General features: G+C 32.1%; 4 protein-coding genes and 2 long non-coding RNA genes across 10 annotated transcripts; 3 read left to right on the top strand and 3 right to left on the bottom strand.

The window, feature by feature from the left end:
- Window positions 1-16,303: 16,303 nt before the first annotated feature.
- LOC134717913 (uncharacterized protein in xynA 3'region-like) lies at window positions 16,304-24,363 on the bottom strand. Its single transcript, XM_063580412.1, has 8 exons — window positions 24,156-24,363; window positions 23,611-23,659; window positions 22,709-22,911; window positions 21,718-22,004; window positions 20,581-20,721; window positions 18,846-19,096; window positions 17,584-17,693; window positions 16,304-16,439 (listed from the first exon to the last, which is right to left on the bottom strand). Exons 1-6 carry the CDS (start codon window positions 24,361-24,363, stop codon window positions 18,851-18,853), a joined length of 1,134 nt encoding a protein of 377 aa, XP_063436482.1. The 3' UTR covers window positions 16,304-16,439; window positions 17,584-17,693; window positions 18,846-18,850.
- A 26,025-nt stretch (window positions 24,364-50,388) lies between these two features.
- Window positions 50,389-54,426, top strand: LOC134718826 (uncharacterized). The gene is made up of 3 exons (XR_010107457.1): window positions 50,389-50,833; window positions 53,133-53,217; window positions 53,986-54,426. It is a non-coding gene; the product is annotated as an uncharacterized LOC134718826 (long non-coding RNA).
- Window positions 54,427-61,007: 6,581 nt separating this feature from the next.
- LOC134719626 (uncharacterized) lies at window positions 61,008-62,764 on the top strand. The gene is made up of 2 exons (XR_010107636.1): window positions 61,008-61,555; window positions 62,324-62,764. It is a non-coding gene; the product is annotated as an uncharacterized LOC134719626 (long non-coding RNA).
- Window positions 62,765-69,329: 6,565 nt separating this feature from the next.
- LOC134719627 (uncharacterized) lies at window positions 69,330-72,982 on the top strand. The gene is made up of 5 exons (XM_063582614.1): window positions 69,330-69,483; window positions 70,318-70,397; window positions 71,369-71,480; window positions 71,889-72,010; window positions 72,821-72,982. The coding sequence occupies exons 1-5, from the start codon at window positions 69,369-69,371 to the stop codon at window positions 72,953-72,955; spliced, it is 564 nt and encodes a 187-aa protein (XP_063438684.1). The 5' UTR covers window positions 69,330-69,368; the 3' UTR covers window positions 72,956-72,982.
- A 10,650-nt stretch (window positions 72,983-83,632) lies between these two features.
- Window positions 83,633-92,222, bottom strand: LOC134717912 (collagen alpha-1(XXVIII) chain-like). Its single transcript, XM_063580411.1, has 8 exons — window positions 91,988-92,222; window positions 91,058-91,225; window positions 89,706-89,760; window positions 89,272-89,307; window positions 87,982-88,296; window positions 86,776-86,865; window positions 85,474-85,722; window positions 83,633-83,793 (listed from the first exon to the last, which is right to left on the bottom strand). The coding sequence occupies exons 1-8, from the start codon at window positions 92,201-92,203 to the stop codon at window positions 83,633-83,635; spliced, it is 1,290 nt and encodes a 429-aa protein (XP_063436481.1). The 5' UTR covers window positions 92,204-92,222.
- A 9,575-nt stretch (window positions 92,223-101,797) lies between these two features.
- LOC134718824 (uncharacterized) lies at window positions 101,798-124,677 on the bottom strand. Of its 5 annotated transcripts, none has more exons than XM_063581612.1 (10): window positions 124,624-124,677; window positions 114,018-114,116; window positions 113,403-113,451; window positions 112,968-113,170; window positions 112,038-112,324; window positions 109,740-109,880; window positions 108,785-109,030; window positions 107,723-107,832; window positions 106,868-107,009; window positions 101,798-103,910 (listed from the first exon to the last, which is right to left on the bottom strand). In XM_063581612.1, exons 2-10 carry the CDS (start codon window positions 114,100-114,102, stop codon window positions 103,146-103,148), a joined length of 2,028 nt encoding a protein of 675 aa, XP_063437682.1. In that variant the 5' UTR covers window positions 114,103-114,116; window positions 124,624-124,677; the 3' UTR covers window positions 101,798-103,145. The 5 variants fall into 5 exon arrangements, with proteins under 5 accessions (XP_063437682.1, XP_063437681.1, XP_063437679.1 ...); XM_063581611.1 differs by having other exon boundaries at window positions 124,589-124,655; XM_063581609.1 differs by lacking the exon at window positions 124,624-124,677 and adding an exon at window positions 116,279-116,358.
- Window positions 124,678-124,912: the final 235 nt, after the last annotated feature.

Here is a 124,912-nt window from a genome sequence, read left to right as displayed (position 1 = left end):
ATACTTTTTGACACGGACAGTAACTACTAATTAATGTATTCTGATTGTCAAAAGACTGTAACGGTCAGTATAAAGATGCTAGTTAAATTATGTCGATCGATAATTATTTAACAAGTTTTTTTTTATCTTGATAACAAACATCGCCAACGTCGATAACAGGTCCAAACACTGCTCAATTTCATCCTTCAGTCAATTGGTAGAAAACTTTCTTCCAATTTGTTTTGGCTGCTTCAATGGTATGGAATGGTGGAGTTATTATATCGGAGCTTTACAGTATTGAGTTAATACATTTTATCATTTTTGTACACTGCTGTGCACCCACTTCCTGTTTGGAGATTTGAAATTTTGAATTTTTACTTACTGTAAAAGAGAAAAAATATTAGTCAAAATTGTATGTGCTTCTATGGAAGTTTAACATTTCTAATTAGGTCTTTCCACTTTTCTGTGGAAAGACCTATTGTTTTTCTTCTGATTATTTTTTTTTTTTTTTTTTTCTTCCGCCTAATTTTGTTCTTGCGATAAACATTTGTTTCGCAATATGTCGGTTAGATATTTGGTATATGATATCGAACAGTTTATGCGCTTTTGAAATTTACCATGCGTAAACGAATACTTTTCTTTGTAGGAGTTATCTCCCCAAACACTGTTTTCCTTGTTAGCGCATCTCCTTCGCAACCGTAAAAGATTATGACAAATTTATTTTACAAAATTGCTCGTTATATCCTTCGCATGATTTGTCCTATTTTGACCGAAGCGAAATGACCGCTCCATATGAGAGTTATTTCCCCTTATGCATCTGATATAAGTGATATGAATTTCTATCTTATAAATCATAAGTGATAGAGACCTAGGATCTTTTGATTTGAGGTCCTTGGTCCCAAAAAATGAAAATTAGGTCAAGGTCAAAGGTCAAGGCCATATTCTAATATTTGAATTTGGCTTATTTTCACTTATATCCAAAGACTGTATAAGATATCAACAAATTATTTTTACTAAATTGTTAGTTGCGACATGTCGTAAGATGTAAATTTTGATTGCAAGCGTACGTTGAATGTAAAAGGGAGTTTTCTCCCCTCTTGTATGTAAAAATACGCGTTTGGTGATATAACTCATTAACTAAATATAATTAAGACCTATGGTCTTTTGATTTGAGGTCCTTGGTTTATGACCTTGAAATTGATCTAAAGGTCATAGCTTAATTTGACGTTCTAGATTTTGACCTTTGCTTTTATTCTATATGTATACATGATAAAGATATACAACTTTTAGAAAAAGGTATCAAACCATTTAACCTTGAAAAAAACAACCGGAAGTGACCTTTTGTAAACCGGAAGTAGCTATTTTTTTGTACTTTATTAATATAAAAGTATATAGAACCAGATATTTTTGGAATCAGTATCAAGTAAATATTCAAATATAATCGGAAGTAACATTTTTCAAACCGGAAGTAACAAATTATCTCCCTTATTTAAAAAAAATGTATGGAAACAATATATTTTTGGAATCAGCTTACTAGGAGCTATCATTTGACGATTGAAATGACATTTTAAACTTAGTTTCACAACTTTTCATATCAAAATACATTGTTTTGATGGAAAGACCTTCAATTGTTCTCTGAACAATTGGTTTTTAATTTTTTATATATTTGTTTCAACTTGATTATCAGATCTACATATTTAGATTGTAAAGTAACAACGAGGGAACCCATTTTAACGGGTGAGCGCACCGAATGATTTCCAAAATGCTTGATATTGTGTCGTGCGGGTGATATTTTACAAAATGAATATTTGATAAAATTTTATATTCGATTAATCGGATCGGATTATATTTGTGTATTTTACAAGATTATTTTTTTTGAATGCAGAGTGACCGACCGTGCTATGGCTGTATGGCCAGTCAATGTAGTTAATAACTCCTATCTGTTGTTGTCTTATAGCTTTTTCACCAGCAAACCAGATAATGGTTTGTAAAGTTTTGATCAAACTGATCAAAGTTTGTTCATTCATTATTACCCCGGTGAAATGTCCGGGTCAAACTAATCTTATATCTGACTATGCGGTATGGGCTTTGCTCATTGTTGAAGGCCGTACAATGACCTATAGTTGTTAATGTTTGTGTCATTTTGGTCTTTTGTGGATATTAGTCTTATTGGCAATCATACCACATCTTCTTTTATTCGAGCCTTCGACTTTTGTCGAAAAAGCGAGACTAAGCGATACTACACTCCGTCGTCGTCGTCGGCGGCGGCGGCGTCCACAAATATTCACTCTATGGTTAAAGTTTTTGAAATTTAAATAACTTTCTTGAACTATACTGGATTACTTCTAAATGTGGACAGAAGCTTGTTTATGATCACAAGATAGTATCCAAAAGTTAATTTTGTAAAAATAAAATTCTATTTTTTCCCTATTTTACTTATAAATGGACTTAGTGTTTGTGTGGGGAAACATTACATTCACTCTGTGGTTACAGTTTTTAAAATGTTTATAACTTTCTTAAACTATCCTAGGTTTGTACCAAACATGGACAGAAGCTTGTTTATGATCAAAAGATATATACAGAAGTAAATTTTGTAAACAAATAAATCCGTTTTTTCCGTATTTTACTTATAAATGGAATTAGATTTCCTGCCAGGAAACAACACATTCACTCTGTGGTTAAATTTTAAAAAAAGTTAATAACTTTCTTATACTATTTTAATTTGTACCAAACTTAGATAGATGCTTGTTTATGATCAAAAGCTAGTATTTAGAAGGAAATTTTGTTAATATTTTTTACCTGTGTATCTGTATTTTACTTATAAATGGACTTAGTTTTTCTTCCAGTTAACATTACATACAATCTGCAGTTAAAGTTTTTAAACATTTATTAGAGTCATAAACAATCCTGGATTTTTACCAAACTTCGACAGAAGCTTCTTACAATCAAAAGATAGTATCAAGAAGAATATTTTTATTTTTCCCCCTCATTTTTGTTGAGCCTGTGATTTTCAGCAAAAGAAGGCGAGACATTGGGTTTCGCGGAACCTTAACAATTTTATATTAATTTTATATTAGCTGATTGAACGTATTTAACGTCACAGAAGTTGAACAGAGTGATTAGCACAGTGGAAACACCTCTATAATATGGAGCAGCGAGCATCAATAAAACGCAATAAAATAAATTTTGAATATTTATAGGCTGTGCGGGAGCTCAGTTGCTTACGATCTTTCCAATTTGTTACATCTTTTTACTAAAAAGACGATCAAAAGCAGTTGTTAAGCATATAACTGCGGATTTACTGTTCATATTTTGGTTTTGCCTTGTTTCTCAAAAACAGAATTATCCGATTTATAAATTACCCTGTTCACCTATATGTACATTGCGAGAAAAATATATATGTTCCAGACCGTTTGAGTATTTGGACCGTACGCCTACGGTCTGGACCGTATGCGTACTTTTTCAAAATACTCAAACGGTCCGACCGTACGCGTATGGTCGGACCGTATGGGTATACGTATACGGTCCGGACCGTACGCGTACGGTCAAAATACTCATATGGTCTGGAATATATATATTTATATATCTTCTCGTAACATAATTTATCTTCCGAAAGGCACCAAAATCAAATAGCATTCAATGCCTCTTATTTTAATTTGACTGTCGAACGCCGTATTGTGACCTATGGTTGTTTAAAATATCTGTGTCAGTTGGTCTTTTGTGAATATTGTCTCATTGGCAATCATACCACTTCTTATTTTCATATTGCCCAAGTTAGGCATCCAGAACCCTTGCAACAACATTTTGAGGGTTCCATATTTTTCTTTTGCAAGACACAACGTATGTTCTGATCCAATTACCCATAATATACACGTGGCAATTTTAAATAACCCGAACTTTATTCAGACATTTTTTTTAAGTAAATACTCAATAAACTTTCAAAAGTTTCCAAAAAGAAAATACTGAATATAAAGACTTTCGACATTTTTTCTCAGCAAAGCAATCAATATGTAGACTTAAAACAAAGATTTAAAAAAAACGCAATATCAATACTTCCGAGAGTTGTTTGCAGAAAAGCAAACAATAGTAAAACTTACGATAGCTTATCATTACAGCTATGTAACGTGTAACCAAGCGTTAATATCCCAAACGTCCGTTCCAGTCAGTACTTGGATCCAAGTTGTCCACAAACAATACGGTAATACTGAAAACTACGTTATACACAATGAACTAAAATATACACACTGACTCTTTGTCGAAATAAAGTAACAACGGACAATTATATATATACAAATATAATAGAATAAACCAGCCTGTCCTCAAGATGGGACGATGTGTCACTGATAGACAGTATGGCTGGTACAGCTTGTCCTCAGAATGGAACAGTCTGTCAATACAAGACAGAGCGGTCTGGTACAACTTGTCCTCCGAGTGGGACAACATGTCACTATCAGACAGTGCGGGCTGGAACAACTTGTCCTCCGAGTTGGACAACCTGTCACTTCCAGGCAGTGAGGGCTGGTACAGCCTGTCCTCCGAGTGGGACAGTCTGCCTTGTCAGTGCGTTCAACTTGTACGTTTACTTTGTACCCAGTACAAAGTGTCTCCTGAATATTAAAGCTCTCTTAGCGTCTTAATATTCCTAACGTACGCTCTGTTGACTGGTGACGGCTCATCGACAGCCAACCGACAGCCTCGAGTGCTGTTCCTTACTCTCTTATATACCCCAGGGCGACTATACTATTTACTTGATAGGGGTGTTCTCTAAATGTTCCCGATACCGAACACAAGAGTACCTCTCAAACAACCCCTATACCGATGGACCCAACCACTGAAACTCCCGCCAAACGTCTAAATCTGTTTAACTCTTTCTCAAGCGTAAACCATGCATTGATACACCAAGATTCTACTTGATTATAACCTTAACGACCAATAAACATTACATAACCCACGCCTCAATCTACATGCGTCCCGCATGATACATTTAAAATTACAAAATTTAATTCACAATATTTATACATGATCCGAAATTTACTTATTTACATTATCAGCCATACAAGTTGGTCTCACACTATCGTGACGACCATTATCCTCTAATCTCCACGAGACATGTTTCCTTTTCATTGGGCGTTTTCTCCTAGTACGCTGATTGCAACCAGCAACATACATCCTAACGTCGGATTGCAAACCAGGCCAATAGAAAGACTGACATATTTTCTCTATAGTTGTATGTATACCTAGGTGACCGGCACAATTTGTCTCATGACAGCATTGTAAAACTTGTTTACGCTCAGACATTGGAATTACCGCTTGTAATTTCACAACGTTCAGTTCACGGTCCATGTGGCGTCTAACTACTACATCACGATGGACTTCTAAACAACCAAACTGACTCCATAATGACCTTAGAGAATATCCCTTACTTGATACCTCATCGTACTGTGGCCTTTGACCAGCTGTCAACCACCGCTTAACACATTAAAGGTCCGAGTCATTCGATTGTAACTCATTCAAAGTCAAGTCTTTACCTATGTCTGGCATCTTACTTGTAACTATATTCGCCTGATTTTGTTCTCTCTTAGAACAATTACGGTCCGTTTTTGACTCTCTGTCTGATGTTAACCGACATTGTTTTCTCTGAACATTAGCATTTTTATTGTGAGTACCTTGAACACATAGGGGGACATTAACGTTATCGATGTGTAATACGTTAGCAGACACGTCAATCAGACACTTATTTTTCTTCATAAAGTCCAAACCTAGAATACCATCGCCTTGTAGGTCAGTTACAATGGCCTCTGATATAAACTTCTCTTTACCAACATCAAGTGTAAAACTACCCTTTCCCTTAAGGCTCAAATATTTATCACAAACGGACTTAATCTGGGACTTATTTTCAATTAAATGTGGCCTACACAAGTCTGGAATTAAATCATACACTCTTGTAGAAACTACAGTAAGTGTAGCTCCAGTATCAACCACAAATTTGACTGGTACACCTTGAATGCTCAGCTCAACAAACATTCCTGCATTCTCTGATGATGAAACAACAACAGCGCCTTTGTTATTGTTTGAAGACTTAACTTCAGACTTCAGTGTATTAACTGTACCGTCTGTAAATGTTCCGTTGTTGTCTGTTTTCCGAGAACTTTGCTTTTGATTATTATAAGACAATTTCTTGCGAAATGCCCTATTTCTCCACAACTAAAACAGGGACCACACCTTTTTCCTTTACTTTGTGTGTTATTTATTTTCCCCCTTTGTTGGAACTTTCCTTGGGACTTTAAATCTCTCATTTCTTTTGTTAAGGATTGTAAACTATTTTCAATCGTCTGCATGTATGCCGTTATTTGTCCCATATAAACAGCCGTGTCAGGACTATCAGGTGTGTCTGTCCGTTCGTCACTAGTAGTATGTTGTAAATGGCCTATACTGTTCAGTGTTTTGCTCTCAGCCGTGTTATACGCTTCAAGCTCAACTGCCAACCGTATAGCATCGTTAAGACCTTTTGGACGGGACTGTTTAATTCTCAGTCTCATTTCGGAGTCTACTAGTGCATCTATAAACTGTTCTTTGGCGAGCGTGTCCCTTAATTCTAACGGAGCAGTCGGGTAGGCCAGATTAGACAGTCTTCGAACTGACTGGCCTAACCCCGGCAAAGTCTCGCTTGCTTTTTGTCGACATTCTTTGAATTGAACACGATACAATTCAGTTTGACAAGATGGAGCAAAGCGTTCCTCTAGTGCATATACTAGGTCTGAAAATATTTGTCTCTTTTCCTTTGGTAAATCACCAAGGACTGCTGGAGCCTGTCCAACCAGTGACACGGCCAAGTACAAACCTTTCTGATGTTCTGACCACATATTGACTAGGGTACACATCTCAAAGTGTGCTAAGTAGTCGATTCAAGAAGTATTGCCATCATATTTTTCAGGTTTGATTTTAACATTGTTTAAACCAGAGCAAACAGTATGAGCAGTACTTTGATTTTTCGTTAATTCTTGCTTATGATTGAAATATCTATCTTTATTTTCAACAACCTTCGGACGTACATCCTGATCTTTATGTTTAGATGATATCAAACCTTGTCCATGTTGTATTGTGCTTTCACTAAGCGACTGTATTTGCCTTCTAATTTCAGCAATCTAATCGTCAATATTTAACATATTTATTGCTATACAGTGTTATCAAAATAAAACAATTTTTATTAAGTAATAAACTCGTGTTTCAACTCAGCCGTAACTTATAACTTTTTCTCACGGTTGATTCACTTTAATCTTTAAAGTAAACATTGATGTTAACTGACAATAATTAAATGACGATCAATCAATCAAAAAGTATTTGATAGACAACTTGAATCCCAACCGCTAGCCACCAAATATGTAACGTGTTACCAAGCGTTAATATCCCAAACGTCCGTTCCAGTCAGTACTTGGATCCAAGTTGTCCACAAACAATACGGTAATACTGAAAACTACGTTATACACAATGAACTAAAATATACTCACTGACTCTTTGTCGAAATAAAGTAACAACGGACAATTATATATATACAAATATAATAGAATAAACCAGCCTGTCCTCAAGATGGGACGATGTGTCACTGATAGATAGTATGGCTGGTACAGCTTGTCCTCAGAATGGAACAGTCTGTCAATACAAGACAGAGCGGTCTGGTACAACTTGTCCTCCGAGTGGGACAACCTGTCACTATCAGACAGTGCGGGCTGAAACAACTTGTCCTCCGAGTGGGACAACCTGTCACTACCAGGCAGTGAGGGCTGGTACAGCCTGTCCTCCGAGTGGGACAGCCTGCCTTGTCAGTCCGTTCAACTTGTACGTTTACTTTGTACCCGGTACAAAGTGTCTCCTGAATATTAAAGCTCTCTTAGCGTCTTAATATTCCTAACGTACGCTCTGTTGACTGGTGACGGCTCATCGACAGCCAACCGACAGCCTCGAGTGCCGTTCCCCACTCTCTTATATACCCATGGCGACTATACTATTTACTTGATAGGGGTGTTCTCTAAATGTTCCCGATACTGAACACAAGAGTACCTCTCAAACAACCCCCATACCGATGGACCCAACCACTGAAACTCCCGCCAAACGTCTAAATCTGTTTAACTCTTTCTCAAGCGTAAACCATGCATTGATACACCAAGATTCTACTTGATTATAACCTTAACGACCAATAAAAATTACAGCTATAAATATAAAAATAAGAAATGAAGTTTGCTATTCGTTGTATTTCCCTTTTGGACGAATTAATTTTTCTACGTACTTTTATATCCCTAACTTGTTTCTGTTAATCTGAATAACAAAAAGCCGCTTTTGACGCATTCATTTTTGGAATTCTATAAAAGTCGATAACGCTCCTGGTCACCGAGTCAATTTTGTACTTAGAAGTGAGTGCTCCGGTTCTTACATATATCTTATAAAAGACAGAGAGACGAAACATATCAAAGGTACATTCAATCTTGATAATGGAAAATACATAGACAAACAACAGTACACAAAACACAATGTAACTCGTTATCTTTCAATGTCCGTCAGTTATAAACGTTATCGTTCAATGTGTTTTTACAAATTCAAAATTAGGTACAAACAAATGAAGTTAACAGCTCTCTTAGTCAAACTTGGCCATTGATAAATTTGGGTTATCTCTTTAACGGTCCATTTAGATAAATATATCATTACGACTACTAGTACTGCAACTGACATCGAAAAAGACGCTTAGTTAACGAGTTTAATGGTCCGGAATAACACACGGCTGCAAATTGTTTTAAATGACATAATACTATCTATATTTTAATTTCTGTCGGGTCGTAAAAAGTTTTTATGGTCACATTTTGTATTTTATCCCTTAAATGGGGGTACCCTCAATTTACGGTTTTGGGTAGTTACCTTAAAATCCAAAAAACATTTTGGTTAAATTTACCGCTATTTTCGTAAATATTTTATATGCACATATCATCAATGATCATCGTAAGGATAAAGACATAAATATAATACCATCTCCAAGTAAAACTTTCAAACTTAAAGTTGGCTGTTTTTTTAGATAGAAATTTTCTTTGAAAACGAGAAAACATATGATTCAAAAACAGTATTTGACGTTTGAGAGGAAACATATTATTGCGATACTGCATGCAGATTTTGTTTGGCAAATTGCAAACAATTTTGTCAAAAACATAAAAATAAAAACATCATTTGTACCTTTTTTAATTACGGAAATTTCCTATCCGTCAATCAGCTCCACCATTTATTTTTTCCTTCACAATCAATTTGGTAGTTTCGATGTCATTCTGTAGATTTTGTAGGAGAAGTTAATTTATTTATGAGTGATTTGAATATATATAGTAGTTCTTCTGTGTATTTTCTGTAAATAAGTTATATTTTTGTTAATAAAATTTTGCCCTTATATAATAGTTAACCAAATCCTTCGAATAAGAGTTTTTTCCGGATAATGACAATAGTTGATATTGTGTGAAAATACATTGTATGTCAATGTTTAACCTTAGAGCAATTAATATGCCTGCAAGTGATTACTCATTTATCCATGCATAACCAAGTACTATCGAAGTTTCGCAGAAATTTGCTGTGAGACAAGGTGATGCTAAAACCAACTTCTCTTTATATTCTTTCCTTGGGCGAATCATCAGTGATGATATGAGACTTGCACCAGAAGGCAATTTGGTGCGTCTTTAGATTGATTGATGATTGTTTGTTGATTAACGTCCAGTGGGAAATATGTCATGCATGTTCAGGACGAGAACAAGTTAACAATAAAAACAATAGGTAGGTTTTGTCATAATAGAGGCCATTCGGGATATGATGGTCGGGAAAATTTAAACTGCCACTGGAAAATTATGGTATATTTGATTGGGACAGAAACTTTCCATTGCAACAGGCCACACATTGACTCCTCAAAGAACTGTTACAGGGTTTTTTAACGTGCAAAGAACGTGGCACTCCCTTTACATGGGGCATCGGATTTAACGTCCCCCTTCTGACCGGACGTGACTGCGAAGTCGATACATCCCGCACAGCCAAACGGACGCCGTTTTACTGCCGGTCAGGAGAAGACCACGTGACCCTCATTTCGTTTCCCAAGTTGCCCTTGCGGAACTTTAAAATAGAAACACCAGAAATCCTTATATGTGATCAAACTGATCGACATGTATCCTCACAACCTGACACTTTTATACGATCTCGCGTTCAGTTTCTTCCTTGTAGTTTGGATATGAAAACAGATTTTTGTGAAAAAACCTTTAAAAAAAAACCAGAAAAGTACACAAAACTGAGTCCTCTAAACGTGTTGACAGTATTTTAAGTTGTGCTTATTAATGTGATTACTCATTGATCCATGCATAACCAAGTTCTTGTTGAAAAGAGGGACGAAAGACACCAAAGGGACAGTCAAACTCGTAAATCTAAAACAAACTGACAACGCCATGGCTAAAAATGAAAAAGACAAACAGAAAAACAATAGTACACATGACACAACATAGAAAACTAAAGAATAAACAACACGAACCCCACCAAAAACTAGGGGTGATCTCAGGTGCTCCGGAAGGGTAAGCAGATCCTGCTCCACATGCGGCACCCGTCGTGTTGCTTATGTGATTTCAAATCCGGTAAATAGTCTAATTCGGTAGGTCAAATTCATGAAAGGGAAGGGGATTGTAGTTACGACGTAAGGAACATATCCGATATCATTTGTGAAACGGTTATTCCATAACGGTCAACCAACTCGTGATGGCGTCCGTAAAATTTACGAAGGGATGATTTCAACTTCACCATTTGGAACTCTTGGTTTAATAGCTTCCTTGTGAGCAGTAACCCTCTATCAAGAAAATCATGATAGGAAATGCAAGCACGGGAATATCGTATCAATTGGGAGATATATACCCCGTATGCAGGTGCTGCTGGAATGTTTCTACTTAGAAATGGAAAGTTCACAATTGGAAAGCTGAAATCATCTCTTTTGTCGTAAAGTTTTGTCTTCAACCGACCCTCATTGTCAAGTTCTAGATGTAAGTCAAGATATGAAGCCGACTTAACTGTATCTGTAGTATCCTTTATCTCCAATTCGATGGGATAGATGCGATCCACATAGTCACCAAATTTTGAATTGTTTAGTGAAAGAACGTCATCTATATAGCGGAAAGTAGAGTTAAAGGATATTGCTAACTTCTTATCTTTCTTCCTAAGAAGTTCCTGCATGAAGTCAGCCTCATAATAATAAAGAAACAAGTCAGCAAGTAGAGGGGCACAGTTTGTTCCTATTGGGATGCCGTTGAAATCAACACTTGTGCAATTAAGTAAAACAGTTACTGAAAAATTAGAATTTGAACTTGCTGTCAGTTCATAAATAACGATTGTTATTGATGTGATTTGTTCTTCCATAAAATTATGACACCTCACAATTCGGACACAGTGGGGCCAAGGGATATGAAATATAGAGTTTAGCTCTGTACTCAATATAGGGGATGCCATATCTGCTGCAGGAAAATTGAAGTCTATGTTAAGACTATCAGAATTACAACAAGGTGTGTCTGAAAATATCAAGGATACGTTAACAGAAGAACAAGTACTTCACCCTGCCACCAGTGCTCTTATGAGCTATGTCCTCGTTTTGGTATTTCTATTGAAATGATGCCCGCATAGCATTTTAATTGATATAGGAAGATGTGGTATGAGTGCCAATGATACAACACACCATCCCAGTCACAATTTATGAAAGTAAGCCATTATAGGTCACGGTCTGGTCTTCAACACGGAGCCTAGGCTCAAAAATTCATTTGTTAGTTATTGATGAAAAATAGCACAATGGCGCCTCTTAACCATATATTGTCCCTAAAGATAACAAAAAATCGTAAATGATTAGCTATTACAAAATCAATCGTTTCTGTAGCAACATTCGCCCCATTACATTTGGGATTGGCAGTGCAGATATATCATGCATATGCATATGGAAATATGGGTCACGAACATTGATAGAAACTTTGTATTCACATTGCTTTTGTGTTTCCTATGCAAAGGTAGGACTATATCTGACGAGTTTGACCGAACCATGACGGTATTTACGCTCCAGATAGCATTTGCACTCAAAAAATGTGTTTGCTTTGAACAAACTCTGTCCTGCGCCGATCTTGTTCTTATAAAAAGGGGAAGTGTCTTGTAATGCTAATACGCGTACTGAATCCGCAAATTATGACTAATAGATTGATTCATTTCCCTATTTAATGAACATTTGAGCTATTGTGTGTCGCTTTTAAACGTTATATAAGGATCATGACTGATTTTGAATACAACATTAGAAAATTGGCATTGAATTGTATAATTTTTAATCCTTCCCTTAAAAAAATTGATGAGTTAACTTTTTTACCGGGATTATCAGACTAAAAAAGACTTTGTTTTACACTCATTTTTTGTAAACCTCGCATTCGCCTCGGGTGGCTATAGTATATTTTGTGTTATAACTGCTCTGTCCAGACATTGCAAATACACAATATGTATTTATCTATAACTAGATACTTATTTCCACAAAATAAACAACCTTTACGATGCAAAATTAAAAACACTGTTTCAGCGCTTTAATTTAGTTTTTTTCAAAGTTAAAAAAAATATGGAAATAATTTGATAAACTGGTGTTTTATAGTTTAGAAAATAATTCTGTAATATACTATAGTGAAACACTATACACAATATGAAAGTTATGGATGTGAAAAGGTCAAGGCCACTTATTTTGTTTTGCTATGCCTAAATGGAAAAAAATCAGAAGGTTCCAAATCAACGACATTTTGTAATGGCAGCTCTTCATATAAATAGTCAAATTTGTCGTTTTAACATCGTTTATATCATATGCTTATGATTGAATCGTTTTTGTAGCATTATATGGAATAAATATCAAAATATTTCTCCTTTTTGTCCTTGTGGTTGAAATATTGATATTTTTAGGTCTGACCTTTGACCTCAATTTTACAAAATTGTGACCACTCTGGATTTTTACGACCCAACTTTTCTTATTGTGCACGTTTTCTTCTTTCCATAGATTATACAACCTAGCTTTATAAATTTGGGTTCGTGTGTTTTTGATGAAGGTAAATCCAACAAATAACATTTGTCACACCATGTATGGTTAGGTTATGTAAACTGTTGAATTTGTTAAGGGTGTTGTGAAATTCGTTTTTACATGTTCAACTTTCTAACAAGTTTTAATATGTAATATGTAATAGAAAGTGGTTATGGTGGCTCGAGTGATTAAACATAGTTTGGAAGGGAATTGAACCCATTTCTCAGGGAATGGTCCCGAATAATATGTAATATTTAAGTTAATATAAAAATATCAAATGTTTAATTTATTTATTAAATTTAATTAAAACATTCTATTTAAAATATAAAGAGGTGTATGCAAGGCATGACAATCACAACTTGTATCATACATCATTTTATCAAAACACTCTATTTTTGATATTCATGTTTTATACCATTAAATTGTATGTGTTTTTATTTCCAAATTGAAAAACAATATGGAATATACTTTCTATTCCAATAAATGACATAATGTATCCTTTTAATAAAACAATATGAGGCAATTAATAGTCTAATAAAAAAAAATACGCATACATATACAAGGCACTGAAATCGGAACTACAATTACCTAAACACTTTTTTAAAAAGCTATTTGAATCAAGAGTCTTTCTCTTTCAATCCTTTTATATAATCTGTTTATCAATTTGTCGTTTTGGATGCAAAATATTGCTTGGTCTAATGTATAGCTCGACGTTACCTATTGTGGAGATGTTTCAAATGATGTGTAATCTAGAAGAACTCATTATGTATTCCATACAATGGAATTTGTAACAAAATAAAAAAAGAGTTTGATATCAGAAATGTTTGTTTTTATTGATTTCCTTACTCTGTTAGTTACTTGAATCCTTAATACTGTCATTAAGGCTTTGGTTTTTTTTGCCAGCATCAATTCAACATTGAACCCATTAAATGAATGAAAATGTATTATAAAACTGCCCAAGGGACATCTATAAAAGAGAGAACACAGGACATCAATTCAAAAGGACCCAAGAAAAACCAAGAATTACCTCATTTAATCATTTCAACAGTTAATTTCGAAATTTTCAGTTGCTACTTGAATTTTGTGGATATTGTCTTTCAATCGCATAAATGAATCTCGTTTCTGTTTGATAGATTTATGTTCTTCCAGAAGTTTTGTGTTCGTTTTGCGCAGACTTTCTATTACTTTCGGTAACGATTCGTCGAAAACACGGACAATGATTTTACCATATTCTACACCAAATGATTTTTCGAAACTTGCCTTTAATTCAGACATTGATATCTTTGTGAGGCACTCGTCATATATATCATTGGCCTTTTGGCGACGACCTTCCGCACCAATAACCCAACCCCACGCCAAAAATATAGGAGCAAACACCAATGCAAAAACAAAAGTAAATACTATTGAAAAAGGTAAAAAGAGAAGACCAAGACCAAGTCCAATTAGAGCAGCGCCACTTGGACTGTTGTCGACTGTTGTATTTATTCCTGTCATCTCAATCTCAATTTCTTTCAGTTTAGACTCTATATCTTGGACAAGTGATCGTATTTTTGCGTCTGCATCTTCAATAACAGATTTTACTTCCTGTCAATCGCACCATTTCTGTATTCCAGTCTTAACTCGTGATGGCACTTCTTCCGTAAGTGATGTATATGAGACTTCAGATATTCTTGTTGCTCCAGGAGGATTCAAGATGTGCTCCCGTCCACGACTTGAGTGAAGGTATGCATAAAGTTTCTCTGCTAGGTCAAAATGATTTCAGTTTTGTAGTTTTCCAATTCTGTTCTTGACTGCAACATACAAAATTTACATAGAAACTTTTATCGTGAACCCGTTGATTTACTTTCTCTTTTCTTAATTTCAAGACTAGTAAACATGAATTATATAAACAAAGAGTTAAAAATACCAATTTCAGTGAGTTTGACAATTCCATTTTGGGTCAAATCAGAGAATTAAAATTCCAAGGTTAAATACGTAAAATTGCTACTTTGTGTAGATTTTGGTTTAACTGTTTCGGTCTACATGTATAATTATTTGAAGGCCATAATTTGACGAAATTGCGCATTCTAACATGACGTCCTTCATACTCTTTGAGTACACATGCGTAGTAAAATATTAATATATTGCTTGGGCTATTCCGATCGTACTCCCACGTCATATGTTTTTTTTTATATCATAAATGAGCTTCCAAACGTCATAACACGATGACGTAGGAATATAAGAAAACGTAAACAGACGAGGTTCAAATGTGTTATAAGCCATATTTATTTATACATTTAAGACATATAAAATAGATTACCATTTAAATTCACCCAAAGCTATCTTAATCCGGTATAGTAAATATTTAAAGCATGTCACTAATTTAGTTTGATCCGTTTGTATACGCCAATTTAATAGTGCGTTTATTCATGGGAACGGTGAATATTTGCCCCCACCTAGAGCGCTTCGATCCAACAAAATTGCCGTAATTGTCCTATTAGAATCGAAATATTTCATGGGGGCATGAATGTATGTTGATTTTACCACGGGGTTTTTCTTTATGTCGATATTTTCCCCCTCGTTCAGGGTAAAATATTTTGCATAAAGGGCAATCCGTGGTAAAATCCCGATTTTTTCATTATTTCTTAATTAAACTTGTTTTTCAATAGACACCATTGGATTTAACCCTATATACTCGCAACACAATGTGTATTATGATATGAGCGTCACTGATGAGTCTTATGTAGACGAAACACGCGTCTGGCGTACTAGATTATAAACCTGGTACCTTTGATAACTATTTACACCACTGGGTCGATGCCACTGCTGGTGGACGTTTCGTCTCCGAGGGTATCACCAGCCAAATTGTCAACATTTCCGTGTTGACATGAATATCAATAATGTGGTCATTTTTATAGATTTCCTGTTTACAAAACTTTGAATTTTTCGAAAAACTAAGGATTTTCTTATCCATGGCATAGATTACCTTAGCCGTATTTGGAATTTTGGATCCTCAATGCTCTTCAACCTTGTACTTTTTTGGCTTTATAAATATAGCGTCACTGATGAGTCTTATGTAGACGAAACGCGCGTCTGGCGTACTTAATCATAATCCTGGTACCTTTGATAACTATGATACGTATACCAGAGTGGTTTAGGTTCATTAAAACTAAGCCAATGGACAAATTGTTATTTCCGTACATACATGTTTAGTCTCATGAGATAAAATTGTTAAAAATTAATATAAAGTGTGTTACGTACTTGGTTGCATTTTAATTCCAAATCTCGAATCTTAGCATTACTTTCACCTATGATGCGCTGTTGTTCTTCTTCTGATCTTTCCAATAGTTTTAACCTTGCAAGTGAACCCCTCTCTGCATTCCGAATGAAATCTTTTAAAAATCTATAAAAAAGTTATTATTTTACACCTTTACTCCAAGTGTGCAATTTAAAAAAAATGCAACTCATTTCAAGTTTAACGTCTTTTAAATAGTCCAAGCGTAATCAAAATTCTACAGTTGCATTACCTTTCGGAATGACTTGGACAATTTACTTCTTGAACAGACAAACTTACATGATTCATAAACGATTGTACAGACCTTTCCCAACCATTGTACACACAATAAATGCTTTGAGGAACTTGTGTTGTCTAAAAATCCCTATAAACACATTTTTAGCTCACCTGGCCCGAAGTGAGATTTTCAAACACTTTGCGTCCGTCGTCCGTCGTCCGTCGTCGTTAACCTTTACAAAAATCTTCTCCTCTGAAACTACTTGTCCAAATTGAACCAAACTTGGCCACAACCATCATTGGAGTATCTAGTTTAAAAATGTGTTCAGTGACTTGGCTAACCAACCAAGATGCCCGTCATGGCTAAAAATAGAACATAGGGGTAAAAATGCAGTTTTTGGCTTATTACTCAAAAACCAAAGCATTTAGAGCAAATCATGGGGTGAAAGTGTTCATCAGGTCAAGATCTATCTGCATGAAATTTTCAGATGAATCGGACAACCTGGTGTTTGGTTGCTGGCCTTGTATTGGTAATTTTCAGGAAATTTTGCTGTTTTTGGTTATTATCTTGAATATTATTATAGATAGAGATAAACTGTAAACAGTAATAATGTTCAGCAAAGTAAGATTTACAAACAAGTCAAAAAAATGGTCAATTGACCCCCTAAGGAGTTATTGTCCTTTATAGTCAATTTTAAACAATTTTCATAAAATTTGTAAATTTTTGCTAACATTTTCATCTGAAACTACTGGACCAAGTTCATTATAGATAGAGATAATTGTAAGCAGCAAGAATTTTCAGTAAAGTAAGATGAACAAACACATCACCGTCACCAAAACACAATTTGTCATGCATTCATCTGCTTCCTTTGTTTAATATTCACATAGAACAAGGTGAGCGACACAGGCTCTTTAGAGCCTCTAGTTTTACCTCGTGACATTTGAATTTTGTTTAACAAAAATAATTCCAAATATATCAGGAATGCTATAATTTGTCATCCGCATAACCAAACAATTTGAAATGTATGCAACTAACCTGTAATAAAATTCCACTCTTTTGTTTTCATTTTTGTCTATCGTTTCCTTTAAAACGATTTCGAATCGTTTGTATTCCTCAGTAAAAAAGCTATCAATCTTTTTTTCTACCTAAAGTAAGTAAATCAAAGAAATATATTTAACCACAACAGTTATACATTGTGAATATATTATAAACTAAAATGTGATTTCTTACTCTCCTTTTGTTTGCTCCAATCAAATCATAAACAGATAACCACTTTATATTTTAACCAACGTGAATATCTTAAATAAAGGTTACAGTAGTATATAGCATTTCGATAGTCATAAATTTATTAAAAGAAAACAAACTTAAACCGAGGGAACTATAAAAGGAAAACAAAGAAATAAAAGAAACACTGAAATGAACAAAAAACAAAACACAATGCAACACACACAGTAAAGAACTATAAGATAACAACTGCCGTTTGCCTGACTTTGTACAGGACGTTTTAAGAAAAAAGATATAGAATTAAACCTGGTTTTAAAGCTAGCCAAACCTCTCATTTGTATGACAGTCACATCAAATTCCTGTATATTGGTGATGATTAAAACACGGTTTAATATGAATTTGTCTTTTACTCTGATCTTAATCATTATGAAGTTTATGTTTTTGGTTATTGCATTGATTTGCTTAACATAACAATCAATATTGATTAACAAAAAAAAAACATGACAAGTTTTTGAATCTTTTTGTCGCTATCCAACTATAACTTTATGATAGTGGTTCAACCCAATAACACACGTATACTATGTCGGAGCAATATTAAGGTCTTTTCAAATAAGAAATAGTGGGAAAAAAACCAAGCTGTTTGAAAATGTTAATAACGTTTGCAACAGAAAACAATAATTGCTGTGAATTCTTTTATTTTCGTGGGTACCAATTTTCTTAGAATAAGAAAAAATTACATGTTGCACATTTAGTCTCGTGGTTCACCGTTACCTTCAAAATCTAGGAAAATTGGTATCCAACGAATAATAATGAATTCACAGTAATGCATTATTCTTACTCTCTAACTTTAAATTGTGATAAGTTTATTAATGAATATCATATTTAATAGGTTATAATAAATTGCTCTAAACTGCTTCATTTCAATCTTTTTTGTTAATAACGGCATATCGGTTTAGTCTACATTTTTTTGGCCTAGTAATAGTGAAAGATTAATTGAGATATTAATAATTCGGTTTTCTTCTATGTTCTTAAATCGACCTCAGTAATACTTGCACAGGAAGAAAAAAAATCACCTGTTTTAAGCTGATGCGGAACACGTTCTCCAAATTAAACCACCCCAGTCGTTGCTCAATTTTTGTTGAATGAGATTCCATGTTTGTGTATGCTGATCCTCTTTATCGCTTCCACTATCTGCGTCGTCATCAGATGAGGCTTCATCGTTATCAATGATATCCCACTGATTTGTCAGAAACATAACCTCTCTAGGATCGAAGCAAGGCATTTTCTCTCTGTTGCTCATGATCGTTTGTAAAATTTTGGAAAGCTGAAAATAATATATGAAATAAGGCAACATGTTATTCACCGATATTTATATCTCATTGCTCGATTCATAAGACAAATCAGGATGGCAATACAAAACCTAGGGAATTGTAGAATTTTAAAAAAGAGCGAGATTAACGCGCCTTACTATGCACGCATTACACTCCATGCTTTTCCTGGCATCTATGATGAGTTTATTTAGAACCACTAGGTCGATGCCACTGCTGGTGGAGATTATATCCCCGAGGGTATCGCCAGCCCAGAAGTCAGCACTTTTAGTGCTGACATGAATTATCATTGATATGGTTATATTTATAAATCAACTGTTAACAAATTTTGATTTTTTTGAAACACTAAGGCTTTTCTACCTCAGGCATAGATTACCTTAGCTTGCTTTGGCAAAACTTTTGAGAATTTTGGTCCTCAATGCTATCAACTTTGTACTTCATTCTGCCTTTTTAACTTTTTTGGATTTGAGCGTCACTGGTATGTCTTTTGTAGACGAAACGAGCGTCTGGCGTATATACAAAATTTAGTCCTGGTATCTATGATGTGTTTCACACACAGTCAACATGTCACTTTCATGAATTTGATGCAATAGGTAAACTTACTTAATAGTTTTTAAAGTCCCTTGACTTCCAAAACATTTTGTAAGTGAGTTAAAACACAAAGATACATATTGATGCCGTAAACAGAATGAATAGACTATATAAAATAGGAGTTTTAACAAAAGTATGACATTCTCTTTGTAGACTAAATCACTAATAATTATATTTTTTCTCTCGGTAAGTCTGCATTTGATTTTTAAACTTTGCAACAATGATCGGCAAATTAGATATGAAACCTTTTTTATATAGATGAATAAAGACAACATGGACAATATAAAAGCTTTGAATCAGCTTTAAACTCAGAAACTTTCATATTAACACATAATTTGCACAGAAGATAAGAAATATAGTAGATTCGTTGTTAAAAGTATACAATTTCTTGAGTCAGTTTATTTCTTCATGACACATAATTATAACGTATTCTGACTTTTTGAACCGATATAAGACGCTGAATAACAATTAAGAATATCGATATATATCCTGCTGTTGATTTGTAGGACAAATAAAATTTATAAATTTGTATTTAATTCAAATGGAGTCATATTTTAGATAGACAAGCAGAAGTGAAACAATTACATAATATACATGCTTATTTGTTTTACAGTGATTGATTTTCTCGCACTTATAATCAATGATGCGTATGACTTACCTTAAACAGATTTTAAAATCTGTAACAAAAAAAGCGTCATTTAAACCATTCTTATTAGTAAATATTCAAATGAGAAAAATAATATCTGAATAATCTAGGTACTGCTCCCTTTTAACAAGCAAGCTTGACAACATATAACAGTTATTTTTAAATTTGGATTATGTTAAAATACTCAGCATTCCGTGTAGCAAAAAAAGATACCATGGATGGTTTTGAAACTTAGAAATTTACCCTTTCTTCGTGTATTCCACTGGCATTTTTCGCATTAACAATAAATACAAATGACACTGCATGAGGCAGAAAATCTAGCAGAATATTGTCAAGTCTTGAATTTTCTCCAATTCCAGGTGTGTCCACAATGATAACATTTCCCTAAAGAAAAAAGGCATATACAACAAAATGATAGTTGAACACCGTGTGAAAACATGATTTAGTGTTCGGAGATTATTTAAGTTGATATCATATTCACGAAGTACAATACACTTGCTTTTTTTGGTCTTAAAATGATAAAAAAATTATCCAAGGCTAATTATACCTTTATCCCATGTGATGACTGATGTTTCTTTATTTGACTATTTTATTTATTACGTCTGTTAAGTTCACGTATCGTTGTTGATATAATGGAATTTGATTAGACTGCCGTACAAAGTGAGAGGTAAAGCGCTATCAAACCAGGTTCAATCCACCATTTTCTATATTTGAATACGACAGTTGTTATCCATTCGTTTTTTTATGTGTTTTGTCATTTGATTTTGCCATGTAAATAAAGGACTTTCCGATTTTATTTTCCTCGGAGTTCAGTATTTTTGTGATTTTACTTTTCACGTTCTTCATTTTCTTGCTGAATTGCATTGGCAGGAGAGGCATATTTTTCGCCAAAAAACCCACATCAATTGTTTTAAATAAATTCGGAACAAATATAGTTATAATTTAAAACGTGAGGATAGTTGAGATATTTAAAAGATATGATTTAACTATCGAAAGTGGAGCAATATCATTACATGTGATTTTTGATGGAATAATCTGTTTCTCCTGTGATTGTTAGACGGTTTAGACAAAGTAACATGTTTCTTTTCCAATGATCAGCAAACACTTTTGTGTTTTTTCTGTGTAAAGTCATCAGGCATGGTCGCCTTTTTTCGTGATGCCACAATAGGAAATTTTGAGAATTGAGTTCCATAGGACCATACTTAATTAATCATGTTGATCAAAAATAACCAACCGATCAGGGAAGGATAAACTGGTGAGGAGGGTGAAATCGTTATATGTATAATTTTATGCATTAATTTAAAAAAAGAAAGATATTGAGCATATTTTTTTTTATAAAACTCAGTTTGACTTTAAAACAGTTTTATGGTTATATTTTACCTTCAAAATTGATACTGGTAAATACACATCTACATAGTATATGTCCTTTAAATCTTCTGGAATTTTACTAATATCAGTAAGTCCTCTGATTACTGACTTTAGTTTTTTTACATCTTGTACTTCTTCCTTTTTCTTTAGGGTGTCGTCTTTTAAATAGCATTTTATTTCCATTTTTTGTGAATCTCGAATTCTTGTAATTGTGCCAGTAGCTGCCAAATTACTTGTTGCGAAAACCTTCTTTCCAACAAGTTGATTTATAAGTGTTGTTTTACCGCCACTCGTTTCACCTAAAATTGTTTAGCAGGAATATAGGCTCTGTATTTGAAATATGGAAGATGCAAGTATTCTAGAAAAATCTGAATCAGTCTTTTTCATTCTATACATTATAACTTGTTTTAAAAACAAAAGTAACATTACAAACATACTTAAATCCGAGAAAAATTCAAAACGGAAAGTCCCTTATCAAATGGCAAAATCAAATAATAAAACACACCGAACAAATGGACAACAACCGTTATATTCCTGAATCGGTACAGTTTTTTTCAAATGTAGAAAATGGTGGATTGAACCTGGTTTTAACAATGTCACCAATAGGGGTACAAAAATACACTGACCCAAACAAAACTAGGAGTAATTGTAGATACTCCGGAATGGGAAACACATCCTGCTCCATATGCGTCACTCGTCGTGTTGCTCATTTTGTTACAAAACCGGTAAATAGTCTAATTCGGAAGGTCACATTCGAGAAAAGGAAAGGGGGTTGTGGTCACATTACTTGAAACACATGTTTTGGCATTATTTGTACGGATAAGCTCCCAAATCAAATCTGAACATATTTATGATGTGATATGGATTCAAGTCTCACATGTTGAAAAATCAAGCTTTAAGTGTTTCATAAAAATTGAAGTAATGAAAATTAAAACAATAACACGTACTTACTTTTATTCAATTTTTTTCAGTGTTCATATTTAAAAAAATATTCTTTACCAACCTGTTACGACGATTCCACAATCATTTCTCAGTAGATCTCGTTTAGCTGTTAGAAAAACATTCATGTAGTTCGGACATGCTGCCGACAATTCACCTTGAAGATCTTTGTCATAATCCGGAGATCGTAGCATCTCTTCAACCGACTCAAACATCACTCGTAATCGTTTGATTTGGTCATCAGGAGACGTTTTTGGTTTTGAACGCCTACAAAATTATTATTATTATTCTTTTGCAATATTATTTTGTTGCTTGTTTTGAGGGAACTAAAATATATCATATTCTTCAGCTTTATTTTATGATTGATAAAGAAATTCAAACAAATATAAATTATTTAATTTTTTCCGTTAAAGAATTTGACAATTTAGGACAATGTTGCGCAACTAAACAATTAAATAACAAACATCTACACTAGCAATTTTGGGGCCCTTTATAGTGTGTTGTTCGGTGTGAGCCAAGGCTCCGTGTTGAAGGCCGTACATTGACCTAAAATGGTTTACTTTTTTTAAAATTGTTATTTGGATGGAGAGTTGTCTCATTAGCACTCACACCACATCTTCCTATATCTATCTAGCATGCAACATACAGTTTTAATAGTATAAAGGTGTATATACTTAAACTCATGTTATGTGGAGCTATCGTTCGTCCCGTGTCATAAACTCGCAATATTACAATTATGTTGGTTCTCTCCTAATTTAGGTCGTAGACAAAAGTTTGATGAACATAAAAATTGGAAGATTCTGATTTGTTGATTGCGTAATATGGCATATAAAAAAAATAGACAGACGAACCCCACCAAACAATTGGGGGGGGGGGGGGGGGGGGGGGGTATCAAATGTTCTGGAAATTATTAACAAAGTAAACTTGGTTATTTATATAATCGATTGCCAAAACAAAATTATTTACGTTGCTCGACGGCTTGTTGAAGCATCTTCTTCTGTCAAATCCTTTCTACCTAAAATAATAATGTTTAGTAAAATAGTAATCAGTGAAACAGTTTCAATGTGATATTCTTATGGTTTTTGAAATAAACTTATTAACAATTTGTTAGAATAGTACACATGCATGGCATCTCAATTTTTAAGCGTAACAAAAGAATATCTTAAACTGATCCTTTCGACAGTTTGAGAAACGCCATCACAAGTTTGCTAGCCGTTATGGAATATTTGTGTTGCATATGACCATGAATAAAATATATACATATTCAATGACATCCCAATTGTCATCCTATACATTTCTACAGTATCTTTTCAGTATCTATCTACATTTTTTTCATTTCAAATAAATTCATCAACAAATGTGTATATTCAAATATAGTTCAATGATTTTGTTATGCTTTTTGTCAATTTGTTTTTCATATTGACAACGCTAAATGACAGCTCAAATAGAAGATTGAAATTGTCTTAGTTTATTTTTTCCGTTTCCTTTGTCTTATATGTTATAATTTATACCTTTGTCATTAGTCCTGCTCCCATCTTTTCCTAGCTTCTGTTCATTGCTTATCGATTTTTCACTAGCTGATCTACCTAATTCTATATGTTTTACTTCATTTTGTAACTCTTTTACTCTTTTTTTCAATTTCTTTTTCTCTAAGAGGCGCTTTTTTTCCTCAAGTTTTTTTATTTGGTTCTCTAAATCTTCATTGTCATCGGATTCCATGTTCTCAACTTTAAGATGATTGGCTTCTCTTTCTGCAATTTGCTGGGTCCTTGAAAATAAAAACGGCCTAAAACGAGTGTATTTTTAATAATACATATATTTCGGGGGAGTTAAACCTGTCTGACGTTGGCACAAAATTCACAATGTGTCTTTGTAGACAGTATGCAATTAGCATGATTATTGAAAAAAAACTGACACAAAAGCGTACTAAGTGAAGCTTCACCCAATACATTCAAATAGAAAAGAACAAAACAGTAAAAGATTTAGAAAAAAATTAAACAGAAACTACTTTGTAGCTATGTGATTACTGTAGTGTGTTTAAAGTTTGCACTAAGTTCATTTAAGTCATTCCAACGAACAGTATCACAGTGAAGCTAGATAATACAATATATAGATATTATAAGGTTATTGCATGAATATAGGGGAATATTGTCCCGAGTAGAATTATATTGCACGACCTTGTGAGTGCAATATATGTTCTATGAGGGACAATATTCCCCAATATTCATGCAAAAAACCTTTTATTGTATAGCAATATAATATTTGAAAGTACAAATTGGTTTAAACTGAGATTTTGACGTTGATGACATCATGAATTTTGAAGATTTATTGTACTAGTGAAATATTGGAATTTATCACACGCTAACATTTGGTTACTTTCTATGGGAAATATAATATTTCTATACAATAAAGATAGATATTGAGTTGTTAAGGTGTGGTCAGCTAAGAAAATAACCTTATCTTACACATTTCATTTCAAAATTATGTCAAGGTTTTGTTATAAAAAGGTCATTTATAAATACGGTACTAACATTCAATAAGTACTTAATCTTTTCCTTTCATTGTTTCGCTGTTTGGGCACTCGCCTTCCTTTGCAATTTTATTTCAAGAACACCTTTACTCTGACATTAACTTTTAACCTTGAACTTTCCAGTTTAAAACTATAACTAATATTGATATCCAACGCTGTATAGTTGACGTTCGTAAATTTAGTGAGCTTTTTTTTTAAATGTTTTACCTGTATGACATGTTTTCACATGTAAATACTTAAATGCAGTCGAACTTATATGCACTTGTTTACTCATGTTATTGAATATCAAATTTACCTAAATCTTTAACTGAATTGATTAATAATTGATGAAAGATCAAGACCTAACTATATTTGAGTTGCACAAAAGAAATTTGGATTTTCCTTAGGTGAACAAGTAGAATTACACCAAGAATTACGTAATTTGACTTTAAAAATCCGTAATTAAAATTCAGTTGTGTAACTATGATTGAGAGTATAATTAAACCGTGTTATGATAAAATTATAAAGATATTTTCATGTATGAAATAACGTCCTTCAAATGTTCAAAAGACATATCCTGTAAGATCTCAGTATTTTTATAATTCAATTTTGTCAACATACTTCTTTTGTAGCATTTAATATAATATCTTAAAAAAAGCATATTTGTACGTCTCAACGAGACCTTAAACAAATGTAACAAAATAAAATTGAGAATGGAAATGGGGAATGTGTCAAAGAGTCAACAACCCGGACAAAGAAAAACAACAGCTGAAGGTCACCAACATACTTTTGTACAAGGTGGCAAGTCTGCACCAAAATATTTTCAAACTACATATATTTTGGTATTTCCTTCTGTGTCTAAACAAATCTGCGGCTTCAAACAAGTTGCTTGCATGACATACTGTGCTGTCATTGGATAACACACTTTTTACAGTAAACTTTTTCCTAATACCTAATCACTTTAAAAATTAGATTTAGAATTGGCAAAGGGTAAAATGTAGTTTTTAAGACTTAACATTAAAAGATAATACAAGGTCCGGCTAATAATAGCTTAATTATTTATATTTGTAAGTCAGTACAACAATTGCAATACGCAAATAATACAAATTTCCCATATATGACATATTAGAAAAGTTGTTTGAAAAATAAAAATTTATCAAGATTAACTCCAACCCCTCCCCCTCCCCGATTTTATTTTGTTTTGTTTTTTTAATTAATTGATGTGATTTAAAAAAATCTTTGGATAGCCGAGGGAAAAAAACGATTTACATGTATTAGTATTATTAAAACTAATTTATATCTTACCTTTGTTGAAGACTTTAAGATGTCTCCCTACCTAATACGTTGTCGATAATCGTATAAGAGGGCATGCGCAAAATCCGAATATGTATTGATAGTTATACAATAAAATCAAGGATTCTTTTAAAGGACTGTTTTCGAAAAATAATGTTTATTAGCAACACTCGATAATCATGACCTTGGATTTGATTTGCGTAATATAATTAAGTTCGTGTTGCTATAACATAAGTGTTTTATTCATATCAATTATGTTTGGTCACATTCGATTGAAAACAATATTTGGCTTAAGTGACTTAAAATATGAGACGTCCGCCTCATCAAATTTTCTTTCAGGACTGTTGAAAACAATCAAGAGATGAAAGTTCTCCCCTAACATAGTTTACTCTTCCAGATCTTTAACAAACATAACCAACTGAATGAAGCTTTCTTGTATCGAATGCATTTTATGTTGTTGAAAGACCTTTGTGTTTACTAGTTGATTTATTTCACAGTTGAACATGTCGCTAAATACGATGAAAACAATCTTTTTTTTCGGACAATAAATTATCGCCATTGACTCTGCTTTATGCTTTTTAACATGCATCATTAATTGCACTCAATCAAGTATCGCTCATGTTGAATTTTTATGAAAATTATGCACATCTATCCGATATTGTAGAAATCTTCAAATAAATTGTTGAACCGTAATCATGGTAATAGCCTGTATAATGTATGTAGCAATAAATTTCAACATATGGTAAATGAAGAATACGTTTAGAACTGTTTTTAACTGCTTTATATTAAAAAAAAAAGCGTTTAATCAAAGTAAATAAATCATGTATCGCTTTTGCTCATTTCGTACCAGGACCACCGTCAATGCTTCTGCTGGTGAACGTTTCGTTTCGCGGGTATGACAAGCAAGCATGTCTCACTTCTGTAACGACATGAACTATCAGTTTTTCGGTCTTTAACAGAGAGCCTTGACTGACACTGACCATCAATTTTTAAAGGGCCAAACACATGACAAGTGTAAAACATTTCAATCAAGAAAATCTTTTTGTAAAAAACGAGAAACGAGGAACACATCAACAAAAGATAAATACTAAACAACATGTTTCTGACATATGACAGGTGCATAATTAGTTTTTACCAGCTGCAAACCTTCACCGTACTCTGAAAAGGTAGTGTAACTTTACAATTTAAAGAGGCACACTATGAAATACCAATTGAAATGGATAAACTCGATTAAAAAGACTTTTAAACAAAAACAGGTAAACATACACTGAACAATCAAGTTTGGTTATAAAGTACAATATGAATGCAATATCAAAACGTAAGGGCCTATATGACATACACGCTACAAATAGTTTTACAAAACGTTAATTGAAAAAAAGTACACAGGTTAAGGAAAATGATAAATGTGCTGTTAGAATATAATAGTGAACATTTGTCATGCTTGTTCCCGTGCTTGCATTTCCTATCATGATTTTCTTGATAGAGGGTTACTGCTCACAAGGAAGCTATTAAACCAAGAGTTCCTAATGGTGAAGTTGAAATCATCCCTTCGTAAATTTTACGGACGTCATCACGAGTTGGTTGACCGTTATGGAATAGCCGTTTCACAAATGATATCGGATATGTTCCTTACGTCGTAACTACAATCCCCTTCCCTTTCATGAATTTGACCTACCGAATTACGACTTTTTACCGGATTTGTAATCACATAAGCAACACGACGGGTGCCGCAGGTGGAGCAGGTTCTGCTTACCCTTTCGGAGCACCTGAGATCACCCCTAGTTTTTGGTGGGGTTCGTGTTGTTTATTCTTTAGTTTTCTATGTTGTGTCATGTGTACTATTGTTTTTCTGTTTGTCTTTTTCATTTTTAGCCATGGCGTTGTCAGTTTGTTTTAGATTTACGAGTTTGACTGTCCCTTTGGTATCTTTCGTCCCTCTTTTGTCGTCATACTAAATAAATACTTATCGAAGTTGATACTTGTCAAAAAAGTGCAACGAGATATCGTACATAATAAGTAAACATTGTATTACTAGTTAACATGACAGTACAATTTTAGAGAACTTGCAGTACCTAAAAGCTAGAAAAAAACAAGGACGATGACTTTTTCAAAAGTGTTCTGTACCAATGTAACAATGTGCCAATGTGCCAATAAAAAATAAATAAAAAAAAAGATGTTTCAAACGTAACAAAACGCATATATAAATATCGTCTTGAATAAACTACTAACATCTTTCAATTAAGTGCTTAAACTTCATATATTTACTACGGTTATTGAATATGTACAATATCTCATCATTTTTCAAATGTAAATAAAACAACGTTATATCAAAATTAAATACCTTATATTATATAGCCATGTTATCAGATGGTATACAAATTGAAACAAAATAGTAGTATCAAATGTTTCATTGTTACAATGGTCTGATCATCTGTTTGCCAAATTTTATAATCCTAAAAACATTTGTGTCGATTAAGTTTTCCTGGTATCTACTATATCAGCATACCACACTGTGTTTTTCAATAATGTTTGACGCATATCAATTAATTAAAGATGAACAAAAAATATCGGGTTATTTATTCTGACATTTCAATCTTACAATATCATCATGATCATGACTAAAAGTAGACTTTTGAGGTTTAGCATATATCTTAAAATATTTTATGTTGTTATGTGAGTAATTTAGCTTTACATTTATGTTATTACATGAGTTCAACCTCTTCTTGAACTGTGGTATACTAAGGTATACTTTGTTTGCTCTTGTTATGTTTTACATCGCTATTCTGTAATTAAATGGTACCAGTTTTCAATGTATTTTTTACATTAGTCCATTAGTCAATATGAGTTTCGTATTAACATAAGAATTATCTTATAGTTCACCAATATTCCACGGTAAACTTGACCTTTTGTTTAGGAACAACACCATACATGCACGATAGCATTTCTAACTTAATTACATATTGGTGCACACGGAGTTTATTTCTTAATTTACACAATCAGATAAAGCGAAATAAAAACGCGGGTCTGCTTTCAAGTGCACGTAAAATACACTTGTGAAATCTGTAGTAAATGCCCGTTTACTTTAAGTGCAATATGAAAGAAACGCTGTTAAATACTGACTAAAAGGGGACAAAGTAAACGCCCCTTTACTCGGGTGGACATTAGAACTTTTCGTGTTAACCGCGTAAACGTAGTTGTAGTAGACGCGAAAATTGAAGTTAACTAACGAAATATGTGCACGCGGCGTTGACTTGCGTTTACTTTATGTAATATTTGGTCTGCATACAGCTGTCATGTTGAAGATGATAAGCAAAGAAACACCAACAAACTATTTAAATTATTATAAAAGTAAATAAATACAATTATAATATAATTAGTGCAATAAGGAGTTGACCAAATACACGTTAGGTAGATCTTACTATTTTGAACACTTGGGACCCGTCAGATATTTTCTTTAAACTTTATTTATCAAGATAATAGACAAAGAAAGAGGGACAAAAGATATCAAAAAGACAGTCAAACTAATAAATCGAATACAAACTGACAACGCCATGGCCAAAAAAAAAGACTAACAGACAAACAGTAGCACTAACAACATAGAAAACTAAAGAGTCCAGCAACACGAACCCCATAAAAACTAGGCATGATCTCAGGTGCTCCGTACGGGTAAGCAGATCCTGAGGATCACATTAATATACTATATTGAATGAATACCCCTGTTCCATCATCTGTTTGTCCTAAAGTTTCGTTCATTCCAATTTTTTAGTAACTTATACCCTCTTTCCTTCAGGAAACGCCACAAATCAGCCTCAATTTTTACTTCTTAATTAAATTTTAATACGTTGCCGATATTCGTTTAGAAGTTGCCACTGGATATTTAAAAAACACTACAATTATTTCCATGCTTACTAAGTACATTTGATTATTATTTCTTTAACCTCTTGGTCAATAAAATAATTAAGTATTTTCAAAAAGCACACACTTATAGCTTTATCTTTTTTAGGTGTACACACTGAAGCAAACAAAGTGTACATGTTTAATTATACATTTTCTTTTTTTTTCAGTCTCAATTTAGTTCTACTATGTTAACTTTCGACGTGCACTCTGTATTCCGTATATTGATGAACTGATTTCTGGCATTAATGATAGATTTTCTCTTTCTATAACAGCTGATACTGTGCTTGTTTTAATTCCAGAGATGACTATCCAGAAACAACACGCTCATGTAATACTCGAGAAAATTAAACAGTTTCTTGATTTTTATCACTCTGACTTGCCTAGTCCATTTGGAAATTCTTCGGAAGTAGATATGTGGTTGCATTTCTGGAAACATACTCCAGATACATTGCCAAAGTCAGCTGCTGAAACTATTAAAAAATGCATCAAACTTGATTATCCCAATATATATTCTCAAAATTGTTTGCACAATGAGTGTAACAAGTTGTGAATGTGAGCGTTCGAATAGTGAGCTCGGTTTACTGAAAACATTTTAACGTACAACAATGGGCCAGGACCGACTAAATGGACTTGCACTGATGCACGTGCATTACAATTTAGAGTTAGAACTTGATTCTATAGTTGACATGTTTGCGTAGGCATCCAAGAATAATGTATAACTTTTGTCTTCTATAGTTGTAACTATGTTCATGATACCAATAAAAAAATTGAATTTAAATATAAGATTTCAAACGGTGACCACCCCCTAATAAAATCCTTGATCCGCCCCTGCTGATCCACATGTGTTACCCGCCGTGTTGCTTATATTATAACAAATCCGGTAAGTAGTCTAATTCGGTGGGTCAAATTCATGAAATTTCATTTGTGAAACGGTTATTCCATAACGGTCGTCCGTAAAATTGACGAAGGGATGATTTCAACTTCACCAATTGGAACTCTTGGTTAAATAACTTTCTTTTGAGCAGCAACCCTCTATCAACAAAAATCACGATAGGAAATGAAAGCACGGGAATATCGTATCAATTGGGTGATATCAATGTTTCATTAAACTACAAGTTTTTATTTTAAGTCATGCTGGTCATATTTGTAGGCAAACCGGTCATCGGACAAAGATGACACCCGATGAATTTGGCTTTTTTTAATGTATATTATGTCATATAGCTCTTAAACAGTTTATGTACTTATACATCCTCGGATTTCAGATGTTTGACTTTGAGCGTTCCTGTTGAAGGTAAATCCAGAAAAGCGCATCAGACGCATTAAATTATTAAACGTGTTGTTTCCAATTTTTATCATTACTTGGTCGATACCTCTGTTGGTGAACTATTAGTTCCCAGAGGTATCATCAGCTCAGTAGTCAGAACTTCGGTACTGACATGATTTCACAACTTTTCTTAAATAGATCGTTTATAAATTTTGAAATTATAAAAAAAAATTAATGTGTCAACTCCCTCAGGCAAAGTTAACTTTAGATGAATTTGGATATTTGTTTTAGGTATTTTTTGAGATATAGCTCTTCAACAGTTTTGGTACTGCTTCGTTGCTGTGGTTTAAGGGTACAAAATGTATACCCCATATGTTTTTTATTTACCTTTATTACTCTAGTTTATGTTCAGTTCTACGAGGTAATCTTCGGATTAAATAAATACAATGTAGCATTAGGTTGCGATGCCTTAGAGATAACATGGGGAGATAAATCTTATATGGGAAAGTTTTCGGTTAAGCAGTGTCAGTTTCAAAAGCGTATAAAATGTTCGATTTCATATTTCAAATATCTAAGCGACATCTTACGAGACAAAAAAAACAGCGAAGGAAAACAATTGGTGGGGGAAAAACCCCAATCAGAGAACAATTGTAAAGATCTGTTTTGATATGAAATATTTTTTTTCTTCTAATTTCAAATCCAGAGTTAAATGAAAGCTTATTGTACGCTGAGTTCAAAAATATATGATTTCTATATAAAAAAAAAGAAGATTTAAATAAGGGAGTTAATTTGTTAATTTCAGTGTGAAAAACTCAATGTTGATGTTGTTTGATAGTTTACTTAACACTGATTCCAAAAAGATATGGTTTTATATACTTTTAATTTGATATAAAATAAAAATAGCTAATTCTAGTTTACAAAAGGTTACTTCCGGTTGGCTTTTTCAAGTTCAAATGGCTTGCAACCTAAAATAAATAGTTCCATGTGTACATATGAAGTAAACGCAAAGGTCAAATCAAGAACGTTAAATTAACATATGAGCAAAATTTCATCAACCAAGAACCTCAAAACAAAAGACTAGGCTTCTATTTTATATTGTTAATGGGTAATTTTACCAAACGACTGATATTAGATATAAAGGGGGGGAAGTCGCATCGAATGTCTACGTACTCTTTCAACTAACAAGACAAAAGACAAAAAAATAATCATAATCAACATAAAATCAATAGGACTTTCAACGAAAAGATTGAAAGACCTAATTAAAAACCAACTGTTCTGAAGGCCTTTCCATCCCTTATTATATATTTTGAACTGAAAATATTAAAATTTAATTTAAAATGTCAGTTCCTATGGCTTAATGGTGTATACATCTGAATTTAATTCAAAGGTCAAACTTACCTATGACCTTGACCTCAATTGCAAGGTCATTTACGAAGTACTTCAATTCAAAAGACCCTATGTCTGTAATATGAATACTTAATGAGTTATATCACTATACGCATAATTCTAAATATAAAAGGGGCGAAAGCTCCCTTTTCTTCTCTACGCAGCTTTTTAACCAAAATTTACACGTTACAACATGTCGCAATTGACAATTTAACAAAACAATGTTGTCAATATCTTGAAAGGTTTATAAAATCATGTGAGAATAAGTCAAAATCAAAATTTAGAATATGACATTGACCTAGTTTTCGGTTTTTCAAGGACCTAAAACCAAAAGACCCTAGATCTCTATCACTTATGGTTTGCCAGTTCGAAATTCATTACCCTTATATCAAATGCATAAGGGGGATAACTCTCATATGGACTCTCCGGATAACTTCGTTCAAAACTAATTAAACTAGTTCGAAATTCATTACCCTTATATCAAATGCATAAGGGGGATAACTCTCATATGGACTCCCCGGATAACTTCGTTCAAAACTAATTAAAACATCCTAAGTATATAACAACCAAAATTCGCAGTTTTTTATTAAGTTGCGACGTATAAGAAATAAGAAGAAAAAACAGTGTTCGGGGATGTTATTCTTACATTAAAAAATCTTTAGTAACTCGGTGTCTGTTTCAAAAGCGTATTAACTGTTCGATATCATATATGCCATATGTATATGCGACATCTTGGGAAACCAAAAACACAGCAAAGGAAATAAAAAATAGGCGGAAGAAAAAAAAATGATAATAATTAACGAGAGCGCTCACCTTGGTATATGTGCATATTGAACAAAGAACACAGACGGATTCATGACAAAATAGTGTTTTGGTGATGGTGATGTGTTTGCAGATATTACTTTACTGAACACTCTGCTGTAAACAATATATCTACCTATTATGCACTGTGCCCAGTAGCTAGAGAGAAAACATTTTGTAAACATTTACCCAATTTACAAAATTTATGAAAATGGTTAAAATTGACTACACATGAATACAAGGAGATGTGGGGTAAAGGTTCATTGGACAGCATCTCAACAACACAAACACACAAGACAAAATAGAATAGTTTAACTTTCAATTGGCCATTCACCAAAAAGTGTGAATGTATTCAAATGTATAGTCCAACAAATAAAGATATGATATCAACAAAAATAAAACAGTAATAAAAGTATCTCTCAAATGAATTATTATTGTGCAAACAGGGTTAACCCGATCTCGAAATGGATACATTATAATCACTTATGATTAAATGGTAGATTTTAGGCATAAGAAAATGCAATATTACAACCGCTTTTACGAAATGACATTTATTTTTGTCATGAATCTGATTTTAAAATAATTATGGCATATATTACCATGAGATATTCAAGGTCCATGTAGTTTCCAGCTTTTGTTTTCTTTCTGAACAAAAATTATGAGATTTAAATTGCTAGAGAGACAATATTTAAGCAGTGACAAACAGGCAATTGGATCAGATTCCTTTTCAAAGTTCTTGAAATATTAGCAATAGTAGTGTTTAAAGTCATGTTCAAACGGAAGTTTTTCGAATATAATCGTACTTTCTAGTCACGTGACCCCTGACTTTTTCCCCACATGTTTACTTCAGGGTTGGCAAAGTATTACCCGCCCGCGACAATGGAATCTTAATGGAGTGCGACTGAGGAGCTGACGAATTGGCCTAGCTTCGCCGGTCTTGATTTGATGTTGAATACCAGATCTTCACCGTTCTAAGCAAATATGTTTTTGAATTCCATTTAAAGTCTCCGCTGAGAAAATAGAATATGCAAACATGCTGAATTTTAAATATCACATAATGTAAAACATTTTTGAAGTTCACGTTCCAGTAGATTCAAATGACATCTTATACAGTATACACATGCATAGTGATCAAATTTCGATCTGTGTAAAACCTCAAGTCAAGGTAGGGATAGTACAGAAATTTAGTGTTAGTTTAAACTAAATGAAGTTCTGGGCATATAAACCTTGAAAAAAAGCTACACAGCCCTATACTTCAACGTCTGCTACACATTTTTTCCCATTGTGTGTGCAATTTACTGCAGCGTTGGCAGCCATTTCATTGCAATGTTGTAGCAGTCACAAACATGACTTTTCTCTGGATATTGAGACGATGTGTTAGGTTTGCAGTGGTCTTTTCCAATTCGATGCTGGAATAATATGTCAAATTGACTGAGCTGTTCTAGCCATTGAGCAAGTCGACATTGCGGGCTCTCGAAACGGTAGAGCAAAGTTAAGGAGCTGTGGTCTGTCCTCAAAAGGAATCTTTGTCCAGGTAAACAAAGTCATCCTAGATAATAAATTCATGTCAGCACAACATTTTGTTAATTTTAATTTTGTTAATTTTATGTTACTTACTTACTTAGTCCTTGCTATGCCTTATGGCACATAGGGCAAGGACAAGTTTCCTCCACTCTTCTCGGTTGTTTGTTTTTCTTTCCACCGTGCCCCAGGTATATCCTTTTTCCTTAGCTCATTTTCTACGGTGCGTCTCCATGTTGTTTTAGATCGGCCTCTTTTTCTTTTCCCCTCTGGTGTCCATCTAAGGGCTACCTTGGTCATGTCATTAGATGGTTTGCATATAACATGACCAAGCCACCTCCATCTTTTTTGTATTAGCAAAGTCTCCATGTCGTTGGTGCAGGTCATCTCATGTAGATCTATGTTGGAGATTTTGTTTGGCCAGAATATTTTCATTATCTTCCGCATAAATAGTTGAATGAGTCGACTGTTTCCAGCTGTTTCCCTTCTATAAATATTACAGGTTGTCTCTCTGTATTGAGTTACACTAACTTTGTCTTTTTTGGCATTGGTCTTAAGCCCGATCATTTTAGCTGTTTCTTCTGGTTTTTTTGTCTTCTCCTGCATATGGTCTTCGGTATTGGATAAAAGTGCTAAATCATCAGCATAGTCTGTGTCCTCAAGCATGGTACAAAGTGTCCATCTCAGTCCGGTGTTACTTTCTGCATAGGTTGTTCTCATTACCCAATCAATAGCAATTATAAACAGCACTAATGACATAAGGCATCCTTGCCTCACTCTAGAAATAACATTGAAACTAGTGTCAGCTTCAGAGTTAATGGTACATGAGAAGTTTGTATAGAACTGCTTGATGAGTTGCACTATCTTACTTGCTTTTCCATAGTTTCTCAGAATTTCCCAAAGACTTTCCCTGTGTAAGCTGTCAAACGCTTTTTCGAAGTCCACAAAATTTACTAGAAGTTTTCTCTGCCACTCATGACACTGTTCTAAGATGTTACGTAGTACAAATATGTGGTCTATACAGCCTCTACCTTTTCTGAAACCAGCTTGTTCTTGTCTCAGTTTCTTATCCACAGCCTCTATAATTCTTGATATTAAAATTTTACAGAAGACCTTACTTGGAACAGATAGTAAGGTAATTCCTCTCCAGTTGTTGCAGTTAGTTAAGTCTCTTGATTTTGGAATTGTTATGATGTTGCCTTTAGACCAACTGTTAGGAATAACAGCTTGTTCCCAAATTTTCTGGAATACTGGATGTAAAGTTTCCGTTGCTAGCACTGGATCTATCTTGAAAAGTTCTGCATTTAGTTGGTCTGTGCCAGGTGCCTTTTTGTTTTTTTTAGCTTCTAATGGCTTTCTGTATTTCTTGTTTTGAAGGTGGATCTGTGTCTATTTCAAGGTCTAATGGTGCCTCAGGATAAATGCTAGATTATCTGGGTCTTTTCGATTAAGAACATCTTGATAATGTTCATTCCATCTCAAATATTGATCTCGTTCTGTTGTAAGCATGTTGTTGTTTTGTCTTTAATTGGCATTTAATCTTAGCTTTTTTACCACTTAGTTGTTTAGTTACTTCGTATATCTGTCCCATTCTCTGATTTGAAGCTGCACTTTCTGCTTCTCTTGCAAGGTCTTCCATAAAATCTCTCTTGTTCTTTCTTGTTGCTGTTTTTACATTCTTGTTGCATTCTGTATACTTTGTTCTAAGCTTTTCTTTAATTCTCTGAGAATGTGTTTGACAAATTTTGTTGTTCACTTCTTTTCTTTCATCTATCAATTTTCAAGTTTCAGGTGTTATCCATTCTTTATGTACTTGTCTTTTGAATCCTAGTACCTTTTTACTGGCTTCTGTGTATATTTCATATACGTGTTGTTTATGTCAGGCCACACCAATTTGATTCCTTGTTCGACGGACCCGCCCCCACCTATTTTTTTAAAAACAGAATGTTTTTAATTTTTTTTATATTCCCGATTGCCGCATCCGGAAATGTAATCATGTCCATTTCCCGCTCCGTTTTTTTGGTAAAAATTATAAAAAGATATCAACATTTATGTTTAAAATCACAGTCTTACCTGTATATTACGATTTTAAACATAAAATCACCCCACCACACTGTAAATATATGTGAGAATATTTGTTATAGCATGAAACCTATTTATCCAATTAGGGAGCACTGTGTCTAAACCACACCGGCAAAATTTGATCGGACTCGATGGTATCTAACATTCGGCACAATGACGGAACATTAATAGACAGAAGAAAGATAGGTTTCTCCTCATTTTCTTATTTTTTTTATGATATCGAAGAATTTATATACATATTATACAACTATTTTCTATTGTGATATGTAATATTTTCTACAACCGTTCTATATTAACGGAGAAATAAGTAAAACTGCATGTCAAAATGACGAATTGAGTGAACCTTGACTCGAAATTGTTTAATTTCTAGTTGAATAATTCATATTGTACGGAAAAAAAGGTACGGGAAGATATATACTGACACGGAGATTCTAAAACTTGTCATTATAAACGCCTCAATACTTGTATTTCTGAATATGGAATGAAAGAAATGGGTCATGTCAAAATGGAAATGGCCGGTTTCGTCAATGTTTACCAGCCGGTTTGGTCATAAATTTCACAATGCATAACCCGGTTTGGTCAACTAAAATAAAATCATAATCGCATTACATTTTAATTGAAAATTTAACTTCAGTGTTAAAAAGGAGTTTTGCGACCGGGTCGTTGGAAAACAAGTTCTTTCACAGGACAACGACTTTTTATATGATTAGTCTCAGATTCAAATAAAAAATAAGCAAACACTAGAATTCCTACTCTTAAAGAACACAAATAATTTTAATTTTACTTTGCATTCAAAAATTTATAACAGCAAAATGAATTGAGGTTTAAGCTCTCAAACATGCGTTTTCTATATGAATTATGGAAATTATGTTAAAACTTGAAATAAGAGTTAAACTGTATGGTCTTAAAAAATCGAAACACACAATTGATATGCAATTTTCTCGTACAATAGGATGGACACCTTTATAAGTAATCTAATCATTTTATGTATGTAATCTTTTCTATGATCGTTAAAAATAAATCTTCTTAAGGATAAACAGTGATGATAAGACAAATGTATATATGCATGCATAATCGACATAGAAAATTAATGTTTATACAACTACCATGCATCAAAGGTGGGGTCGGGGGCGTGCAATCTATACGTCTTCTAGATTCGCCACTTATCTTATAAAGTGTATACCGAATTAAAATACTGTAAGAAATAAGAAAACTGCGAAATCGGATTATGTGTGTTTGATTATGTTTATTATAAACATTCTGATTGATATTTTTAAACAAGCGACACTAATTGATTCGAGTTCATAGCGTTTTGAACTATTTGTATAAAGCTGCATATGTCAAAAGTAAGAAGGTTTGCATTGGCGGATCCAGGGGGTCCGGGGGTTAGAACCCCCTTTTTTTGTGCCGTCAACCCATTTGAATGGGAGCATATGGTTGGAACCCCCACTTTTACTCTGGGTTGGGACCTTCCCCCCTTTTTCAAATGGCTGGATCCGCCCCTGTTTTGACTGTAACATAAACAAGTATGGAACACAGATCTAACGATATTTTTTCCTATTTGCCATATGTCCATTGCCCTTGCCCTTGATCTAATTTCTATATTGTTTCTACGATTCATGTGACCGTGAACTTATTTCCTTCACAGATTGGTAAATATTAAGGGTTTGTGTTGTTGATTTTAATAAAAAGAATGTGTTCATGTCCGCCTGGCAGGATTCATTAGACCTCGACTTAAATGGCTCAATAAACATTTGGTTAAGTTTCTGTGACCATTTTTATTTTATTTAACAAACCGTCATTATAATTTGAATTGCAATCATTTAAGCATTTGTGGCATGTCAGTGCGTACACTAAAATATAAATAATATGTCTAAAAAACAATTATTGAAAATAAAACCACCAGTGAAGTTGTTTGCTATGTCCGATCAAGTTGTCCGGTTCGTAAAATTTGAAATTTTCAGTTATTACACATTTTTTTTAGAATGAAAATCAAAACAGTGTGGCTGTGGCTATTGATTGACAGATTAAATTCATCCATTGACTGGGACAATTTACGTGAATGTTTGTCTGTAACGACCACTGTTCACGACGTACCTACGATAGAATTTAAACTGTGGAGTCATCAAAGATTTCTAAACGCCTTTAAATATAAAATAATTCGAAAAATTAATCAGGAATAATCTTTATGTTTTGATTTATAGAATTGATATAAATCAAAACATCGTGTTATTTCGGATTAATTTTTGAAATTACTTTATTTAGGTGTTGAGAACCTTTTGTGACCACATAGTTTAAGAGTCTTTTAAAAGTGCATAGTGAGCAGTGGTCATTACATACAAACGTTCACCTAAATTGTCCTAGTCAATGTATGAGTTTAATGTGTCAATCAATGGCCACAGCCACACTGTTTTGAATTTTATTCGAAATTCAAGAACGGTGTAATTTTGTTAGGAATTTTTGTTGCTTTTAGCTCTCAAAGTATTTTTCCATCACTTTGCACCTGTCGACCGTCGTCCATTATCTTTCAATACATTTTTTTACATTAAATTTCACATCTAAACTAACTAGGCTGCATTTAACAAACCTTATCTAAAATCATATGTCTTCTTTAATTATAATTAGGTTATCTAGTATCAAACAGGTAACTGTGATCCCGTTTGTCAACCAAGATGGCCGTCATGGCTAAGAAATAAACAAAGAGAGGGGATGCAGCTGCATGATGTCAATTATTTAAACACAGCCGTAGACATAGACAGTTCAAAATGGCCAGATGGTTATCTTCAAAATGTTGAGCTCTACCATTTGTTCCTTTACTGTAAAATTCTCACATTTGTTCCTAAAGGAGTTATTGCATTTCCCTTTAATGACGAATTTGAACTTCTTTTTATCAATTTCTATCTATTATTTTCAAACATATATATAAAAGTCATATAGCAAAAATGACTTAGGAAGTCAAGAAGATATACAAATAAATCGACTTAGCCGATCTCCTAATAAAACCTATTGACCTTTAATTTAAAGGTTTTTTTTTCATTTCATTGAGTTTTTACACGCCCGTCAAAATTTTGACAGGACATATTATTGTATACATCCGTCCGTTCCTCCATCTATCAATCATTCTGTCCGTCTGTCCGTCTATCTATCCGTCTATCCTTCTGTCCGTCGTAAACATGTCGCACCGTAACTTGAGAACAGCTTATCAAATTTTCATGAAACTCAACAAAGTTATTTCTTGAAATGGTCAAATGATCTGTAAACCTTTAAGTGAAAATCAAACTAAATCTTTTTGATTTACAGGACTTTGTAAGTAAAACAGGAGTGTGTTCTTTTTTTAACATGTCGCGCCATATCTCAAAACGATTTATCATTATTGCATCAAACTTTACACACTTCTTAGTAATGTAATCTTAACTTCTGCATACTTTTTGGTGATGTTTAAATTTTTGTTTATTCAGCGTTATTTAGGTTTTTTTTGTAAAAAAAAGGAGGGGGTCACATATTGCGATGTATCTCAAAACCTATATATAAAAAATATCATAATGTTAATATGAAAAAAATTATAAGTGATAAGTGTTTGCTATTGAGTATTTATATTTCATTTAAAATTAGTTTGAAGAATAATGAAATAACGAATACGCCTTTCATTAGGAAAGTGTGTATGACTAAGTTACTTATGTAAATAAATTTAACAACGCCAAGTTGCAAATGTAACTTTATATATTTAAATTCTTTCAAAAGACAATGTTTGTGTAGAAACAACAATGACGAAACCGGTGTATTTTAATTTGACACGGCCCATTTTTTTCGTTCCATACACAGAAGTACAAGTATTGAGATGCTCATAATGACTAGTTTTGCAATCTCCGTTTCAGTATCTATCTTCCCGTACCTTTCTTTCCGTACAATGTGAACAATTTAACGAGAAATTAAACTATTTTGAGGCAAGGTTCACTCAATTCGTCATGTTGACATGCATTTTTATCTTTTTCTCCGCTAATATAGAACAGATGTAGAAAATATTGCATGTCACAATAGAAAATTGTTGTATATGTATATATATTCTTTGATATCATGAAAAAAAAAAGAAAATAAGGAGAAACCTATCTTTCTTCTGTTTATTAATGTTCCATATTTTGCCGGTGTAGTTTAGACACAGTGGAGTGCTCCGATATAAAATTTAACAGCGGGAATGCCTGTAAAGAACAAAAAATTGGTTTCTTTCCCCCTAATTATATTCCCTATTATCAAATGTTCGTTGTTAGAATAAAGTACAAAGAACTTCTGAAGGATTTGCCTTCAACTGCAATTATATTGTATTCTGGCGAAACAAAACTATCAATACCCGCTGCATGACAGATTACAGATAAAGACAATATTTTTTTATAGGGGAAATATCAGAAGTATTGATGTATGACGATTGCTTCCCATCTTAAAGTTTTGCACAGCTTAACTATAAATTTGTTTTGGTATTCTTTCTTAGCGAAGACGGTAGAATATTTGTGGATGATTTGGTAGTAATACCTAGGAAATTTTTAGCTCACCTGTCCCGAAGGGACAACTGAGCTTATGCCATCACTTTGCGTCCGTCGTCGTCCGTCGTCTGTCGTCTGTCGTCCGTCGTCCGTCGTCTGTCGTCGTCTGTCGTCGTAAACTATTTCAAGAATCTTCTCCTCTGAAACTACTGGGCCAAATACTTTCAAACTTTAACTGAATGTTCCTTAGGGTATCTTATTTATAAATTGTATCCGAAGATTTGATCTATCAACAAACATGGTCGCCATTGCTAAAAATAGAACATAGGGGTCAAATGCAGTTTTTGGCTTATAACTCAAAAACCAAAGCATTTAGAGCAAATCTGACATGGGGTAATATTGTTTATCAGGTCAAGATCTATCTGCCCTGAAATTTTCAGATGAATCAGACAACCCGTTGTTGGGTTGCTGCCCCTGCATTGGTAATTTTAAGGAAATTTTGCTGTTTTTGGTTATTATCTTGAATATTATTATAGATAGAGATAAACTGTAAACAGGAATAATGTTCAGCAAAGTAAGATTTACAAATAAGTCAACATGACGGAAATGGTCAGTTGACCCCTTTAGGAGTTATTGCCCTTTATAGTAAATTTTTAACCATTTTTCGTAAATCTTAGTTATCTTTTACAAAAATCTTCTCCTCTGAAACTACTGGGCCAAATACTTTCAAACTTTAACTGAATGTTCCTTAGTGTATCTTATTTATAAATTGTATCCGAAGATTTGATCTATCAACAAACATGGTCGCCATTGCTAAAAATAGAACATAGGGGTCAAATGCAGTTTTTGGCTTATAACTCAAAAACCAAAGCATTTAGAGCAAATCTGACATGGGGTAATATTGTTTATCAGGTCAAGATCTATCTGCCCTGAAATTTTCAGATGAATCAGACAACCCGTTGTTGGGTTGCTGCCCCTGCATTGGTAATTTTAAGGAAATTTTGCTGTTTTTGGTTATTATCTTGAATATTATTATAGATAGAGATAAACTGTAAACAGGAATAATGTTCAGCAAAGTAAGATTTACAAATAAGTCAACATGACGGAAATGGTCAGTTGACCCCTTTAGGAGTAATTGCCCTTTATAGTAAATTTTTAACCATTTTTCGTAAATCTTAGTTATCTTTTACAAAAATCTTCTCCTCTGAAACTACTGGTCCAAATACTTTCAAACTTTAACTGAATGTTCCTTAGGGTATCTTATTTATAAATTGTATCCGAAGATTTGATCTATCAACAAACATGGTCGCCATTGCTAAAAATAGAACATAGGGGTCAAATGCAGTTTTTGGCTTATAACTCAAAAACCAAAGCATTTAGAGCAAATCTGACATGGGGTAATATTGTTTATCAGGTCAAGATCTATCTGCCCTGAAATTTTCAGATGAATCAGACAACCCGTTGTTGGGTTGCTGCCCCTGAATTGGTAATTTTAAGGAAATTTTGCTGTTTTTGGTTATTATCTTGAATATTATTATAGATAGAGATAAACTGTAAACAGGAATAATGTTCAGCAAAGTAAGATTTACAAATAAGTCAACATGACGGAAATGGTCAGTTGACCCCTTTAGGAGTTATTGCCCTTTATAGTAAATTTTTAACCATTTTTCGTAAATCTTAGTTATCTTTTACAAAAATCTTCTCCTCTGAAACTACTGGGCCAAATACTTTCAAACTTTAACTGAATGTTCCTTAGGGTATCTTATTTATAAATTGTATCCGAAGATTTGATCTATCAACAAACATGGTCGCCATTGCTAAAAATAGAACATAGGGGTCAAATGCAGTTTTTGGCTTATAACTCAAAAACCAAAGCATTTAGAGCAAATCTGACATGGGGTAATATTGTTTATCAGGTCAAGATCTATCTGCCCTGAAATTTTCAGATGAATCAGACAACCCGTTGTTGGGTTGCTGCCCCTGAATTGGTAATTTTAAGGAAATTTTGCTGTTTTTGGTTATTATCTTGAATATTATTATAGATAGAGATAAACTGTAAACAGGAATAATGTTCAGCAAAGTAAGATTTACAAATAAGTCAACATGACGGAAATGGTCAGTTGACCCCTTTAGGAGTTATTGCCCTTTATAGTAAATTTTTAACCATTTTTCGTAAATCTTAGTTATCTTTTACAAAAATCTTCTCCTCTGAAACTACTGGGCCAAATACTTTCAAACTTTAACTGAATGTTCCTTAGTGTATCTTATTTATAAATTGTATCCGAAGATTTGATCTATCAACAAACATGGTCGCCATTGCTAAAAATAGAACATAGGGGTCAAATGCAGTTTTTGGCTTATAACTCAAAAACCAAAGCATTTAGAGCAAATCTGACATGGGGTAATATTGTTTATCAGGTCAAGATCTATCTGCCCTGAAATTTTCAGATGAATCAGACAACCCGTTGTTGGGTTGCTGCCCCTGCATTGGTAATTTTAAGGAAATTTTGCTGTTTTTGGTTATTATCTTGAATATTATTATAGATAGAGATAAACTGTAAACAGGAATAATGTTCAGCAAAGTAAGATTTACAAATAAGTCAACATGACGGAAATGGTCAGTTGACCCCTTTAGGAGTAATTGCCCTTTATAGTAAATTTTTAACCATTTTTCGTAAATCTTAGTTATCTTTTACAAAAATCTTCTCCTCTGAAACTACTGGTCCAAATACTTTCAAACTTTAACTGAATGTTCCTTAGGGTATCTTATTTATAAATTGTATCCGAAGATTTGATCTATCAACAAACATGGTCGCCATTGCTAAAAATAGAACATAGGGGTCAAATGCAGTTTTTGGCTTATAACTCAAAAACCAAAGCATTTAGAGCAAATCTGACATGGGGTAATATTGTTTATCAGGTCAAGATCTATCTGCCCTGAAATTTTCAGATGAATCAGACAACCCGTTGTTGGGTTGCTGCCCCTGAATTGGTAATTTTAAGGAAATTTTGCTGTTTTTGGTTATTATCTTGAATATTATTATAGATAGAGATAAACTGTAAACAGGAATAATGTTCAGCAAAGTAAGATTTACAAATAAGTCAACATGACGGAAATGGTCAGTTGACCCCTTTAGGAGTTATTGCCCTTTATAGTAAATTTTTAACCATTTTTCGTAAATCTTAGTTATCTTTTACAAAAATCTTCTCCTCTGAAACTACTGGGCCAAATACTTTCAAACTTTAACTGAATGTTCCTTAGGGTATCTTATTTATAAATTGTATCCGAAGATTTGATCTATCAACAAACATGGTCGCCATTGCTAAAAATAGAACATAGGGGTCAAATGCAGTTTTTGGCTTATAACTCAAAAACCAAAGCATTTAGAGCAAATCTGACATGGGGTAATATTGTTTATCAGGTCAAGATCTATCTGCCCTGAAATTTTCAGATGAATCAGACAACCCGTTGTTGGGTTGCTGCCCCTGAATTGGTAATTTTAAGGAAATTTTGCTGTTTTTGGTTATTATCTTGAATATTATTATAGATAGAGATAAACTGTAAACAGGAATAATGTTCAGCAAAGTAAGATTTACAAATAAGTCAACATGACGGAAATGGTCAGTTGACCCCTTTAGGAGTTATTGCCCTTTATAGTAAATTTTTAACCATTTTTCGTAAATCTTAGTTATCTTTTACAAAAATCTTCTCCTCTGAAACTACTGGGCCAAATACTTTCAAACTTTAACTGAATGTTCCTTAGGGTATCTTATTTATAAATTGTATCCGAAGATTTGATCTATCAACAAACATGGTCGCCATTGCTAAAAATAGAACATAGGGGTCAAATGCAGTTTTTGGCTTATAACTCAAAAACCAAAGCATTTAGAGCAAATCTGACATGGGGTAATATTGTTTATCAGGTCAAGATCTATCTGCCCTGAAATTTTCAGATGAATCAGACAACCCGTTGTTGGGTTGCTGCCCCTGAATTGGTAATTTTAAGGAAATTTTGCTGTTTTTGGTTATTATCTTGAATATTATTATAGATAGAGATAAACTGTAAACAGGAATAATGTTCAGCAAAGTAAGATTTACAAATAAGTCAACATGACGGAAATGGTCAGTTGACCCCTTTAGGAGTTATTGCCCTTTATAGTAAATTTTTAACCATTTTTCGTAAATCTTAGTTATCTTTTACAAAAATCTTCTCCTCTGAAACTACTGGGCAAAATACTTTCAAACTTTAACTGAATGTTCCTTAGGGTATCTAGTTTGTAAATTGTATCCGAAGTTATGATCTATCAACAAACATGGTCGCCATTGCTAAAAATAGAACATAGGGGTCAAATGCAGTTTTTGGCTTATAACTCAAAAACCAAAGCATTTAGAGCAAATCTGACCTGGAGCTATATTGTTTATCAGGTCAAGATCTATCTGCCCTGAAAGTTTCAGATGAATCAGACAACTTGTTGTTTGGTTGCTGCCCCTGAATTGATAATTTTAAGGAAATTTTGCTGTTTTTGGTTATTATCTTGAATATTATTATAGATAGAGATAAACTGTAAACAGCAATAATGTTCAGCAAAGTAAGATTTACAAATAAGTCAAATGACGGAAATGGTCAGTTGACCCCTTTAGGAGTTATTGCCCTTTATAGTCAATTTTTAACCATTTTTCGTAAATCTTAGTTATCTTTTACAAAATTCTTCTCCTCTGAAACTACTGGGCCAAATACTTCCAAACTTTAACTGAATGTTCCTTAGGGTATCTAGTTTGTAAATTGTATCCGAAGTTATGATCTATCAACAAACATGGTTGCCATTGCTAAAAATAGAACATAGGGGTCAAATGCAGTTTTTGGCTTATAACTCAAAAACCAAAGCATTTAGAGCAAATCTGACCTGGGGTTATTTGTTTATCAGGTCAAGATCTACAATGTATCTGCCCTGAAATTTTCAGATGAATCAGACAACCTGTTGTTGGGTTGCTGCCCCTGAATTGATAATTTTAAGGAAATTTTGCTGTTTTTGTTTATTATCTTGAATATAATTATAGATAGAAATAAACTGTCAACAGCAATGATGTTCAGCAAAGTAAGATCTTCAATTAAGTCAATTTGACCAAAATTGTCAATTGACCCCTTAAGGAGTTATTGCCCTTTAAGGACTTTTTTCGCAATTTGTTCATCATGTTGACTTACTTTAAAAAATCTTCTCCTTTGAAACTGCTGTATCAATTTCAGCCAAACTTAGGCTAAATGAGTTTCAGAGTATTTAGTATAAATTTTATATTTTATTTCCTTGTATGTCAAGAAACATAGCTACTATGGCTAAAATAGAACATAGGAGAAAATGATTATTTTTTTTGGCTTTTGAAGAAAATAGGACGATCCAAAAAACATTTAAATAAATTGAAAAGCCAAAATAATCATTGATGAGAGATTTAACCAAAAGAATTAAGGTGAGCGATTCAGGCTCTTGAGAGCCTCTTGTTATAAATAGTGTTCAGTTGCTTCAGCGTCTCCACAAACACAATGTTGCAATACGTACATTACCTTATCGGTATTCGGAGGAAGCTTTCAAAATGCTTTTCAACTTCGTACTTTTTTTTACATTTGAAACAATTTTGATTCGACAGGGCCAATATGGAAAAGACATGTTATAATTTATTTATCACATATTTAAGTTTTGCAGGAAAGAGGGAAAAAGCGCCTCGAGGCCGATATGAGAGTCTCGGGATGATACCAGGGCTAATATGAAAAAGCTCCGTGTTGAAGGCCGTACATTGACCTATAATGGTTTGCTTCTATAAATTGTTATTTGGATGGAGAGTTGTCTCATTGGCACTCACACCACATCTTCCTATATCTATGTTATAATCTATTGATCACATATTTAAGTTTTGCAAGAATTAGTTCAATTATAATAGTTTAATGAAACAAAACAGGTAAATCATTTCCAAATTTACTTTTTATCATTTACTCCATATAAATTTATTGTCATATTTCCACTTATTTTAGAATATGGTAATACACAAACGCAAGAATTTTGGAATATGGCAGTACACAAATGGGAAACTTTTGCACCGTCATTGTTCGCCATCGTCGTTAAGGACGAAATGGCGTCACGTCATTTAGAGGGCACAATATCAATATACTCTTGTTTGCCCCGGGCAATTTTAAGGTTATTGCAAATGCAAAACCTAAGGTATTCATAACTTATATGTGATAATATAGCTTATCACATATTTTGTACTGATATATACGTTAAACATCCGGTAACCTGTCAATCAAAGACTATTTGTAAACAAGTTGCTAAAAAATATGTGATAAATAGATTATTACATGTCATTTTTCATATGGTCCATGGTATCAGACCACGACCCATATCAAGCCTTCGGGCTAAAGCCCTCTGGCTTGATATGGGAGTCTAGGGCTGACACCTGGGACATATGGAAAATGTCATGTAATAATCTATAAACATTTACCTGACGATATCAGTATTTTGGTATTTAGTCAAATCTTAACCGAAGTTTGTAACACAATTAGTATTCCAAAATTTATAAAATGTAAACAATATGTCGAAATGTTTAGGCTTTAAATAAATATCTGTTTGGATAAGTTAACGCAAGCACACGAGGTGTATAGTGTCTTATACGATGACAGGTTTGTAATGTGGTTATATTGATATTTTAAAATTTTCCTTTAAGAAAGCGTTCAAAAATGTACAGGTAATTAATTTGATTGCTATGTCATTTGTATACAAATATTCCATTGAACTATGTACAATTTCATAAAGTCAATGTGTTGATTGTCTACCTTGAACAGGGTTATGATTTTATTTTTAGTTTATATTGAATTTTAAATCGTTACAACATCAGTAAATGTTCTAGATACTGGCATTTTTCATTAGTTTATCTAAGACATTTATGTATATCTATAATTTCTTTTATTTGTTTTGAAATGATTAAAATTAAAATATACCAATATAAAGGATTATTTAAGGGACTGTTCAATATTTACCAGATGGATTTTCTGGTGCATTCTTAATATTGTTTCATTAAAAAAGTTAATGCTCATCCTTTTAAATTCTGAACAAAATTCCTTTTCTATTTTAAAGTTTTTATTTTTTTTTGTCTTGAAATCAAAGAATAGAACTTTGTGTTAATACAAAATTTAAAATGTGCTAGGTAATTCCTATATGCATATTTTTATGTGTGTATCAGAACCATACCTTTTGTTGTTTTTTAAAACCAGTATGAATATACATGTACAGATTTGATTTTATATGTGCAGCCTCAAATACAATATTGGTTTAAAATAAAGGAAATAATTTAAATTAAGGGACAATATCTCTTGGATTAGTAAACTTATCATATGCTGAATTAAAAATTATTGTCCTAATAACAGAGAATGTTTTTAGTTCAAATATCAATGTCCCTTGATCTATTCTACTTTTCAAAAAGAAAAAAATTGTCTGTTTAAGCAGACATGTTTTTGACTATGATGCACCCTTTTTTGACTATTAATTAATTCCCTAGAATTGACAGCTAAACACCAAACAATAAACAAACTATCAAACAACCTCTCATTCTGTAAGGTCAATATATATATGAGATAGCTGTACAGTTATATGAAAATCTAAGTTGATTTGAAAAAGTTATAAGTTTTTTTTAAAGGTGACCATATGAATTTAATCTAAACTTAAAATTGTAGCTTTTTTTAACATATTAACTAAATCCATAAAAATGACAGCAAAAACACAAAGTCCTAAACAGCCTGACATTCAGTGAGATCAATATAAAAATGATATAGCAGTAAAATTTTATGAAAATGCAAGTTGATTGGAAAAAGTTATGAAAAAATTTAAAGATGACTATCTTGAATAAGCCAAAACTGAAAATTTGATTGTTTTTTTTAAACCTAGTTATTAAGGATCACTCCACCTAAGAATCATGCAAAATGAAGAAAAAGTGATTTACCCTATGTAACCAATATGCTTCATATTTGGTTATGTGACACATTTTGAGTAAAAATTAACATATTTTCAACCATAATTGTTAATGCCTACTATTAATGTCATTTATACCCTAATAAAAATTCAGATGGGCATGTTTTTCTCACTATATAAGCATTGGAAATATGATGGATGCTATAACATATATCTGCCGTGATCAGGCGAGTTGAAGTAAACCATTTAGCATTTTAGAAAATATGGAATCTCCCAAACAACATATCAAAAAATTATATTTGTAGGCTGTTATCAAAAAAAAATTATTTTCATTTTAAATTAACCGCTTTTTCTAACTATTTCAAGATAGACAACTCTTGTTGAACTTCAAAACAAGTAAAACAAAATATTTCATAATGTATTCTGCATTTTTTATAAAACTGCAATTATCAGTGTTGAGAAATTAATAATTTAGTTAAGATTCATTGTTTATTGCGTTAAATTAGATAGAAAAATCATTTTTATTGATGATTTTTGTCCAGTGCATCGTGTCTTGTAAACAACTTATCACTTCCGGTTCTGCTTCACAACATGTGGGGGCAAATTTACGATGTTGTTTATCATACAATATACAGCTGTCATCAACGAAATTCTAATAGTGTTTATTCCTTATATATCTCTAAAGACAACTGAAGCTAAGTTTGTATCACAGAAATGTATAATATCATTTGAAATTAACTTTTGAAAAGTATCGCTCTTCACAAGAATATGAAGAAATAACAACTGAAGAAAGCAGACTTGTTTATAGTGTTATCCCACAGGGAATGGATGTTTACTACTTATATTTCACTCAGAGTTTATACAGCACACTGTTACAAACTCGATATAGAGTTTCAACAGGGTAATTAAAATTTACAAATGGAAACTTGACGAGGATTGAAGACAAAATACAGACAGTCAGAGGCCTTTTCAATGCCAAATGCAAAATACTTCTCAAAGTTGAAAGTGGTAGGTTTAACAATATGAGTACTTAATTTATTAAATGTGAAATAAAAGTACATTTATCAAATAGGATATTTTATTTTTTTGGAAAGGGGGAGGGGCAATGACACAATTTAGTACATATATGTTTAGTGGCGGATCCAGGAATTTTCATAAGTGGGGGCCTACTGACTGACCTAAGAGGGGGCCCGCTCCAGTCACGCTTCAGTGATTTCCTATAAGCAACCAATTTTTTTCCCAAAAAGAGGGGGCCCGGCCCCCCCCCTAAATCCGCCTCTGATGTGTTCAAGTGTTTACAGCTGGGTTCCATGTACATGTACGTGACCAATAGCTTTCAAGTTGCTGGTCCTAGTGAACTGCTAGACATGAAGTCATGACAGTTACCCTGTTTAGTTAAATTATTTATTTTAATTTTATTAATATTAAATAAACCTAAATATTTGAAATATCCATGATATCCAAATTTATGAATATTTGGAATGATTGCCGTTGGCCCTGATTCACGTTTGCCCCAGTACAATGTAGTACCTGTTTGCCCCAGTGTCCATTTGCCCTGATTTTGATTTTTTTTTTCCAAAATATTTTTTAGTTTGGACTTTCTTTGTTTATTATGACTATCATCATTGATCATATGCATGTGTACAGTATATGTTGAAATTTTGTTGAAAAATTACCCTCATAATTGTATAGCCTATTAACAAATTTATTATTTCTCCTTTGATTTGTTATGTCATTGATCAATAATTGATCAAAAACAAGCCATCAACTTTTAAATATTTCCATGATACAGTTTTCATAAATTTTTTAAAGAATAAAACATCTTTATTTAACTTCAATGCCCTCAATACTTTATTTTTTTAGTAGGGCGAACAGACTCTATGGGCGAATAAACCCAAGGTGAACATGTTATTAGGGCGAACGAACCCAATAGCAATGAAAGCATTCTTTATTACCATGATGCATGCAACTGAACAGGTAGACATGCTAGAGATCAATTGACAGTCACATACTTTCTATGTTTCTTTCATTAACACTATACATCCTTCAACAATGAGTTAATCCGTACTGTGTACATACATGTACATGTAGTATTGTAAGATCTAAATAACCCAGAAACATGAGAAATAACAAATGTAAAGCATTCCAAACAGAAAACTATTAAACAGTCTGATTTATATCCAATTTTTTTATATATAAGAAACAAATGCTGGTATGATATATACATGATAATCATAAAAATAAAATTGAGAATGAAAATGGGGAATGTGTCAAAGAGACAACAACCCGACCGTAGAAAAAAATACAGCAGAAGGTCATGTATCTATATATATATACAACATTTAGTTAGTACATGTACATATGTACATAAACAAAGGACAACCACATGTACAGCATTATATGTATTACAGACTCTTAAGGCTGCTTTTATTATGTTTAAAGGATTTATATGTCATTGTCTATGTAAGTGTGTAATTTGCACGAAACTTTCAGAAATCTTCAATTTCAATTTCAATATCTTGATTACTACATGTACATGTTTGTCATGATGCCTTTGCATTGTGAAACTATTTTTCTTATAATTACACCTTATGTAAAAATCCTGGATTTTGATTAGTTGATGGCCAGTGTATTTTTCACCAATTTTCTATTATTAAATGAAAATTGTTCATTATTTGCCAAAAAATACTCTATCAGACAGAACGTTTGTAATGTCACGATCATCAATGCATTTTTAAACAAGAACATTCAGTGTAATTAAACAGATATACATGTAGCATGTTCTTGAGAATGAATTTCCATCGCCTTACGGCTCGTAAAATTTAACATTCTCTCGACTGGTATTTTTTGCAAATACCCCTCCTTAACATGATACAGTATACAAATGTATCTGTTAAATATGTCAGAATGAGCAATTGAAATTATACATACATTGTCTTTACTGTATTTTTGTTTGTTATACATGTATATTTACTTCTTTTCCTATTCCTAGTTAAGCCAATATGATATACAACATATGTTTTGAGAAAAGGTATGAAGGTTAAAATTGAGAATGCAAATTGTGAGTGTGTCAATGAGACAACAACCCGACCATAGACGCATGATAGAATAGACAGGTCACCAGTAGGTCTTCAATGCAGTGATAAATTTTTGCACCCAGAGGTGTCCTTCAACTGGCCCCTAAATAAATACAAATGTATATACAATACTAGTTCAGTGATAATGAAAGCCATACTAAACTCCATATTCAATATTTTTTTTTTTTTGTTTAGCTTAATTTAATATTTATTATCAATCTGTTTTTAAGGTACCTTCTACCAGTCATCCAGCGTCATTCAAAGTTACTAAAGCTGAAATTGAAACCTTGAAGAAAGTGATACATTGTATACATGGTAATTAACCAATAGAAAATATTTTTTTAAATATATTTTTATATCAGACAACTTACATATAGTTGTCAAAACAAATAGAGAACTGTTAGTAGATTGTGCCACTTTTATTCTCTTGTTCATATTTTTGAAGCCTTTTTTCAACTGAACTAGTACTGATCCTTTTGATTTCTATACACACATTGTAAAAGTTTATTAGATTATAACTAGGCTGAAAAAGTTCAATTTCATTGATATGAAACTTTAACCAATATATACACGTACAAATGTACATTTTTTACATATACATTGTATATATCATTTGTTACTCTATATCATATATGTATAAGGTGAATGATGTGCTTGTTACTTTGGATAGAGTCTTATGAAATGGTGAAAATCGATGTATCCTGGTACACAGATTTGTCAATAGATGAAAACTTAAAATTAGCAGAACCAATTATAATACTAATACATACATGTACATTACAACAACACTTTAAAGAGCCAATTTCTTTTTTGAAAACTTGGATCAGATAAATATAGAAAAATATATATACTTTTTATCAAATCTATTCATAACTGCTGAGTCCGACTGTCTTCTTTCACTTTTTCCTCTCCCAAAGCAATTAATCAAATTTAACTGTTTCAAGTTTCGATGTCAAATGCTTGTTTTAGTAAACAGGCGTTTATAAGTATGACATTTGATTTCTATGATTCTTATTCTTACAATAATTTTAAACATGATCATTCATGTACCATTATTATAATATTTTCATTTCTGTTTTGTAGATTTTCTAGAGGAACTACAAATTAGATACATAACAGACATAGAGCTATCACAGACACAGTACATATAATGTATTGGAAGCAGCATTTTATAAGATATCAATAAGACAGTGGAAATACTACATTGTACTCTTTTGGATGAATTATAGCCTAAGAAGATCTGATCTTACATTAAGGACTGGGCCATACATTTTTTGCCCTAACCCTACAAGTGGGTTGTTTAGAAAGGACTGAATTGGCTTGTGTGTCTGCATCTCTAAAGAAAAAGACTTGATTGACTATCTGTAAAAACAAAAAAATTATAGAATAATAAAGAAAAAATTGCTAACTGATTTTTCTATTTCCTTTGAAAATAGAGCTCTATATATGTGAGACTTAAATATTTACTGATAACTATCTGGCTGCAGCAGTGTAAACTATTTGTAAAAACATGATAAAGCTTTATATTTTAGAGGGGAGAAGACATGGATGCTTCAAACCTTTTATGCAGATACCTTATGCTAAGAAGTTTCCTTTTGTAAGGTGTCCCTTTTCCTATACAACATTTTCATGTTTCAACAAAACCATAAAAATATACCTACCAGGTAGTTTGATCTGCTCTTGACCTCATTTTCATGATTCATTGGTCAATGTTAAGTTTTGTGTTTGGTATGTTTTTCAATACCATAAGCAGAACAGGATATAACTGCTTTAGTGTACTGAAGTGAACAATTGTAAGGTGTACATGTCTGTCTGACCTTCACCGCAATGGCTAATTGTCAAGTATCTTTAGAAAATGTTTAGTTGATGAGATACATGTATATTCTGAGCAAACAATTTGTTGTCCTTTTTAGAAACAGTGTTGAACTATATCTTGAACCATTACAGTTACTACTATATTGATATGGATCATACACCCCTATTCTTATCCAAATTTCAAATTGAATTCTTTAGAAAAAAATAAGAAATAAGTTCCATTATTTAATGATTTAAAGGCTATTCCTTGCACTACAAACATATCTGAAAAGCTTTCATTGATTAAATATAGAGCTTAACTGTCAGAGTTAACATCCAGATTAATTCTAGGAAAAGTGGGGGGGACAAATATCTTCAAAGTGTTGTTTGAAAGATATAAGTTAAGCATCAATATTTAATATTTTTGCTCCTTACAATGATTAGGTACAAAAAATGATAGTTTGAACAAATAATGTTTAAGTGATTTTAATCGGAAATTATGGCATTAATCTAGGCATTCGTCTCCATGATGACCAAATTTCCTTCTCAACTTTATTTCATTATTTTGAATAATTTGTTAATACAATGTATAACATGGAGAAAAAATTAAAAAAATTAAATGTTTCATTAAAATTTTATCATTTTAAAGCATACCAGTAACTGGTTTCTTTACTTTGTTTCAATATTTAGGTGTTATACATGCAAAAAAGACACAATCAAATGAAATGTGCTATAAATACATGAAAATAATTTAGCTAATTGTAAGAAAAAAAATGCCCCCCCAAAAAAAAATGAGACAAAAAAAACTTTTTTTTCTGAAAAATCTAAAGGAGGCTACAAATGATTATTTTTGATATGTTATAGAAAAAGGTCAAATGAACAAATGCAAACAAACAGATTATCAATAGGACCCTGCTCTTGGAAGAAAATAGAATTTGAAAAACGTAATTTTCACTCCTTTTGAGAAATGAAAAACTGCAACAATTGGTTGCCATGGAAACAAGAGTTGCCATAGTTGCAACTTCGGGTAATCAACTTTAATTTTTAGAACAAATGTGAAACTATGATAACACATATTTGTTTTATCCAAATTAATTAGCAGTTTATAAGAAAATCTGTGATGAAAAACAGAAAATTTTGAGGTTTTAGGACTGAAATTAAAGGGTTGTTATGGTGCCATCGTAACCATAGCAACCAAATGTACAACACATGTGTTATTGTTATTTTTTTTAAATTCTCATCAAAATAGAACATATGAAGCCCAAAAAAGTCAATTTGACAACTATCACTGTATCACCCTCTGCATGATTCTTAGGTGGAGCCATACTTAAATCCATAAGAATGACAGCAATACACCAAACTACCAAACAACTTGGCATTCTATAAAATCAATATATAAATGGAATATCTGTAAAGTTTAATGAAAATCCATGCTGATTTGAAAAAGTTATGAAAAAATTTAAAGATGACTATCTTGAATTAGCCAAACCTGAGAATTTGAGTTTTTTTTTAAACCTTTTTATTACATCTGTAAGAATGACAGCAATACACCAAGCTACCAGTTAACTTGGTATTCTGTAAGATCAATATGTGTATGCAATAACTGTAGAGTTTTATGAAAATTCATGTTCTTTTTTGCCCCGGGCAATTTTAAGGTTATTGCAAATGCAAAACCTTAGGTATTCATAACACATATGTGATAATATAGGTTATCACATATTTTGTACTAATATGTACGTTATTGCATGGTCAATTATAGCTGGAAGTAAAGGTTGGTTATCAGCCCTCGAAATCCATATCAAGCCCCAGAGTTTAACTTCCGGTAACCTGTCAATCAAAGACTATTTGTAAACAAGTTGCTTAAAAATATGTGATAAGTAGATTATTACCGGTGTAATTTTTCATATGGTCCATGGTATCAGCCTACGACCCATATCAAGCCTTCGGGAAAAGCCCTCTGGCTTGATATGGGAGTCTAGGGCTGATACCTGGGCCATATGGAAAATGCCGTGTAATAATCTATAAATATTTATCTGACGATATCAGTATTTTGGTATTTAGTCAAATCTTAACCGAAGTTTGTGACACAATTAGTATTCCAAAATTTATAAAATGTAAACAATATGTCGAAATGTTTAGGCTTTAAATAAATATCTGTTTGGATAAGTTAACGCAAGCACACGAGGTGTATAGTGTCTTATACGATGACAGGTTTGTAATGTGGTTATATTGATATTTTAAAATTTTCCTTTAAGAAAGCGTTCAAAAATGTACAGCTAATTAATTTGATTGCTATGTCATTTGTATACAAATATTCCATTGAACTATGTACAATTTCATAAAGTCAATGTGTTGATTGTCTACCTTGAACAGGGTTATGATTTTATTTTTAGTTTGTTTTGAATTTTAAATCGTTACAACATCAGTAAATGTACTAGATACTGGCATTTTTTATTAGTTTATCTAAGACATTTATGTATATCTATAATTTCTTTTATTTGTTTTGAAATGTTTAAAATCAATATATACCAATATAAAGAATTATTTGAGGGACCGTTCAATATTTACCAGATGGATTGTCTGGTGCATTCTTAATATTGTTTCATTAAAAAAGTTAATGCTCATCCTTTTAAATTCTGAACAAAATTCCTTTTCTATTTTAAAGTTTTTATTTTTTTTTGTCTTGAAATCAAAGAATAGAACTTTGTGTTAATACAAAATTTAAAATGTGCTAGGTAATTCCTATATGCATATTTTTATGTGTGTATCAGAACCATACCTTTTGTTGTTTTTTAAAACCAGTATGAATATACATGTACAGATTTGATTTTATATGTGCAGCCTCAAATACAATATTGGTTTAAAATAAAGGAAATAATTTAAATTAAGGGACAATATCTCTTGGATTAGTAAACTTATCATATGCTGAATTAAAAATTATTGTCCTAATAACAGAGAATGTTTTTAGTTCAAATATCAATGTCCCTTGATCTATTCTACTTTTCAAAAAGAAAAAATTGTCTGTTTAAGCAGACATGTTTTTGACTATGATGCACCCTTTTTTGACTATTAATTAATTCCCTAGAATTGACAGCTAAACACCAAACAATAAACAAACTATCAAACAACCTCTCATTCTGTAAGGTCAATATATATATGAGATAGCTGTACAGTTATATGAAAATCTAAGTTGATTTGAAAAAGTTATAAGTTTTTTTTAAAGGTGACCATATGAATTTAATCTAAACTTAAAATTGTAGCTTTTTTAACATATTAACTAAATCCATAAAAATGCCATTCAGTAAGATCAATATAAAAATGATATAGCAGTAAAATTTTATGAAAATGCAAGTTGATTGGAAAAAGTTATGAAAAAATTTAAAGATGACTATCTTGAATAAGCCAAAACTGAAAATTTGATTGTTTTTTTTAAACCTAGTTATTAAGGATCACTCCACCTAAGAATCATGCAAAATGAAGAAAAAGTGATTTACCCTATGTAACCAATATGCTTCATATTTGGTTATGTGACACATTTTGAGTAAAAATTAACATATTTTCAACCATAATTGTTAATGCCTACTATTAATGTCATTTATACCCTAATAAAAATTCAGATGGGCATGTTTTTCTCACTATATAAGCATTGGAAATATGATGGATGCTATAACATATATCTGCCGTGATCAGGCGAGTTGAAGTAAACCATTTAGCATTTTAGAAAATATGGAATCTCCCAAACAACATATCAAAAAATTATATTTGTAGGCTGTTATCAAAAAAAAATTATTTTCATTTTAAATTAACCGCTTTTTCTAACTATTTCAAGATAGACAACTCTTGTTGAACTTCAAAACAAGTAAAACAAAATATTTCATAATGTATTCTGCATTTTTTATAAAACTGCAATTATCAGTGTTGAGAAATTAATAATTTAGTTAAGATTCATTGTTTATTGCGTTAAATTGGATAGAAAAATCATTTTTATTGATGATTTTTGTCCAGTGCATCGTGTCTTGTAAACAACTTATCACTTCCGGTTCTGCTTCACAACATGTGGGGGCAAATTTACGATGTTGTTTATCATACAATATACAGCTGTCATCAACGAAATTCTAATAGTGTTTATTCCTTATATATCTCTAAAGACAACTGAAGCTAAGTTTGTATCACAGAAATGTATAATATCATTTGAAATTAACTTTTGAAAAGTATCGCTCTTCACAAGAATATGAAGAAATAACAACTGAAGAAAGCAGACTTGTTTATAGTGTTATCCCACAGGGAATGGATGTTTACTACTTATATTTCACTCAGAGTTTATACAGCACACTGTTACAAACTCGATATAGAGTTTCAACAGGGTAATTAAAATTTACAAATGGAAACTTGACGAGGATTGAAGACAAAATACAGACAGTCAGAGGCCTTTTCAATGCCAAATGCAAAATACTTCTCAAAGTTGTAAGTGGTAGGTTTAACAATATGAGTACTTAATTTATTAAATGTGAAATAAAAGTACATTTATCAAATAGGATATTTTATTTTTTTGGAAAGGGGGAGGGGCAATGACACAATTTAGTACATATATGTTTAGTGGCGGATCCAGGAATTTTCATAAGTGGGGGCCTACTGACTGACCTAAGAGGGGGCCCGCTCCAGTCACGCTTCAGTGATTTCCTATAAGCAACCAATTTTTTTCCCAAAAAGAGGGGGCCCGGCCCCCCCCCCCCTAAATCCGCCTCTGATGTGTTCAAGTGTTTACAGCTGGGTTCCATGTACATGTACGTGACCAATAGCTTTCAAGTTGCTGGTCCTAGTGAACTGCTAGACATGAAGTCATGACAGTTACCCTGTTTAGTTAAATTATTTATTTTAATTTTATTAATATTAAATAAACCTAAATATTTGAAATATCCATGATATCCAAATTTATGAATATTTGGAATGATTGCCGTTGGCCCTGATTCACGTTTGCCCCAGTACAATGTAGTACCTGTTTGCCCCAGTGTCCATTTGCCCTGATTTTGATTTTTTTTTTCCAAAATATTTTTTAGTTTGGACTTTCTTTGTTTATTATGACTATCATCATTGATCATATGCATGTGTACAGTATATGTTGAAATTTTGTTGAAAAATTACCCTCATAATTGTATAGCCTATTAACAAATTTATTATTTCTCCTTTGATTTGTTATGTCATTGATCAATAATTGATCAAAAACAAGCCATCAACTTTTAAATATTTCCATGATACAGTTTTCATAAATTTTTTAAAGAATAAAACATCTTTATTTAACTTCAATGCCCTCAATACTTTATTTTTTAGTAGGGCGAACAGACTCTATGGGCGAATAAACCCAAGGTGAACATGTTATTAGGGCGAACGAACCCAATAGCAATGAAAGCATTCTTTATTACCATGATGCATGCAACTGAACAGGTAGACATGCTAGAGATCAATTGACAGTCACATACTTTCTATGTTTCTTTCATTAACACTATACATCCTTCAACAATGAGTTAATCCGTACTGTGTACATACATGTACATGTAGTATTGTAAGATCTAAATAACCCAGAAACATGAGAAATAACAAATGTAAAGCATTCCAAACAGAAAACTATTAAACAGTCTGATTTATATCCATTTTTTTTTATATAAGAAACAAATGCTGGTATGATATATACATGATAATCATAAAAATAAAATTGAGAATGAAAATGGGGAATGTGTCAAAGAGACAACAACCCGACCGTAGAAAAAAATACAGCAGAAGGTCATGTATCTATATATATATATACAACATTTAGTTAGTACATGTACATATGTACATAAACAAAGGACAACCACATGTACAGCATTATATGTATTACAGACTCTTAAGGCTGCTTTTATTATGTTTAAAGGATTTATATGTCATTGTCTATGTAAGTGTGTAATTTGCATGAAACTTTCAGAAATCTTCAATTTCAATTTCAATATCTTGATTACTACATGTACATGTTTGTCATGATGCCTTTGCATTGTGAAACTATTTTTCTTATAATTACACCTTATGTAAAAATCCTGGATTTTGATTAGTTGATGGCCAGTGTATTTTTCACCAATTTTCTATTATTAAATGAAAATTGTTCATTATTTGCCAAAAAATACTCTATCAGACAGAACGTTTGTAATGTCACGATCATCAATGCATTTTTAAACAAGAACATTCAGTGTAATTAAACAGATATACATGTAGCATGTTCTTGAGAATGAATTTCCATCGCCTTACGGCTCGTAAAATTAATAACATTCTCTCGACTGGTATTTTTTGCAAATACCCCTCCTTAACATGATACAGTATACAAATGTATCTGTTAAATATGTCAGAATGAGCAATTGAAATTATACATACATTGTCTTTACTGTATTTTTGTTTGTTATACATGTATATTTACTTCTTTTCCTATTCCTAGTTAAGCCAATATGATATACAACATATGTTTTGAGAAAAGGTATGAAGGTTAAAATTGAGAATGCAAATTGTGAGTGTGTCAATGAGACAACAACCCGACCATAGACGCATGATAGAATAGACAGGTCACCAGTAGGTCTTCAATGCAGTGATAAATTTCTGCACCCAGAGGTGTCCTTCAACTGGCCCCTAAACAAATACAAATGTATATACAATACTAGTTCAGTGATAATGAAAGCCATACTAAACTCCATATTCAATATTTTTTTTTTTTGTTTAGCTTAATTTAATATTTATTATCAATCTGTTTTTAAGGTACCTTCTACCAGTCATCCAGCGTCATTCAAAGTTACTAAAGCTGAAATTGAAACCTTGAAGAAAGTGATACATTGTATACATGGTAATTAACCAATAGAAAATATTTTTTTAAATATATTTTTATATCAGACAACTTACATGTAGTTGTCAAAACAAATAGAGAACTGTTAGTAGATTGTGCCACTTTTATTCTCTTGTTCATATTTTTGAAGCCTTTTTTCAACTGAACTAGTACTGATCCTTTTGATTTCTATACACACATTGTAAAAGTTTATTAGATTATAACTAGGCTGAAAAAGTTCAATTTCATTGATATGAAACTTTAACCAATATATACACGTACAAATGTACATTTTTTACATATACATTGTATAAATCATTTGTTACTCTATATCATATATGTATAAGGTGAATGATGTGCTTGTTACTTTGGATATAGTCTTATGAAATGGTGAAAATCGATGTATCCTGGTACACAGATTTGTCAATAGATGAAAACTTAAAATTAGCAGAACCAATTATAATACTAATACATACATGTACATTACAACAACACTTTAAAGAGCCAATTTCTTTTTTGAAAACTTGGATCAGATAAATATAGAAAAATATATATACTTTTTATCAAATCTATTCATAACTGCTGAGTCCGACTGTCTTCTTTCACTTTTTCCTCTCCCAAAGCAATTAATCAAATTTAACTGTTTCAAGTTTCGATGTCAAATGCTTGTTTTAGTAAACAAACGTTTATAAGTATGACATTTGATTTCTATGATTCTTATTCTTACAATAATTTTAAACATGATCATTCATGTACCATTATTATAATATTTTCATTTCTGTTTTGTAGATTTTCTAGAGGAACTACAAATTAGATACATAACAGACATAGAGCTATCACAGACACAGTCCATATAATGTATTGGAAGCAGCATTTTATAAGATATCAATAAGACAGTGGAAATACTACATTGTACTCTTTTGGATGAATTATAGCCTAAGAAGATCTGATCTTACATTAAGGACTGGGCCATACATTTTTTGCCCTAACCCTACAAGTGGGTTGTTTAGAAAGGACTGAATTGGCTTGTGTGTCTGCATCTCTAAAGAAAAAGACTTGATTGACTATCTGTAAAAACAAAAAAATTATAGAATAATAAAGAAAAAATTGCTAACTGATTTTTCTATTTCCTTTGAAAATAGAGCTCTATATATGTGAGACTTAAATATTTACTGATAACTATCTGGCTGCAGCAGTGTAAACTATTTGTAAAAACATGATAAAGCTTTATATTTTAGAGGGGAGAAGACATGGATGCTTCAAACCTTTTATGCAGATACCTTATGCTAAGAAGTTTCCTTTTGTAAGGTGTCCCTTTTCCTATACAACATTTTCATGTTTCAACAAAACCATAAAAATATACCTACCAGGTAGTTTGATCTGCTCTTGACCTCATTTTCATGATTCATTGGTCAATGTTAAGTTTTGTGTTTGGTATGTTTTTCAATACCATAAGCAGAACAGGATATAACTGCTTTAGTGTACTGAAGTGAACAATTGTAAGGTGTACATGTCTGTCTGACCTTCACCGCAATGGCTAATTGTCAAGTATCTTTAGAAAATGTTTAGTTGATGAGATACATGTATATTCTGAGCAAACAATTTGTTGTCCTTTTTAGAAACAGTGTTGAACTATATCTTGAACCATTACAGTTACTACTATATTGATATGGATCATACACCCCTATTCTTATCCAAATTTCAAATTGAATTCTTTAGAAAAAAATAAGAAATAAGTTCCATTATTTAATGATTTAAAGGCTATTCCTTGCACTACAAACATATCTGAAAAGCTTTCATTGATTAAATAAAGAGCTTAACTGTCAGAGTTAACATCCAGATTAATTCTAGGAAAAGTGGGGGGGGACAGATATCTTCAAAGTGTTGTTTGAAAGATATAAGTTAAGCATCAATATTTAATATTTTTGCTCCTTACAATGATTAGGTACAAAAAATGATAGTTCGAACAAATAATGTTTAAGTGATTTTAATCGGAAATTATGGCATTAATCTAGGCATTCGTCTCCATGATGACCAAATTTCCTTCTCAACTTTATTTCATTATTTTGAATAATTTGTTGTTACAATGTATAACATGGAGAAAAAATTAAAAAAATTAAATGTTTCATTAAAATTTTATCATTTTAAAGCATACCAGTAACTGGTTTCTTTACTTTGTTTCAATATTTAGGTGTTATACATGCAAAAAAGACACAATCAAATGAAATGTGCTATAAATACATGAAAATAATTTAGCTAATTGTAAGAAAAAAAATGCCCCCCCCCCAAAAAAAATGAGACAAAAAAAACTTTTTTTTCTGAAAAATCTTAAGGAGGCTACAAATGATTATTTTTGATATGTTATAGAAAAAGGTCAAATGAACAAATGCAAACAAACAGATTATCAATAGGACCCTGCTCTTGGAAGAAAATAGAATTTGAAAAACGTAATTTTCACTCCTTTTGAGAAATGAAAAACTGCAACAATTGGTTGCCATGGAAACAAGAGTTGCCATAGTTGCAACTTCGGGTAATCAACTTTAATTTTTAGAACAAATGTGAAACTATGATAACACATATTTGTTTTATCCAAATTAATTAGCAGTTTATAAGAAAATCTGTGATGAAAAACAGAAAATTTTGAGGTTTTAGGACTGAAATTAAAGGGTTGTTATGGTGCCATCGTAACCATAGCAACCAAATGTACAACACATGTGTTATTGTTATTTTTTTTAAATTCTCATCAAAATAGAACATATGAAGCCCAAAAAAGTCAATTTGACAACTATCACTGTATCACCCTCTGCATGATTCTTAGGTGGAGCCATACTTAAATCCATAAGAATGACAGCAATACACCAAACTACCAAACAACTTGGCATTCTATAAGATCAATATATAAATGGAATATCTGTAAAGTTTAATGAAAATCCATGCTGATTTGAAAAAGTTATGAAAAAATTTAAAGATGACTATCTTGAATTAGCCAAACCTGAAAATTTGAGCTTTTTTTTTAAACCTTTTTATTAAATCTGTAAGAATGACAGCAATACACCAAACTACCAGTCAACTTGGCATTCTGTAAGATCAATATCTGCATTAAATAGCTGTAGAGTTTCATGAAAATTCATGTTGATTTGAAAAAGTTATAAAAAACTTTAAAGATGACTATCTGGATTTAGCCTTAACTGAAAATTTTAGCTTTTTTTTTACCTCTTCATAAAATTCATAAAAATGACAGCAATACACCAAAGTACCAAACAAACTGGTTTTCTGTAAGATAAATATATAATTGAGATAGCTGTTGAGTATTATGAAAATCCAAGTTGATTTGAAAAAGTTTAAAAAAGAAAAAGTTTAAAAAAGAAATAAAGGTGACTATCTGAATGTAGCCTAAAATGAAAATTTGAGCTTTTTGTTTCTTACCTTACCTATTAATCAAATTCATAAATTTAACAGCAACACACCAAACTGTTAAACAACTTCGTATTCTATTAGGTCAAAACATTTTAAAAGATAGTCCGAGCAGAAAAATCTAGCTTTTTTATTCCTTAATTAAATACTTAAATCTAACAGAAATGAACCAAGCTATCAGTATGTTTTGAGTCCCCGCAAAAGAAATTTCATACACACCGATAAAATTGATAGCAAAATTTTTCCTATGAAATATGTTCTGGCCCATCCACTAAATATTTTTAAAAAAGTTCTAGCCTATCCAAATTCTTCCACAAAAAAAGTGCTTGCCCCGCCCCATTTTGCACCGGCCTATCCATCTGATAAATATTAAACGGTCCCTTGTTGTCTATTGAATATGTTTTTGTTACATTTAAATCCCAAGACCGTGCAAAAACGTCATAAATGAGCAAGGTCAAATCTACCCTCATCATCATTAAGTTTCTTAGTGCAATGAGACAAATTGCTCTAAATCACAGATCACAAGCACTTATTTCAGAATAAACTTTTTCCTGCAATGTACCTTAATATAACTTTAAGGGAATATAATATTACAATATTAATAATATCTATATTTATAAATGTAGGGGAAATATTCTGAAACAAGTGCATATGTTACAGAAAAAAACCATCATCTTCCTGAAAGATTTATTCATGAAATAGCTCTCTTTTAAAGCCATATCCTGAAAACTTTAATTTTGAAATTTAATTTGATGACAATAGATAAACATGCTACATACTAAAAGTTTACCTATCGGTGGTTGGGGTTGTTTTTGAGCGCTCTGGCCTTCTTCATCAAGAAACACAGACTGCAACGATATAGATTATATTAAAACCGAATCAATCTGAAAGACAAAAAATATCGATAAAAGAAACAATTGTTAGTCCGCTATTTCTTTTTTCCATTCTGGACAGTGTTGTTTTTGTTGCCCCTTCTTATGGTGTAAATTATTGACTGTTTTTGGTAATTAACTTGAATACTATTATAGATATTAATAAACTGTAAACAGCAATAATGTTCAGCAAAGTATGATCTACAAATAAGGCAACATGACCAACATTGTCAGTCGATCCCTTAAGGAGTTATTGCCCTTCAAAGTCAACTTTTAACAATTTTACATCAATTTTGTAATCTTTAAAAAAAATCTTCTCCTTTAAGATTACTGAAATAAAGGGCAAGGTACGATACGGCCTTTTTTTGGCACCCCTATTATCTTTTTTTTTCAATTTCTGTTTTGAAATGCTACTCATTATGTTAAAACATTCCCTTATGTTTGAAGTATGTTTGGATGAACTTCAAAACCACTAATGTCATGAGAACTGTTTTTGTTGTCTAAATCGCTATATTTTTTTTCCGGGTCACGTAGGCGCACGCTATAAATCTTTAAGAAACAATACCTACACATCATCATTTTCCCTTCATTTGGCGTTTTTGATGGCTTTTCAACCACCTTACCTCACCCATTTTCTGAAATTAATAGTTTTGAAGTCCTTCAAAACAAACTTCAAACCTAAGGGAATAATTTAAAGTGATAAGTAGCTTTCCAATTCAAAATTTAGAAAATGAGAAAAAAGGGGGCCAAAAAACGGGCCTTATCGTATGTTGGTCTTTAACCAATCTTGCCCATTAGGATATCTCGTTTAAAAAATGTGTCAGATGACCCTGCCTGCCAACCAACATGGCGAACATGGCTATAAATAGAACAAAGGGGTAAAATGCAGTTTTAGGTTTATATCTCTGACACTAAATATAAAAAAGAAAATGTGGTATGATTGCCAATGAAACAACTATCCACAAAAGACCAAAATGACACAGACATTTACAACTATAGTTCACCGTACTGCCTTCAACAATGAACAAAGCCCATACCGCATAGTCAGCTACAAAAGGCCCCGATATTTAAACGAGAAAACTAACGGCCTTATTTATGTAAAAAAATGAACGAAAAACAAATATGTAAGACATAAACAAACGACAACCATTGAATTTACAGGCTCCTCACTTGGGACAGGCACATACATAATTAATGTAGCTAAAGCATTTAGAGCAACTTTTATGGGTGGCGAAAATGTTCATCAGATTAAGATTTCTCTGTCCTGAAATTTTCAGAAAAAAAAACCTGGTTAGGTTGCTTCACCTTAGTTTGTAATTTTAAGGAAAATTTGCAGTTTTTTTATATTCATACCTTAGGTATCTTATAGTATCTCATTATATATAATATCTCATAATATCTAATATCTTATAATATATAATATCTTATAATATATAATATCTTATAATATCTAATATCTAATACTATAAATTATGTTTTAACCTAATTTTAAATGATTTACAAAGCATTAGTGAATACAGGCGAGCGACTCAGTTATTGAGAGCCTCGAGTTTTAGTTGTTATTAACTGTGACTAAGAGTACTCTTTTTGTCGAGCCTTCGACTATAGTCGAAAAAGCGAGACTAAGCGATCATACTTTCCGTCGGCGTCGGCGTCGTCGGCGGCGTCAACAAATATTCACTCTGTGGTTTAAGTTTTTGAAATTTTAATAACTTCCTGAAACTACACTGGATTTCTACCAAACTTGGACAGAAGCTTGTTTATGATCATAAGATAGTATTCAGAAGTAAATTTTGTAAAAATAAAATTTCATTTTTTCCGTATTTTACCTATAAATGGACTTAGTTTTTTTCTGCGGGGAAACATAACATTCACTCTGTGGTTAAAGTTTTTAGAATTTTAATAACTTTCTTAAACTATCCTTGGTTTGTACCAAACTTGGACAGAAGCTTGTTTATGATCATAAGATAGTATCCAGAAGTAAATTTTGTAAAAATAAAATTCCATTTTTTCCGTATTTTACTTATAAATGGACTTAGTTTTTTCTAAATAAACACATTAAGGGGTCATGCCAATAAAACTTATAGAACTATAAGGGCTGATTATTGTGACATATACAAATCTGAATAATTACAAATTAATAAGAGACATTATTTAAATGTAATATTTTTCTTACAAGTAATTGTTTATTCTTAAATTAGGAGTTATATTTATTTGAGAAAAAAAATGTTTTGCTTTATATTTACAGTTTGCCAATCTAGACCAATGCTAGACAAACAAAATATCTTATTAAATGTATTACATTTGTTTTTATCACTGAATCCTCTATAAAATTCAGACAAGTATTTTATATTACCTAGTATTGCCCAGTATTAACCATTAAAACCCAGTAAAACCCGGGTTTTCCCAGTATTTCCAACTGGGCTTGGCAATACTCATAAAACCCGGGTTTTTGCCAACCCTGGTTTACTTACGGTTATTTCGCGCTTCCTTGACAATGAATAAACAACAACAGAAAAAAGTTACAAAATGGTATCATTGTGGCGTAGAATGTTGTACATCTGATGACAGGAAAAGAGCAAAGTATCCGTACATGTAAAATGTTCGTTTTCATTTGTTTCCGACTGAGAAGAAGACTCCCAAACTGCGTAAAAAGTGGCTAAAGTTGCTGAGACAAGATGATGCTTATTTTGTTCCCATTTTTAAGCAAAGAGTGTGTTCCCTTCATTTCGTGGACGGTGAGCCTACAAGTGAACATCCATATCCAGAGCTTTTTTCACAGTACATATATTCATCACGGGTTTAACGCACACACCTAAAATAACAATTATTGTTAATGCCAACAGTATCAGGACATAATTTGGGTGTAACAGCTACCAAGGTATATGTTAGCTTAAAACCCAGTCTCCAATCATGTATATTAAACAATTGAAATTGGTTACTGTACAGTAAAAGTAAGGAAAGGGTATATGTACAATAATGTAAGAAATGATGGATCAAGATGTTTTGATGAGCAGAAATAAAAATACAATAAAAATTAATGCAGCAAGGTTCAGTATTTCAAAGAATTAGTTCAAAGGTGTCTAGGTAAAATGCTTGTTAGTTAGTTTTCATTAAAAGTTCAATTATCCTGATTCTTTGATACGCTGAATCTCACCATATATTTATATTTTGGATATTATACCATATTACATGTACATCTTATGAGGGAAATAACCAGTTTTAAAATTCTTAGTCCACATTCAATCTGTGCTAGAAATCAAGCTGTGTCAAATATATATATAATCACAATCCATATTGAAAGCTGTATCAAGCTTGAATGTTGTGTCAATTATTGTTCAGGGTTCCACCTCTGGGTAGTATCTAGCGGCACCCAACCATGCCAACAGATCATTATGTTTTAGAAGAAACAAACATTGTTTATTTGAGACCAGCTGGATTTTAATTTACCTGTGTATTGCTTCAGGGGTTAATATATATAATTATATATACGAAATTGTAGATAAAATTTTAGTGTTTGTCAGACAGTCAGCTTCAATACGTTCAAAATGAGAAACGGGATGATACAGTCATGTTTTTTGTTAATTTTGTTATTTTCAGTTTCCGAACAATGTGGATGTCCTGCACAGTATACACAACAAGTCATTTGCGACTCTAAATTGGGTAAGACCTTTTTTTTGTCAATGACAAGAGGAGTTTCATGTGTTTCGTAAAATTGTAACATGTTATAGGAATGGTTGAAAAATAATACAAATATTTAAGAAAATAATTAATTTTATAACCATATAACAAGGGTAAGTAGAGTACATTGTCGAGATTATATCACTTTATTTTAACAAGACATTAGCCAAAAAGATAATCGAAACAAGTTCACCTTTAAAACTTGTATGTTTGAAGATGTAAGAAAAGCTTTTTTTTCTTCTTTTTTTTCCTGATAGGTTAAATATTATTTTATTATTTTTATTTAGTCGTACAAAAAGAACGGTGTGGGATATAAGAAGGTGTGGGGTTATAAAGTAGAATCTGGGGTAAAGAGGAAAACTGTTAGGAAGTCGGAAACATTACAAATAGATTGAGATATTTGAAATCGGACAATTGTGAATGTGTTTATTATTATACTTGTATTATTAATAATTTAATACAAAATAGTGTTAACACCAAATGGGATAAAAAGAAGGAATTAAGGAAAAGATGTAAACAGTAGGAAAGTCGGAAACATTACAAAAAAAATCGATATTTTGGATATGAACATCCTTCATAAAAGTATACTACATGTCACAATATTACATCTTGTCAACAAACAACTCATTTTATTTGGTTTCCACTAATGGAATTCCACAAAAGCTAAATAATGATTGAAATATGATCTTTCGAACAATTAAAATTGTTTTAAAGTATTGATATTTTTACTATTGAAAATGTTGAGCATGAAAAACTTCGGAATTCAGCGATCTATAAAAAATTTAAAAAAATAATTGTATGTTGCTCCATTTACAGTTGTTGTGGCTAAAATTGAATCGTCCTCATCAGATAGATTTAACACCAACTATAAAATATCAGTGACAAAGTTTTATTTTGTAAGTATTGACAATTATTGTTATCATCAAATGCGCCTAATGTGAATTAAACTAATCATAGATAGCAGGACTAAATTTCATATTTACGGCAGACGTGCGTTTCGTCTACAAATGACTCATCAGTCATGATCGAATCCAAAAAAAGTCAAAAATGCCAAATAAAGTATGAAGTTTAAGAGCATTGACTACCAAAATTTCTAAAAGGTTTGTCAAATACTAAGTTCGTGGGTGGGTCATGATTTAAACGGATTGCAAGTGCTCGTCTAAATTGGACATTCATGCAAAGTTTTAGATCAGAGAGATTATTGTATATTATTTATATTGTGCTTTTTTGTTTCTTATAATGGGGACAGAAAGGTTTGATTTATACTGTTTTTTGTACATTATTTAAACTGTCCATACCATATGAGCCTTTTACTGTTAAAATAATTTTTATTATATACGTTTAAATTTTTCCACCCCCCAATTATGTTTGATAAAAAAAAATTAATGCACTATTAAACTGCTGGTTTTGCTATCGGAATTATCTTAGTATATTCTACATGCTTTTTGTACTATCCCCCAAGGGTGACTGGGGAATATAAGTATGGTCACTTGGTTTTCTTCCGACCGGCAGTAAACCGCTTGCCGAAGTGGGGCGTCCGTTTGGTCGAAATTTCCCCGACCATCATCCCAGATGGCTTTTATTTTTTTCAAGACCTACCTATAGTATTTATTGTGAACTTGTTCTCGTCCTGAATATGCATGAAATATTTGCCACTGGACGTTAAGCAACCATCAATCAATCTTGTTGTCCTTTTGCATGTTAATGTTTCATTGGACTTCTTTAGAAATGTTGTTTCGGTTTGGGTTATATAACTTCAAGTAATTGTCTATAATTATTGTTTTAGAGACATGTAAAATATGTTATAGAATATAAGCGCTGTAATGATTTTAATAAATTTGTGATTTATTTTATACATGTTGGACAGGGTAAGATGGAATACGATAAGTTGTCTGATAAAAAGACCCTGGAGACACCGAAATCAAGTGCAGCATGTGGTCCTGTGGTTCTCACTGTAGGATCAAGTTATATTTTGTCAGGTAAAAGTGTGTTCGTCATTACAGATTGAAGCATTAATTGCATTATTAATTTTTCAAACATTTTCATTGGCAAACAACGTTGCAGAAGAAGGAAAAATAAATAACTTGCTGTATATTTCATTTAGCTACACGAAATATTAACATAATTTAAGTTAATACATTATTGTTAATTCAAAACACCAACTGCCTCTTAATTTTACTGTTAACGCTTTGACACATTCTCCATTTCCTTTCTCAATTTTACCTGTACCAAACACTAAAATGTATTGTCATTGATTTGTTTGAACAATTACATATTATCATCAAAATAAACATATTGTAGGAATATTCAGTATAATTGTTTTAATTCAATGTATCCTTATCATATTCTTTGAACATTTAGTTCATTTGTATTTTTTCACATAACAGTTTCTCTGTATGATGGTAAAATGAGCCATAACTTGTGTGGACTCCAGGTTGAAGCCAAGAAAGCAAGTCAGGTCTTGTTACAAGGTTTGGCTGGAAAATATAAAGATAATTGTGGATGTGAGGTATGATTCTGTTATTGTTTAAGCGACCACAATTGTCATAGACACAGTGGAGAAGACACTGCTAAAGACATATGTTTTTAGTAATGAACTTTGTTAATATTGTTTATAAATTATTTGGAATGTATTGTAAGATATAGATGTGTTGTGTTATTTTAAAAGTACTTGAAAGTGTACTCTTAATTAGTGAAATGTTTTGAAAATTAAAGTTAAGCAAACACAAATCAATTTTAAACGTTGTTCAAAGAGCCCGTTACTTAAAACATAACTTATCTATGATCAACATGAGTTTAATTAATTTATTATAATGCAAATTTATTGATTGTTATAAAAAAACACAGACATGAAGATTTGCTAAACAATTTTGTTATGCTGGGTTACTTTTAAGCTTATTGATAATTTGGAAAATATAAAAAAGAAGATGTGGTATGATTCCTAATGAGACAACTATCTACAAAAAAACAAAATGACACAGACATTATCAACTATAGGTCACCATACGGCCTTCAACAATGAGCAAAGTTCATACCGCATAGTCAGATTTAAAAGGCCCCGATAAGACAATGTAAAACAATTCAAACGAGAAAACTAACGACCTTATTTATGTAGAAAAATGAACGAAAAACAAATATGTAACACATAAACAAACGACAACTACTGAATTACAGGCTCCTGACTTGGGACAGGCACAGACATAAATAATGTGGCGGGTTAAACATGTTAGCGGGATCCCAACCCTCCACCTAACCTGGGACAGTGGTATAAAACACAATTTTCTTCCAGGTTATATTTTTCTTATAATTTTACTTTCAGATGCCATATGCGTTTGATCCTCCACCAACAGGCCCACAAACCAGAAACCAATGTAGAAATACACCTCCAGGCTGCTCCTATCACAGTCTTTGTAGCAGAGATGGATACGGTAGATGCAAGTGGCAAGGCTGTTGAAGAAGTCATTAAAATATTTCGTTTAAACACTTTGTGTGTTATTTTGTTACTTTCTGGAAAACAAATTCGATAGATTGATGGTTAATTTGCTTTAAGTACAGAGGTAAACATTTCCCGGCATGTCTAGAACTATAACATATTGAAAATGTATATAAAAGGTGGTAACTGTAAAAGAAGTCATCAGAAGTGAAGGGCAAACAATTATCAAAGATTATGATTTAATACGACAGACGGCTATTATTCAATCTAAATTGTATACTGTAGTAAAATAATGAGATGGTATGATCGCCAAATAGAACACTATCCACATAAGTTCAAATAGAGTTGATTAAACAATAAAAACGATTGTAAAGCCCTAGCATTGAGAAAAAAACATACCGCAATACGTAGAATGGAATTAGTCAAAGAGGTGCGAAGGAACCGAAAGAGATTTCAGTTGAAAAGAAAGTCGTGTTCAATTATAAAATAGGTCATCAAAGAAACTAAGCACTATGACAATGACGTCTGGCGTATGAAATTATAATCCTGGTACCTTTGATAAATTTTAACATTAATTAACGAAGGAATATTTGCAATTATTGTCATGCCATCCCCAATCCTCTCTTTCAAACTGATCGAATTGTTATGTTTTCATCATATAAAAATCAAGCTGAAATGGGTTTAGTATCATACCATTATATTTAATACGAGAGAAACCTAATCCATATCATGTCAAAAACTGATTTAAACAATAGATATGTCCGTTGTGACCCTATGAGTGAATCAATATGTACTACTTAAATGTTATGTGTAATGATTTGACAACATTATCGTATATTTATCCCTTCTGATTACGTCTGTTTAAAGATTCGGTAAGTTTATAAGTTGAATTACGATATTTGTGTGCATTGTATAGAATATACAAATTAAAGATGAGATGTGAAACGTATTATATGTCTGAACTTGATTTATATTTACAAGTAAGTTTCGGTGATGAACCGCAGTAAAAATTAAAGTAGTAAAAGTTAATTTTGGTTCAGATAGTATGATGTATCATAAAATAACAAACACTTCGTTTATACGTTTTGTGAGAAAAAAATACGATTATCTCAAATATTCTTAATCTTCATATCTTTTTTTTTGTATAAACAGGGCAAACTAATATATCATTCTACATAAATGATTAAATGTGTTTATATATGCTAATAAATTGTAAGCAGCCTTTCATGTATGCGACATATTTGTTCTCTATAGTTTATACTGAACAAGGATAATTGATGATTCAAAAACCGAAAGTTGAATCAAGATCAGATTCCTACCAAAGATATGATCCGTGCGAATCATATTGAGATTTCTTTTTTAAACGTTGCCATATGCTTGGGAGATTTTTCTAGCCACAAAGCAGGTTCAACCAATCATATTCAGAATCGGTTCGGGATACCCACTGTTGTCATAATTCAAATAATTAAAATCTTGCTTGCTAATTTCAGTTTCAATGACAATAAAGTTCAATGATGAGACTACTTCATTTTGCTGAGGGCAATTCATTTGCAATCATTCCACGGTAGCGTTAGTATTTACCTCATGGAAAAGAAGGAATTTGTTTGATTTTTCATACATGCATCTGGGACAATTTCATTTGAAGGAACGTCCTTTGTATTATTGCACATCATTTAAATTCATTCTTATTACTTTACATGGAGACGAAACAAAATTCCCATCTGACTACAAAAACTGCTGCGAGGAAAGCAACAGTAAAAATTAAATCATTTGCCTAGTTAGGTGCTGCTTTTAGGCAGTTAAGCTGCCTTATGCGAGCACCCTGGATTTGTGTGCTACCCAATAAATGCTGAAATACGTGCCATTGTTATCATCTAGCTGGCTACTATATTATGTATAACTTATTGGACAGTTTTTTCATTCTTTTCATTCTGGATTACAAAAAATATGACCAGAAAAACCTTAAATGATCGTCGATTTTCCCAAAAGTTTTGAAGTTGCACATAGGAAGTAGAGCACATTAGGAATCCTTATGTAGTTTATTGTCCCCTTAGCTTTTGGCTAAGATGTCAAAGAACAAATGTATGAAATATTTAATCGCCGAAAATCTCCAAAGACAAGTTGTTAAGATTTCCCAAATTGCAAAAGTCGTTGGAATATTGTTTGTCATCAATACGTAATCAACTACGTATATATACGTCAGTAGTCTATTAATATATATATAAGTTCAACTGATCACGCTGTTGGCGGCAATTTTGAATTAGAAGACGAAATTTTCGTATCTTTTCAATTTGGACGCAGGGGTTCAAATTTGCGGGGGTCCGAGGTCTGCGATCTTTCACTTTTGCAGTCGGACTTTCTACTTGGTCACTAGCTACGCCCGACATGCCCGACGGACCTTGAAAGAAAAGAAAAAAATAACTTTGCAAACATTTTAACCAAAGTTTCCTAATAAACGGTCTCAAACTTATTTTCATCATTACTATTCATGACAGCGATGTTCAATTTGTCCAATCGCTAGCTTTATACAGAAAATAGCCGATAAATAATGTGTAAATCCGAGTAAAATCGTATCTCACTGTCTGTCAAAAACAACATTGAAAACAAAATGGCTGCCGCGAGATTACAATATCGGATCCGATCCGGTAAGCGGATAAGAGTAATCCCGGGTTTTGGCTATCCAGACAGGTGACAAAATACATCTATGCATGGTAAAAATATAAACACTAGAATTGAAAACCAAAAGATATATGTAAAAGAAAAAAAAGCAGAAAATATTTTGTACACCAATTTTAATGTCAAAATACAATGCAATGTGACAGCTGGGAACAGTGTATCTAACAATATATATATATATATATATATATGTTCCTGGTAACAGTATAATTTTTTTTTATCAGTGGTAAATGTTGGTAATGCATGTTAAATACTTTTCTAGTTAAACATATTACTGCAGTGTCAAGGGGTATTTTTTTCTTCCCAATTTTGGTAGATGATTTAAAATAGCTGGAAGTTTCTTATATAAAAAAAAGATGTGGCATGATTGCCAATGAGACAACTATCCACAAGAGACCAAAATAACCAAAACTTGATAACGGTCAAGACCCCCACCCCTAAACCATATATATTCATGTATGGGACAATATAACAAATCATATGAAATATAGGTGGAGTTTGTGGGGCCACTCTACCCCTTTCTGTTTGAGAAATTATAACGATCGAGAAACAATATATATTTATGTATGGGACAATATTACAAATCAAATGAATTATAAGGGGGTCCCTATGGTCACTGTACACCCTCCTGTTTGAGAACTTGGGAAAATTCGAGATCATCACCCCTTAACCATTTATACTCATGTATAAGGCAGTAACCATTTGATTTTTCGCCTTCAGCAATTTTTGGCCACAAGTCGAAAACAATTTTTTCTTTCAATTTTAGTGTTACATATAGTTGCAGCTAAGGGTGAAACAAACCATTTTTTTTCTCAGGATCAGAAAAAAAAAAATTCTCCCAAAACCAGAAACAAACTTTTTTGTCCAAAAAAATCCATAGCCCCCCAACCCAGAAAATCAAATAGTTGCTGCCTAAGACTATATAACAAATAAAATGAAATAAAGGGGAAGTCCCTGTGGTCACCCTACCCCTCATGTTTAAGAACTTTGAAACAGTTGGGATCCCCAACTCTAAATTAGTTGAAATATAGGGGGAGTCCCTGCAGTCACCTGATTGAGAAATTGGAAACAGTCCAGATCCCCACCTTTAAATTAAACCACATATAGTCATGTTGATAACTTAGAAACAGATGAGATCACCACCCCTCAGCCATATATATATTCATGTATTGGACAATATAACAAATCAAATGAAATATAGGGGAAGTCACTGGGGCTCCACCCCCTCCTGTTTGAAAACTTGATTACGGTCGAGATCCCCACCCATAAACCATATATATTCATGTATGGGACAATATAAAAAATCAAATGAAAAATAGGGGTAGTCCCTAGGGTCACCCCACAACCTCTTGTGAGTGTTTTTAGAACTTATAAAAGATTGAGATACCAACACCTAAACCATATTCATTCCTGTTTGTCATTTCAAAAAAGATCTCATAGGCGACACATATGCATAACCCTTTGCTAGACCCTAACACCTGTCATTTCATTTCAAACTTAGACATCATGGACTTTGGTGAAGGTGGGAGTCATTTACATTTACTATGGACAGGTCAGTCAGACCTCACCATTGATTCCTGTAGTAGTAAACATTTGTCTATGATATTTATCAACAAACATAACGGAATTTGATGAGACTGTTATTAAAGAGAGAGGGTTAGCGCTATAGAACCAGGTTTAATCCACCATTTTCTACATTTGAAAATGCCTGTACCAAGTCAGGAATATGACAGTTCTTGTCTATTCGTTTTTTATGCGTTTTGTTATTTGATTTTGCCATGTGATTATAGACTTTCCGTATTGATTTTCCTCTGAGTTCAGTATTTTTGTGATTTTACTTTTTGTCTGATTTGTGTCTCATAACTTTTGTACTGTTTAACACAAACTCAGTTTTCTTTCCAGGGAAGCAAGTCCATTCATACTTTTACAAGCTCGTACTAAAGTCAAATTGAACTACTAACAGTAAACTAATATGAACAATTACGATCAACTAGAAGAACTGCAATGATTGCAAATTTGTACCACTGCTGACTCATGAAAGACTCATGACCATTCGTGGTCATGTGCATTGTCATTGAAAACCTTGATAAAATATGAATTATTTGCCTTACTGATAAATGTACATTTATATATGAATGTTTAACGTTTGTTCTTTTAAATCTTTAAAAAAAAGTTGAAGCAACATTGCCATAGTTTTCATAATTATGTTCGCCTTGGTTTTTGGTTAACTGCCTACAGTGCTTACAGCGCTTTGATTTCCTTATGCCTTTTGTTGAACTGTCAACACAGTGTGTTGTTTTTTACTTTAGTTTATTGAATTGTTAGAATCTGTAAATTGAAAGAAAGCATCACTTCTAGTAAAAGTACAAATAGGGGATAAGCTTTGTAAAGAAGCCATAGTAAACCTTCAGACAACAAAACTTTTGTAAAATCGAATTTGAAATACTCATGTGTTCCAGAAAAATATTGGGTTTTTTTTGTTTTTTTTCTATCTTCGATGGAAAAGAAATAATCCTCGTCACAAAAAAAGCAGAAACAAAAAGAACATACTACAAAAGTTGTGAGAGGACAAGGGTTATAAAACAAGTGGAATGCATTAGAAGACACACACAAAAACAGTACAAACAAAGCACTCAAAATATTCCAACTATTTCTTTTTTCTGTTATTTTAAGATTTTCATATTCGTCATCAATAACATATTCATTTAACCATTCATATAATTTATAAGTTTGAAGAAATTTACAACAGGAATTTGGAAATTACACTATTTATTATAATTTTCTCTTAATTTTGACATTTCCCATTGTAGACAATTATGTCATCAATTGCTATATCTCCATGGTAATCTTTTCCTTTGTAACCTCTTATTGTGACTTCATAATCAAAGGAAGAAGATAGTGTTACATTCATTCTATTCCATTGAAATCCCTGATCACCGGATAATACTTGCAAAACAAGGTAATTTGCCGGTGTTTGTGTTTTCTGCAAAAAAAAAGTATATTTTACACTACATTTTTAAACTATAATACAACTAATACACACTATCTTTGTTTTTTAAGATTATTGATATGGAATTGTTAAAATAAGTAGAGAACTTTATACGCATATATAAATATTATAAATTTATGTTTAGGGTTCTAGCTCTTGCTGTGAACCCTGGTTTTCGGCTGTTTTATACTGATTCGTCGTGATGTTGTCTTTTTAAAAAAGTGATAACTAGTTGTCAAAAACTAATTCAAATACCTCGTTTAAAAACATATACAGAATGAAATGTTTGTTTTTTGTTTTAAACAAAGAAATGTTAAAGCAACAGGTTTTGTCATGAAATATTTCAAAAGTAGTATTTTGAAGGCTTTTAACATTTTATATTCTAGAATGTTACACTAAACAAAATGAGGTGATCATTTATATATTGGAAAACGAAACAAGAGGCGGAATATGCCTAAAAGAATAGTCAAACTCAGTAGTCAAAAGCACTCGACAATGCTACGGGGAAAAAATAAAAACCACTAGACAATAGAGAAAGTCTACAAAATTCATCATAATAATAACCCAGCAACAGGAACCTCAACACCACTCAGGGATGATATCAGGTTAATCATTTATAATATTTACCTGGATTATCCCAATCTCCAGCTTGTCAATATCTGATCTAAACAGGAATGATATCAGGTATTCCAGAAGGTCAGTTATAGATTGATAATATTAACCTGGATTATTCCAATTTCAAGCTTATCAATATTTGATTCAAACATGGACGATATCAGATATTCCGGAAGGTCAGTTATTTTCTAATAATATATACCTTGATTATTCCAATCTCGAGCTTGTCAATATCTGATCCACACATGACTGATATCAGGTATTCCGTAAGGTCAGTTATTCATTGTTAATATATACCTGGATTATTCCAATCTCGATCTTGTCAATATCTGATCCAAACATGGATGATATCAGGTTTTCCGGAAGGTCAGTTATTCTTTTATAATATATATCTGGATTATTCCAATCTCGAGCTTGTCAATAACTGATCCAAACATGGGTGATATCAGGTATTCCGGAAGGTCAGTTATTCACTAATAATATATACCTGGATTATTCCAATCTCCAGCTTGTCAATATTTGATCCAAACATGGATGATATCAGGTATTCCTGAAAGTCAGTTATTCACTAATAATATATACCTTGATTATTCCAATCTCGAGCTTGTAAATATCTGATCCAAACAAAGATGATATCAGGTATTCCAGAAGTTCAGTTATTAACTAATAATATATACCTGGATTGTTCCAATCTCAAGCTTGTAAATATCTGATCCAAACATGGATGATATCAGGTATTCCTGAAGGTTAGTTATTCACTAATAATATATACCTGGATTATTCCAATCTCGAGCTTGTAAATATCCGATCCAAACATGGATGACATTAGGTATTCGTAAAAGTCAGTTATTCATTAATAATATATACCTGGATTATTCCAATTTCGAGCTTGTCAATATCTGATCCAAACATGGATGATATCAGATATTCATGAAGGTCAGTAATTCACTAATAATATATACCTGGATTATGCCAATCTCCAGCTTGTAAATATCTGATCCAAACATGGATGATATCAGGTATTCCTGAAAGTCAGTTATTCACTAATAATATATACCTTGATTATTCCAATTTCGAGTTTGTCAATATCTTATCCAAACATGGATGATATCAGGTATTCCGGAAGTTCAGTTATTAACTAATAATATATACCTGGATTATTCCAATCTCGAGCTTGTTAATATCTGATCCAAACATGGATGATATCAGGTATTCCTGAAGGTTAGTTATTCACTAATAATATATACATGGATTATTCCAATCTCGAGCTTGTAAATAACTGATCCAAACATGGATGACATTATGTATTCCTGAAAGTCAGTTTTTCACTTAAAATATATACCTGGATTATTCCAATCTCGAGCTTGTAAATATCCGATCCAAACATGGATGACATTAGGTATTCGTAAAAGTCAGTTATTCATTAATAATATTTACCTGGATTATTCCAATCTCCAGCTTGTCAATATCAGATCCAAACATGGATGATATCAGGTATTCCTGAAAGTCAGTTATTCACTAATAATATATACCTGGATTATTCCTATTTCGAGCTTGTCAATATCTTATCCAAACATGGATGATATCAGGTATTCCGGAAGTTCAGTTACTAATTTATAATATATACATGGATTATTCCAATCTCCAGCTTGTCAATATCTGATAAAAACATGGATGATATCAGGTATTCTGGAAGTTCAGTTTTTTACTAACAATATTTACCTGGATTATTCCGATCTCGAGCTTGTCAATATCTGATCAAAACATTGATGACATCAGGTAATCCGGAATATCAGTGTTTCATTGATGATTTTAACCTAGATTATTCCAATCTCCAGCTTGTCAATATCTGATCCAAACCGGAAAGTAAGTTATTCATTGATAATATTTACCTGGATTATTCCAATCTCGACCTTGTCAATATCTGATCCAAACATGGATGATATTAGGTATTCCTGAATGTCAGTTATTCACCAATAACATATACCTGGATTATTCTAATCTCAAACTTGTCAATATCTAATCCAAATATGGATGATATCAGGCCTCACGGTCATAAAACTTTCGAGCATGATTTTTGTACTCAGACTTGAAAATCAACCAATCAAATTGCTGGATTTCATGTTTCGAGTATGATTTTTGTGCTCCGACCACTGAGCAAAGTTTTATGCCTTTTAGGCCAGGTGTTCCGAAAGGTCAGTTATTCATTGATAATATTTACCTTGATTATTGCAATCTCCAGCTTCTCAATACTTGAACCAAACCGGACGGTCAGTGATTCATTGAATATATTTACCTGGATTATTCCAATCTCGAGTTTGTCAATATCTGATCGAAATATGGATGATATCAGGTGTTCCGGAAGGTCAGTTATTCATTGATAATATTTACCTGTATTATTCCAATCTCCAGCTTCTCAATACCTGATCCAAACATGTGATACCAGAGACTTAAACACCTGTCCTGGTTTCCAGTCATTATTGGTGATACCAGGTCGGCATATTCGTTACGAGTATGACTTGATGTTTCAATATACAAATATGTACCTCGTACGTTACCTAAAATTATATTAAACATGGGGTATACTAATACTATTTCAGGCAAATACCATTAATATCAATGTACTTGCAATAGTTATCAAAAGTACCAGGATTATAATTTAATACGCCAGACGCGCGTTTCGTCTACATAAGACTCATCAGTGACGCTCAGATCAAAATAGTTAAAAAGCCAAATAAATACGAAGTTGAAGAGCATTGAGGATCCAAAATTCCAAAAAGTTGTGCCAAATACGGCTATGGTAATCTACTCCTGGGGTAAGAAAATCCTTAGTTTTTCGAAAAATTCAAAGTTTTGAAAACAGAAAAATTTATAAAAATGACCATATAATTGATATTCATGTCAACACCGAAGTACTGACTACTGGGCTGGTGATACCCTCGGGAACGAATCGTCCACCAGCAGTGGCATCGACCCAGTGGTGAAAATAGTTATCAAAAGTACCAGGATTATAATTTAATACGCCAGACGCGCGTTTCGTCTACATAACCCTCATCAGTGACGCTCAGATCAAAATAGTTAAAAAGCCAAATAAATACGAAGTTGAAGAGCATTGAGGATCCAAAATTCCAAAAAGTTGTGCCATATACGGCTAAGGTAATCTACTCCTGGGGTAAGAAAATCCTTAGTTTTTCGAACAATTCAAAGTTTTGAAAACAGAATATTTATAAAAATGACCATATAATTGATATTCATGTCAACACCGAAGTGCTGACTACTGGGCTGGTGGTGTGCGATCATATTATTGATATGAATATTTTTGTTATGTAAAATTAATGAAATTGATAAATTTTTCTTCTTTCTTTTATTCGTTGATTTACTTATTTCAAATTATTTTACTGGAAACAGCAACATCATGGATGACATTTGTAAAACATTTACTGCTTACATATTTCTGAACATCAAATTTCAATAATTGGTCGCAGTGTTTTATGTTTTATATGTTACGCATCTAAACAGTATTAAGCCTATGATTTATATTGAAAGCTCACCGCGATATTGCATTTTTTGCTGAGGCAGCTTAAATCAAACTTCAATAAATAAATTGTATTGAAAACCTGCACAAAGAACTAATGGTTTAACGTCCTTCCTAGCAATTAGTTTTGACATTAAGGAGGTACCAAATGCCTCGACTAACATAAGTTTAACTGTCATAAAGTTTTGACAAAATATTTACTTTGACCTTATGAAATAGATATAAAATGTTCAAAAATCTTAAACCACACATTTTATCTCATTTCATTGGTTATATAACTTATTTTTATCATTGAGAATTCCTTAACAATATTACGTGATTACAACGTTCAGCTGGGTTTTACAGAGTTATCTCCCTGTAGTGTTGTTGATCATTTGAATGAGTTGTTGAAATGACAATTACAGTGTCAGCCTTAAAAGAAGATATCATATATATAGGAAGATGTGATTTATGTGCCAATGAAACAACTCTCCATCCAAATAACAATTTATAAAAGTAAAGCATTATAGGTCAATGGACGGCCTTCAACACGGAGCTTTGGCTTACACCGAACAAAAAGCTATAAAGGGCCCCAAAATTATTAGTGTAAAACCATTCAAACTAGAAAACCAACGGTCTAATCTATATAAAAAAAACGAAAAACACGTATATACTACATTAACAAACGACAACTTCTGTACATCAGATGCCGGACTATGGACAGGTGCAACCATTTGCCGCGGGATTTAACGTTTTAATAGTACCAAACCTTCTACCTTTCAGAAACAATAGCATACCATTACAACATAGAAAAACACACGATAAAATATCAATTTGCAGGCTTAACTCAATCAAAAAACGTAGATTAACACACTATGAACGAATAAATATGATCTGCGATATTTCATAAATTCGATTTGTTACCTATAGTGTGATCATAACTTGGACCAGTGGCTGTTGACGTTGTTCCGGCTCTATGAGATAACCAATCAAAATTGTCACTCGGAACTTGTTTCCATAGACATATATCTCCTGCTTCAAAATCACAGTTGTATTTTGTAATACCTTGAACAAAAACATCTCAAAATTACGCAAGAAGTGTAGGTTAAAGAAAGCTGTGTTAAATCAACAAAATCAGCTGTGATGTGTTTAAGCTTTTTATACCGAAAGAAGCGTGAAAATGAAGAAAAAGCCCATTTAGAATAATGAAATGAATATTTTGAATATTGGAATAGGCTGTTGTGACCCTTCAGCCCCTAATTCCAAATATATATTTTACCTCATTCGCAGCAGTCCATTCTATTATTTACAATAACCATCTCATTATTCAAAATTGGCTATATTTTTATATTCACGCGTATTTTGGCATTTATGTCCTCCGTTACCCCTTAACTGGTGATTGCGGCACAATGGACGTGTTAAATCTATAAATATGGGATCAAGAACAGCAAAGGTAACGCGAAAAAAAAATATATCGTTGAATATTTAAATATTTATATATATGTTTTGGTATTCAGGTCGTCCACACATTGAACCAAGGAACTTCTGTTAATAATAGTTAGGAAAATCCACTAGTTTATTCTCCGAAACTAAATAAATAAATGAATTGAGTAAAAAAAAAATTAAAGAGTGCTTTGAATAATTTTTTTCTGATATTAGAATATTTGTTAGATAATATTAAAATGACGAATTCAGAAATACACTTTCGTTTTATCTTGATAACGATATATTTTATCGATATCTCGATATATTAAACCGAGATAATGATTTAATAATCCAAGATCTCGTTTTAATAAATCGACATAACGATAACATAAATCCGTGATCTCGTATTAAATCGATATAACGATATAATAATCGTTTTATCGACATAACCAGATATTCTTTATTGAGATCTCGGTAAAACGGACATGTTTTATCGTGATCTCGAATTAAAAAAAAAATAGTAATAGGAAATTAACCGTCTCCCGGAAGATACATCTAAATCTAGGTACATGTAATTTGTCGTTTCAGAATCGAATGCATTCTGGGTAATATTACCAAAACGTTGTGATTGTTTTAAAACGTTCTAAACAATAAAGATTCAACCGATAACGAAACGTTATTTCATTTTGGTGTACGAACTATGATATTACCCACAGTCCTTTAGATTCTGAAAAGGCAAATTGTCAACTTAAGGGTCTAAATCAACTTTTTTTCTAATATAGATTTTTGCTATTTTTTTCTATGATTTAACTTTATCTTATACCTAATAGAAAAATAAAATAAAAAAATAGGGTCACCGTTCATTTTAGCTAACAATCTGCCTCCAAAAGAACAGATATTTTTTTCGTGTCCTTTTTTTCTGTTGAACAAATAGGTGAAAAATTTGTTCATATCGAAATAAAAAAAAGCTAAATTACAGAATCGCTTAAATTTTACAATTATTTAATTTATGTACAGCTTGTTTGAAAACAATAATAAAGAATATAGGCCACCGATGAGTAAAAAAAGATATTTCAATTTAAAAGTAAAAAAAAAACATTCTTGCACCAAAGGGAGATAATATGGAGCTTTTTCAATGATATTAATCTTTTTAAAGTCACCTGTGGCCAAACCAAATCGATATGTTAGGGTGATTTGTGTACCATATTACATAATAACTAAAAGTGTAATAAATAAAATAAAATTTGTAATGATAAAACAAATGTTTAATTTTTTGCTGATTTTTTTCGTACCCGCGAGCCTCCTTAATTCATCAATTACCTTTAACCTTCAATTCATAAGTTGCAATTTTCCTTCCATTTATAAAACAGGTGTAGTTCCCCTGGTCGTTTGGTAGAACATCTGGAATCGTCAGTTGATGTTTATCAGACGATAATTTTAAACGTGGGTCTAAACTATTCAAATCATGCGTCCATGTGACCAAGCCAAATAATCCTGTACTATTTTTACAATCAATAACAATATTTTTGCTACCTACTTGGATACCCTGATCACTTTCACTTTGCTGCTCTGAAACACATAAAAAAATCTCGTTTGAACTGTTTTATATTTGATATTTCGGAGCCGTTTATAGCTGACAAGCAATATGGTCTCTGTTTATTGTTGACGGTCGTACTAAGACCTTTGGTTGTAAAATGTGTGTGTCACTATGTTTTTTTTAGAGTTGTCTCTTTGGCAATCATACTACATCTACTTATTTTAATATTCACTGCGACGTCTATTTCATTATGTTCGTTGGTGTCATTTTTTATACGCTCGTCAAAATTATCCGTCTATTCGTCAGTCCGTCTGTCTGTCCGGCGTAAACACTTTCTCACCGAAACCTGAGAATGACTTATCCAAATTTCATGAAACTTAACATTAGGTGTTTCATATGATGGCCACACGATCTGTATACTTTTTGGTGAAAATGAGATTAAAACTTTTTGAGTTACGAGTAACTAAAACAGGGGTTTAGTGTTTTTTCTCACATGTCGTGCCGTATCTCAAAAACGATTTATGATTATTACTTAAAACTTTTCACAGTTCTTAGTTATATAAATCAAAGTTCGGAATACTTTTTGGTGATAATTCATAATTTTATTTTATAGTTATTGTTTTTTGTTTGTTAAAAGGTTTTTTTACACATGCCGCGCCGTATGTCAGAAATTATTTACGATTATTGAATAAAAATTCACGCATAAGACGACGGGCGTAATATGCGCCCATGGCGCTGCTGTTTATTTGTGATATAAGATAAAACTGCATTTAGTCAATATTGGATTCAGAGTTTTGTAAAAGTGTGGATACAGACCTATAAATGGTGTGTATATTTTTCAACATTAAAATATTATTGACCTGTATGCACTAAATCCACATAATTCAGACTTTTTTTTGACAATTAATGATTTTAAAATATCGAATAACTGTAAAAAACGTTAACTGTTTTGAAGGAATTTTAAAGTTAATACAACTTAAAATTAACAGAACACTGTTTGCACCAATAAATATTTTCAATTATGTTAGTTTACACAAATGTTTTGTATTTTGAACATGAATATCCTGTCTGGCCTTTATACTTACTTAATTTACAAGCACAGTCATCATCTAAAACTTTACCGTCAGGGCCCTTTGGTCCTTGGTCTCCTTTTTGACCTATTTCTCCTAGTTGACCTGAAAAAGTGAAAGCTATATGATAAATTGTTTATTGAAATATATCAACATTTACTAATGTAACATTAATATCTAGTAATTATACAATTGGCGAAGTTAAACATTATCCTTGGGGCTCACGTTTTATCTTAAATATTCAAGACTATATCAAAATCAAAATTTATCAAACCAATCTAAAACTACATATAGTGCGGGACAAGGTTAAACAAACCTGTTTCAATTACAAAAGTGCCAATAAAGCCAAAGAGAAGGTAAATGAGGGCGTTATACAACTTATATTCTCTAAACATTTCAATCAATTGAAATAATGCGTTCAAGTTGAATTACCAAAAAAAACATTTTCAAACACCCAAAATAAAGCAATGATGAATTAAAAGATGATTGAGTTAGAATAACCTTTATATATCAGATTTTTAAATCCAGACGTGCCTAATGTAATACAAGTAATATAATAAAGATTCAGAGAAAGTTTTATTATAGTCTAATTCTATAGGAAAAGATGGCAGAGTCAAATACAAGATTCAAGTCAAAAGATTTAAAGTTTTATTATCCTCAGACACAACAGTGTACAAGAGGTCAATATACATTCATACATAAATAGACGAAATATCTATACAGTAATTACAATACAATTATGATAAACATGTATATATATATATATACGACAACAGGAGCTAACACACACTTAACAATCATGTACGTGATTACAAATATTCACTGTATTTTATGGCTAAAGATAAGTCAGATAGTCTCATACCATAGTGAACCTAAATCTTTGTTAGAATTATTTTAAATACGGACTCACAGGTACTCATATATCCGACTCATTTTGTTGCTTATTAAGGACCAGTACCGGACGAACGAAAATATTCATCATTCCGCATTTATAGAAATTTAGGGTATTATAAGAAATAGACAGCTTAATATAATATATCAGGAGAAATACAATATCATATGCAATTTAACACGGAATTAAAGGATTTGCGACATTCTAACACTTATGCATTTATTTCACTAAAATGTTCCTATGCAGGTATACTTGTTACATACTGTAAGATATAATGGCTAATGCGTGTTTAAAATATTTTATTTCTGATTTGGAATCTTTTAAATTACCATTAAAACCTTTTGCGCCGGTCAAGCCTGGTGTTCCATTTAAACCTATATCTCCTTTTGGCCCTCGTAAGCCCTGGCTTCCAGGTTCTCCCTTTAATCCCATTATGACAGGATCACCGATTTCCCCTTTCAAACCTTTTTCTCCTTTCATACCAGGAACTCCACGTAGACCCGGCAGTCCTCTTTGTCCTTTATCTCCTGGTAGACCCAGTGGTCCTTGATAACCTTGATCTCCAACCAGTCCATTGAGACCAGGCAAACCTTTATCTCCTTGCATTCCTTGGTATCCATTAACGCCACTTAAGCCCTGTGGTCCTTCAGAAAATACATAATGTTAAGAATAGCTCTAAGTAATTGAAAGCATACATTGAAGACTATCTTTTAACGAAAGCCAAAATTGTGTTATATCTAACTGTTAGGTGACTTTATATGTTCATATATAGTTCAACATATGTATATATTTATATATAAAACTACCGAGACAAATTTTAATGCACAAGATGTGCATTTAGAGAATTATTGTTTCGTCATTAGTGCTCAAAGTCCCCCTATTTGTTGGCAAAACTTATATAGATCTTTATATGTTTAATTATGTGTTGCTTGTTTTCACCTTTTCTTCTGTCTATATTTTACTGACATTTATCTTGGGTTTTTTTTTTAATTTAATTTGTTCCGATGTCAAACTGTCTCTTATCTGTTTGTTAAAGTTTAACAGTATGTTATTGTAAATTTTAAACTGATCTTGCTGTCAGTGACTAAGCTTCATCTACTTTTGTTTCTTTTAATAATAATATTGTATACCAACAACATATAAAGAGGTAACAAGTAGTAACCAGTGGTTTTGTTTGATGTGAAATGCTAGTTGTCGTTTGTTGCTGCAAATCATATTTGTTTTTCCTTCCATTATTTTGAACATTAATCAAGCTGTTAGTTTTGCTCGTTTGATAGTATTATTTTTGCCATTTAGGAGCCTTTAAAATATCACTATGCAGTATGGTTTTGCTCTTTATTGAAGGCCGCACAGTGACCTATGGTTGTTAGCTTTTACGTCAATTTGGTCTTTTCCGGATAGTTGTCACATTGGCAGTCATATCACATCTTCTTATTTTTATTTTAATCATTTAATTTGATAAATTCATGTCGTTTATTAAATGCGAATTCAAGATTAAGATATTGCGAAAATGGGAGTTTTAATGTGACTCCAATACAATGATAATACTTGAAATCGAAATAATGTCGGTAAACTTTTACCATGAAAAATTATTCATTTTACTAAAACTAAGTAATCACCTTTTGTTCCCCTTGCTCCTGGTTGTCCTTTGCTTCCTACAAAAGAAACGCATTAACTTTACGGTAAGGAGCACGCCTGCCAAACGCATATTGAAGATGTCGCCAAAATGATATGGACATTTGTAGACTCTTTTTTTTTTTATCAGAACGCGTTAAAATGCTTTTATAAAAATCAAGTATCAGAAGACTATATCTTGAGGTGTATGAAAACGTGTTATAATTTAATGTTAACAGCCTCGTTAATCTTGTGAAATAAATATTTAAGCATGCACGTTCATTGGAAAACAAAATCAAATTGGTCCCTCATTTAAGTAAGTGTTATATTATCAGCTAAGCGAACTAAAAAAAAATTGATCATATTTCTGTACTAAAGTTTTCTCTTTAAAGGTCCATTTGATAAAACCTATGATTTTCAGGATTTAAGTGATACTCACCCCGTGAACAAACGGTACCATTACTAGAAGTGCAATGTTGTTCTAGAATAGATTCCTGTAATATGATAAAAAAAATCATAGATACCAGGATTTATCCAACAAACGCGCGTTTGGTCTACAAAAGACCTGTCAGTGACGCTCGAATCCGAAAAAAGCTTTGAGGACCAAAGTTTCTAAAAGTTTAGGCAACTACAGCTAAGGTAATCTATTCCGGAGGTAGAAAAGCATTATTATTTCAAAAGGTCAAAAGTTTTGTAAATAGTTAATTTATGAATAATACAATATCAATGATAATTCATGTTGAAGTGCTGACTACTAGGCTGGTGTTACTTCCGGGGATTTTAAACTCCTCCAGCAAATTGAATGTATTTCATAATCTGACTTAACTTGCTTTTCCAAACAATATACTTCCAAATAAGGTAGTCTAAGTTAAAAAGTGTCTGAATAATGTATGAAATGTATTTTACATTTATATCTGCTTTGCCTTTTTTCATAACTATTTTCTTATTGCTTATCTTTTACGTTTGATGTTCACAGGAACGAAAAACAGCTGCCCAAAAAGCATAGTTGCAGTGGCATATTTATTGATTTATTTACTGGTTTAAGCTACATTTAAATATTCACAAATGATGTGTAACGTACAGATTTAAGTTTAAAGGTGTAATTAAAAAATTAATAAACCCATTTTATAGATATGATCAACGTTTAAACTCACATTTGTAAATAATAAAACAAATGTCATCTGACGTCCACATGTATTTCTACTTTGTGATACGTGTATTATAGCATATTTGAGGTGTTATACTACCAAATCATACTTTGCCAAATCCGGTTGCATACCAAAATGGCCGATTAAATATTCTCTTGAAATTGACAGTTGAAAGAAATTAATTCTATGCTTAATTACGGTAAAAAAGGTCTGAGTCATGAACCTTTATTTAGGTGTTAAAAAGGACCATTATTTTTTTATTTAGTGTTTCTATAGAAGATTAAAGAAATCTGATGTTACATTGTTACTTAAGCTTGTACACATTAACAACGATATGACAAATTTAATTGGTAAACTTTCAGTGATGGTTATTTCCTTTTTGCAATGAAATATTAAGCAGTATTTTTTTTATAGTAATGGACAGGATAAACTTTAATCATGCCAAGTATTTCGTTTTTTGAAACAAAGATAAATTGTGTTTTGAAAAAAAGTAAAAATTTAACAAAAGCTAATAGTAGAAATTGATTTTTCACCCTAGAAAAGTCAAAAGTTATTTTCACCCTTTAACACGTTCTATAGCTATAAGAAATATATGTGACACTACCTTATGATAGACATTAAGAAAGCACAATCGGTGTCATACCTGCATGGTTAGTAGCTGTTGAAACAAAGCGTGAAGAGAAGATGATGTCTGTCTTTTGTGTAGATCCCTACCAACTCTCTTTTCAGGTTCCAAAACTGCAAGTATGTCTTTTACTATATTGTTTGGAAGATGATTGGTGTTCTTAAGGAAATTAATCATTTCTTTTTTCTGAAAATAAGTTATTAAAATGAACATGATTTCTACTGTAATATATTTCAATTCTTTCATTTTTTTTCTTACAAAGGGACTACTTATTGATAAAACTACACCAAATGTTTAACAATAGAATATAAGATCCCTCCAAGATTTTGGTGGGGATCCTGTTGCTTCAGTTTTCTATGTTGTGTGTTGTGTACTATTATTTGTCTGTTATATTTTTCTTTTCTAGCCATGGCGTTGTCAGTTTGAATGTGTCTCTGGTAATCTTTTGTCTCTCTTTTACTTAAGAGATAATTAGTCACATAATGCTGTTTCGCGAACAAAGTTGATCCACTGGAATAATCACGAAAATGTAGCGCTCAAGAAATTTTACTGTGCCTTTCTAGCATATCAAGCATGTTATCGAAGATTTCTAATTCCAATTATTTTTTTTTTCTCTTTAGAATGCATGATTTATTTGTCCCTTATTCACAATTTACATACTCTTGGTTGTACTTCGTTTCGCAAGGCCATATTAGACAATAACAACGTCATGTTGTAGCTCTTTGTATTTTTATACCCTAAATGCCCTTAGTGTTTGTGCTCTCGAAAAGGTGGATGACGTTTTTCACCAATTGTGTAGTGTGTGAAAGGATTTGTCTTATAACAAATGAGTCCGTACTGTATTCGTTTGAGTTGTATCCACAAAGTCAAACTCCTTAGCAAGCATGAATTCAAACTATAATACTTTTTTAACGAAATGTACAATGTACACATAATAAGTTGTCTTACCTCAGCCATAGTATCCTCCGAACCACACCGTGTTTCCAGGGCTCGTAACTTTTCTGATTCGTATAGGTATTCATGCTTTAGTGTGTAGGTTTTATAATATTGCCAAAGAGACAATATAATAAATAAAGCCGTGTACAATGTTGTCAGACATATAAGTATTGTACGTGATAAAGATTTAATCTCCATTTTAAAATTCTTATCATGCAGACATGTCATGTTAGTATTACAATTTGAAGACTTATCTATACATATATTCCAAATAGAGCATAAGGTCAAAAGTCCTTTGCAATAATCTATATGTGGATTTGCTCCTTGAATTGTTAAGATATCATTTTCTTATGCTCAACATTTACATCAAGAAAGGAAACATTTTTTGAAATAAAACTCTATACAAATTGTTTAATAGATTTTAAAGGAAAGTGCCTAGCAAATCTAAATATAACGGAAATACCTGTTATTTAATCTAAAAATGATAGTTTTATAACATCTTAATGTATTATGATTGTTATTAGATTCAATGTTCAATCTTTCTTACAAGTATCATCATTTACTGTAACTGGTCTATTTACCTCTCAACGCCATACTTCCGTTTATGGATACAAATACTTTTTGTTAGTTTTTTTTTTGTTTTGTTTGTTTTTGTTTCCCTTAGGAAAGAGAATGATAGAATATTTAGATCGCAGCTTTCTAATATTGAGTTGAGCGTCTAATGAACTTTACATTACAGTGCAGCCAAACCTCATTTGATGATAGTTTTGTATTTTACAAAAGTTATTATACAAAGGAAACTCTGGTTAAACTATTGTTTGTTTCCATGGAAGGAAACGGTTTAATATATTTGTCTGCAGCTCGATACGTACCGATTATCAGGTCTGCATATTTATGTTGTTTAATATTAGCTGAGAATCACAATATAAGTTTTTTTTTTGGGGTGAGTGCATTTGACAATTTCAAAAAGGTTTAACATTATTGTCGAGCTGCTGATATTTTACGATATAAGTAAATCGAAAGACCAACTATCAAATTATCTGTTTTAATTTGTGTAATTTTAAATTACATAAAGTAGACAAGTGCTTTTCTTTGTTTCACGTGCAAACTGAAAGATGAAGTAAAATATGTTTGTGTCAAACATATCAAACGAATTTAACGAATTAGTATTTGCCATCATAAAACCGTTATATGTAGTTGAATAAAAAACTGAGCAGAATGAAACCGACAGTGGTAGCACTGATAATATATTTTTCTTTCAGTGATTCCAAATTTGCTTGTTGCATTTTGTTTCTTAAATTGACACTTTTTGTGCAAGGCACATTAAAACAAATGAAAAGAATATGTCAACCAACCGCAGTAAATAACCCTAAACTACTTAAGCAATCTGAATAAGATTGAGAATGGAAATAGGAAATTTGTCAAAGAGCCAACAACACGAATATAGAACAGACAATAGCAGAAGGTCACCAACAGATCTTCAATGCAGCGAGATATTCCGGCACCCGGATGTGTCCTTCAGCTGGCCCCGAAACAAATATTATATGCTAGTTCAGTGATAATAAACACCATATTAAACTCCAAATTGTACACAAGAAACTTAAATTAAAAAATAATACCAGACTAACAAAGGCTAGATGCTTCTGACTTGGGACAGACGCAAAAATGCGACTGGGTTGAACATGTTTATAAATCTCAACCCTCCCCTATACATCTAGGCAATGTAAAGAAGTAAACGCATAACAATACGCACATTAAAATTCAGTTCAAGAGAAGTCCGAGTCTAATTTCAGAAGGTGTAACCAAAGAACATAAACAAAATGACAATAATACATAAATAACAACATACTACTATCCGTTAACATACATTCCAGCTCAAAACTGCAATTAAACTGACAACGCCATGGCTAAAAATGAAAAAGACAAACAATATTATTTCTTATGCAGCAAAAATACTGCAATCTGATTGGTTGACTACCCCGGTGTAAATAACACCCCAGCTTGTTCACATGGGGATAAATAAATTGTTGCCCAAATTTTTAAAAAAAATGAAAATTTGCCAAAAAAAATAAATAAAACAACATTTTTTAACAAAATAAAGAAAAAAATAAAATTAAGAAAAAAAAATTAATAATAAGAAAATGCTAAAAAAAAAATAATTTGTTTTTCTTTTTTTTCTGTAAACTCAAAAGAACACAAAAAAATTCTGAATTTTTCCAAATGTAAAGTAAAAAAGTATTTGACAATGTGCAGCAACATGGAGATTGAAAAAATATCACGCTGGTAATTTTTCATTTCCATTTTTACAATTTTACATCCTGGTTTCAAAATGAATAAAAGAATTGTTCATAAAAAATAATTTCGTTATCTTGGTGTAATCAGGGGTGTACGGAATTTTACACTGTTGTAGAAAATTCATACACCCATTCGGCTGCGCCTCAGGGTGTGTAAATTTTCAACAACGGTGTAATATTTTGTAAACCCCTGATTTCACCAAGATAACTAATAGTACAAACAACATAGAAAACCTAAGAATAAGCAACACGAACCCAATAAAAATAAACTACGGGTGATCTCAGGTGCTCCGGAAGGGTAAGCAGATCCATCTCCACATGTGGCACCCATCGTGTTGCTTATGTTATTAAAAATCAGGTAAAAAGTATAATTTGGTAGGCCACATTTATGAAAGGAAGGGGATTGTAGTTATGACGTAAGGAACATATCCGATATCATTTGTGAAACGGTTATTCTGTAACGGTCAATCAACTGGTGATGGCACCCATAAAATTTACGAAGGGATGATTACAACTGCACCAATTGGAACTCTTGGTTTAATTGTTTCCTTGTGCGCAGCAACCCGTTATCAAGAAAATCATGATAGGAAATGCAAGCACGGGAATATCGTATCAATTGGGAGATATATACCCCGTATGCAGGTGCTGTTTGAATGTTGCTGCTTAGAAACGGAACGTTCACAAATCATCTTTTTGTCATAAAGTTTTGTTTCAATCGACCCTCATTGTCAATTTCTAGATGTAAGCCAAGATATGAGGCATACTTAACTGTATCTGTTTTATCCTTTATCTCTAGTTCGATGAGATAGATGCGTTCAACACAGTCACCACATATTGAATTATTCAGTGATAGACCGTCATCTATATAGCGGAACGTAGAGTTAAATGATAATGCTAACTTCTTATCTTTCTTCCTAAGAAGTTCCTATATTAAGTTAGCTTAATAATAATAAAGAAACTCCGAACGTAAATAATAGGTTGTCAATCAAGAAATCAAGCTTCTTTATAATGTCAGTTTCAGAGATGTTTTAGGTCACCTGGCCCGAAGGTCCAAGTAAGCTTTTCCCATCACTTTGTGTCCGGCGTCCGTCGTCGTCGTTAACTTTTACAAAAAACTTCTCCTCTGAAACTTATGGGCCAAATTAAACAAAACTTGACCACAACCATCACTTGGGTATCTTATTTGAAAATTGTGTCCAGTGACCCGGTCAACCATCCAAGATGGCCGCCATGGCTAAAAATAAAACATAGGGGTAAAATGCAGTTTTTGGCTTATAACTCAAAAACCAAAGCAGTTAGAGCGAATCTGACAGAGGTTAAATTGTTTATCAGGTCAAGATCTATCTGCCCTGAAAATTTCAGATAAAATCGAACAATCTGCTGTTGGGTTACTGCCCCTGAATTGGTAATTTTAAGGAAATTTTGCTGTTTTTGGTTATTATCTTGAATAATATTATAGATAGAGATAAACTGTAAACAGCAATAATGTTTAGCAAAATAAGATTTACAAATAAGTTAGAGGACCGAAATGGGCAGTTGACCCCTTTAGGTGTAATACCACCAAATCATGGTACGCCACATCCGGTTGCATACGAAAGTAGGCCTAAAAAATATTCCCTTGAATTTGACAGTTGTAGAAAATTAACCCTGCATTTCAATGCACTTAAATTTTTCTGAGTCGTAAATATCTATGTTGGATGTCTGAATGCATCATTCTTTTTTATTTGATGGTCTTATAAAATATGTTGGAACGTTAAGGTTACATAGTTACCAAAGCAAGTAACCAGTAAATAATAGTGTAAAAATTGGGTTGTTTACTTCCGGTGATGATTATTTTCTTATATGCAATGAAATGTAGTGTGAAATTTTCACTGTATCACTGGAAAGGATTCAACTTTGGTTCAAATAAAGGTAAATACTGTACAATTTTTTTAAAAGTGCAAATTTAACAAAGACTAATAGGGAAAAATCAATGTTGGTATTACACCTTTAGGAGTTATTGCCCTTTATAGTAATTTTTTAACCATTTTTCGTAAATCTTAGTAATCGTTTACAAAAATCTTCTCCTCTGAAACTACTGGGCCAAATTAATCAAAACTTAGCCACAATCTTTATTGAGATATCTAGTTTAAAAATTGTGTCCGGTGACCCGGTCAACCATCCAAGATGGCCGCCATTGCTAAAAATAGAACATAGGGTTAAAATGCAGTTTTTGGCTTATAATTCAAAAACCAAAGCATTAAGAGCAAATCTGAGGGAAGTTAAATTGTTTATCAGGTCAAGATCTATCTGCCCTGAAAATTTCAGATGAATCAAACAACCCGTTGTTGGGTTGCTGCCTCTGAATTAATAATTTTAAGTAAATTATGCTGTTTTTTGTTATTATCTTGAATAAGATTATAGATAGAGATAAACTGTAAACAGCAATAATGTTCAGCAAAATGAGATTTACAAATAAGCCACATGACCGAAATGGTCAGTTGACCCCTTAAGGAGTTATTGCCCTTTATAGTCAATTTTTAACCATTTTTCGTAAATCTTAGTTATCTTTTACAAAAATCTCCTCTGAAACTACTGGGCCAAATTAAACAAAACTTGGTTTCAATCATCATTGGAGTATCAAGTTTAAAAATTGTGTCCTGTGAACTAGTCAACCAACCAAGATGGCCGCCATGGCTTAAAAAGATCATTGGGGTAAAATGCTGTTTTTGGCTTATAACTCAAAAATCAAAGCATTAAGAGCAAATCTGAGAGGGGTTAAATTGTTTATCAGGTCACGATCTATCTGCCCTGAAAATTTCAGATGAATCAAACAACCCGTTGTTGGGTTGCTGCCTCTGAATTGGTAATTTTAAGTAAATTTTGCTGTTTTTGGTTATTATCTTGAATAAGATTATAGATAGAGATAAACTGTAAACAGCAATAATGTTCAGCAAAATAAGATTTACAAATAAGTCACATGACCGAAATTGTCAGTTGACCCCTTTAGGAGTTATTGCCCTTTATAGTCCATTTTTAACCATTTTTCGTAAATCTTAGTTATCTTTTACAAAAATCTCCTCTGAAACTACTTGGCCAAATTAAACAAAACTTGGTTTCAATCATCATTGGGGTATTTAGTTTAAAAATTGTTTCCGGTGAACTGGTCAACCAACCAAGATGGCCGCTTTGGCTAAAAAAAGATCATTGGGGTAAAATGCTGTTTTTGGCTTATAACTCAAAAGTCAAAGCATTTAGAGTAAAACTGGCAAGAAGATAAATTGTTCATCAGGTCCAGATCTCTCTGCCCTGCAAATTTCAGATGAATCGAACAATGTGTTGTTAGGTTACTGCCCCTGAATTGGTAATTTTAAGGAAATTTTGCGGTTTTTGGTTATTATCTTGAATAATATTACAGATAGAGATAAACAATATAGAGCAATAATGTTAAGCAAAGTAAGGTCTACAAATAAGTCAACACGACTGAAATGGTCAGTTGACCCCTTTAGGAGTTATTGGCCTTTATATTCAATTTTTAACCATTTTTCGTAAATCTTAGTAATCTTTTACAAAAATATTCTCCTCTGAAACCACTTGGCCAAATTAAACAAAACTTGGCCACAATCTTCATTGGGGTACCTAGTTTACCAATTTTGTCCGATGACGTGGTCAACCAACCAAGATGGCTGCCATGGCTAAAATTAGAACATAGGGGTAAAATGCAGTTTTTGGCTTATTACTCAAAAACCAAAGCATTTAGAGTAAAACTGGCAAGGAGATAAATTGTTTCAGGTCAAGATTTATCTGCCCCGAAAATTTCAGATGAATCGAACAACCTGTTGTTGGATTGCTGCCTCTGAATTGGTAATTTTAAGGAAATTTTGATGTTATGGGTTATTATCTTGTTTAATATAATAGATAGAAATAAACAGTAAACAGCAATAATGTTCAGCAAAGTAAAATTTACAAATAAGTCAACACGACCGATATGGTCAGTTGACCCCTTTAGGAGTTATTGCCCTTTATAGTCAATTTATTACATTTTTCATAAATTTTGTAGACTTTGAGAAAATATTTTCCACTGTAATTAATGGGCCAAGTTCATAATTGTAACAACAAGAATGCTCATTAAAGAAAGATCTACAAACACATCACCATAATCAAAACACAGTTTTGTCATGAATTTATCTGTGTCCATTGTTTAATATGCACATAAACCAAGGTGAGCGACACAGGCTCTTGAGAGCCTCTAGTTTGTTTGAATCAGAGTGATCCTTTACAAAGTAGGATTTATCCCTCCTTAAGACAAGATACTTGTATTTACGTTGGACTTTCTTTTTTATGAAACAATGCAATACCGACTTTTTCAATTTGTCTTTTAGTTTGGAATGTGGAATACTTGTGTAAAGTGTTGAAAAATCAAATGTTTTAATACTATTGCAAGATAAAAGAGGGTTAGATTGTATGTACTCTTAAACAATTCATAATCCTATAATTTTTAATTTCCTATTATTGTAGTCTGTTTGTCACTTCTAGATGTAAATTTGTTATTGGTAGAACCTTCATGGTATGTATAGTATAGATTAATTACATAACCTTTAATGTAAAAAACTTACAACTTTCATAAATGCACCAGGATCAGCACAACTTACCTCTCTCTTAATCTTTTGATTAGTTTGTTTTAAATTTGATAAATTAAGTAAACATGTGTGGTAAAAACATGTTACTAGTATTTGAATAGCAAATTGCACGCTTCTTTTTTCGTGTTCATTATTTTTATGCATCATAAAAACATATCAAAGACTTGAAACTGCAATGTTGTACACAAAACTCGATTAAAATTTGAAAGTATTTATCGAAATAGTGCCGTGGTGTCTTCTCTTGGGTGGGACCTGTCCATTTCTCAGTAGAAAGTACGCTAGTAATACTATAAGGTTTTCATTAAAAGATGTGTGATCCTTACACAAAAGCAAATTCATATAAGTTACAGCCATACTGCATAATTATTACGATCACGTTGATGACATAGTGATCTATACGATAAATCAGTGTCTTAAATAAAGGCAAATATAGTATACCGCTGTTCAAAACTCATAACAAAAACATGGACAAAAAACAAAATCGGGGTAACAAACTAAAACCGAGGGAAACGCATTAAATATAAGAGGAGAACAACGACACAACACTGAAATGTAACACACACACAGAAACGGACTAAGCATCAGACAAAATCCCACGAGAATAACAAATATAACATCAAACCCAAATACATGAATTTGGGATAGACAAGTACCGTGACACGTCTAATCGCAATGTGAATTTAAACTCAAAACTAAGAGAAAACAAACGACGGAACGTTAAAATGTAACACACCCAGAAAGAACAATAATATAACAATGGCCATCTTCCTGACTTGGTTCAGGACATTTTTAAAGGAAAAAATGGTGGGTTGAACCTGGTTTTGTGGCATGCTCACGGCATCGTTGACCAGATCCGTAGATACCGGAAATGACGTGCTGTCTTAAATGTATTTCAATCGCTTTTGTCCTTTTAACTTTATTCGAAATGCATACATCTAGTTGGATATATTTATCCTGTCGATGTATCCTGACTTATAAAAAAGAAGATGTGGTATGATTGCCAATGAGACAACTATCCACAAAAGAACGCAAAATATATGAATGTGACATTAAAACTCAAAAGTCGAAAAATAGTTATCAGAGGCACCAGGACTACAATTCAATACACCAGACGCGCGTTTCGTCCACATAAGAATCATCAGTTACGTTCTGATAGAAATAGTTAAATTGCCAAATAAGTACAAAGATGAAGAGCATTTAGGATCCAAATTCCAAAACGTTGTGACAAATAATGCTTAGGATATCTATTCTTAGGATAAGAAATAAAACTGATAAAGTCATGATAAATTTTTAAAAAAAGACGAAAAGAGAATCAACACTATACAAGACACAATTTAGAAAATTGAAGGCTGAGCACAACAACCAAAAACTAGTTATTGCAGGTACTTCGAACGAATACGCAGCTCCGCAGCTCCTACACCACATATGACACATAAAATGACGTACATTTCAAACAGAAAACTCGCATACTATTGTATAATTCATATATTTTGGCAGATTAATTTGTAATCAGGGTAATAATATATTCAATACAAAACAACAACGGAATCAAATATTTACTTTTAAATGTAATCTACTTAGAATTAATAATGCTATGGTTATTTCTATCTTGGAGCCTGAGCGGTCGGACGGTCTATGTAGTTCAAATATTGTGCGAATGCCGGTCAACACTGATGTTCTGAATTAAAAACTGGCAGGTGGCAGGTTAGTTCAATTCGAATCCTCATTGACAAGGTGTGTTGTTTTTCCTTGCATATGTGTTCGATTTTCTTTGATGATGCCACTTATAATAAATGATTGTCACAGTTTAACTAATAGTTTTGAAAACTGTATTAAACATGAACAATCAAATAAAAAACAATTAATCCAATCGAGAAAATAGACTGAATTCAGAACCATAAAATAAGGAAAGCTAAATAAATCAAAACAGTTTACATGTTATGAAAGTTTATTTTATTTTTTTATATATATATATATATTTAAAAACATGGACCATATCTACGTTTATGATGGATATTTATAGTAATGCACAACTGATTAAAAATGTCATATTTCCTCCAGGAACATTTCAGTTGTCCTTTTGTTGCTCGCTTTTTTCTGTATTTTGCATTCATGGCATGCATTGCTTAAGGACTGAAAGATGGAAAAACACACAGAAAAGTTAATTATTTAAGTCATCATCATCACTGTATAGTATGTCTTCCTAATACTGCAGTTATATGGACGAAATGTCAAACACTACATACATATAAGTGTCTTTAATTCATAATAATTCATAATGTTATACGTAATTCTATGATAAAGAAGCAAAATGTAAATGATTTATTTTCAAACTACGAAAACATGATGTTTTTTGTTTTCGTTAAAAATTATTCAATATACACACGAACTAAGCCGATTAAATTAAGTAAAGTTCATACAAAATTACAAGACCTCCCTTTGGTTTCCAATATACGGAATTTATATACATAATTCTTTGGTATGAAATACATTAATCTTTTTTTGTCACATTAAATGAATTTGTCTCTAAAACACAGTATATTGTGAACAAAAAATATATATTCAATTACATTATGATAAGTTTTTGTTAACTTGTGTTTGAGAGTAAGTTCGTGAACTCAATATACATATTACTGATAATTCATCGATGTTAGACAACCATATGTATGACAGTTATACCGTGCAAATATTAAATTTTCACAGGTGCAACTAAAATGTAACAGCACAACATAAGATCAAACTATAACTAGAGGCTCTAAAGAGCCTGTGTCGCTCATCTTGGTCTATGTGCATATTACACTAAACAAAGGACACAGATGGATTCATGACAAAATTGTGTCTTGGTGATGGTGATGTGTTTGTAGATCTTACTTTTCTGAACATTCTTGCTACTTACAATTTTATATATAGACTTGGCCCTTTAGATACAGAGGAAAGTATTCTGAAAATATTTACCAAAATTTACCAAATTAATGAAAATTGTTGAAAAATTTACTACAAAGGGCAATAACTCATTAAGCAGTCAACTGACCATTGTGGTCATGCTAACTGATTTGCAGATCTTACTTTGCTGAACATTATTGCTGTTTACAGTTGGTCTCTTATCTATAATAGTATTCAAGATAATAACTAAAACCCGGAAATTTCTTGACAATTAACCAATTAGGAGGCAGCAACCCAACAAACAGTTGTCCAATTCATGTGAAAATTACATAGCAGATATACATTGACTTGATAAATATATATAACTTCTGTCAGATTTGCTCTTAATGCTTTTGTTTCAGAGTTATAAGCCAAAATCTACATTAGATTACTATGTTCTATTTTAAGCCATGGTGGCCATCTTCATTGGTTGACTGGGTCACCGCACACATTTTTTAATCTAGATACCCCAATGATGATTTTGGCCAAGTATGGTTAAATTTGGCCCAGTTGTTTCAGAGGAGAAGATTTTTGTAAAAGATTACAAAAACTTACGAAAAATTGGGAAAAAACTACTATAAAGGTCAATTTCTCCTTAAGTGGTCAACTGACCATTTGGTCATGTTGACTTATTTGAAGATCTTCCTTTGCTGAACATTATTGCTGTTTACAGTTTATCTCTATCTATAACAATATACAAAATAATAACCCAGAATGGCAAAATTTCCTTAAAATTAGCAATTCAGGGGCAGCAACCCAACAACCGGTTGTCCGATTCATCAGGGCAGATAGATCAGGACCTGATAAACAGTTTAACCCATGTCAAATTTCCTCTAAATGCTTTGCTTTCAGAGTTTTAAGCCAACATCTACATTTCACCCAATTGTTCTATTTTTAGCAATGGCGTCCATCTAGGTTGGGTGTCCGAGTCAACGATGATGATTGTGGTCCAGTTTGGTTAAATTTGAACCAGTAGTTTCAAAGGAGAAGATTTTTGTACAAGTTTACGACGACCGACGACGACGACGGACGACAACGACGGACGCAGAGTCACGAGTATTCAGTTGACAAATGCTGAACTCATTAGATTAATATTAAGCAAAACAATCAATCATAAAGAATAATAGGACCGTCATCCCTAACAACAACAAAACACCAAGTACTGATATAAGCGTAATCATAGTCACTGATTGCAAATGCATAACCAATAACAACAAATACCTTAGACACGTCTAAAAAAGTGTGTTGTTAATTTTAGAAAAGTAGTTTATTAGAAATAGGTAAACACTTTTATGCGCTTTCATCCCTGACACCTCTTCATGTTAGTCAACACAATCAATGACAATGAAGCTGTTCAAAGTCACTTTCAAAATGTTCGGTTGCTGTCTGGATTTTTAGAATTTTACCTTTTAATCGCATGAATGATTCACTTTTCTCTTTTATAGCCTTGTGCTCGGCAAGAAGCTTTTTGTTTGTAATTAAAAGACTTTCTATAACCTTTGGCACACTTTCCTCAAAAATGCGAACAATAACCTTACCATATTCAACACCAAACGATTTTTCGAAACCTTCCTTTAATTCATTCTTTGATATCTTTCCAACACACTCATCATAAATGGCATCTGCCTTTTTCTGAACACCTGCCGATCCGATAACCCACCCCCAGGCAAAATATATTGGTGCAAAAACAATAGTAAAAACAAACGTAAATACTATTGAAAAGGGTAAAAAGAGAAGCCCAAGACTCATCCCTAGTCCGAGAATAATGGTACTGCCTTCGACTCTTGGGTCTACTCCTGTCATCTCAATCTCAATTTCCAGCAGTTTCGACTCTATATCCTTGACCCTGAGTCTAACTTTTGCGTCTGCCTCTTCAATGATTGCTTTTACTTCTTGACCATCGCACCATCGATTTATTCCACTCTGAAGTCGTGATTGCACTTCTTGCCCAACCGATCTGTACGCGACATTCCATATTTTAGTTTTACCCGGAGGATTCAAAATTTCTTCCCGTCCATGACTTGAGTTAAGGTAGGTATACAGTTTTTCTGTAAGCTGAGAAGTTATTTTGGTTTTATAGGATACTAATTCTTCTTTGGACTGCAAATTTAAAATAAATTAAAATAATATATCTCAAAATACAATTTTTACATAAAGATGTCTTCTTTTATCTTTTTTCTTAATTTTTTTTTTTGGTTTTGCTTTTTTATTTTACTTAATGGGTTCTTAGTGTCAAATGACTGCATTTAACTTCAATTGACATTTTAGGTCACATCCTCGTCAAACTCTCTGAAAAATAAACATGACCATTTTCTGTTCAGTAAGTTGGTTTTATTGTTTTTGAGTTTCTTTCACATTGGAAAAGGTATTAAGTTTTGTCAAATTGATAAAGGTAAATGTTACAGCTTAATTTATTGATTTATCATACGATTTACTAATCAAAAGTTGGTTAATTTCCGTTATGACCCTTTGTATTGACAATGCACACACAATGGACACTTTCATTCACAAAATATACGACATATATATATATGTATTTATATAGGAATATTACATCCTTTTGAAGGCAGTCAATGTTGATTATAGTCAGGAAACAGGTTTCGATTTGAATTAAGAGGCTCTTCAGACAGAAAGAATGTACAGCTCACCTTGGTCTATGCGTATGTTCAATAAAGGAGACTTTCAAATATAGTAGACGAGAATAGAATGCACGATAAACATCTCTGTGTTGTAAATCTTGTAACTAGATACCATTGAGATGGGAGCCATCTCTGTGGGCCCCGCTGTCAATAACGTCGGGTAAATAATTTGTATGGATTATTTGATATGAAGCATTATTTGAAGTTATTACATAGTCTCATGTGTGATTTTATTCTAAGATTTTAAGTTAAAACTGATAAATATTCTCAGCTTACTTTCATAGTTTAATAGTGATATGACTGCATGATGTGAACTCATTGTTGACTACTCTAAGGTGACTTCTGGATATATGGATTGATGTTTGAACAATATGTTTAAAGGTGCTGCCCAATTGATATTTGTCACATATTTTTAGAATTATGCCTTAAATATCATTATGACCCACCAAAAAAGAATGCCAATTAAATGTTAAAAAATGAAAAATGCTGAGGGGCTTCAACTTTTTGAAAAATATGGATTTTACTTTAAGAAAAATATAACACAAAGAAGCAAATTATTTCTATCAGGAAAATTGTGGAATAAAATTTGTAAAACTTATTCACAATATTGCTTAATTAGTTTACAATTGAAGATCAGCAAAAACTTGGAAATGATCACTGTAACATGTGTAAGGAGATCTTGCAAACAGTAATACTAATCTAGGTGATGTTCATTAGCTATTTGTCACATATTTTTAGAATAATGCCTACAATATAATATATATATTATGACCCTCCAAAAAAGAACCCTCATCAAATGTTAAAACAATTTGATGAGGGCTGCAACTTTTTGAAAAATATATGAGTTTAATTTAAGAAAAATATAACACAAAGATGCAAATTATTTCTATCAGGTCTGTCAAGTATAAAGTATGAAATATTAACCGTTCTCGAGAGGTAGAGCTGACACAATTTGCCAAGAACAACGAACGGATGGACAGACCGACGGACTGACCTTTAACCTAGGATGCATACATTATGACACATTCTCTGGTGTTGATTAATATATATGTTAAGTTGAAAATGTTTGTCAGGTATAACGTATGAAATAATAACAGCTGTCCTCTCAAAATATAGTGTGGATCAAATTTGTTAGCGATGGACAGACCAACAGACAGACAGACCTTTGACCTAGAAAGTTGTACATACATCATGAAACACCCTCTGGTGTTGGTTAAAATGGATGTCAAGTATAAACTTTGAAATCATAACGGTTATCTAGATATGGAGCGGACACGATCTTTACCACAGGACACCGGGTTTTCAACTGAAACCAAAGTTTTTGACGTTGACCTTTGACCTAGGAATTAGTACATACATCATGACACACCCTCTGGTGTTGGTTAATGAACATATTAAGTATTAAGTATAAAATTATAACGGTTATCTAGATATGGAGCGGACACGATCTTCACCACAGAACACGGGGTTGTCAACTGAAACCAAAGTTTTTTACCTTGACGTTTGACCTAGGAAGTTTTACATACATCATGACACACCCTGTGGTGTTGGTTAAAATGGATGTCAAGTATAAACTTTGAAATCATAACGGTTCTCAAGATATAGAGCGGACACGATCTTCACCACAGGACACAGGGTTGTCAACTGAAACCAAAGTTTTTTTACCTTGACCTTTGACCTAGGAAGTTGTACATACATCTCGACACGCCCTCTGGTGGTGGTTAATAAACATGTAAAGTATAAAGTATGAAATCATAATGGTTCTCTATATATGGATGGGACACAAAGTTAAAAGTGTTACGGACGGACAGACGGACGGACGGAAGGACGGACGGACAGACTGATCACTATAGGGCGATCCGCTTTAAGGCGGGGCCCTAATAACCTAAATAAGGAGACGATTTCGACAGTATTGAAATGTAAATGTTTCTCTCTATTACAGCTTTCAAGATAAAGGGAAAAATTAAAAAAAAATAATTGGTAAAATATTTAATTTGAGTGCAATAACTCCTAAACAAAGTTAAGTCTTCTGTCAGTTTTTAGGTATTTAATCAATAGGAAGAACTCAACATTCGGACCATTTCTGCTTGAGGCAATTTGTTTTCTTTTTATAACGAAATTCAAAATATTAGAAAACACTTGCATGTGTCCCCTATGTTCTGTTCTATTAATAGCCATGCCTGGTATATTGACTAGCAGTCTGGGTAAAAAAAATCATTTGTCAAACAAGATACATTAATGATCATTGTGGCAAACTTTCGTTAAACTTGGCCAAATAGTTCAACGTCGACTGAATACAAATGAGGATGACGATGGATGATTGTGACGGACGACGCTCATCGCTTGCCTGTTTTTGCTAGGTTAGCTACTTTAAAAACACAATAGACACAATTTAGTTTGAATTAATAATCAATTTACCTGCTTGCACTTCAATTCTAAATCTCGGATCTTTACATTGTTTTGATCCATGATTCGCTGCTGTTCGTTTTCTGAACGCTCCAGTAGTTTTAATCTAGCTAGTGTTCCTCTCTCAGCATTTCGGATGAAATCCTTCAAAAACCTAGTAAAGTAAAAGATTTTTTTTTATTATTTTTTATGTCTGTATATTTGAAATTAATTTTATAATAACTTTGTAAGATATTTTCTCTATTTTTTTTACATTTTATCCCTTTTTTACCATTGTGTAAACACATTTACGTTTGATAATCATTATCTTTTTCAGCCAACTGAATGAATCAACATCTGCTTACAGGTGTTAATGAAATTGACAACTTCGTGTTATGCGGACGGCCCTTTTAGGGTGTTTTCGTTGCACAAAAAATGACTATTTATTTTTAATAATTAGAGAAACACTTTCTTACATATATTCTCATGGATTATCGGATTAGCCAATCTCGGTAGATGAATCACCCATTTTTACTATCTGGAGTGGATACATCTGATAATTTACTGGTATAAATGTAAGAATGTATATCACCAGTTCATCTAGTATTTTATAATTTAACTTTGACAAAAAGATTGTTTAATCAATCACAAAATATAAAACACATGTGACATATGAGAAACATTTTCAAATCACTTGAAATAAAGTAAAAATGCTAAGGGTGTCTTAGAACAGAAATGGGTAATAATTGTTTTCATTTTGTTTATACAAATGTATTATGCAACTGACACATATTTCAATTTTTTGTTCACCGAGAAACACAAAGTAAATCATGCATGATATATCAGTGTTGTTTCTTTTTAGAACCGTGTAGAATGTATGCTACAAACCTATAGTAGAACTCCACTCTCTTGTTTTCATTTTTGTGGATCGTTTCCTTTAACAAAGTTTCGAACCGTCTGTATTCATCAGTAAAGAAATTGCTGATCCCTTTGTCAACCTTGAACAATAAAAGAAACAAATGTCGACTACTAAAAGATGTACACATGACGTGAGATTTGTCCAATTTAATAGTGGCACTCAAATCAAAATAGTTGAAATATCAACTCACAACATGTGACAATTTTTCTTCTTTATTTTAAGATTTTATCATATATTAGGTCGAAAGGTGTTTTAAAAAATCTGATCAATAAATGTTCAAATATATTAGCTTTTTTCCCCCAACTTAGTTGTAAATTGAAACAATTTTTGATATGATTGTTTCGGTATTTCAACTGTCTTGCTCTATTCAGGATCATTTTTGTTTTAAATTTGAATTGTTTGGTAAAATGAATAAAGCGTTTGTTTTGGTTTAGTTTTGACCAAAATATTGCAAAATGCTTAAAAGAAGTCTTGATTATCGCACCTTGTGCACATGTATGCATGCCTAATCATTCATGCATTTTACACAAAGAAATGAAAATGTTGAAAGCAAACGAAAGCGAGGTTCAAGAATATTGTTGACAATTTAAAATTGAAATAACACAATGTTTTAACACAATTCAATTTGAGAAAAACATTATAGAAGCCATAGTTATGTTGGAAATTTACGCGTAGTCTGGGGAAGTCGTAAATTTGCAACATTTATTTTCTAAAAACCAATTACAAAGGATTTGCGTAAATGTACGAGGATGTGTATACCAGTCAATTCCAGGTATTAAGGTAGGTTGGTGTCGCTTAATTATCAATTTGCTATGTAGCTTGTATGAATATGAGCCTGTCTTTTATTGCAATGGTGATTTTGCTCTCTCAGTTTGTTTTTATTTTCCTATCAATAGTTGAAGACTATTGTTATCAAGTTTTTGTTTTTTCTTCCACTTTATTTAAAATATTTCACTTCATTCATTGAAACACATGTTACCAATATATTGCCTTTATTGAGACAGTTGTGGTAAAACAATCAAGAGATTTACCTGTTTTAAGCTGATACGGAATACATTCTCAACATTAAACCAACCCCAGCCCTTGCTCAGTTTGCTTTGAATGAGCTTCCATGTTTGTGTTTGCTGATCATCTTCTTCATTTTCACTGTCTTCGTCTGACACGGGATCGTCATTGTCTATGATATCCCACTGATTTGTAAGAAACATGACCTCCCGTGGATCAAAACAAGGCATGTTTTCGCGATTGTCCATAATGGTTTTCAAAATTTTTGAAAGCTGAAAATAATTTGTATTAATTCATATGATAATAAGTTCAAGTTTGCGATTGTTATTTTCCTATATGTATGAATAGTTTGTAATCTACTAGTATGTTAATATGCAAGTATCTATTTTAGTTTTGAATATTCTAATAAAATATTCAATTGCTTCTTTACTTCAGAATTGATATGAAAATGAAAATTGAAGACCAACTTTGCCTTAGGAAGCTGAAACCTTAGTCTTTTTATAATTTCAAATTTCTAATTGAAAAACTTTCTGAAGGATAATTCTTAATCGTATCAGTCGAAGTAATGATTACTGAGCTTATAGATGATACTCTCGAGGACTGATAGACCTCCAGCAGAGGAATTGATCGAGTGATGTAACTAATAAAAACACATGTTATAAAAGTTGCATGCATCCGAAGCGCTTTTCTGGATTATCCTTTATCGCTAACACTCAAAACAAAATATTTCAAAGGGATTTATCAGAACCGAAACAATTGAGGAACAATATGGCCAAAAATAGCATAATAAAATAGCCAAATATAAGACCAAATTAGACTGAGGTAGCTATATTTAAAACCTTAGTTTCTGTATATTTTGAAAAATTTATAAACGGACAACTGTAGAAAGGATTGTTATAAATCATGTCAGGAAGTACTGACTAGTGAGCCGATGATAACTATTGCTAATGACTAATTATTCAATCGACCAACAATGTGTACCCTGTCTTCGTGTATTCCACCGGCATTTTTTGCATTAACTATAAACACAAAAGAGACTGCATGTGGCAAGAAATCCAGTAGTATGCTGTCCAACTTTTCATTCTCTCCAATACCAGGTGTGTCCACAATAATAACGTTTCCCTGAAATTAAAAATAAAAGTTATATTCAGTATGAAAGAATACCCTTAAGATAAACAAAAGATACTTAACATACAATCTCTTTCATTTTAATTTATATGACCATGATGACATACATAAAAAAAGAAAAAATAGGAATATACTACAAAAATATAAGAAACCAAAGAACAATATCTCAAAAGACATTCAGAGGAAAACAATTGGTTTTCAACAGTATTAGTTAATGTTGACGAAGGAAACTGTTGTCTAGGCCTATACAGTTCAAATCGTGTTGCGAAATGCGAATCAGGGATAAATAATCATCTGCCTGGTATATCGTTGAACAGATTTAATCCTAAATTTTCCGCTTAATTACAAAAAAACATGTAATGTTTCAGTTTAAGCCACGTGGGCTGTGTCGGATAGAAATTAAAATTATGCAAATGAATATCGATAATCTGTTTACATATTTTGTGTTGCTAAAAAGTCGGTCAATGTTTAAAACCGAGCAGTTATACAATTATCTACAACCAAACTTAACTTCATCATTTATTTCGTATTTGATTGTTCAAAAACCAAAGTCTTATACATTCACATGTTTCCGAGTACTTGTAAAAGTCAACTTCAATCCGACGCAGCTCAACTAATTTATATTTAAAATAATCCTATAATACATTGTAAAGTAGAAGCAAAAGATACAATCAGGATATTCAAAATTCAAGTCTAAAACCAAAAATCTCAATGTTGAAAACAGAAAAACATAATCAGCAGTATACCAACTTAAGATTTTGAAACAAGAACCGCATCATGATCTAAAGTTATTATAAAATTGAGAATGGAAATGGGGAATGTGTCAAAGAGACACCAACCCGACCATAGAAAAAACAACAGCAGAAAGTCATCAACAGGTCTTCAATGTAGTGAGAAATTCCCGCATCCCAGGGCGTCCTTCAGCTGGCCCCTAAACAAATATATAATAGTTCAGGGATAATGAACGCTATTCTAATTTTCAAATTGTACCCAAAAAACTAGAATTAAAATAATACAAGACTAACAAAGGCCAGACGCTTCTGACTTGGGACAAGCGCAAAAATGCGGTGGGGTTAAACATGTTTATGAGATCTCAACTATCCCCCTATACCTCCAGCCAATGTAGAAAAGTAAACGCAGAACAATACGCACATTTAGAAATTCAGTTCACGAGAAGTCCGAGTCTGATGTCAGAAGATATAACCACAAAATGACAATAATTACTGAACTACAATATATTGCTATGCGTTTAATCGTGATATAGAATTACTTATTAAACAAAGAAGAAAATATTCCCTAAAATATAATTAAGGTTGTGTTATACTTATGGGTATTTCAAAGCATTCCTAGATCGATAGAGCTTTTAAATTTCAGTTACATCTAACTCAACATGCCCGCTTTAATAATCGGTAAATATGAAGTTGTTTGATAATAGATGTACAAACCGAATATAACGCTCACATATATACGACGTGAATTTTATTTACGATTTTTATGAAAAGAAATAAACCAGAAGAAAGGCCTGCTTACTTGAATCATTTCAGGAAGCTCTGATATACAGTTACTGAGAAAATGTTAATGCAATAATGTGAACAAATTAACAGGAAGTTTGTTAAATCATGAACCAAAAATGTTTCATACAATATAGCATGCTCACATGTAGTACAGTGCATATCTGAAGGAAAATCTGATGTGAGTTCTTGAGTAAAATGCAAACAAAATACATGACTGTAATGGGCTAGAATGTAAAAAATCTAAACAGTGTGGTAAATGATTGAAATAAGGTTAACATCAAAATTTCGAAAAGCCTTGTTTGAAGCAACCTATATTTTCATTATTTGAAAGAATACATGCGATGAATCTGAAATGCATTTAAACATATATCATGTTTAAATGACATTTGGTTTACAATTCTCGGAAGCCTTCTGTGTAGTATTTTATAAAACGCGAACAAAAAATACACATGACTATACCATGTGAAACTATATAAGTTTTCGGTTTAAAGTAAATGGAGGAACGAAGAATTTAAACACTCATCTAACAGTGAACTATGCTCATATGAAATTTGTATTAAATGTACGAACGTACTTGTTTGTACTATTTCGGAAAACTTCGAATGGACAGAAACAATTAAATCTTGATACACTGTACCTTTGAAATTGCTACTGGCAAGTAGACGTCAACATAGTATATGTCCTTTAAATCCTCCGGGATTTTACTTATATCAGTTAGTCCTTTAATAACAGATCTCAGTTTTTTAGCATCTGCTACTTCTTCCGCCTTCTTTAAAGTTTCGTCTTTTGTGTAACATTTTACTGCCAACTTTTCTGAGTCTCGAATCCTGGTGATGGTACCAGTAGCTGCCAAATTACTTGTGGCGAAAACCTTCTTCTTAACAAGCTGGTTTATGAGAGTAGTTTTGCCAGCACTGGTTTCTCCTGAAAAGGCGATCGATTTCTAACTACGTATCTAGGCTTAAAAAGTCTTTTTAGCAATGATTTTTTCAACGTTTATATGCAGTTAAACTGACCCTCTATAAAAGTATATATTTTTTGCTTATGTTCAAAACTTATAAGTGTTTCAACGCAGGCAAACACATGTTAGCTTTTGGTTAAGGTTTAAATAGATTTTTTTTACTCGGTCTTTGGTGTTTCTTTAAAAATCTTTTTTTTTATGTTGAAGCGCATTTAAGTGGTTTAAAACTAATTAAAAAGCTTGTGACATAATATGTAACAAATCATATGTCTTCAGTGCATTTATATCTCACAGAATGTGTATTGCTATACAAAATTTCCTTACAAGGGGTGATAATTGTTATCTCATAATCCTTTAGTTCTGCAACGTCACTGACAAAGCCTTATCATTGGTAAAACCTGTTGTATAAGATGTACAAAGATTATATGCATTTTGTAAGAATAATAAGAAACATGTGCATGCCATAATATTTAATAAATACAAAGCAGACTTTTTATGGACTGAATTCAACATTCATCTTTGTTGGTAATACTTATTTAGGATTTCACGAATATACTGAAAGAAAAACAAACATGTCCGTAGATTGAAAATTATCACTTGACTAACCTGCCACGACGATTCCACAATCATTTCTCAATAAATCTCGTTTCGATGTTAGGAAAACTGTCATGTAGTTAGGACACGCTGCAGACAACTCGTCTTGAAGGTCTTTGTCATATTCAGGAGATTTCAGCATATCTTCCACTGACTCAAACATTATCCTTAATCTTTTAATTTGTTCATCTGGAGACGTTTTTGTTGTTGAACGCCTAAAATGTATTTAGATTCGAAGTTTTTTCCTGCTTAATTTTGCTATATATTCGCCAACTTTATTTATATATTATTTATTTAAGTTTTCTCCAAGTCAAATCAAAATTTAACGTTATATTAAGGAACAGTTTACTTTGATTTTCAAAGGCTATTTCTTTACGTTTTATGCAAACCTAAAGGAAACAAGACATTTCCTATTAATAAAAATATTACTGCAAGAAAAGTATTTACGGTGTGCTGCGCCATGTATCAGCATACTGTTCTGTCACACACTCTCTGCCTGCAAAGTATAAGTTATTGGGTAACTTAAAAATCAATGTACTAAGACATTCAGAATGATAAAACAACATCGTTGATTGATAACATTTTATTTAAATACGACTGCACGAAATCGCGTTCTTTAAACCAATTTTCTGTAAGGGCCAAAAAATCAAAACAATGGCTCGGCACATATGTTTGTAGATAGTCTGTGTCTGTTTAACAAAATATAACGATATTATTTTTCTTTTCAAATTTTAAAGTATTAATTGGCAAATATTGTACCTTTGATAACTATTGTATACCTTTGATTTGTTTAGGTAGTATTAAAATCTATTTTCTCTATTCAAATGAATTTGCAGGAATGTTTTTTTCAATTTTTTAATTGACTTGTTTGATATTTTCTAGAAACAATAATGTTTCAGATTGTCGAAATAAATTATTTCGTCCTCTTTCCGTCGATTGCAACTAAGTTAAAAATCAGCATTCAAAGAAGATAAAGGGTGTAATGTTCTTATAATTTGATGATTATCAAGTGCTATTTGCTTTTATCATAATTTCTTTGCTTCTGTTTATTGAATATCGTACCTTTACTATCTGATCCACTAATTGCCATATTTTTTACATCATTTTCTGTGTCTTCAACTCTTTTCGTTAATTTATTTTTCTCCATGTCGTCTTTCCCTGCTAGAAAAATCACCAATAACAATTGAAAACAATAAAACTTCTTCGTGATTTACTTTAATTAGGAACAGAAACTCATGTATTTGTAATTTGTGGTTCAAATGATAAAAATTATCAAAGCTACCAGGCTGAGGAATAAGCCCGCCAAACGTTTTGGCTACAATCAACTAATATCACTTCTAATGTTATTTTTAAAAAAGTATTTTGCATTATACATGTTATATAATGAATCGAAAAATCACCAAGTTATGCAATTACTCATTTCGAAAATAAACATGTGTTAACAAAAATTTGTTTTTGTATTCTAGTTTGATAGGCGTTGGACAAATAAATGCAACAGTAGTATACCGTTGAACAAAAGTCGTACATCGATTGAGAGAGAAAACAAATCAGGGTTACAAAAAAGGAAACGCATAATAAAATTAACGGTACCAATTTTCTTGCACCAGATGCGCATTTCGACAATATATGTCTCTTCAGTGATGCTCGTGGCCAAAACTATAAACTATAAGAGTAAAACAACGAAATAACACAACACATCAGTGCAACATAAACAAACAACAAACATAAACACGAATTATAAGATAACAACTGCAGTATTTCTGACGTGGCACAAGATTGTTTCGACCTAAAATATTTTAAGAGGATTAAAGAAAATTGTATTGTTTAACCCCTATTGACAACAACGTATGATTAGTATCAAATGCAACAAATATGTTTACAAACTGAACATGCGTTTTAATCAATATTTTTAATATTCTTTAAAATGTCATCATTTAAATCATTGACGCTCATTTCATCGAAACTTGATATCGTCCAGGTGTGTTCTTCAAAAGAAATATTTATCTTTCTATATTGTTCAAAGTAGAATAGAAAAAGATGTTTAGATTATATAAAGGCCGTTATCTTTTGTCCCTTTAATTTTCAAAATCTAATGTATCATGCATAGTAATTATTTTATTAACATATCTAATTAGTTCATTCTTACAGATATCAGTACTTTTATAATTAAATTTGTCAATACACGTTTTAAAATACGATAAAATGGGTCAAGAATTTTTGTAAAAAATCTTGTAAATGTGGTTGATTATGTGAGTCATATTTAGAATTGGTAAAATAATATGTAGAGAGTAACTTATGGACTAAGATAAATAAGGTAAAATTCTCCATTCGAAATTATTAAAGATGTCAAAGTGACATCACAGCTGCATAGGTGTACAACATGTTCTCTTCATATCTGTATGATGTTTGAAAAACAATACAGATACAATAAAGGTAGAATAAAGAATTTTGATTTCTTTTTAGTTGCGTGTTACTCTATATATAGTTTTATATAATATTATTTTTTATATCAGAAATTACGTTTGACGTATGGAGCAATCAAGACACATTGGAGGAGTATTACTATAATTACTATTATATTATATGAAGACTGGATATTTCACCTTTAATTCACAATATTAATTATATTAATAATTAGAAATCATATTATAAATTGTTTAAATTTGTGGCCTTTCTATTTTAAAATAGTATTAGCACGTTAAACATATAATGATGGTCCATGTGTTATACAAAAACATGTCACCAACAGTAAAATATTTTTTTGGTTTAATGTGTTTCTCATATTCAATTTTGTTAAACTATGTACTATTGTTCAAGAACCAATGGTTACATCAATCTCATATATCATAAATTCACAATTGCCAATACACAAACTCTTTTCGCTAAACTGTTATTTGTCATAATTGATTTTTGAAAAACCAATACATAGTACTTTTAAAATAAATAAATACAACAAAAATACCTTACATCAAATTCAAAAGAAGGAAAACGTAAAAACAATGACACAATTAGACCGCTATCGATCAACGGAACTAGTGCAAAACAACTGCCATATTCACTGGGTAAAATAAAGTATTTTCATTTTGGTTTGAACAAACTATTGCAATATGCAGTCTTTAAGAAAAGCACAACTTTCCGAAACTTATGTTTCAACGTCGAACAGGTTTTTTATGGGTTTTTTTCAACATGATAATCACACTAACATCCATCCATCCCCTTGAGAATTTATATAATGAAACAATATAAAAAATAAAAACCTAAAAACTGTGCATATTATTATTTGATACCAGATGAGCCTTTTTGAATTTTAAAAACAACCGTACCTTTTTGCTAGTTATTTTGTCCTATGATTACCTACATCAGCAAACAAGTAGCTAACTAAGACGGGCGAACTATACCAGATGGACTTTCAGGAGCATATATTGTTGAAAAGCATAATAAATACAGGGTATTTAATTTAATTTGATGAATACTTGGTGTAAATAGGAATACAATAAACAAAATATTTGAAAATTGATAAAGGAGATATCAATGTGGCAGTTAAACAACACATAGCTCTAATAAAAATAGACAACACCTTATAGACGAATGCAATAGACAAAAGACCAACAAAAATATCAATACATCTGATAAATAATAACGACAACTGCTATTGCTCAAAATTGAAGAGAGATCGCCTAAATGACAAACGAATATATCAAACTTGCAACTGCACCCATGTTTGAAATAAATAAAGACAAGCTTAAGAATAGTAAATAATTGTAGTGGCAATAAGCTGCGAGTCTATGTTGTATGGCATAATATATTCTTAGCTTGACTGTTATTATGAACGGAAATTGTAGCAGTACTGTCATCGGGAATGTATAAATCAAATCCATTTAATGAAGCATGCGCATATAATTGAGAAACAATATATAAATAGTCAGTGTAATTCCATGGATTCACAAATGTTTATCTTCAAGACTGTTCTGCAGTTGCTAAGGTGCATTTGATGAATGATATTTTCATTGTTCCTCTGTATTGTAAATATTTGCATGGCACTTCTAACGTTATCTTTTTAGATTGTACTGTTTGTTGAGAGATCAATGTTATTGATTTCTACAGTTTGTGATGTTGTCTTTATCTTATTGTTAATATGTTTATGTGCTATTTTTTTCATAAAACGTTCAATATTCACCAGACTTCATGTACCTTACAAAGTTTTTATAGTCTTTGTTCTTTGATTTGAAATGTGAAACTTTCTTTTGCTCGCTATTTTAAATTCAGCATTCACTTCAATGTTGATTATTATACTGATTTTAAAGAAGACTACAGTCGACAAACCAATTTAAATACGTCTCTAATTAGCATTTACAAAATATGTTCAGTGTTGCAAAGGTATAATAATAACACATCCATTTTTTCAGGTTTTAATTGATAGGAATTTAGTACAATACGAATAATAATACAAACCAAAATACAAAAATGACATACTCAGGTTTTACTTGAATCATTTAATACAGAAGCAACAGTAACCCCATAAAAAAAACTGGGGTGATCTCAGGGGCTCCGGAATAGTAAGCATATCCTGCTCCACATGTGGCACCAGTTGTCTTGCTTATGTTATTACAAATCCGGTAAATAGTTTAAATCGGTAGGCCACATTCGTGAAAAGGAAAGGGTTTTGTAGTTACGACATAAGGAACATATCCGATATCATCTGTGATATGGTTATTCCATAACGTTCAACCAACTCGTGATGGCGTCTGTAAAATTTATGAAGGGATGATTTCAACTTCACCATTTGGAACTCTTTGTTTATTAGCTTCCTTGTGAGTAGCTGCTGGAATGTTGCTACATAGAAATCGAAGGTTCACGATAAGAACGTAAAATCATCTCTTTTGTAGCAAAGAATTTTTTAGACTGACCCTCATTGCCAATTTCTAGATATGAGTCAAGATATGAGGCAGACTTACTTGTATCTGTAGTTCGATGGGATAGAACATCATTTATATAGCGGAACGTACAGGTAAAGGATATTCTAACTTCTTATCTTTCTTCCTAAGAAGTTCCTGTATAAAGTTGGCTTCATAACAATAAGGAAACAAGTCGACAAGAAGAGGGACACAAGTGTTTTCTATTGGAATTCATAAATGATATTTCGAATTGATAATAGTGAACAAGATGATCACAAGAGCCTCACATTGCTCACCCGTTAAAAAGATGCTATTTTGATTTTGATTTTGATTTTACTTTTATTGCTTTCAGTTGTTAAATTATTTGTAAATATTATTTATGTATATTTTGTAAACGTTTTTTTGAAAATCTGTATTGACAATTAATTTTATTCTATGGTTTAATAATAATTTTCATTATGATCGACAAAATTGTAGAATTAATTAAAAATGATCGCGCATGAGAAATAAATCCTATTCACTATAATTTAAGATAAAACTGCAAAAAATTGCTTAAATCACTCAAGAAGAAGAATCCCTTGTGAAGGGTCGTTAAATAATTGTGATAAATATGTTCATGTTCTTTTATTTGTAGATAATGTTGAAGCTTTAAAAATAATTGGCTAAACTATAAAAAGACAAGACATCGTCATTCAAGGGAAAGAATTTTATAAGAAACAATGTATGAATCCTTGTAAAATAAATACCACAGACAAATAAAATGGAAATTCAAGAAACAAAATATCTTTCAAAAATCCAGGAAATGTACAAATACTTTAGTTGAGTACAACTGGTATAATATATGCACAATCCCCACAATTTTAATGTCGATGTCCTAAGGGAAAAGTCCAGCTACTGACAGAATTTCGAATAGCTAAGAAAACTAGAGGCTCTAAAGAGCCTGTGTCGCTTTACTTGGTCTACGTGCATATTAAACAAAGGACACACTTGGATCCATGACAAAATTCTGATTAGGTGATGTTGATGTGTTTGTAGATCTTACTGTACTGAACATTTTTGCTACCTACAATTGTCTCTATCTATAATAAACTTGGCAGTTTGAGGACAGAAGGAAACTTTATGTTCTATTTTTAGCCATGGCGGTCATATTGATTGGTTTACACAATTTTTGAACTATATACCCTAATAATGATTGTGGCTAAGTTTAGTTAAATGTGGTCGAGTAGTTTCAGAGAATTATATTTTTGTAAAAGATTACAAAGTTTTTAGAGGGCAATTACTCCTTAATGGGTCAACTGACCATTTTGGTCATGTTAAATTATTTGTAGATCTTATTTTGCTGAACATTATTGCTGTTTACACTTTCTCTCTATCTATAATAATATTCAAGATAATAACCAAAAACGGCAACATTTCTGTAAAATTACCAATTCAGGGGCAGCAACCCAACAACGGTTGTCCGATTCATCTAAAAATTTCAGGGTAGATAGATCTTGACCTGATAAACAATTCAACCTAGTCAGATTTGCTCTAAATGCTTTTATAGTTATAACCAAAACTGCATTTAACCTCCATGTTCTATTTTTAGCCGTGGCGGCCATCTTGGTTGGTTGGCCGGGTGACCAGACACATGTTTTAAACTATATACCCAATGATGATTGTGTCCAAGTTTGGTTTAATTTGACCAAGTTTGGTTTAATTTGACCAAGTAGTTTCAGAGGAGAAGATTTTTGTAAAAGTTAACAGACGACGACGACGACGATATTTTTTTGGAAAAGACTATTCATTTCGTTTATTTTTTGTCTATAAATTAGGCCGTTCATTTTCTCGTTTAAATTGATTCACATTGTCATTTCAGGTTTTTTTTTGGCTGACTATGCGGTAAGGAATTTGCTAATTGTTGAAAGCCGTACGGTGACCTATAGTTGATAATGTCTGTGTCATTTTGGTCGCTTGTTGAAATTTGTCTCATTGACAATTAAACCAAATCTTCTTTTTTTTTTTAATAATTAACAAAATTTGCATGAAAAATTATAGTGTATGTAATAGGAATTGAACTTAAGACCTTATGTATATAGTCCAGTGTTTCTTACCAACAGACAAAGACGACTGGATACACAGTTTCTGTTAATTCAAAATAACTGAACAAGATGTTATGAAGCGTGTCTGTTTTTTTATATCTAATCTAGAACAGCTGGGATGTAGAATAGTAACCCAATTCGGACATAACATTTTTCTTATTCAACTATCACTTATATATCATTAAACGTTTCACCTGCATCACATGTTTTTTTTTACATATAGATACCTTTTTGCAGTCGAAATGAAAAGGTACGTATAAAGATAAAGATTGTTACTCGCTTAAAAGAATTTGAATTTTCCATACATGACCAATTTTAAAAAAAAGAATGTTTTTGTGTGCTTATATTTCAAAATGACCTTGAAGCCATTTTTTTTTTTTATTTTAATAAAAAATCAAATTACGAAATTATGTAATTTAAACTTAAATTTATTATTGAAATTTTATTATGTATCTATAATATAGGGCTATACCTAGACTTGTGTTTTTCTCACCGAATGCGCAACTAAAAAAGAACTTTATCAACAAAATGTCATACCTTTATGACCTTCAGATGTTCAAATGCTATTATTCTATTAAATATCAGTAGTTTTATAATTTGATTTTTCAAATGATTTGCATTCACCTCAATTAAGCACAAAAACATATTTGAACGTCATGTCAGATTTAACAAGATATAAAACAATTATAATACAAAAACAAAACTGAGGTTGTGAGTTCGAACACTGCTCGTGCATGTGCACTCGACTCAAATTCTTATTGACTAGGACTATCAATTTTTCTATCGAAGGATATTTTTTTTTCTAGACACTTCGGCTTTCTCCACCAATAAAATTTGGCCACCATGAAATAGCCTAAATGCGGAGTTAAAACATTAAAAATAAATAAATAAATTGCATATTTGTTTAGTGCACAAGGACATCACAAAAGCGATTTACGATATTGATTGGGCCAGAGATAAATATCTTTTTCCGCACAGTCTTTGCGTATTATGTTGAAAACTATACTTGGTTGCAGACCAAACATTACATGTAGACAGGCGAAAATAAATACTCCGAAATTTCAGTAGACATAACAAGTTTACTTTCGCGGAAACTGCGCGTCTTCCAATATTGTGAATAGTAAACGGACGTTAACTTTCGATTTTATTTCCGCGTCAACGTGAAGAAAGGCACGTCTTCTGTTTTTGTAAAAAGTAATCGCACGTTTACTGTTTGAAGTAAACTCATATTGTCATCATATCCTAGATACACTTACCTGACATATCACATAATACAGTATATCATAATGACTAACTGTTGACAATTCAAATAAATAATACAGTATATCATAATGACTAACTGTTGACAATTCAAATAAATAATATTACACGTCTTTAAATAATTGAAAATTAATCGTATATAAATACAACATGGGTATTTATCCTGGAACTGAAAAACTTACAAGACCATCGATTTTCATTCGTGAAAAAATATTCAGTACGATATATCATTTATCAATAGAAATCCACTATTTTAAGTTTTAAGTACTGTTTTTTTTCTTTTTTTGTAATTAATAAAAGCTTTTATATTTTGAATTAATATTGTAAGGGAATTGTCGGTTTCAAACACGTATTTATAAAATATGAAGATTTTAACCAAAATAATATACACGAAGTTCTTTTTATAATTGTTCGAAAAAAGAAACCTTGCGATTACTTTCAAGTGCTAGTAAACATACGCTTGTAAACTCATTAGTAGACGCCCTTTCACTTGTGAGTGCACGTAAAAAAAGTGCTCGTAAAAAGACACTTGTGAAATCTGAAGTAATTGCCCGTTTACTACTAACCAAACAGACACAGAAAAATTGGCGTTTACTCGGGTAGACATAATAACTGTTTCCTTTTGACCGTGTTAACGAATGATAGTACACCCGCGATTACTAGTTTACTAGTTTAGTAAAGGAGCGAAAATTAAGGAAATATGTCTATTGCAATTTGTAATGCATTGCAGATAACACAATCGACAAGGTCCACCTAGATTTTTTGCTAAATTGGCAATATGTGTGATTCAATACAATAGTTACATTGAGAAGATGTTCGTAATTCCCAATGTTGTGTAGTTTTGACACAGAAATTTAAGGAGTTGTTTTAAAAGCAATAATCCTTCAAGTTGTTGTCCATTCGTTTGACTAGTTTGATCCTTTAATTTTGAAATTTGATTAGAGCATCCGTTTCAATTTTGCACAAAGATCAGTATTTTTGTGATTCTATTTTTTTATATACCCCTCTTTGTTATTTTTTCTTTTTTAAAGAATTCAGGGGATTTGAATAATATCAGCAAAGTAAGCGTTTACACAAGAACACAATCGGATTAAATTTGTTCAATATTTGCATTATTATAAACATCTTACCTTTACTGTTAGACTGTAAGGTGTATTCCAAGTATCTTTACGCTACCCAATACATTGTCAAACAATTGCGCAATTTCAATTGATGCTTTATATATTCAATAAAATCAATGATTCTTTTAAAGAACGGTTTTCGGAAAATGATGTTTATAATCTGACATACATCATGACCTTGGATTCAATTTCAAGTATCAGAAAATATGGAGCGTATATTGATTTTTTCTTTAAATGATGCATATCTTCTTTGCATCCTTTAAGAAGTTTGAAATGAGAATGTTTACCATATTAGATCATATTCGTTAAACCATTTTGTAACAAAAGAATATCTTTTAGATTATATAAATATCTTGTTTATTCATTTTGTATCGGGACCTCGATGGCTGAAATAGTAGTAGAGTAGTTCAGTGTACACACCGGTTTCTACAATAAAGCACCAATTTTGTGACGCTTATTAGTCCCATCGTAACATAAAACAAGCAAAACTTACGACATCGAGTTAAATGCCCGTATCGTGTAGCTTGTTATGCTTATAGATCTTTTTATATTTTCTCTATTATCTTCATTTTGTATTCTTATAAAGTAGATATTGTACAACGATATTGGTTGTACCTTTCGTCATCAGTATTTCTTCATAAACCTGTTATTTCGTTAAACGGATACAAGATCAAGCAGTACAAAATATTTAGCACAAAATAGAATGTGATATGAACTGAATTTGATCAATATTATTATGATCAAATATAAATAACATCTCTACTTTTTGTACATGACACTAATGTGCATTCCTAGTATTTTGAAACCATAAAATGATTAGCCAACCAAATTTATAAGAATGCATGCGCAAAACCCAAATTTGAATTCATGTTTTACATATATAAAATAATTAATGATTCCTTTAAAGGACATTTTTCGAAAAATGATGTTTACAAACAATATCTGACAATCATCATGATCTTGGATATAACTTCAAATGTCAGAGAAGTATGAGCTTATGTTAAATTTTTCTATAAATTATGTATATCTTCTTTTTATCTATTAGGAAATTTCCAATAAGAAAGTAACAATATTAACTGAACAGTTTTATGATAAATAAACTCATTATAGCTTTTTTTAATTGTATGAATTACATTTAATTCATTTCATGTCGTAACCTCGATGGGTAACAGGCCGTAGTAGTTCAGCTTGGTGAGTTAAAAAACCTAGAAAACTTAAAATTAAGGTTTCCTATGAAAACAAAAGTTGTGCTTTAATTCAAAATTGTTTCACAATATTGGAACAAAACGTAAGATTTACGATCGTTATGGAGATTTCATTTTTATTTTCAAAACCTCCTATTTCTTATTCAAAATCATTCCTCTGTCCCTTCACATTATACAAACTTACGAAGTAACAACATGTTACCGTTAACATCCTAGCACCTATATATTTCAAGGAATATACTTTAATAAAAGCCCTATATATTTCTATTAGGTTAGTTAGCGAGGCTTTTTTCAATACACGGTTAGCAATATTGTTATGCCCCTTCAGAAAACAACACATTCAGATAAGGTAAATGCCAGGAAGAACCAGAATTCAGCTCAAAGTTTTATATTTATATTTGGAAGTAGGTCGGTTCTAGTTTTAAAACGATAAATCAATTAGATTTATTTTTAAAAACACCATTGCTTTATTATGGAATGTTGCTACAGCTGTCAAACATTTTATGGTTAAACTATGTACTACTATTGAAGAACCAAGGGTTACAGCAATCCCATATATCATAAATTCACGATTGCCCATACACAAACTCTTTTCGCTAAACTGTTATTTGTCATAATTGATGTTTGAAAAACCAATACATAGTACTTATGAAATAGAAAAATACAACAAAAATACCTTACATCAAATTCAAAAGAAGGAAAACCTATAAAACAATGACACAATTAGACCGCTATCGATCAACGGAACTAGTGCAAAACAACTGTCATATTCACTAGGTAAAATAAAGTATTTTCATTTTGTTTTGAACAAACTATCGCAATAGCAATTTGCAATATGCAGTCTTTAAGAAAAACACAACTTTCCGGAACTTATGTTTCAACGTCGAACAGGTTTTTTATGGGTTCTTTTCAACATGATAATCACACTATACATCCATCCATCCCCTTGTGAATTTATATAATAAAACAATATAAAAAATAAAAACCTAAAAACTGTGCATATTAAAAGAAAAGTCAATATATTTTATTTAATACCAGATGAGCCCTTTTGTATTTTAAAAACTACCTTACCTTTTTGCTAGTTATTTTGTCCTATGATTACTTACATCAGCAAACAAGTAGCTAACTAAGACGGGCGAACGATACCAGATGGACTTTCATGAGCATGCGTAAAACAAAAGTTTTGATTTATATTAATATATACATACAGTACGCTCTATGTTTCTTTTAAAGAACATTTTAGGAAAATTATGTTTACCAACTATATTTGGCAAGGACATTAGATATATTACGTTCATCTGATAAGTTTAAGTGCACGAAGTTGTATTTAAGTATACTCATATAGGTTTAAAATATATTTAGGAGATGTCTAGGTCAAACATTATAATCAAAATT

The sequence above is a fragment of the Mytilus trossulus genome, chromosome 5 (assembly GCF_036588685.1).
Source record: "Mytilus trossulus isolate FHL-02 chromosome 5, PNRI_Mtr1.1.1.hap1, whole genome shotgun sequence".
Classification (NCBI taxonomy): Eukaryota; Metazoa; Mollusca; class Bivalvia; order Mytilida; family Mytilidae; genus Mytilus; species Mytilus trossulus.
This window is presented reverse-complemented; position numbering and strand designations above follow the sequence as displayed.

What these genes read in the sequence shown, in the direction of transcription:
- LOC134717913 (XM_063580412.1), bottom strand. Translation starts at nt 24,363, where the DNA reads ATGGAATCCGATGACAATGAAGATTTAGAGAACCAAATAAAAAAACTT. An exon ending in GAGCAGGACTAATGACAAAG is followed by an intron (nt 23,660 to 24,155) that starts GTATAAATTATA and finishes TTATTATTTTAG; the next exon opens with GTAGAAAGGATTTGACAGAA. An exon ending in TACCAGTATCAATTTTGAAG is followed by an intron (nt 20,722 to 21,717) that starts GTAAAATATAAC and finishes TTTTTTCTTTAG; the next exon opens with GGAAATGTTATCATTGTGGA.
- LOC134719627 (XM_063582614.1), top strand. Translation starts at nt 69,369, where the DNA reads ATGAGAAACGGGATGATACAGTCATGTTTTTTGTTAATTTTGTTATTT. An exon ending in ATCAAGTTATATTTTGTCAG is followed by an intron (nt 71,481 to 71,888) that starts GTAAAAGTGTGT and finishes TTCACATAACAG; the next exon opens with TTTCTCTGTATGATGGTAAA. An exon ending in AAGATAATTGTGGATGTGAG is followed by an intron (nt 72,011 to 72,820) that starts GTATGATTCTGT and finishes TTTTACTTTCAG; the next exon opens with ATGCCATATGCGTTTGATCC.
- LOC134717912 (XM_063580411.1), bottom strand. Translation starts at nt 92,203, where the DNA reads ATGACATGTCTGCATGATAAGAATTTTAAAATGGAGATTAAATCTTTA. An exon ending in TGGTACCGTTTGTTCACGGG is followed by an intron (nt 89,308 to 89,705) that starts GTGAGTATCACT and finishes TTTCTTTTGTAG; the next exon opens with GAAGCAAAGGACAACCAGGA. An exon ending in TTATGAATTGAAGGTTAAAG is followed by an intron (nt 83,794 to 85,473) that starts GTAATTGATGAA and finishes TTTTTGTTCAAG; the next exon opens with GTATTACAAAATACAACTGT.
- LOC134718824 (XM_063581612.1), bottom strand. Translation starts at nt 114,102, where the DNA reads ATGGAGAAAAATAAATTAACGAAAAGAGTTGAAGACACAGAAAATGAT. An exon ending in TTGTGGAATCGTCGTGGCAG is followed by an intron (nt 112,325 to 112,967) that starts GTTAGTCAAGTG and finishes TCGCCTTTTCAG; the next exon opens with GAGAAACCAGTGCTGGCAAA. An exon ending in TCCGTATCAGCTTAAAACAG is followed by an intron (nt 107,833 to 108,784) that starts GTAAATCTCTTG and finishes TTATTGTTCAAG; the next exon opens with GTTGACAAAGGGATCAGCAA.